The following is a 142,234-nucleotide window of genomic DNA, read 5'->3' on the forward strand; positions in this document are numbered from 1 at the left end:
TTCACCTTCCTCCCTCCTTCCCTTTCCCCCTCCCAGACTCTTCCTGAGAGAGAAAGTAATCCTAACACAGAGAGAAAATTAACCTTTCTCTCCCCCTTCTCTCCTTTCTCCCCACCAATTTCCTGGTGAATCCAGACCCAGTCCCCTGGGGTCTCACCAGAATAAAAAACAATCAGGTTCTTAAACAAGAAAAGCTTTAATTAAAGAGAGAAAAACAGTAAAAATTATCTTTGTAAATTTAAAATGGAATAGGTACAGGGTCTTTCAACTATAGACACTGGTAATACTCTCCCAGCCTAAGTATACAAGTACAAATTACAATCTTTTCAGCAAAATACCAATTTGAACTCCTTCCAACCAAATACACATTTGCAAATAAAGAAAACAAACATAAGCCTAACTCGCTTTATCTTCCTCGTACTCACTATTCTGAATCTATAAGAGCCTGTATCGGAGAGATTGGAGAGAAACCTGGTTGCACGTCTGGTCCCTCTGAGCCCCCAGAGTGAACAACAACCAAACTAACAGCACAGCACAAAAATTTCCCTCTCTCAAGATTTGAAAGTATACTGTCCTCTGATTGGTCCTCCGGTCAGGTGACAGCCAGGCTTACTGAACTTGTTAACCCTTTACAGTCAAAAAGATATAAAGTACTTCTGTGCTATTAACTTTTCTTATCTGTTTATGACACATGTATAAACCAGTAGCGTAGCTAGGGGGAGAGCAGGGCAGCGGTCACTCCCCCACTGAGCACAAGTGGCACCTTGTCAATTTCTTGGCAACTTGTTACTCACCAGGGGAAGCGATCAATAAAAAGGCGCCACCAGCTGTGGTGCTTTTATTTTATTCACCTGGTGGCAGCACTTCGGCAGCGGGACCTTCACTCGCTCTGCAGGTCTTCGGCAGTGGGTCCTTCAGTGTCACCGAAAACACCCGAAGTGAGTGAAGGGCCTGCCGCGGAAGACCCGGAGTGCCGCCAGGTAAGTAAAAGCGTCACAGAGGGTGGCGCCTTTTTTTTTGATTGCTCCCCCTGTTCCCTCCACCTGGCTATGCCACTGGTTTAAACTAGCACCTTGTGTCACCTCTCGGGAGTTTGGGCATCACAGCAGTCTATCTTGTGCTATCTTATGATCTAGGGTTACTCCTGGTCACCTACTTATGCTCAGGCTTTTGGGGCTAATACTTCAATTAGTTTTCTATGCTACTGTCTTACAGGCTTTGCAGCTTTTTAGGCTCCATGCCTTACTGACTTAACTTATAACTATTCCTGACCTATAGACTAGACCTATCCCCCTGCTTTCAAAGGAGCTCATGGACAAAGGACAGAAGGAAAGGATTCTGGACGTCATGCAGAAACAAACAGCTCTGCTGGAGAGCACTGTGGAGATAAGTTCACAGCCAGCACCTCAACCCAGGCGTCTTCTGCAGCCTGTGGAGAACACAGGGTACAGGGAGTCCCCTTTTGCTCCCCCAAAGCCAGGCCCTGCCTGCACCATTCCACCCACCAAGACAAAGAGAACAATTTCCAACTACACATTTTTGTGAGCCCATAAGCACAGCCATGTGGACACTCAGCACTTTGGGCATGTTTCTCCATAGGTCCATGGGTCTGAAGTGTCATCATGTACAATACAGCTTAAAAAAATAGCTGAGGTACAACTCCACCACAAAACACTAATTATTAACTAAATCTTTACTCAAACACACTGCATCCATTTCATTTGTTACAGGACATTCATTTTCTACCACTACACTCTGACATCAGTTTAGAAGCATATCACATCCCTCTTCACATGTCCTCTCTATGGCTCTTCATAACATGGAAATTCTCTCCCACTCTCCCTGCCAGGCATCGGTGAGGCTCTCCCCCTGGCTTTCACAGATGTTCAAGTGCAAAGCCCCAAGACAAAGATTCCTAAGGCAAGGATGCAGATGGTTTCCCAGAATGACAGGAGTGTGGAATAAAAAAGGGTTGAACACCAGATAATACTTCAAGTAAAATTATCAACAGACTGAAACAATTATAGAAACTGATAACGAGGAGAAACAATAATTAGATGCAATTAAGTAATTACTTCTCATCTGAGTGGTTCAGGCAAAGGAAATGAAAACATGGAATTACTGATTAAGGTTATTAATGCATTCAGGAAGTAATCACATAAAATTTACCAAGGATTCTTTTTCCTGTACACTAAGGGATGTCCCAAAACAAACAGTTGAACTTGGATTTGAAATTGAGAAAGGGTTACTTAAGTAATCAGTTGCTTAACCAATGAGAAAGAAACCAGTAAACCATTAAATCAACAAAGCTTACGCAAATGAGATACACCAGGTAAAAAAGGTAAATAAAAAGAATACAAAGTAGCAACGCTTAAAACAACCTCTTAACTAAACATGATGTTCTAAAATATAAAGTAAATTAAAACAAAGTAGGTTAACTATATTGTATGGACTAACGGTATAAAACTGGGTACAACATTTTAAAACGTGAGCATTATTTACAATTATATTCACTTAAGTATTCAACAGTAGAATCAACAGGTTGTGCTAAGTAAGATGAACTAGTAGCTAAGTATTACTAAAATAGTTAAACAGATGAATTTATAAAGAAATAGTAATAGGTAACCAAGAATAAATTCAATGAAGTAACTAGATTAGAAGCATTTGATATTAAAATTTTGAAACTAAAAATGAATTTGGATGAAACTAGGTAGGTTGGCTAAGGCAATAGAACTGAAAGGATGTCAACTACAGAACAGCTAGCAAAGCCATTATTACATCTTTTTCTTAAAAAAATTAAAGCTAATACCCTACATCTATGGGTAAATACTGTAATGTTCAAACATAGAAAGAGAACTACCACAAAGTACAGTACCCTACTTTTGTTATTTAAAATAGGCAAAGGTAAAATAGGAACTAATGAAGTTCTCACCACAAGACTGGAAAGAGGCTAGTCTGGAGTGTACGGTAGGAACACATTAGCCAACTCTGTAGTTAGACACACACAACATAATTAATGTTAACGTAAAAGCATTCTAAAGTTTACAGCACACACAAATAACAGTTGAAGTGAGAATCTGAAGTTAGAAGATGGCTTTTCTTACTCACACACAGAGTGTAATATCCCAAAGGGAGAGAGATCTAAGAATGTTTCTCTCCTTGGCAGGTAATTCTCACTCACACATGCAAAGGCAGCAAAGCTGGGAGGTTGAGTGAAAGATATCTGCTGGGAGAGCAATACGGCGGGGCAAAGACAATCCAGGAAGTTTTTTGGAAAGTGTAGGGGACATTTTCCTGGTGCAAATGCCTCCCTGCTAGGCTATTAATGTTAACATCTTTTAAAAATATCAAAAATAAATAAATAACAAATGTAATATAATACTACACCAAAAAAAGTGGTATTAAATATCACTAAGGCTAAAAAAGCATTGCAATGAAATCTAGTATGTTTAAAAATTCAAAATTTCCTAAATGACCAGCTAATGGCCATTCAAAGTGATCTTGAGCACCAAACTTGGCCCACTGCCCTTACAGACACATCAGGAGTACTATCTGATCTGTGATCATAAAAACATATTTAAACACTTTCTGAGTGAAAATGTGGACATTCACAGTGGTCCTTCCAAGCATTTAAACCAGTTGGGCGGGGGTGCGCTTCCACATACCGAATCCTGACGTGTCCATGGAAAGAATGCATGTGGGACTGAATTATTCACCGAAACATCTGGGAAATTAGACCACCTGGTATACCTAACTGATTTATAGTCAGTGCCCCAATCCCTTAGTTGTCAGACAAACAGGATTCCATTCTTTTGTCTGTGCACTCATTCCTGAGTTGGAGGTAGCTAAGCTCAAAAAAGCAATTGTAAATATTTCTGCAAAGCTTAAAAAAGCAGCTAACGCATTAATAAACGCTTTCCAAAAATTGCAACAAAAAATTAATAAAATAGCAAAAATAGCTATGCAAAATAAACGTATGCTAGATGCTATAAATGCTAAAAAAGGGGGGGGCTTGTGCTCACATCGGAAAAAAATGCTGTTTTTATATTAATCATTCTGGCTTAATTAAACAAAATTTACAGGCTATTAAGAATGCTGCTTTTGTTTCTCATGCTGTATCTCTTAATCACACCTTTAATTTTAAGAACCTTCTCCCAGACCTTGGGTCATGGTTTACTGGCCTTTTCCGTACAATTGTTAAATAAATTATTTTCTGTCTGTTCTTCCTATATATTGTTTAAATAGTAATACAATGCGCAAAATGTCTGTATAATGCTGTAACCAAAGGGTCTGCTGTCCATAAGACAACTCAGTACCTGTGTCTTCAGCTTAATCGTAAATTATGTAATTGGCCTGGCAATCTGGGCTTGCCAGGCCCGAAGAGGGGATTGTGAAAGCTGGATGACCCTCCTTAATAGATTACAAGCTGCTAGTGGGACAGGGGGGTACGTACTGCTCATGGACACAGTAGCCTGAACTTTTGCACTATCTCTTTTCCTCTGCCTCAAAGCAGAAAAATCCTGCTCCAAACCAGTCAGTACTACCCAGATAACGGGAGCATAACATTTTTCACTTACCAATCAAGTATTAACACACAAGGTTCTTTGTCTGAATATGTATAAAAGGTTTGTAAAATTTGTTTAAGACTTTTGTACCAAAGTACAGGCTCTCCTTTTTCTACAAAGTAAAGCATTTTTCCTTATCCCTGACAGGCTGTTAATTGGCTCTCAGCTAGGCAAACCCGATATTTCGGTAACAAGGGGAACTTCAAGTGGGGTCCCTAACCCTAGATCCAGGGGCCGTACCCATGAGACCTCTAACCCTAGCTACAGGGGCCAAACCCATGTGGCCCCTAACTCTAACTCCAGGTTCCCTACCTGTGGGTCCCCTAACCATAGCTCCAGGGGCTCTACCTGTAGGACCCCTAAACCTAGTTCCAGGGGCCCTACCCATGGGGCCCCCATCCAAAGCTGCAGGGGCCCTCCCCCTGGGGCCCCTAACCCCAGCTTCAGTGGCCCTAACCGTGGGGCTCTTAACCCTAGCTCAAGGGGCCCCAACCATTGGAACTAGAACCCTAGCTCCAGGGGTCACAACCCTGGGACCTCTAACCTTAGCTCCAGGAGCCCTACCTGTGCACCCTCTAACCCTAGCTCCAGGGTTCCTACCCCTGGGACCCCTATTCCAAGCTCCAGGGGTCCTACCCCTGGGGCACTTAACCCAAGCTCCAGTGGCCCTACTTGTGGGACCCTAAACCCTAGCTATAGGGTCTCTACTCGTGCGGCCTGTAACCCAAGCTCCAGAGGCTCTACCCGTGGAGCTTCTAATCCTAGCTCTAGGGGCCCTTCCTGTGGGATCCCTAATTCTATCTCCAGGGACCTTTCCCCTGATGACCCAACCCTATCTCCAGGAGCCTAACCAGTGGGACCCTTTACCCTATCCCCAGGGGCCCTAACTATGGGGCCCCTAACCCTAGCACCAGATGCTCTACTCGTGGGGCCCCTAACCCTAGCTCCAGGGTCACTACCCGTGAGGCCCATAACCTTAATTCCAGGAGCCCTACCCCTGGGGCCCCTAACCCTAGCTATAGGAGTCCTACCCCCAGGATCCCTATCCCTAGGTCCAGAGGCCCTACCCCTGGAGGCACTAGCTCAGGCTATAGGGGCCCTACCCTTGGGAACCCTAAACCTAGATCCAGGGTCCCCACCACTGGGAACCCTTACCCTAGCTCCAGGGGCCTAAGCCCTGGGACTCCTAACCCAAGCACCAGGGGCGCTACCTGTGGGACCCCAAACCCTAGCTAGAGGGTTCCTACCCGTGGGGCCTGTAATCCTAGATCCAGCGGTCCTACCCCTGGGCCCCTAACCCAAGCTACAGGGGCCCTTCCCGTAGGACCCCTAAACCTACCTAAAGGGGCCCTTCCCCTGGGACCCCTAACCCTAACTCCAGGGGCCCTTCCCTTCAGGCCCATAACCCTAGCTCCAGGGGCCCTAACCTTTTGGCTCCTAATTCTAGCTCCAGGGACCCTAACATGGAACCCCTAACCCTAGCTCAAGGGGCCTCATTCCTGGGCCCTCTATCTGAAGCTCCAGGGTCTCTACCCATGGTTTCCCTAACCCTAGCTCCAGAGGCTCTAAACGTGGTGCCCCTAACCCTAGCTCCAGGGGCCATACCCGTGGCGCCCCTAACCCTAGCTCCAGGGGCCCTACCGTTTGTGCATCTATCCCTCTATAAATGGGTCCCTACCACTGGGGCCCCTAACCCAAGCTCCAGGGGCCCTACCTGTGGGGCCCCTAACCCTAGCTCTGGGTGCCCAACCCCTGGGGCACGTAGCCATAACTCCATGGGCCCTACCCCTGGGGTCTCTAACCATAGCTCCAGGGGCCATACCCATGGGGCCTCTAACCATAGCTCCAGGGGCCGTACCAGTGGTGACCCAAACCCTAGGTCCAGGGGCCCTACCCTTAGAGGATCTAACCGTAGCTCCAGGTGCCCTACATCTAGGGCCCCGAACCCTAGTTTCAGGTGCCCTACCACTGGGGACCCTAACTATAGCTCCAGAGGCCCTACTGGTGGGACTCAGAATCCTAGGTCAAAGGGCGCTACTCGTGGGGCCTCTTATTCTTGCTCCTTTGGCCCTACCCTTGGGGCCCCAAACCCTAGCTCCAGGGGATCTTCCTGTGGGACCACAAACCCTAGCTCCAGAGTCCCTTCCCCTGGGACCCCAATACCTAACTCTAGATGCCCTACCCGTGGGGTCATTAACCCTAGCTCCAGTGGCCCTTCCCATGGGATCCCAAAACCTAGCACCAGGGGCCCTACCCCTTGATCCCCTAACCCTGGCTCTAGAGGCTCTACCCGTGGGGCCCCTAACCCTAGCTTAAGGAGCCCCACCTCTGGGACCCCTAACCCTAGCTCCACGGGCCTCATCCCAGGGGTCCCTAACCCTAGTTCCAGGGGCCCTGCACGTGGACCCTCTAAACTAGCTCCAGGAGCCCTACCCGTGGGACCCCTAACGCAAGCCGAAGGGGCCCTGCTCATGGGGTCACTATCCCTAGCCCAATGGGAGCTACCCCTGGGGCTCGTAAACCTAGCTCCAGGGACCCTATCCGTGGGACCCATGTCCGTAGCTCCAGGGGCCTTACCCGTGGGGCTCATAACCCTAGCTCCAGGGGCCCTTCCTGTGGGGCTCTTAACCCTAGCTCCAGGGGCCCTACCTGTGGTGCCCCTATCCCTAGCTGCAGGGGCCCTTAATGTGCAACCCCTAAACCTAGCTCCAGGGGTCCCACCTCTGGGACCACTAACCCTAGCTCAACGGGCATCATCCCTGGGACCTCGAACCCTCGCTCCAGGGGCCCTACCCATGGGGCCCCTAACCCTAGCTCCAGGGGCTTGATCCATGGGACCCCCTAACCCTAGTTCCAGGGGCCCTACCCATGGGGCACGTTTCCCTTGCTCCAGGGAAGCTACCCATGGGGCCTCTAACCCTAGCTCCAGGGGACCTAAAAGTGGGACCCATAACCTTACCCCAGGGGCTCGACCCCTGGGGCCCCTAACCCTAACTCCAGGGGCTCTACCCGTGGGACCCCTTACCCTAATTGCAGGAGCCCTACCCGTGGGGTCCCTAACCCTAGTTCCAGGGCCCCTACTCTTGGGAGCCATAAACCTAGCTCCAGGAGCTCTACCCCTGGGGCCCCTTAATATATCTCCAGGTGGCCAGTCCATTGGCTCCCTAATCCTAGCTCCAGGGGCCACACCCCTGGGAATCAAACCCTAGCTCCAGGGACCACATCTCTGGGGCCCTTTATGCTAGCTCCAGTGGCCCTACCCGTGGGGCCCCTAACCCTAACTCCAGAGGATCTAACTGTGGGACCCCCAACCCTCATTCGAGGGGCCCTACCCATGGGGGCCCTAACCCTAGATACAGGGCCCCTACCTGTGGGACCCATAATCCAAGCTCCAGGGGCCGTATCCTTGGAACCCCTAGTCCTAGAACCAGAGTCCCTTCCCCGTGTTGCCCATAGCCCAAGCTCCAGGTGCCCTATCTGTGGGGCCCCTAATTCTAGCTCCAGGGGCCCCACCTAGGGTCCCCTAACCCTAGCTCCAAGGGCCCCACCCCTGGGGCCCCTAATCCTAGCTCCAGGGGCCCTACATGTGTGGTCACTAACCCAAGCTCAAGGGGCCCTTCCCCTGGGACCCCTAACCCAACACCAGAGTCCCTACCCATGGGAACCCTAACCCTAGCTCCAGGGGCCTAACTCATTGGGCCACTAACCCTGAATGAAGGGCCCCTACCCATGGGGCCCTTAAACTTAGCTCCAGGGGCCCTACCCGTGGGACTCCTAACCCTAGAAACATGTGCCTTACCCGTGACGCCCCTAACCTTGGTTCCAAGGGCCTGACCCCTGGGACCTCTAACCCTAACTCCAGGGCCCCATCCCTGCGGACCCAATCCATAGCTCCAGGAGCCCTACACATGGGGCAACTAACCCTGGCTCCAGAGGCCCTACACTTGGGCCCATAACCCTATCTCCAGGGGCCCTACCACTAGGACACCTAACACTAGCACCAGGTTCCCTACCCGTGGTGCCTCTGTCCCTAACTCCAGGGGCCCCATTCCTGGGGCCCCTATTCCTAGCTCCAGGGGCCATATCTGTGGGGCCCCTAACCCTGGCTCCAGGAGCCCTACACGTGGGGCCCTTAACCCTAGCTCAAAGGGCCCTACCCCTGGGACCTCTAACCCTAGCTCCATGTGCCCTACCTGTAGGTCCCCTAACCCTAGCTCCAGGGGCCCTACCCGTGGGACCCCTAACCCTAGCTCCAGGGTCCTTCCTGTTGGGCCCCTAACCCTAGCTCCAGAAGCCCCATTTCTGGGGTCCCTAACCCTAGCTCCTGGGGCTGTACACGTGGGGCTCCTAACCCTTGCTCCAGGGTGTGATGAACTGGGAATGTTCTTAATTTTGCTCTGAATACTATGTTGGTTCCTCAGTGTCCCCTATGCATTTCTTAATATTTAGGTGGTGGGATAAGGGTGTGTGATTGCTGCAGAGCAAAGGGCCAGTGCACCTATATGCCTGGCACTCTGTCTCCTAGCAACTGGTGGCCTGGGCCTCTCCTCTGCAAAAGTGCCAATTGAAGGTGTTGGAGACAAACGGATCAGGTGACCTCCTGTCCCGAGAAAGGAGCTGAGCAGAGAGGAGGGGCTGGAGTGGGTGGTTAGTCTGGAGCTGGCTGAGGGCAGGTGTGGGGGTCTGGCTCACTGGCCCGGCTCACTGGCCCCCAGAATGGACCCGGCCGAGAGGTCCGGTTTGCTGTATCTGCAAGTTCTGTTTTAGACCCTGTTCCTGTCATCGAATAAACCTCTGTTTTCCTGGCTGGCTGAGAGTCACGTCTGACTGCAAAGTGGGGGTGCAGGACCCTGTGGTTTCCCCAGGACCCCGCCTGGGTGGGCTAGCTGTGGGAAGCGCCCAGAGGGGCAGAGAATGCTGAATGCTCCAAGGAGAGACCCAGGGGGTGAAGACGTGTGAGCTTCTTGCTCTGAACAAGTCTGCTCCAAGGGAGAGGAGGCTCCTGAAAGTCCTGACTGGCTTTGTGGGGAGCTGTTCCAGAGCAACACCCGGTGATTTCGTGACACAGGGGCCCTACCCCTGGGAACCAAACCCTAGCTGCAGGGGCCCTACCCATGGGGCCCCTAACCCTAGCTCCAGGGACCCTACGTGTGGGGCACCTAACCATATATCCAGGGGTTCTACTCGTGGGACCTCTAACACTAGTTCAAGGGGCCCTATCCATGGGGCCCCTAACCCTAGCTCTAGAGGCCCTACTCGTAGGACCACTAAGCCTAGCTCCAGGTGTCCTACCCCTGGGGCCCCTAACCCTAGCTCCAGGGGCCATATCCATGGGTCCCCTAACCCTAATTCAAGGGGGCCCACTGCTGGGACCCCTAACCTAAACTCTAGGGACCCCATCAATGCGGCCCCTAACCTTAGCTACAGGAGCCTTACCCGTGGGGCCCCTAACCCTAGCTCAAGGGGCCCTACCCATGAGACCCCTAACCCCAGCTCTAGGAGCTCCATTTCTGGGGTCCCTATCCCTAGCTGCAGGGGCCCTACCCATGGGGCCTTTAACCCTAGCTCCAGGAGTCCCACCCCTGTGACAACTAACCTTAGCTCCAGGGGCCCATCCCTGGGTCCCCTAAGCCTAGCTTCAGGGGCCCCATCCTTGAAACCCCTAAGCCTAGCTCCAGGGGCCCCATCCCTTTGGCATCTAAGCCTAGCTTCATGGACCCTACCCGTGGGAAGCCTTACCCTGGCACCAGGGGCCCAACAGGTGGGGCCCTTAACCCTAGCTCCAGGGACAATACCCGTGGGGCCTCTAACCCTAGCTCCAGGGGCCCCACCCCTGGGACCCCTAATCCTATCTCCAGGGGCCATATCCCTGGGGCCCCTAACCCAGCTCCAGGGTTCCTACCAGTGGGGCGCCTAACCCTAGCTCAAGGGCCCCTACCCATACGACCCCTAGCCCCAGCTCTAGGAGCTCCATTCCTGGGGTCCCTATGCCTAGCTGCAGGGGCCCTACCCATGGGGCCCTTAACCCTAGCTACAGGAGCCTTACACGTGGGGGCCCTAACCCTTGCTCCAGGAGTCCTACCCCTGGGAACCAAACCCTAGCTGCAGGGGCCCTACACATGGGGCCCCTAATCCAAGCTCCAGGGCCTTTACTCGTGGGGCCCCTATCCCTAGGTGCAGGGACCCTTCCCCTGGGGCCCCTAACCCTAGCTCCAGGGGCCATATCTTTGGGTCCCCTAACCCTAATTTCAGGGGTTGCACTGCTGGGACCCCTAACCCTAACTCCAGGGGCCACAACAATGCAGTCCCTAACCCTAGCTCCAGAGGCCTTATGCGTAGGGCAACTAACTCTAGCTCCAGGGTCCCTACCCGTGGGGCCCTTGATGCTAGTTCCAGAGGATCTACCCATGGGACCCCTATCCCTAGCTGTAGGGACCCTACCCCTAGGGACCCTAAAGCTAGCTCCAAAGGCCATGCCTATGGGAGATCTAACCCTAGCTTCAAGGGCCCTACCACTCGGGCCGCTAACCCTTACTGCAGGGGCCATACCCGTGGGGCCCCTAACACTAGCTCCAGGGGCCCCACCACTGTGAAAACTAACATTAGCTCCAGGGGCCCCATCCCTGGGTCCCCTAAAACTATGTTCAGGGGCCTTACCCGTGGGACCCCTAACCCTAGCTCCAGGATCCCTATCCGTGAGGCCCCTAACCCTAGCTCCAGAGGCAGTACTCGTGGGACACCTAACCCTAGCTCCAGGGGTCCTAACAGTGGGGTACCTACCCCTGGCTTCAGGGGCCCTACTTATTCGGCCCCTAACCCTCGCTTCAGGGGCCATACCAGTTGGGGCCCTTTACCGTAGTTTCCGAGGCACCATCCCTGGAGCCCCTAACCCTAGCTCCAGGGGCCCCACCCCTGGGAACTCTTACCGTAGTTCCAGAGGCACCCAACCCTGGGGCCCCTAACCCTAGCTCCAGGGGCTCTAACCATGGGGCCCCTAACACTAGTTACAGGGGCCCTACAACTAGGGCCCCTAACCCTAGTTCCAGGGGACCCTTCTCTGGGGCCCATATCCCTAGCTCCAGAGGCCCTGCATGTGGGGCCCCCAACCCTAGCTCTAGGGGCCCTACCGTGGGACCCCTAACCCTTGCTCCAGGGGCCCTACCTGTGGGGAGACAAACCTTAGCTTCAGGGGCTCCATTCCTGGGACCCCTAACCCTAGCTCCAGGGGCCCTACACATGGGGCCCCAAAATCTAGCTCCAAGGTCCCCCCTCCTTGAACCCCTAACCCTAGCTCCTGGGGACTACCCCGGGGACCCTAACCAAAGCTGCATGGGCCCAACCCATATGCCACTAACCCTATCTCCAGGCGACCCACCCCTGGGACCCCTTAGCTTAGCTCCAGGGGCCTCATCCCAGGGGCCCCTAACCCTGGCTCCAGAGGCCCTACCCCTGGGACCCTTAACCCTAGCACCAGGAGACCCCTCCCTCGGGACCCTAACCCTAGCTCCATGGGCCCAAACCGTAGGACCCCTTACCCTGGTGCCACAGGTCCTACACATGGGGCCCCTAACCCTATCTCCAGGGGCCAAACCCGTGGGGCCCTTAACCCTAGCCCCGGTTTCCCCACCCCTGGAACCCCTAACCCTAGCTCCAGTTCCTATACCTGTGGGGAGCCTAACTGTAGCTCCAGGGGCCCTACCTGTGCGATCCCTAACCCTAACTCCAGGAGCCCCTTTCCTGGGGCCCCAACCCGAATTCCAGGGGCCCAACCCATCGGGCCCTTAACCCTAGCTCCAGGGCCTCTACAAGTGGAGCCTCTAACCATTGCTCCAGGGCCCTACCCTGGAACCAAACCCTAGCTACAAGGGCCCTACACATGGGGCCCCTAACATTGGCTCCAGGGGCCCTACCTGTGGGGCCCCTAACCCTGGATCAAGAGGCCCCACACCTGGGACCCCTAAACACAGCTCCAGGAGCCCCATTCCTGGGACCACAAACCCTGTCTCCAGGGGCCCTACAAATGGGGCCCATAACTCTAGCTCCAGGGACCCTTCATGTGGCCCCCCCTAACCCTTCCTCCAGGGGCCCTACCCCTTGGGCCACTAACCCTAGTTCTGAACGCCCAAACCGTGGGGCCCCTAACTCTATCTCCAGGGGCCGCACGCGTGGGACCCATTACTCTAGCTCAAGGGGCCCGATGCCTAGGGCTCCGAACCCAAGCTCAAGAGGCCCTAACCGTGGGGCCCCTAACCCTTGCTCCAGGGGCCCCCCCATTCCTAGGGCCCCTAACCATAGCTCCAAGGATCCTACCCATGGGGCCCCTAACCCTAGCTCCAGGATCCCTACATGTGGGTCCCCTAACCCTTGCTCCAGGGCCCTACCCATAGGACACAAACCGTAGCTCCAGGGGCTCTACCCGTGGGGCCCCTAACTCTTCCTCAAGAGGCTCTACCCGGGTGAAACCTAACCTTAGTCCCAGGGGCACCAACTGTGGGGCCCCTAACCCTAGCTCCAGGGGCATTACCTGTGGGACCCTGAACCCTAGGTGCAAGGGCCCTACTCCTGGGACGCCTAACACTAGTTCCAGGGGCCCTACCCATCGGACACCTAACCCTTGCTGTAGGAGTCCTTCCCGTGGGTCCCCTAACCCTAGCTCCAGAGGCCCTCCCGGGGGACCCCTAATCCTAGGTCCAGGGTTCCTATCCCTGGGGAACCTAAGCCTAATTCCAGGGTACATAAACGATGGCAGCTTAACCCTAGCTCCAGGAGTCCAACCGCTGGGAACGCTAAGCCTAGCTCCAGCGGACCCATCCCTGGGGCCCCAAACCCTAGCTCAAGAGAGCCTACCCGTGGGGCCCATAACCCTGGCTCCAGGGGCCCAACATGTGGGGGCCCTAACCCTAACTCCAGGGGACCTACCTGTGGGACCCCTAACTCTAGTTCCAGGAGACCAATTCCTGGGGCTCCTAACTATAGCTCCATGGGCCATACCCATAGAGACCCTAACCCTAGACTGAGGGGCCCCACCGCTGGGACCCCTAACCCTACCTCCAGGGGCCCGATCCCTAGAGCCCCTAACCCTTGCTCCAGGGACCCTACCCAAACGGCCTCTAACCCTAGCTCCAGGGACCCTACACGTGGGGCCCATAACCATAGCTCCAGAGGTCCTACCCATGGGACACCTGACCCTAGCTCCAGGTGCTCTACCCCTGGGCTCCTAACCCTAGCTGCAGGGGACATACCCTTGGGGATCAAACCCTAGCTCCGGGGCAGCACCCGTGGGAACCCTAACCCTAGATCCAGAGGCCCCATCCCTGAGGCCCCTAATCCCTAGCTCCAGGGGCCCTACCTGTGGGGCCCCGATCCCTAACTCCAGAGACCTTACCCGTGGACCCCTAACCCTAGCTCCAGAGGCCCAACCCGTGGGGATCCTAACCCTAGCTCCAGAGGCCCTAAATGTTGGAACCCTAAGCCTAGCTCCAGGGGTTGTACCGCTGAGTCTCCAAACCCTAGCTCCAGGGGCCATACCCATTGGGCCCCTGTCATGGTACAATTCCCCACTCTGAACCTTAGAGTCCAAAAGATGGGGTACCAGCATGAATTCCTCTAAGCTCAATTAGCAGCTTAGTACCTGTAGCGCTGCCACCAACCAGGAATTCCAGTGCCTGGTACACTCTGGTCCCCACAAAACCTTGCCCGGGGAACCCCAAGACCCAGTCCCTCTGGATCTTAACACAAGGAAAGTAAACCCTTTCCTTCACTGTTGCCTCTCCCAGGCTTCTCCTCCCTGGGTTACCCTGGAAGTTCACTGTGATTCAAACTCCTTGAATCCGGAAACAGAGAGGAAAATGCACCTTCCCCCCTCCTTCTCTCTTCCCCTCCCAGATTCTCCCTGAGAGAGAAAGTAATCCTAACACAGAGAGAATTTAGCCTCTCTCTCCCCCTTCCCTCTTTTCTCCCCACCAATTCCCTGGTGAATCCAGACCCCGTCCCCTGGGGTCTCACCAGAATAAAAAAACAATCAGGTTGTTAAACAAGAAGCTTTTAATTAAAGAGAGAAAAACAGTAAAAATGATCTTGTAAATTTAAGATGGAATAGGTACAGGGTCTTTCAGCTATAGACATTGGGAACACCCTCCCAGCCTAAGTATACAAGTACAAATTAAAATCTTTTCAGCAAAATACCAATTTGAACTCCTTCCAACCAAATACACATTTGCAAATAAAGAAAACAAACAAAAGCCTAACTCGCTTTATCTATCTAGTACTCACTATTCTGAATCTATAAGAACCTGTATCAGGGAGATTGGAGAGAAACCTGGTTGCACGTCTGGTCCCTCTGAGCCCCCAGACTGAACAACAACCAAACACTAACAGCACAGCACAAAAACTTCCCTCCTTCAAGATTTGAAAGTATCCTGTCCTCTGATTGGTCCTCGGGTCAGGTGACAGCCAGGCTCACTGATTTTGTTAACCCTTTCCAGGCAAAAGAGACATGAAGCACTTCTGTTCTATTAACTCTTACTTATCTGTTTATGACAGCCCCTAACCCTAACTCCAGGGGACTTACCCATGGGGCCCCTAACCCTAATGCGAGGGGCCCTACCCATGGGGCTCATAACGGTAGTTTCAGTGGCCCTACCCGTGGGACACCTCACCTTAGCTCCATGGGCCCTACCCCAGGTGCCCCTAACTGTAGCTCCAGGGGCCATACGCAAGGGACCTGTAACCCTAGTTCCAGGTGCCCAACCCCTGAGGACACTAACCATAGCTCCAGGGGCTTTTCCCCTGAGGCCCCAAACCCTAGCTCCAGGTCCCTCACCTCTGGGACCCCAACCCTAGTTCCAGCAGCCCCATCCCTGGAGCCTCTATATCTAGCTCCAAAGGCCCTACCCTTGGAATCCCTAACTCTAGCTCCAGGATCCCTACTCCTGGGGCCCCTAACCCTAGCTCCAGGGGCTATACCCGTGTGTCCCCTAACCCAAACTCCAGGGGCACCACAACAGGGACGCCTAACCCTAGCTCCAGTGGCCCGATCCCTGGGGCCCCCAACCCTAGCTCCAGGGGACCTACCCGTGGGCCCCCTAACTCTAGCTCCAGGGTCCCTACCCATGGATCCTGTAACCCTAGCTACAGGGGCCCTACCCCTGGGGACCATAACCCAGGCTACAGGGGTCATACCCCTGGAAACCCTAACTCTTACTTCAGGGGCTGCAACCCTGGGCACCTAACCCTAACTCCATGGTCCCTAGCCATTGGGCCCCTAACTCTAGCTCCAGGGTTTCTACCATTCTGGATCCTATGCCAAGCCCCAGGGGCCCTACCCATGGGGCTCCTTTCCCTAGCTCGAGGGGCCCCACCACTTGCACCTCTAACCCTACCTCCAGGGGTCCCATCCCTGGGGCCCATAACCCTATCTCCAGGGGCCCTACCCGTGGGGAACCTAAACCTAGCTGAAGGGGCCCTACCAATGGGAAACCTTACCCTGGCTCCAGGGGCCCTGCACTTGGGGCCCCTAACACTAGCTCCAGGGGCCCCACCCCTGGCAGCCCTAACCCTAGCTCCAGGGGCCCTAACCGTGGGATCCCTAACCCTAGCTCCAGGGGCCATCCTCCTCTGGCCCCTAATCCCAGCTCCAGGAGCCCTACCCGTTGGACCTCTAACCCTAGCTCCAGAGGCCCTATCCGTGAGACCCCTAACCCTTGGTCCAGGAGCTCTACCCCTGGTGCCCCAATCCCTTGCTCCTGGTGCTCTCCCCGTGGAACCCCTTACCCTTGCTCCAGGTGCCCCACTCCTGAGACCCCTAAACCTAGCTCCAGGGACCCAATCCCTTGTACCCCTATCCCTAGCTCCAGGGGCCATGAACCTGGGGCCCCTAACCCAAGCTCCAGGGGACTTACCCGTGGAGCCCCTAACCCTAGCTCCAGGGGCTCTAACCGTGAGCCCTCTAATGCTGGTTACAGGGGCCCTACCCGTTGGGCCCCTATCCCAAGCTCTAGGGAAGCTACCAATGGGGCCCCTAACTCTATCTCCAGGTGCTCTACCCATGGGACCCCAAACTGTGGCCTAGAGCTAGGGTTAGGGGCCCTACCAATAGGGCCCCTAACCTTAGCTCCACAGACCCTACCGGTGGGACCATAACTCTAGATTCAGGGTCTCTTCCTCTGGGAGCCCTAACCCTAGCTCCACAGGCCCTACCCGTGAGACACCTAACTCTAGCTCCAGGGTCCCTATCCATGGATCCCGTAACCCCAGCTACAGGGGCCCTACCCCTGGGGACCATAACCCAGGCTACAGGGCTCATACCCGTGGGGCCCTAGTCCCTAGCTCCAGGCGCCCTACGCCTGGGACCCCTAACCCTAGATCCATGGCCCTCATCCCTGGGGCCCCTAACCATAGCCCTTGGGGCCCTAACAATGGGGCCCCTAACCCAAGCCCCAAGGGTCCCACCCCTGCGACCATTCACCCTAGATCCAGGGGCTCTACCTGTGGGGCCCCTAAACCTAGTTCCAGATTCCCTACCTGTGCGACCCATAGCCCTTGCTCCAAGGCCCTACCCCTAGAAATTCTTACTCTAGCTCTAGGGGCCCCACCCCTGGAACCCCTTACCCTAGCTCCAGGGGACCCATCCCAGGGGCCTCTAACTTTGGAACCAAGGGCCCTACTCGTGCATCCCCTAAACCTAGCTCCAGGAGCCCTACCTGTGGGACCCCTAACCCTAGCTCCAGGAGCCTTATCAGTGGGGTACGTAACCCTTAGCTCCAGGGGTCCCACCCCTGGGACTCCTAACCCTAGCCCCAGGGGCCCTACCCGTGGGGCCCCTAATCCTAGTTCCAAGGGCACTACCCTTGGGGCCCCTAAGGTTAGCTCCAGAGGCCCTACCTGTGGGACCCTAACCGTAGCTTCAGGGGCCCTACCCCTAGGGGACCCTAACCCTAACTCCAGAGTTCATACCCGTGGGATCTTAACCCTAGCTCCAGGGGCCCCACCGCTGAGACCCGTAACCCTAGCTCCAGGGGCCCTACACCTAGGGAACCTAACCCTAGCTCCAGGGGCTCTACCCGTGGGTGCCCAATCCCTGGCTACAGGGGCTTTACCCATGGGGCCCCTCATCCTAGCTCCAGGGGCTCTACCCGTGGGACCACTAACCCTAGTTTTAGGGTCTCTATCCATGGCCCCCCTAACCCTAGCAAAGGGACCCTTCCCGTGGATCCCCTTACACTGGCTCCAGTGGCCCTTCACATGGGGCCCCTAACCCTAGCTACAGGGGCCCTACCCGTGGGGCTCCTTGCCCTACCTCCAGAGGCTCTACCTATGGGACCACTAACCCTAGTTTCAGGGTCTCTATCCATGGGCCCCCTAACCCTAGCTCAAGGGACCTTTCACGTGGGGCCCCTAACCCTTGTTCCAGGGGTCCCATTCTTGGGGCCACTTACCCTAGCTCCAGGGGCTCAACCCCTTGGGCCCCTAATCCTAGCTCCAGGGGCCCCACACGTGGGGCCCCTAACCCTTGCTCCAAGTGCCCTACCCCTGGGACCAAAACCTAAGCTGCAGGGGCCCTACCCATGGGGCTTCAAACCATATCTCTAGGGGCCCTACACGTGGGGTCCCTAACCATGTCACCAATGGCTATACCCGTGGGACCCCTAACCCTAGTTCCAGGGTCCCTTATCTTTTGGCCCCAAACCTTAACTCCAGGGGCCTTACTCGTGGGGACTTTCCATAGTTGCAGGGGTTCTTCCTCTCGGGCACCTATCCTTAACTCCAGGGGTCCTACTCGTAGGACCCCTAACCCTAGTTACAGGGGTCCTATCACTGGGGACCCTAACCCTAGCTCCAGGGGAATACCCATGGGGCCCCTAAATCTAGCTCGAGGGGCCCCATCCCTGGGGCCCCTAATCCTAGCTCCAGGGGCCCTACCCGTGGGGCCTCTAACCCTAGCTACAGGGGGCCTTCCTGTGGGGAACCTAAACCTAGCTCCAGGGGCCCTACCCATGGGGCCCCTAACCATAGTTCAGATGCCCTACCAATGGGACTCCTAACTTTAGCTCCAGGAGCCCTACAACTGCTGCCTCTAACCCTAGCTCCAGGGGCCCTACTCCTGGAGCCCCTAACCCTAGATCCTGTTGCAATAGCCTTGAGGCCCCTAAACCTAGCTCCAGGGGACCCATCCCAGGACTCCTAACTCTATCTCCAAGGGCCTCACACCTGGGACCCCTTAACCTAGCTCCAGGGCCCCATCCCTCGTGCCTCTAACCCTACCTCCAGGGGCCCTTACCCTTGGGCCCCCTAACTCTGGCTCCAGGGGCCCTACTCATGGGACCCCTAACTCTAGCTACAGGGGACTTACCTGTGGGACCCTTAACCCTAGCTCCAGGGCTCCTACACTTGTTGACCCTTACCCTGACTCCAGGGGCCCTACCCCTGGGACCCGAAGCCTAGCAGCAGGGACCCAACCTGTGGGGCCCCTAATCCTATCTCCAGGTGCCCTAGGCATGGGGCCCCTAACCATATCTCCAGGGGCTCTAACCATGGGACCCCTAACCCTAGCTCCAGGAACCCCATTCCTGGGGCCCCTAAACCTAGCTCCAGGTGCCCTACAGGTGGGGCCCCTAACCCTTGCTCCAGGGGCCCTACCCCTAGGACCCAATCCCTAGCTGCAGGGACTCTAATCATGGGGCCCTTATCCCTAGCTCCAGGGGCCTTTCTCATGGGACCCCTATCATTAAGTGCAGGGTCCCTTCCTCTTGGGCCCCTAACTCTACTTCCAGAGGCCATATCGTGGGGCCCCTAATCCTAGCTCTAGGGGTCCTACATTTGGGGACCCAATCCCTAGCTCCAGGGGCCCTACCCGTGGGGCCCCTAACCCTAGCTCCATGGGCCTCATCCCTGGGGCACCTAACCCTAGCTCCATGGGCCCTGCAGTGAGGTTCCTAACATTCGCTCCATGGGCCCTACACATGGGGACTGTAAATCTAGCTCCAGGGACCCTACTCGTAGGACCCCTAATGCTAGCTTCAGGAGCCCCATTCTTGGATCCCCTAACCCTAGCTCCAGGGAGCCTACCTATGGGGCCCCTAATCCTAGCTCGAGAGACCCTACAGGTGGGTTCCCTAACCCTTACTCCAGGGGCCCTACTCCTGAGACCAAAACCCTAGCTACAGTGGCCCTACACATGGGTCCCCAGACCTTAGCTCCAGGGACCTAACAGGTGGGGCCACTTACCCTATCTCCTGGGGCCCCATCCCTGTGTAACCTCATCCAAGCTCCAGGGGCCTTACCCTTTGATCCCCTAACCCTAGCTCCAGGAGCCCTGCTCTTGGGGCCCCTATCCCTGGTTCCAGCTGCCCTATTCGTGGGGCCCCTCGTCCTAGCTCCAGGGGCACTACCCGTGGGACCTCTAACTCTAGCTCCAGGAGCCCCATACTTAGAGACCCTAAACCTAGATCCAGGGGCCTTACACGTGGGGCCCCTAACTCTTATTCCATGGGCCCTTTCCCTGGGACCCAAACCCTAGATACAGGGTCCCTACCCGTGGGGCCCCTCACTCTATCCCAAACAGCCCTAAGCATGGGGCCCCAACCATATCTCCAGGGGCTCTACCTGTGGGAAACCTAACCCTAGTTTCAGAGGCCCTAGCCTTGGACCCCTAATGCTAACTCCAGAGGCCCTACCCATGGGACCCCTAACCCTAGCTCCAGGGGCCCTACCTGTGTGACCGCTAACGCTAGCTCGAGAGGCCCTACCCATGAGACCCCTAAACCTAACTCCAGGGGCCCTACCCCTGGGGACCCTAACCCTAACTGCAGAGTCCATACCCGTGGGACCCTAACCCTAGCTCCAGGGGCCCGACACCTGGGGAACTGAACCCTAGCTCCAGGGGCTCTACCCGTGGGTCCCCAATCCCTGGCTACAGGGGCCTTACCTGTGGGGCTCCTCACCCTAGCTCCAGGGGTTCTACCCGTGGGACCATTAACCCTAGTTCCAGGGTCTCTACCCATGGGACCCCTAACCCTAGCTCCAGGGACCCTTCCCGTGGGGCCCCTTACACTGGCTCCAGGGGCTCTTCACATGGGGTCCCTAACCCTAGCTCCAGGGGCCCCACCTCTAAGCCACCTAACTCTAGCTCCAGGGGCCCCATTACTGGGGCCCCTAACCCTAGCTCTACGGGCCCTGACTATAGGGCCCCAAACCATAGCTCCAGGGGCCTTACCCGTGGGGCCCCTAAACTTGGCTCCAGAGGCCCTACTCATGGGGCCCCTAACCACAGTTCCAGAGGCCCTACCAGTGGGACCCATAACCCTAGCTCCAGGAGACCTACAACTGCTGCTCCTAACCCTAGCTCCAGGGGCCACACCCGTGGGTCCAATAACCCTGGCACCAGGGGTCCTTCCCGTGGGACCACTAACCCTAGCTCCAGGGGCCCTACCCCTGGAGCCCCTAACCCTAGCTCCTGGGACAATTGGCATGAGGCCCCTAAACCTAGCTCCAGGGGCAACACCCTGAGACCCATAACCCTAGCTCCAGGGGCCCCAACCCTGGGGCTCCTTACCCTAGCTCTAGGGACCCTACCCATAGGGCCCCAAGCCATAGCTCCAGGGGCCTTTCCATGGGGCCCCTAACCCTAGTTCCAGAGGCCCTTCCCGTCTGACCTCTAACCCAAGCTCCAGGTGCTCTACCCCTGGGGCCCATCACCCTAGCTCCAGGGACCCGACCCTTGGGGGCCCTATCCCTAGCTCCAGGGGCCCCACCTCTGTGATTCGTAATCCTAACTCCATGGGCTTCATCCCTGGGGCCCCTAATCCAAGCTGCAGGGGCCATGCCATGGGGCCCCTAACACTGGCTCCATTGGCCCTAAACGTGGGACCATAAACCTAGCTCCAGGAGTCCTACTCGTGGGACTCCTTACGCTAGCTCCAGAAGCCCCATTCGTGGATCCCTTAACCCTAGCTCCAGGGGCCCTAACCATGGGACCCCTAACCCTAGCTCGAGGGACCCTACATGTAGGTCCCCTAACTCTTACTTCAGGGGCCCTTTCCCTGGGACCCAAACCCTAGCTCCAGGGGCCCTACCCATGGGGCTCCTAAACCTAGCTCCACGGGCCCGAGCCCTGGGACCTCTAACCCTAGCTCCAAGGGCCCTACTCGTGGGGCTTCTAACCCTAGATACAGGACCCCAACCAGTGGAACCCCTAACCCTAGCTCCAGGGTCCTTACCTCTCGAGCCCCTAACCCTAGCTCCAGGATCCCTACCCATGGGGACAATAACCTTTGCTTGAGGAACCCTATACGTGGGGCACCTAACCCTTACTAAACGCCCTACCCCTGTGACCCAAACCCTAGCTATAGGGTCCCTACCTGTGGGGCCCCTCACCCTCGATCCAGAGGCCATACCTGTTGGACCCCTAACCCTAGCTCCAGTGGCCCTTCCCGTGGGACAACTAAATCAGCTTCAGGGGGCCTACCCCTGGGGCTCCTAACCCTAGATCCAGGGTCCCTATCTGTGGGTCCTATAAGCCTAACTCCAGGGGCCCCACACCTGGGACCACTAACCCTAGTTCCAGGGGCCCTGCTCGTGGTGCCTCTAACCTTTGCTCCAGGGGCCCTATCCATGGGACTCTTAACCCTAGCACCAAGGGCCTCACCCATGGAAACACTAACACTACCTCCAGGGGCCCCACCTCTGGGACCTCTAACCCTAGCTACAGGGGCCCTAACCATGGTGCTCCTAACCCTAGCTCCATGGGCCCCATCCCTGGGTCCTCTAACCATAGCTCCAGGGGCCCTACCCGTGGGGCCCCTAATCCTAGCTCTATGGACCCCTCCCCAGGGACCCCTAACATTAGCTCCAGGGGCCCCATCCCTGGGGCCACAAACTCTAGCTCCAGGGGCCCTACCCTTTGGGCTCCTAAGCCTGGCTCCAGGGACCCTTCACATGGGGTCCTTAACCCTAGCTCCAGAGGCCATACCTGTGGGACAACTAATCCAAACTCCAGGGGTCCTACCCCTGGGGCCCCTAGCCCTTGCTATAGAGGTCATACCCATGGGGCCTCTAACCCTAGTTCCAGGGACATCACCCCTTTGAACCGAAACCCTAGCTCCAGGTGACCTACCCTTGGGACCCCTAACCCTAGTTCCAGGGGCTCTAACAGTGGGGCCTCTAACCCTAGGTACAGGGGCCTTACCCGTGGGGCATCTATTCCTAGGTTCAAGGGCCCTTCCCCTGGGGCCCCAAGCTCTAGTTCCAGGGGCCCCACCCCTGGGACCCGTAACCCTAGCTCTAGGTGCTCTACCCCTGGGGCTGTCTACGTGGGGCCCCTAACCCTAGCTCCAGGGGCCACTAGAAATAGCTCCAGGGAACTCACGCCTAGGTCCTCTAACCCCCCCTGCTGCCCCTAACCCTAGCTTCAGGGGCCCTGCACCTGGGGACCCTATCCCTGGCTCCAGAGGCCCTACCAGTTTGACCTCTAACTGTAACTCCAGGGACCCCACCCCTGGAGGCCCCAACCTTCGTTCCAGGGGCCATAATCATGGGGCCCCTAACACTTCCTGCAGCGACCACACCCCTGGAACCCCTAACCCCAGCTCTAGGGGCACCATCCCTGGGGCCCCTCCCTAGCTCCAGAGACCCTAACAGTGGGATCCCTAACCTTAGTTCCAGGGCCCCTACCCGTGGGGCCTCAATCCTAACTCCAGAGGCTTTACCCATGGAACCCCTAACACTAGCTCTGGATGCCCCACCCCCGTGACCCCTAACTCTAGCTCCAGGGAACCCTTCCCAGGCGCCTCTAATCCTCGCTTCAGGGGCTTTACCCGTCGGGCCCCTAACTCTAGTTCCAGGGGCCCTACCCGTGGGGACTCTAACCTTAGATCCAGAGGCCCTACTCATGGGATCCCTAACCCTAGCTCCATGGGCTCTTCCCCTGGGGCCCCTAACTCTAGCTCCAGGGGCACAACCCGTAGGACCTCTAACCCTATCTCTAGTGGCCGCACTCCTGAGGCCCTTCACCTTAGCTCCAGGGGCCCTATCCCTTGGGCCCATAACTCTAGCTCCAAGGGCCCTACCCATGGGGCCCCTAACCCTATCTCCAGGGGCCCTACCCGTGGGGCTCCTAACCCTAGGTCCAGGGGACCTACCAGTGGTGCCCCTAACCCTAGCTCCAGGGGCCCTACCCCTGGGTCCCCTAACCCTAGCTCCAGGGCTCTACCCGTGGGACCCTAACCCTAGTTCCAGGGGCCCTACCCGTGGGGCACCTATCCCTAGCTCCAGGGTAGCTACCTTGGGACCTTAAGCCTAGCTGTAAAGGCCCATCCCATGAGACCCCAACCGTAGTTCCAGGGGCTCTACCCTCAGGTCCCCTAACAGTAGCTCAGGGGCCCTTCCCTGGGGCCCGAAACCCTAGCTCCAGGGGCCCTACCCATTAGGTCTTTAACCCTAGATCCAGGGGCTCTCCCCATAAGGCCTCTAACCCTATCTCCAGGGGCCCTCCCCATGTGGCCCCTAACCCTAACTCCAGAGGCTAAACCCGTGGGGCTCCTAACCCAAGCTCCAGGGGCCCTACCCGTGGGGCCCCTAACCCTAGTTCCAGGGGCGCTATCTCTTGGGCCCCTAACCCTATCTCCAGGGACCCTACTCGTGGGACCCCTAACCGGAGCTCCAAGGGCTCGACCCGTAGGACCTCTAATCATTTATCCTGGGGCCCAACCCTGAGTCTCCAAACCCAGCTCCAGGGTCCCTAACCGTGGGGCCCCTAATCCTAGCTCCTGGGCCCTTCCCCTGTGGCCCCTAACCCTCGATCCAGAGGCCCTACTCGTGGGACCCCTAACCCTTGCTTCAGCGGCCCTACCCCTGGGACCCCTAACGCTAGCTCCAGGGACCCCATGCCTGTGGCTTCTAACCCTAGTTCCAAAGGCCCTGCCCGTGGGACCCCTAACCTTAGCTCCAGGATCCCCACCCCTGGAAATGCTAACACTAGCTCCAGGGGCCCCACCCCGGGACCCCTAACACTAGCTCCAGGGGCCCCATCCCTGGAGCTACTAACCCTAGCTCCAGGGGCCCTACCTGTAGGACCCCTAATCCTAGCTCCAGGGGCCCTGCCCATGGGCCCCTAAGCTTAGCTCCAGGAGCCCCATTGCTGGAAACCTTAACACTAGCTCCAGGAGCCCTACCCATTGGTCCCCTAACCCTAGCTACAGGGTCCCTACCTGTGGGTCCCATTACTCTAGCTCCAGGGGCCCTACCAGTGTGGCCCTGAACCTTACCCCCAGGGGTCCTATTTGTGGGGCCCCTAACCCAAGCTCCAAGGGCCCTACCTGTGGGGCCCTTTACTTTAGCTCCAGGGGCCCCACCCCTGGAAACCCTAATACTAGCTCCAGGGGCCCCACCCCTGGGACCCCTAACTCTAGCTCCAAAGGCCCTACCCCTTGGGCCCCTAACCGTAGCTGAAGGGACCCTAACCATGGGGCTGCTTATCTTAGATCCAGGGCCCTACCCGTGGGTCAACTAACCCTAGCTCCAGAGGTCCTTTCCGTGGGAAACCTAACCTAAGCTCCAGGGACCCTTTCCCTGGGGCTCCTAACCCTACTTCCATGGGCCCTGCCCATTGGGCCCTTATCTTAGCTCCAGGAGCCCTTCCCGTGGGGCTCTTAACCCTAGATAAAGGAGCTCCACCCCTGGAAACCTTAGCACTAGCTCCAGGGGCCCCACCACCGGGAACCCTAACTCTAGCTCCAGGGGCCCCACAATTGGGATACCGAATCCTAGTTGCAGGGACCCTACCCGCTGGGCCCCTAACCCTAACACCAGGGACCCGGACCGTGGGGCCCCTAACCCTACCCACAGGGGCCGTGCCCGTCGTTCCCCTAACCCTAGATCCATGGGCCCTACCCGTAAGGCCCTCTAACCCTAACTTCAGGGACCCTACCCATGGGGCCCCTAACCCTAGCTCCAGGGATCCCACCCCTGGGACCTCTAACCCTAGATCCAGGGGCCCCATCCCTAGGTCTCCTAAAACTAGCTCCAAGGGCTCTACCCATGGGGCCCCAAAGTCTAGCTCCAGGGGCCCTGCCTGTGGGGCCCTTACCTGAGCTCCAGGGGCCCTACTTGTGGGGCCCCTAACCCTACTTCCAGGGGCCATATCCGATTGGCCCCTATCTTTAGCTCGAAGGGAACTATCTCTTGGGCCACTAACCCTAGCTCCAGGGGCCCTAACTGTGGGGCCCCTAACCCAAGCTCCAGGGGCCCTACCCATGGTGCCCTTTACCCTAGCTCCAGGGGCCCCACCCCTGAAAACTCTAACACTAGCTGCAGGGTCCCCACGCTGGGGACCTCCAACCCTAGCTCCAAGGGCCCTACCCCTTTGGACCCTAATCTTAGTTACAGAGACCCTCTCTGTGGGGCACCTTACCCTTGCTCTAGGATCTCTACTCATGGGTCCTCTAACCCTATCTCCTGAGGCCATTCCCGTGGGGTCCCTAACCCTAGCTCAAGAGGCCCACCCCTGGGACCCCTAACTCTACCTCCATGATCCTCATCCCTGGGGCCTCTAACCTTAGCACCAGTGGCCCTACCCGTGGGGCCCCTAACCCTAGTTCCAGGGGCCCTGCTCGTAGGGATCCCTAACCTTAGCTCCAGGGGCCCTGTCTGTGGGGCCCTTAAACATAGCTCCATGGGCCCCACCCTTGGGAACCCTAACCGTACCTCCAGGGGCCCAACCCGTGGGGCGCCTTTTACTAACTAAAGGGCCCTACCCTCTAATCCCTACCCATGGGGCTTCTAACTCTAATTTCAGAAGCCCTACCCGTGGGGCCGCTTGCCCTAGCTCCAGGGGCCCTATGTGTGGGTCCCCCAACCCTAGTTCCAGGGGCTCTGCCCATAGGGCCCCTAACCCTAGCTCCAGGGGCTCTACCCGTGGGACACCTAACCCTAGTTCCACGGGTTCCATCCGTGGGGCCCCTCTCCCTAGCTCTTGAGCCTCCAATCCTAGCTCCAGGTTCCCTACTCGTGGGTTCCCTAACTGTAGCTGTAGTGGCTCGAACCCTGGGGCCCCTAACCCTTTGCTCCAGGGGCTCCGCCCCTGGCACCCGTAACCCTTGTCCAGGATTCTCATCCCTGGGACTCTAACCCTAGCTCCAGGGGCATTACATGTGGGGACCCTAACCCTAGCTCTAGACGCCCTGCCCGTGGTGCCCCTAACCTTAGCTCCAGGGGCCCTACCCTTGGGTCCATTAACCCTATCTCCAGGGGCCCCACCCCTGTAAAACCTAACACTAGCTCCAATGACCCCACTCTTGGGATCCCTAACCCTATCTCCAGGGGTCCCACCCCTGGGGCCCCTAACCCTACCTCCAGGGGCCCAACCCATGGAGCCTCTAACCCTAGCTCAAGGGGCCTTATGCGTGGGGTCCCTTACCCTAGTTCCAGGGGCCCTACCCGTGGGGCTCCTAGCCCTAGCTCCACGGGCCCTACCCATTGGGAACCTATCCCTAGCTCCAGTGGCCCTATCCCTTAGGCCCCTAACCCTAACTCCAGGGTCCTGCCCCTGGGGCCCCTAATCCTTGCTCCGGGGGGCCCTACCGGTAGGGGTCCCCAACCCTAGTTCCAGGGGACCTACCCCTGGGGGCCCTAGCCCCAGCTCCAGGGGCCCTGCCCGTGGGGCCCTAAACCTTATCTCCAGGGTCCCCAACCCTTGGACCTCTAACCCTAGCTTCAGAATCCTTACCCGGGGGCCCCCTAAACCTAGCTCCATGGTCCCTACCCCTGGGACACTTCCCTAGCTCCAGGGACCTTACGAGCGGGCCTCCTAACCCTATCTCCAGAGGCCCTACCCATGGGGCCCTTAATCCTAGCTCCAGGGGCCCTAACTGTGGGGCCACTAACTCTAGCTCCAGACCTCCTAACCGTGGGGCCCCTAACCCTCGCTCCAGGGTCACTACCCGTGAGGCCAATAACCCTAGCTCCAAGGTCCCTACCCCTGAGGCCCCTAACCCTAACTCCAGAGACCTTACCCGTGGGCCTCCTAACCCTGGCTCCAAGAGCCCTACCCGTGGCACCCCTTACCATAGCTACAGGGGCCATACCCGTGGGGCCACTAACCGTAGCTCCAGGGTACCTACACGTGGGTACCCTAACCCTAGCTCCAGGGGCTCTACCCCTAGGACCCCTAACCCTAGCTCCAGGGGTCCTACCCCTAGGATCCCTATCCCTAGGTCCAGGGACCCTACCCGTGGAGCCCCTAACTCTAGCTCTAAGGGCCCTACCCCTGGGACCCCTAACCCTAGCTCCAGGGGCCCCATCCCTGGGGTCCCTAAGAATAACTTCAGGGGCACTACTCGTGGGCCCCCTAACCTTAGCTCCATGGGCCCTGCCCGTGGGGACCCTAACATTAGCTCCAGAGGCTCTACCCGTGGGACCCTTAACCCTAGCTCCAGGGGCCCTAACCTTGGAGCCCCTAACCTTAGCTCCAGGGTGTCACAGAGTGTGGTGGAGTCCAGCCCTGCTCCCCTCCTTCTGGGACTCACAGTGACTCTCAGCCAGCCAGTAAAACAGAAGGTTTATTGGACAACAGGAATGCAGGTTACAGCAGAGCTTGTAGGCACAACAAGGACCCCTCCATCGAGTCCTTCTAGGGTTTCAGGGCACTTGGATCCCAGCATAGGATCCCCTGAATTCCCATCACCCAGCCCAAAACAGAAACTGAACTGCCCCTCCTCCAGCAGACCGATTCCTTTGTCCAGCTTCCCATGCCCATGTGCTAACCCCCTCCCCCCTACCTGGCTCAGGTTACAGGCTTAAAGATTCTGTCCCCCACCTAAAGTCCTCCCCAGCTCTCCCATCCCCACACAGACAGCCCCTACTCCATCTAATCTCTCCCCCCTTCGAGACTGAACTGAGCGGGGTCACTCTGCCCAGTGACCTGGGGAAGTTCAGGGCCCCCTCTCTGGGACAAAGTGTCCGCTATCAGGTTGGCACTTCCCTTCACATGGACCACGTCCATGTCATGACCCTGCAGGAGCAGGCTCCACCTCAGGAGCTTTGTGTTGGCTCCTTTCATCTGGTGCAGCCAGGTCAGGGGAGAGTGATCGGTGTACACGGTGAAGCATTGCCCAAACAGATATGGCTCCAGTTTCTTAATGGCCCACACCATGGCCAGGCATTCCTTCTCGATGGCCGCGTAGTTCTGCTCCCGGGGTAGCAACTTCTTGCTCAGGTACACGATGAGGTGTCCCTTTTCATCCTCCTGCATTAACACCGCCCCCAGTCCCGTCTCTGAGGCGTCAGTGAACACCATAAAGGGCTTGTCAAAATCTGGGTTTGCCAGAACTGGGCCACTAACCAGAGCCTCCTTCAGAGCCTGGAGAGCCTGCTGGCACTGCTTGATCCAGACCACCTTGTCTGGCTTCCCCTTCTTGCATAGCTCTGTGAGGGGGGCGGCTATGGCACTAAAGTGGGGCACGAACCTTCGATAGTACCCCGCCATCCCAATAAAGGCCTGGACATGCTTTTTGGTTTGGGGAGCGGGCCAGTCTCTGATCACCTCCACCTTGGCTGGTTCCGGCTTTAGGCAGCCACTCCCCACCAGATGGCCCAGATAAGAGACTTCACCCATCCCCTCCTTGCACTTCTCAGCCTTTACGGTTAACCCAGCCTCCTGGAGTCGGTTCAGCACTTGTTTAACCTGGGACACGTGGTCCTCCCAGGTCTGACTGAAGACGCAGATGTTGTCAATATATGCCATGGGAAAACTCTCCATCCCCCTCAGTAGCTGATCTACCAGGCGCTGGAAGGTGGCTGGCGCTCCCTTGAGGCCGAAGGGCAGAGTCAGAAACTCGTAGAGTCCCAGAGGGGTGATAAAGGCCGATTTCAGCCTGGCATCTGCGTCCAGTGGCACTTGCCAGTAGCCCTTTGTAAGATCCATGGTGGTGAGGTATCGAGCACCTCCCAGTTTGTCTAGGAGCTTGTCAGGCCTGGGCATGGGGTAGGCATCAAACACGGTGATGGCATTGAGCTTTCGATAGTCCACACAGAACCGGATCGACCCATCCCTTTTGGGGACCAGCACCACAGGCGAGGCCCAAGGGCTGGAAGACGGCTCGATCACCCCCAGAGCCAGCATGTCCCTGACCTCTCCTTCTAGGTCCTGGGCAGTTTTCCCGGTGACCCGAAAAGGGGAGCATCTTATAGGGGGAGGTGATCTGGTCTCCACCAGGTGGACAGTCAAATTAGTGCATCCAGGCTGGTTGGAAAACAGCTGTCGATACAGATGCAGCACCCCTCTGATCTCAGCGTGCTGGGCCAGGGTCAGCTGATCAGAGAGGGGAATTGCCTCCAGGGCGGAACCAGCTTTCGTCCCAGGGAATAGATCCACTAAAGGATCATCTCCCTGCTTCTCCCAATGTCCACACACGGCCAACACCACATTCCCCCTGTCATAGTATGGCTTCATCATATTCATATTGTACACCCGGCGGTGATGAGACCAGTTTGACAGCTCCACCACATAGTTTACCTCATTTAGTTGCTTGACAACCTTGAAAGGCCCTTCCCAGGCAGCCTGGAGTTTGTTTTAACTCACGGGGATGAGAACCATCACCTGATCCCCGGTGGCGAAGGCACAGGCCCGCGCCGCGCAGTCATACCAGACCTTCTGCTTCCTCTGGGCTCGGGCTAGATTCTCCCTGACCAGGCCCATGAGCTCAGCAAGTCTTTCCCGGAAGGTCAGGACATACTCCACCATCGACTCTCCATCGGGAGTGGCCTTCCCATCCCATTCGTCTCTCATCAGGTCCAAGGGCCCCCTTACTCGCCTTCCATATAACAATTCGAAAGGCGAAAACCCAGTAGACTCCTGGGGGACCTCCCTGTACGTGAACAGCAGGTGAGGTAAGTACTTGTCCCAGACGTGCGGGTGCTGGTTCATAAATGTTTTTAGCATCATCTTTAGCGTCCCGTTGAATCTTTCCACTAGCCCGTTGGACTGGGGATGATACGCTGAGGCCCAGTTGTGCGGGACCCCACATTTCTCCCACAAGCACCGGAGCAGGGTCAACATGAAGTTGGACCACTGGTCCGTTAAGACTTCCTTGGGGAACCCCACCCGGCTGAAAATGGTCAGCAGCGCATCTGCCACAGTTTCTGCTTCGATAGAGGACAAGGTCACCACCTCGGGGTAGCGAGCGGCAAAATCTACCACTACCAGGATGTATTTCTTCCCCGACCTGGTCGCCCTGCTGAGAGGTCCCACTATGTCCATGGCCACCTTCTGGAAAAGTTCTTCTGTGATGAGTAAAGGCCTCAAAGCCGCTTTCCCCTTGTCCCGGGTCTTCCTCACCCTTTGGCAGGGATCACAGGATTGGCAGTACTGTCAGATATGGATAAAGACCTCAGGCCAGTAAAAGTTCTGTAGCAGCCTCTCCCTGGTGCACTGGATTCCCTGGTGCCCTGCGAGAGGAATGTCATGGGCCAAGTATAGTAGCTTGTGGCAAAACTTCTGGGGAACCACCAGCTGCCTCCTGATCCCCCATGACTCCACTTCCCCGGGGGGAGCCCATTCTTGGTACAGGAACCCCTTCTCCCACAGGAACCTCTCCTTGCAACCTCTCCTCATGGTCTGTACCGCACTGAGGCTAGCCAGGTCCCTTGCCCTCTGCAAGGATGGATCTTTCTGCAACTCAGCCTGGAACTCAGCAGCTGGGACAGAGATGGGGACCTACTCTCTCTCGCTGGCTGGGTCTGAGGCCGCAGCCTCTCTGAGCTGTGTCCCTGGGCGTTCCCTCCCCACCAGGTTAGGGTCCTGCGCCTTGGGCAGAGTACCTTCCCCGTTGTCAGGGCGCAGTGCCCTGAGCCGACTCTGACTACGGGTCATGACCAGGGCACCCCGGGTATTGCTTGGCCAGTCCTCGAGATCCCCCCCCATTAACACCTCCGTGGGCAAATGTGGATGTACCCCCATGTCCTTGGGGCCCTCCTTGGCCCCCATTTCAGGTGTACCCTCGCCACGGGCACTTTGAATGGGGTCCCGCCCATGCTCATCAGGGTCAGGTAGGTGTCGGGCACCATCCGATCTGAGGCCAGCACCTCGGGCCGGGCCAGCGTCACCTCTGCGCCTGTGTCCCAGTACCCAGTGATCTTCCTCCCATCAACCTCCAGGGAAACCAGGCACTCTCTCCGGAGGGGCAGCCCCGCTCCCACCCTGTAAACCAAAAACTCGGAGTCTGGAGCATCCAGCCCCCCAGAGGAGCTGACCTGGGGCCCTCCTCTCTCCTTCGCAGGTGTTACGCGGCCAGCCCCCCTTTCCTGTGAATGCTGCCCCTCATCTGGCTGGGTTTCTACCAAGTTAACCCGGTGTGGGGTCAGTCTGCTCAGTCTGTCCTTTAGTCTGGGGCACTGGGACCGTATGTGGCCCCTCTGGCCACACTGATAGCAGCTCATATCCCATTGGTCCCCTTGAACCGATCGGTTGTCCCTGATGCTGGGCGTTCCCCTTGGGAGGGGGTTCTCTCTATTCTCCCTTTGGGAGGTCCCACGATGACTCTCTCTGCATCGCGGCGGGCCTGTTCCTTTGGGACTCCTCCCTGCCACCCCTGACCGGCTCTTCACAAATTCATCAGCCAGACGCTCTGCATGTCATGGGTTCTCTGGCTTTTGGTCCCTCAACCACAGCCTCAGGTCGGATGGGCACCGCTCATACAGTTGCTCCAGTACCAGCAGTTTAACCAGGTCCCCCTTCGTCTGGGCCCCATCTGCCCACTTGCTGGCGTATCCCTCCATGCGGATGGCCAGTTGCAGATATGAGACCTCAGGGGTTTTATACTGACTCCGGAACCTCTCCCGGTACATCTCAGGAGTCAGCCCAAACTCGCGCAGCAGGGCCTGCTTGAATAGTTCGTAGTTCCCTTTCTCCTCCTCTCCCAGCTGGCGGTACAATGCTGTGACGAACTGGGAATGTTCTTAATGTTTTCTCTGAATACTGTGTTGGTGCTTCAGTGTCCCCATGGTAGTTCTTAAGTATCTGGCAGAGCAAAGGGCCAGTGCACCTAAATGAATGACACTCTGTCTCCTAGCAACTGATGGCCTGGGCCCCTCCTCTGCAAAGGTACCAACTGAAGGTGTTGGAGACAAAGAGATCAGATGACTTCCTGGCCCGGGAAAGGGGCTGAGCAGAGAGGAGGGGCTGGAAGGAGTTGTTAGTCGGGAGCTGGCTGGGGACGAGGAGTGAAGTGCAGACGTGGGGGGTCTGGTTCACTGCCTTCCAGAATGGACCCGCCGAGGGGTCCAGTTCACGGTACCTACAAGCTCTGTGTTAGACCCTGTTCCTGTGATCGGATAAACCTCTGTTTTACTGGCTGATTGAGAGTCACGTCTGACTGCAAAGTGGGGGTGCAGGACCCATTGGCTTCCCCAGGACCCTGCTGGGGCGGGCTCGCTGTGGGAAGCGCCCAGAGGGGCAGAGAATGCTGAATGCTCCAAGGAGAGACCCAGGAGGTGAAGACGTGTGAGCTTCTTGCCCTGAACAAGTCTGCTCCAAGGGAAAGGAGGCTCCCGAAAGTCCTGACTGGCTTTGTGGGGAGCAGTTCCAGAGCATCGCCCGGGGACTCCGTGACAAATGCCACAGCCTTGGGGCCCAGTAAGGGGGTGAGAACCCGGAGCCTGTCTGCCGGAGCTACCTGGTGCAGCTCGCAGGCTGTCTCAAAGGCATCCAGGAAGTCATCCATGTCCTCCCTCTCCTTACGCTGGGCCAGGATGCACTTCTCAAAGCTCCGCACAGTCCTGCCCCCCCCCCCCCCATCGCAGCTGGGGCCCCGCTGCCCCTCTGCCTCGCCAGTTCCAGCTCATAATGACACTGTCGCTCTTTCTCCTCCCGTTCCCGCTGTCTTCGTCTCTCCTCATGTTCCCTCTGTCTCTCCTTCTCCTCCAGGTCACGTTCACTCTGTCTCTCCTCCTCCCATCATGTTCCCTCTGTCTCTCCTTCTCCTCCCGGTCATGTTCTCTCTGTCTCTCACGATCCTCCAGCTCTCTCAGTTTTAGCTGTCTCTCCCATTCCAGCCGCTTGCGCTCCACAGATGCCGAGCGCCGCCGGGACTATCCCCTGCTGGCTGGTGAGCTTCGCCGGGAGGATCCCCTGCTGGCCGGGAGGGTCACGGTGCCCTCGGTAGCCGCTGGGCTCCTCCCCGCTCTTCCCCTAGGCCTAGGAAGGGGGGGTCTCGGGAAGCACTCAGCCGCCGGCTGACCACTCCCAGCAAGGACAGACACTGGTGCCTGCGCTGTATCTGCCAGGCTGCTTCCCTCAGAGACAAGGATCAGTTCATTCAAGCGATCTCCCTCCTCCAGCTGGGCAATCAGCTGGTCTTTGGTGAGTCTGCACCTGCGCAGCCCCCTCTGCTTGCACAGCTCCACCAGGTCGCACTTGCGCCGCTTGGTATACATCTTCCTGCTGGCCACTCACAGGCCGGTGTGCTTGTCACTCCCCACGGTCTCCAGGGAGACCCCCAGTGCCCTTGCCATGTGGCCCCTAACCCCAGCTCCAGGGGCCCTACCCATGGGGCCCTTAACACTAGCATCAAGCGCCCCACCCTGGGGAACTCTAAACCTAGCTCTAGGGGCCCCACCCCTGGGAACCCTAACCCTAGCTCCAGGGGCCCTACCCATGGTGCCCCAAACTCTAGCTCCAGTGACTGTACACGTGGGACCCCTAACAGTAGTTCCAGGGGCCCTATCCTTTGTAGTAAGTGAAGGTCCTGATAAAGGCCCAGTATGAGGCCTGAGGCCTGAACTAAAATAATGGCCAAGACTTTGCTAACATAAAGCAAAGTGAAGCTGTGAGCCAGAGGCAGGCCCTGCTCACAGAAGCTGGCAAGGAAAGGGCTGATGCTGCAAGAAGATACGTACCTAAAAGGTACTGAACACTAGAGATCAGAACATTCACATACTTGCACATTCCACACAGATAACAAGGAACAGAATGACCCATCCCAATGACAGGGGCAAAAGGGTAATATGATGGATAGAGTTGTTTTGATCGAACCAACATGTACAAGGTGAGAGGTGGCACCTTACTGCGTAGAGGGGTTGCACCTCAATACGTCAGGAGTGATGTGTAATTTGTTTGTACCTGTGTATAAGAATGCATCTCTGGGGCGGTGTCTTTGTCTGGCCTGGGAGGGCAGTGGAAAGTCCCGCCACTGACTGAGCGGAGTCCATTGACCGTGGGTACATATTCGTAGTATGCCCTGAATTAGGCTAAGAAACCTACAGGGAACTATTATTGTATCCAATACGGCAATAAACCTGGCCGACGTGCCTTCGTACCTTACTAGACTCTGTGGTCATTGGGGGTTCTCTTCGGGTCTGCTGTGTCAGCTATCTGTGCAGAGCTGGGGCAGCACACAGAGGGAACACACGCACGCAGCCGAGTGATACCAACAAGGAGAGAGCAGAGCAAAGCACCATACCGGTAGCTTCTGACAACACACCTCTAACAACATCCTTGAAGCCCCTATCCATAGCTCTAGGGGAGCTACCCCTGGGGCCTCTATCCCTAGCTCCAGGGGCCCCATCCCTGGTTCCCCTAACCCAGCTCAGGGCCCTACCCTTGGGGCCCCTAACTCTAGCACCAGCTGTCCTACCCGTGGTACCCCTAACCCTAGCTGCAGGGGCCCTACCCATGGCACCTCTAACCCTAGTTCCAGATGTCCTACCCATGAGACCCCTAACCATTGCTATGATGGCCCTACAACTCAGGACCCAAACCCTAGTTCCCGGGGCCCTACCCGTGGTGACCCTAACCCTAGCTCCAGAGGGCCCATCCCTGGATCACCTAACCAAAGCTCCAGGGGCCCGACCAGTTGGGCCCCTAAGCCAAGCTACAAGGGCCCCACCCTGGGACCCCTAACCCTAGATCCAGGGGCCTCATCCCTGGGGCCTCTAAACCTAGCTCCTGGGGCTCTACCCATGGATCATTTACCCTAGCTCCAGGGGCCTTATCTGTTGGGCCACTAATCTTAGCTCCAGAGGCCCTACCCGTGGGACTCCTAACCCTAGCTCCAGGGGACCTACCCCTAGTGCCCAAAACCCAAGCTCTAGGGGCTCAACCCATAAGGCCTATAATCCTATCTCCAGGGGTCCCACCCCGGGACCCCTTACCCTAGCTTCAGAAGCCCCACTCCTGGAACCCCTTACCCTAGCTCCAGCGGCCCCATCCCTGGGAGGTTCCTGGAGCAGATCCTGGCAGGAGCTGAGGATGGAGTAAGGGCAGTCATTTCACTGAAGGTAGCTCAGATATTCCTCCTACAGATGATGATGACCCAGCATGTTGTTCATTTTAAGAACACTTTCACAGCATATTTGACAAAACACAAAGAAGGTACCAATATGAGATTGCTAAAGATAGCTAAAGCAGTTGACCCAAGGTTTAAGAATCTGAAGTGCCTTCCAAAATCTGAGAGGGATGAGGTGTGGAGCATGCTTTCAAAAGTCTTAAAAGAGCAGCACTCTGATGCAGAAACTACAGAACCCAAACAACAACAAAAAACACAACAACCAACCTTCTGCTGGTGGCATCTGACTCAGATAAGGAAAATGAATATGAATCGATCTGCACTGCTTTGCATAGTTATCGAGCAGAACCTGTCATCAGCATAGATGCATGTCCCCTGGAATGGTGGCTGAAGCATGAAGGGACATACAAATTTTTAGCACATAAATATCTTGCAACGCTGGCTATAACAGCGCTATGAGAATGTCTATTCTCACTTTCATGTGACATTGAAATTTTAAGCACTTTGAGGAGAGGAAAGTGATCAGGAACAGTCAGCATGGGTTCACCAAGGGCAAGTCATGCCTGACTAACCTAATTGCCTTCTATGAGGAGATAACTGGCTCTATGGATGAGGGGAAAGCAGTGGATGTGTTATGCCTTGACTTTAGCAAAGCTTTTGATATGGTCTCCCACAGTATTCTTGCCGGCAAGTTAAAGAAGTATGGGCTGGATGAATGGATTTGCAGATGACACTAAACTGGGAGGAGTGGTAGATACGCTGAAGGGTAGGGATAGGATACAGAGGGACCTAGACAAATTAGAGGACTGGGCCAAAAGAAACCTGATGAGGTTCAACAAGGACAAGTGCAGACTCCTGCACTTAGGATGGAAGAATCTCATTCACTGTTACAGACTAGGGACTGAATGGCTAGGAAGCAGTTCTGCAGAAAAGGACCTAGGGGTTACAGTGGATGAGAAGCTGGATATGAGTCAACAGTGTGCCCTTGTTGCCAAGAAGGCTAACGGCATTTTGGGCTGTATAAGTAGGGGCATTGCCAGCAGATCAAGGGACGTGATCATTCCCCTCTATTCAACATTGGTGAAGCCTCATCTGGAGTAGTGTGTCCAGTTTTGGGCCCCACACTACAAGAAGGATGTGGAAAAACTGGAAAGAGTCCAACGGAGGGCAACAAAAATGATTAGGGGGCTGGAGCATATGACTTATGAGGAGAGGTTGAAGGGACTGGGATTGTTTAGTCTGCAGAAGAGAAGAATGAGGGGGGATTTGATAGCTGCTTTCAACTACCTGAAAGGGGGTTCCAAAGAGGATGGATCTAGACTGTTCTCAATGGTACCTGATGACAGAACAAGGAGTAATGGTCTTAAGTTGCAGTGTGGAAGATTTAGGTTGGATGTTAGGAAAAACTTTTTCACTAGGTGAGTGGTGAAGCACTGGAATGGGTTACCTAGGGAGGTGGTGGAATCTCCATCCTTAGAGGTTTTTAAGGTCAGGCTTGACAAAGCCCTGGCTGGGATGATTTAGTTGGGAATTGATCCTGGTTTGAGCAGGGGGTTGGACTAGATGACCTCCTGAGGTCCCTTCCAATCCTGATATTCTATGATTCTATGAGAAAGGGGAAATGTAGAGAACAAACCCAAATAACTGTGGGGGAGGGGACCAATTCTGCCTTTACACCCCATGCAAACACTCAGGGAGGGAGCTAGTGCCAGGTGTTAGTCAGGATGGGTGACAAGCCATGAGGAATGTCTGTCCTGAGGATATGGATGGGCTGGGGACAGTCATGTCTTGGATGAAATAAGGCAGAACTGGGGCAGCTCACGGAGCCTCAGTGGGAATCTCAGCTGTTTTGTTCATCCCTCAATGGTTTCTGAGTCAGTTTACCTGATTCCTCACCTATGCAGTTCCTGTCAGCATGTCGCTTTTCTCAGAGCCCTGGAGATCCAGGACCCATGACACCTCTCCTTCTTCTAGCTGTGAGATCAGGTCAGGCTCAGGAGTCACAAATCCTACTCAGGGGGGAAAAATAGGGTTAGTGTCACACAAAGGACAATTGGTGCCAACTGGCAAAGGGTTCACTTTTCTATACAAGCAACACTTGCCTCAGAACTGACAAATTCACTACGCGTGATATACCAATTTCATGGTAATTATCCATAAAGGGCAGCATTTGAAGCCTCTACTGAAAGTTTGTATAATTGATACTCATAACCATTGCAAGATGTCATATTTCAGGAATATTTTAACTATACTGAAAATATGCCCTTATGGTTGTAGAGTGAGAGAGACTCAGAGGGCAATAATATACCTCTGTGATGGCCCATTCAAGCGGGAGGGAGTTGTGCCCATCCCTGGTCAGCTGTTGATGTAAGGCTCATTTGTCTACCTTTGCACCAGCCCAGAAAAGTCAATGGACAAACTATAAGCACTGAAGTCACTTGGAAGTGAAAAGAAACGATATGACAGGGAGGGGATTGCTTTGTCTGGGAATAAAGACATAAAGTGACTCAGGATGTCACTGGGTGAAAACAGTCATTCCGCATCCATTCACTGAGGAGAAACCTTGACGAGGGGGCTGCTTTATGACAGACTAGGTCTGAGCCCCTTGGGGCTAGCAACCGCTGCAAAGGACTTTGAACTGTGGGGAAATAATCTACTTTATAGGATGACATTCAATAAGGACAAATGCAAAGTACTCCACTTAGGAAGGAACAATCAGTTGTGTACATACAAAATGGGAAATGACTGCCTAGGAAGGTGTACTATGGAAAGGGATCTGGGGGTCAGAGTGGACCATAAGCTAAATATGAGTCAAGAGTGTAACACTGTGGCAAAAAAAGCAAACATCATTCTGGGATGTATTAGCAGGAGTGTTGTAAGCAAGACATGAGAAGCTCTACTCCACGCTGATTAAGCCTCAACTGGAGTATTGTGTCCAGTTCTGGGCACCACATTTCGGGAAGGAGGTGGACAAACTGGAGAGAGTCCAGAGAAAAACAACAAAAATGATTAAAGGTTTAGAGAATATGGCGTATGAGGGAAGAGATTAAAAATATTGTGTTAGTTTAGTCTGGAAAAGAGAAGACAGAAAGGGGAAACGATAAGAGTTTTCAAGTACAAAAAAGGTTGTTACAAGGAAGAGGGAGAAAAATTGTTCTCTTTAACCTCTGAGGATAGGACATGAAGCAATTGGGCTTAAATTGCAGCAAGGGAGGTTTAGGTTGGAAATTAGGAAAAACTCCCTGTCAGGGTGGTTAAACAGAGTTGTTAAATTGCCTAGGGAGGATGTGGAATCTCCATCATTGGAGATTTTTAAGAGCAGGTTAGACAAACACCTGTCAGGGATTCTTGGTCCTGCCATGAGTGCAGGGGACTGGACTCTCTTTGACCCTTCCAGTCCTATGATTATATAGGTAAAGGAACTGTTGACAAGCATAGGCCCTAGTTTGCATTTTATGCTTTGGTTTTATACATAACCATTTGTGTCCATCTCACACTTGTGTCTAGTTGAATCGCAGTCTTTTCTTAAATAAAATTTCCTTTTGTTTTATGCTAACTGAACTCAAGTGCTGTGTGTGATAAAGGAGCTGTGGGCTAAGGTTAAATTGGTAAACAAGGGCTCAGTGTTCCTCTGGAATTTCTATGGGTATCTAGTAATCAGAGACAGGACACCTCAGGGGGATGCTTGGGCTGACTAGGGTGCATCTTTTAAGCTTCAGGGCAAAGGCAGAGCAGAGTGCTTGAGTGACCAAGAGGCTGGTTACATTAGGTAACTAAACCAGCTAATACAAACAAGAGCCCTTTGTGCTGGAAGCAGGTGGTGACAGGGTGAGAGTGAAGGCATGGCTGCTATGCAATGTTCCTGGGGCACAGGTGACATTTCATGGGAACAGATGGGAAAATGTAAGCAGAGGCCTTTGGGGACAATGAGATGTCTCTTGGGAGTTGTGGTGGACCCCTTGTAAGATTTCAGGGATCTCCATGCATCACTGGATTTAAAGACATTGTGACAGCAGCAATGTTAGACCACTGTCCCATTGCTAAGCATACACAGCTACATCTCTGTGTGCAGTGATTTTGTGTGTGTGAAAGAGAGATGACCAGTAGAGACTGGGTATCAAACCTCAGACATAGCATGTGCTCCTCCTCTGGGTGGATGATAGTGGAACAGTGTTATCGTGCAGGCTGAGTGAACAGGTGCTTGTTGGTGCAAACAGGCACTCCAGGGTTCGGCTCCTCTGACTCAGGTGGTGGTTCAGGGATGTGCCTGATTTTACTGTTTCTGCCCAGCAGCAGGGAAGAAGCTGCCCCAGATCCTGCTCCCACAAATGTACAGAAATGGTTGTGCCTGTGACTTATTCCAGGGACTTTCCTGCTGGTACTAGTTTGACAGCCACCATCTTGGGCGACACACCAGAGACTGAAATGGTGACCTCCAGAGTTAAAGTCAGGAGCTGCTGCAGTTGAACTAAGCCTCTTTATCTGGGGCTAAGGCAGACTGACATCCTCTGTGGGATGGGCATTGGAGAGGAGCTTTAGTACATATTTCCCAGTGGGTTATACTAACACACTAGTGACTATGCTGCAAAGTGTCCTAACAGCACCCACCGCGGGCAGATTCCCCAGAAAGTCTGTATCTTTCTTATCCCTTGGCAACACTTGTCTAATCTGACTAGTCTTGACCTGGGGAAATGGCTCCTTACCCAGTGAGATCAGTGTTTCATAATTCTCCTGCATGACATCCCTGTAGAGGGCTCTCTGACATGGGTCCATCAGAGCCCATTCTTCCTTGGAGAAATACACAGCCACCTGTCTGAAGGTCACCAGACCCTGAAATAACAGCTGCTAGTATTCTGCTCCAATGAAAACCTCAGCAGGTCAGTCCCAGGGACCCTAGATTGTCCCCTCTGCGGTGCCTTTCAATAACAATTGTAGTTCCATCTATAAATTAATTCCTTATACCCGATGGTGACACATTCCATTGCCCATTCTTCCCTTCACAGACCTGTTCCTCTCCTGTCTTTGCTGTAAATTACCCACAGCAGGACTCAGGCCATGGAACTGCCACCATAGCAATATTGCTCTTTGCTTCCCAGCCCCTCACCTCCCTGCTAGAGCTGCTCAGAAAACAGAACTTCCATCCTGCAGGAAATTCTTTTCTTTTCACTGGGGTGAAGCTATGAAATAGCCAAAGTTTGCAGGCAAAGAAAAGTTTAGGAAAAAAAATCTATTTGGAACTGTCAAAATGAAATGTGTTCCTGTTGTTTATTTGAAAAGGAGTTGAAATCACCATTTCCTCACTGAGAACTTCATTTCTGATTGAACTATATATTTTGATAGGAAAATCCAACCAGCTCTCCTTCTTCCCCTTGTGAGCTACAACACCCACATTTAGATCTTTACACAGCTGAGAGGTTCAGCCAGAAATTCACCCATGGCTGGAAGCCATAACAGTAGCTTCTGCCCTGCACAGAGAAGCAAGATTGTGCTTCTTGGGCAGTAGCTCCAGGGCACTTTAGAGGGTTAACTCCTGTCCCACAGATGGGTAATTTTCCATCCCAGCCCAATGCACCTATTCTTAAAACCAAGCCCATATTAAATGGGCCTAGTATCTTTTAACCCAGTCATACCTGTGTATTTAGTGTGTCTCCTCCCGCTGATCTATCAGAGGAATCCCTGAAAATCTCCATCCTGTTCCAGCTTCACCGTAGCCATTTCCCTCCCTGGCAGAATTAAGTGATTTGAAGCAGAACACGGATGTTTATTCTGCAGCCTGTCAGGATGAGAAGGGCAATTGGGGTGGTTTCAGAAAGGGCTTTGGGCCTTTTCATACCCCACTTCCCCCAGACTCTCTCCCTGCATATGCTTTAAATTCTGCCTTTCAGCGCACAAGCCCTAAACCATCCTCCTCAGCAGTTACTGAAGGAGGCAAACTAAAGAAAGGGAACAAAGATAGAAGCTGCACACAGGAGCCTATGCAATCAGAGTTTGTCTACACAGAATAATTCAGGAAAAATAATCTGAATTAACTAAGGGTGTGAATTTAAAACAGATTAATTAAAATGCATTAAACTCCATGTTGACATCTTTATTTAGAATTTAAGTCACCCAATGTGAATTAAACTAAACTGAATTAAGGTCACTTTAATCACTTTAATCTGAATGCAAATGTCCATACAGCGGTTTAGTGCTATTTAATTATTCTGTTTTAAATTAATAACATTTAGTTAATTTGGATTAAATTTCCTGAGTGTTCCCATGTAGACAAATCCTTTGTGTGGTGTAATGGCTAGGAATCACTGCGGTCTTTTCTCTGCTTTGCTACTAACCACAACTGTAAGTTTGCACAAAATCCTTTCCTTCTGTTTCCCCTCCCACTCTTTGTCTGTCTTGTGCTTAGATTATAAACACTTCAGTGACTTTCTCTAACCATGTGTGCAGCAGAAAGCCAAATGAGGCTGTGCTCTCAGTATCTCCAGGTGCTACTACATCACCATAACAGGTATTTAATGAAATGCTTGTAGTGTCCTTTTCCACGGTATCTACCAATTAATATAAGGAGATGCCTCCTGACACAGTCCTGAGGGCAGCACCTTCCGCCAACAGCACAAGGCAGGAACTGGCTTTTTCTCTTCCTGCTCCTCAGCTCCCTAGGAAAGTCAATCTGCACCGGGGTGCTGCAGGGAATGGGGCTGGGAGCTGGGACCTCCCTCCCCACTGATTGTTCCTGCTGCTCCTTCCAGTCTCTATCCCTGTGTCCCTCCTGCCACCTCCCCTCGGGCTGGGAGACTCAGTCCCTGGCCCGGCCCGGGGCGTTCGCTCTCCTGGAGCTGGCTCGGCTCCTGCAGGCACTTGGGGAGCAGGGCCTGGGGGGATCAGGGAGGGCAGCAGCTCTGGGACTCACAGACCCCCCCCCCAGGAGCAGAACTGGGGTAAGGAGGGACAGAGTCACTTTCCTGTCCGGCCCCAGCCCTTTCCCCCGGGTGTCTCTCCTCACTTTCAGGCTCGGGCTTAGGGGCTGGTGTCAGTAGAGCCTGGGGTTGCCCCATGGACTGGGTCCAGCCACCGCAGAAAATCCCCCCTAGGTTGGGCACAGAGGGTGGTTATTTCAGATCTCTTTTCAAGCAGCTGAGCTGATCAATTGAATTCAGGTTCCAGGCTTCCTTCCTGGTCTTAATAGATGCATAAGCTGCAGCATCTGACCCATGAAGCTCAACCCCAGTAGAGAGAGCACAGCCACTTCCCCTTTCAATAGTAAACAGTCAATAGAACTATGCTTGAGATAATTCAAGTTTCATTTTTATAATTTGATTTTAAACATATTTATTTAATTTTTCAGAGTTGTGGGAAGTTGGGGGGAATCAGAGAATAGTTTTTTCTTAATGACAATAGATGTGGTGATTCAAAAATTTAATTTTTTTATAAGCATTGAAACACAACTTTGCAACATCATGTCAAAATATACAAAGTAAATTGCCTTAATTGCCAAACTCTAACAAGTTCTCAAGCAGCATTTTTCTTACTTTGCCTATCTATAAATTTAGATGATGATTGATGGAAATGTTTTATTGTTGGCTTGTCTGTACAGCAAAATTGATGGTTATTGACATTTATCAATAAAAATCTAATTCTTTCAAGCCCATATATAGCCAAACAGTCAGGATTTCAAGGAAAATCATACAACATTTTCCCCATTTTACAAATACATTCATATTTAATTAATTTGGAAGCCAGCAAAACATCCACCCATTGTGAACCCATTGGACTCAAGTAGTTCTATAACAAAATCTAAAGCAGTGACTATGCCAGGTGAAGTCTTGAGGGGCTGCAGGCATCTGACGGGTTTATTGTGGGGCTTGTTGGTGTGAGCACATAGGCACAAAATGGAGCATATGTGAGGTCACCAGACGATAGCTGCGCAGTACAGCTAGTTCCGGCTCAAACATAGAGTGACTGGGCACAGTGTCTGTGTTTGTTTCCAAAACACATCACTGTAGTTGCTGTATTTGGACAGAAATCAAGGACCATACTCAGTGGATATCTCTGCCTGGCCAGCTACCCGTGGCATGCAGCCACTGAGGAACTAGTGCCCACTGCCCATTTCCTGGGGCCAAGCAGTGCTGTGGGCAGAATTCTGAGAAAAATTCAACTGTTAGTTCAGGCCAGCAGATAAGGGAGTTGTGGAGAGCCAGCCATGAAATACCCAGAACCACACTGAAGCGTGGGGAATGGATGGGTCACTCTATACCCTTGGAACAGTTTCCATGGCAACTGGTCCAGAGAAAGAGGACCTGCATGATTGTCTCTGCCAGATCAAGAACAGGCTTGAGACACAAAGTAATCTATAGTGCCCAAGTTGCGTCAGTTTTGAGAAAGATGTCCACTGTACTGAAGTCAATGAAGACGCACTTGGAGATGCCCCAGGATTTGTGACTCAGCTGGTATTCATAGGTGTGGTGCCAGAGTGGGTGTTTAGGTGCATAAGCAGAGAAATGATCTTATTGATGGGGAATGGAGATGTTTTTGAGGATAGTGGGTTGCCAAGTGTGATGATTTGGAGTTCACCCAGGCCAGTGAGGGATTCAGTCAGTGTTTCCCTTATACCCATGGATGATTTGTGGCTCTGTAGCTTTGGTTCAGAGCTGTTCCCCTCTCAACAGCCTGCCAGCAGCCCATAATCTTCACCCTGGCTTTGCCCAATCCAGTTACTCCTTGCAGACTGACCTCAGTACCCTCCCAGACCTGAGTTCACCCCAAAACCATCCTACAGCAGGGACCAGTCCCTCCCACTGAACTCTCAGAAAGAGTTAGGTTCTCTGCCCCTACAGAGGCCTAGTAAAACACTCCATCCTGTCTGCTTTCTAGAAGCGCACACTTTACAAAACGTACACAACAGTGATGATTTAGAATGAAAGCAAAACAAACTTCTTAACAAAAGGACATAGATTAAGTGATACCAAGTAAAAGGGATAAAGTCGGAAACAGTTACAAGCAAATAAAATGAAAAGTCATCTAAAAGACTATAACTTAACCTAGCAAGATACAGTCTTTGTTGAAGATGGTTTCTGTCCCCCACCAGTTTCCCTTCCAGCTTTTACTGGCCAATCACATCTGAGCTCACACTGAAGCTTTTCCCACAGTCCTTAGGTTTGCAAGGTCGCTCTCCTGTGTGGATTCTCTGATGCGTACTAAGGTTTGAGCGGTGTGTAAAGCTTTTCCCACAGTGTCGACACTTATAGGGTTTCTCTCCTGTGTGGATTCTCTGATGGCCCAGAAGGTATGAATGGTGTGTGAAGCTTTTCCCGCAGTGTTGACACTTGTAGGGCTTCTCTCCTGTATGAATTCTCTGATGGGTAAGAAGGTTTGCGGTGCAACTGAAATGCTTTGCACAGTCAGGGCATTTAAAGGGCTTTTCTTCCCTGTGGGTTCCCTCATGTCTAGCAAGGTGTGAACTCTGACGGAAACTTTTCCCACAGTTAGGACACTTATAGGGTCTCTCCCCTGTGTGAGTTTTCTGATGTTTTATCAAGGTGGAGCTCAAAGTGAAGCTTTTCCCACAGTTTAGGCATTTATAGGGTTTATCTCCGGTGTGGATTCTATTGTGTCTATCAAGTTCCGATTTATAAGCAAAACTTTTTCCACAGTCAGTGCATTTCTTGGATTTTCCTGCGCTGCAGATTCTCTGCTGACTAATAACGTGTGAGATGCTATTGTATCTTTCCCCTGAGTCACCAAGTGTCTTTGGTCCCTTTCCCAAGTGGGTCACCTGACAGATTGGGATGCCTTTGAGACTTCTCCCACGGTAACTGGATTTACCCCTTGTCTCCCCAGAGAGGTTTCTCTGAGGCCTGAGCTGTGTCTGACAGGCTTCTCCTTGCTCAGAAGTCTGGGAAACATCCCCTTCCGATCTTCCTGATAACGTCCCCTGGGGTTCCACTTGCTCAGGATCTTCCTGCTGAGAATTCTCCTCCTTGTTCTCATTCATTGTCCCATCATCTGCTGGGACAGAGAGAAAATCCAGACAGAGAACCTCAGAAAGGGGAATGTGGAGAACAAACTGAAATAACTGCGGGGGAGGGGACCAATTCTACCTTTACACTCTATCCAAACACTCATAGGGAGACAGCTAGTGCCAGACATCAGTTAGGGTGGGTGGGAAGCCAGCGTGACATCTGGCAAGAGGATATGGATGGGCTGGGGACAGTCATGTCCTGGGTGAAATGAGGCAGAACTGGGACAGCTCACAGGGCCTCAGTGGGAATCTCAACTGTTTTGTTCACCCCTCAATGGTTTCTGAGTCAGTTTATCTGATTCCTCACCCATGCAGGTTCCTGTCAGCATGTTACTTTTCTCAGAGCCCTGGAGATCCAGGACCCATGACACCTCTCCTCGTTCTAGCTGTGAGATCAAGTCAGGTTTAGGAGTCACAAATCCTACCCACGGAAGAAATATAGGGTTAGTGTGACACAAAGGACCACTGATTCCAACTGGCAAAGAGTTCACTGTTCTATACAAGCACTCCTGCCTCAGACCAGACAAACTCACTACACCTAATACACTGCAGTTTCATGGTATTTATCCATAAAGGGAAGCATGTGAAGTCTCCACTGAAAGCTTGTATAGATACAACCACCACATGATGTAATATTTCAGGAAGAATGTAACTACTGTATATACTCGTTCATAAGCCAAATATTTTTGGTAAAAAGGTGATGCATCAAAGAGCAGGGGTCGGCTTATAAACAGGTCTACACCAAAATTTGATTTTTTAAACTCTATGGAATCATTGAATTGAATATCTAATACATTTTTGTTTTGTTTACCTGGAGCGTCTGCAGGTATGGAGCCCCTCAGTTACCTGTGGCCGTGGTTCACACCACTTCCTGCAGCTCCCATTGGCTGGGAATGGCGAACTGCGGCCACAGGGAGCTGAGGGGCTCCATGCCTGCAGATGCTCTAAGTAAACAAAATGTCCCAACCCGCCAGTGGCTTACCTTGATGGGCCAGGAGCCAAAGTTTTCCAACCCCTGAAATATAGGGTTAGCTTATGAAAGGGTCATACCATTTTTGCTACTTTTACCTATCCATTTTGGGGAGTTGGCTTATAAATGAACAGTCTAATGAATGAGTATATACGGTATATTGAAAATATGGTCTCAGGGTTATGAAGTGAGAGTGAATTAAAAGGCAATAATATACCTCTGTGTTAGCCCATTCAAGCAGGAGGGAGTTGGGCCCATCCTGGGTCAGCTGGTGATATAATGCAAGACTCATTTGTCTAGCTTTGCACCAACCCAGAAAAGTCAATGGAAAAAACTATAAACATCGAAGTAATTTGGAAGTGAAAAGGAATGATATGACAGAGAGGGGATCGCCCTGTCTGGGAATAAAGACATAAACTAGTTCAGTGTATCTCAGAGTGGAGACAGTCTGCATCCATTCACTGAGGAGGTACCTGGCTGGGCAGGGCTGCTTCATGAAAGACTAGATCAGAGTTCCTTGGGGCTAGCCACCACTGCAAAGGACTGAACTTTTGGGACAGAACCTACTTAATTAGATAGGAAAGGTAACTATTGATAAGGATAGGCCCTAGTTCATGTTTCAAGATTCTGTATTATATGTAATCCTTTGTGTACATCACTCACCCTTGTTTCTAGTTGAATCTCTGTTCTTCCTTGAATAAATTTCCTTTTATTTTACAATAACTGAACTCAAGGTCTGTGTGCGATAAAGGAGCCGTAAGCTAAGGTTTAACTGGTGAACAGGGGCAGCGTTCCTCTGGGATTTCTATGGGTATCCGGTAATCAGGGACAGGACACCTCAGGGGGACACTTTGAGCTGACTTAGGGGCTTGAGTGCATCTGTTGTCAACCTGCAGTGCAAAGAGCATTGTGCTTGCATGACAGAGAAGCTGGTTGTATTAGGGAGCTAACATCCAGCTAGTACAGGCAAGTTTCCTTTGCGCTGGTGGCAGATAGTGACAGGGTAACTCACAGCCCTGGGTGTCCTGAGAAGAAACAAAGTGAAGGCATGGCTGCTATGCAATGTTCCTGGGGAAGAAGTGACCTTTCATGGGAACAGATGGAAAATGTAAGCAGAGGCCTTTGGGGACAATGAGATGTCTCTTGGGAATTGTGGTGGGCCCCTTGTAAGATTTCAGGGATCTCCATGCATCACTGGATTTAATGACACTGTGACAGCAGCAATGTTAGACCACTATCCCATTGCTAAGCATACACAGCTACATCTCTGAGGATGGAGATGGAGGGGTGTGTGTGTATGTGTGAGATGACCAGCAGAGACTGGGTATCAAACCCCAGACATAGCATGCGGTCTTATTCTGGGTGGATGATAGTGGAACAGTGTTATTGTGCAGGCTGAGTGAAGAGGTGGTTTTTGATGCTCACGCAGTCAGCCACTCTAGGGTGTGGCTTCTCTCACTCCTACTCAGGTGGTGGTTCAGGGATGTGCCTGATTTTACTGTTTCTGCCCAGCAGCAGGGAGGAAGCTGCCCAGATCCTGCTCCCACAAATGTATAGACATGGTTGTGCCTGTGACTTATTCCAGGGAACTTGCCTGATAGTGCTAGTTTGACAGTCACTATCTTGAACACCAGGGACTGAAATGATGATCTCCAGAGCTAAAATCAGGAGCTGTTTCAGTTTGAATTAAGCCTCTTTATCTGGGGCTATGGCATATTGATATCCTCTATGGGATGGGTATTGAAGAGGAGCTGTAGCACACCTTTACCAGTGGGTTACACTAATACACCAATGAGTAGGCCGTAAAGTATCCTAACAGCACCCACTATAGGCAGATCCCCAGCAAGTCTGAATCTTTCTTACTCCTTGGCAACACTTGTTTAATCTGACAAGTCATGATCTGAGGAAATGGCTCCTTACCCAGTGAGATCAGCGTCTCATAATTGTCCTGCATGACGTCCCTGTAGAGGGCTTTCTGACCAGGGTCCATCAGAGCCCATTCCTCCTTGGAGAAATACACAGCCACCTCTCTGAAGGTCACAAGTGCCTGAAACAACAACTACTAGTACTCTGCTCCAATGCAAACCCCACCAAGTCAGTCACAGGCTCCAGACTGTCCCCTTTGCTCCAGTCTCTAACATGTTGTGTCCTTAAACAACATTTGCAATTGTACTTCCAAACTGGTTTCTTATTCCTAGGGGTGCCACTTATCACAGATAACATTATGCCCTTCAAAGACCTGCTGCTCTCCCCTACTTTACATGAATCAGGCCATGAAACTGTCACCATAGGAATATTGCTTCTTGCTTCCCATCCTCTCACCTCCCTGCTAGAGCTGCTCAGAAAATGGAACTTTAATTCTGTGTGAGGTCCTGATAATTAAAACTTTTTTCCACTGGGGTGAACTTTGAAATAGTCAAAGGTTGGGAACAAAGAAAAGTTTAGAAAAAAAAATCTATTTGCAAATGTGGAAATGAAATGTCTTCCTGTTGATTATCCCGACATAAAATGTAAAAATGTTGAATTCAGCATTTCCTCACAGAGAACTTCATTTTTAACTGAAGTGCAGGTGAGTCTCATCTTACACGGGGGTTCCGTTCCGCGGTTAGCACGTAAAGCGAAAGCCGCGTATACTTAAAATTACATTGAGTTGAATGGCGGGCGGAATCGCCCGCAGTACAGAAACAGTATTTCAATTGTTATTTTTCTCTTTTTGTTTCTGCCGACCGCGTAAAGCTGAAATCGCGCATGTTAAATGCGCGTAAGATGCGACAGACCTGTACAAGTTTGATGGGAAAATCCAACCAGCTCTTCTCCTTCCCCTTGTGAGCTACAGTGCCCACATTTAGATCTCCACACAGCTGAGAGGTTCAGCCAGAAATTCACCCATGGCTGGAAACTATCACAGTGGCCCCTGTCCTGCAGAGAGGAAAGATGCTGCTTCTTGGGCAGTAGCTCCAGGGCACTTTAAAGGGTTAACTCCTGTCCCACAGATGGGGAAATTTCCATCCCAGCCCAATGCACCTATTTGTAAAACCAAGCCCCTATTAAATGGGCCTAGCAGCTTTTGACCCAATCATATCTGTGTATTTTGTGTCCCCTCCATCTATCAGAGGAACTCCTGAAAATCTCCTACCTGTTTCAGCTCCACTACAGCCATTTCCCTTCCCCTGGCAGAATGAAGTGATGTGGAGCAAAACATGGATGTTATTCTGCAGCCTGTCAGGGTAAGAAGGGTGATTGGGGAGGTTTCAGAAAGGTCTTTGGTCCTTTTCACACTCCGCTTCCCCCAGATTCTCTCCCTGCGTATGCTTTAAGTTCTGCCTGGTTGAGAAAACAGTTGGTCACTTTATTTCAGCAGACAAGCTCTAAACCATCCACCTCAGAGGTTATTGAAGGAGTTCAGAAAGGAACTAGATAAATTCATGGAGGCTAGGTCCATCAATGGCTATTACCCAGGATGGGCAGGGATGGTGTCCCTCCCTAGCCTCTATTTGCCAGAAGCTGGGAATGGGTGACAGGGAATAGATCACTTGAAGATTGCCTGTTCGAAGCCAGTGGAGCAGAACGGAGCAGGCTGGGGATGGGTCACTCCATTTCCCACCTCCCCATGAGTGTGGGGTCGGGTGGCAGGAAGTGGAGTGACCCGGCCCCAATCCGCTCTGCCGGCTTGTGCTGGGGGGCGGTTTCCCCTCTGCCCCCCAAGACTGGGGAGAAGATGGAGCAGTTGGGAAGGGGCATGGGATGGGGAAGAGAAGGGGGCAGGGGGAAAGACGCAGTGGGGAAGGAACGGGTGGGATGGGAAGGAGATGGAGTGGTAGGGAAGGGGCATGGGATTGGGAAGAGAAGGAGATAGGGGAAGTGGGGGCCCAGCATGCGGATCCCATTGGCAGCAACTGGGGCTGCCCTGTTAAGCAGGCCCATCAAACCCTCACCCTGACAAGCCCCACCTCCCCTGCATCTGTACCACCCCGACGAGCCCGCACAGACACCCTCCCCACTGAACCCCAACTACCTACACCTGGACCCCCACACAAATGAACCCCACCTCCCCTGCACCCAGACACCCCTCTGCTGAGCTCCAACCACTTTCACTTGGTCCCCCCTGCAGACTCCCATTGCCCCTGCACCTGGAACCTCCTCGTGCATCCAGATCCCCCACTGAGCTGGCTGCACCCAGACTGCCCCACACAGAACCCTCTTACCCCCATCTGGATCCCCTCACACTAAGTCCCTCTGCACTTGGATCCTGCCTCCAGGCTGAGCCTCCCTGCCCACATCTGGTGTGCCTGTGGCAAAAGGGGCAGGCCCCAGGGTGTTTCTGTGGCAGGCTTGGCCCTTGTGCTGTGTCAGGGCTGGTCTACACTAAGGGGGAAAATCGATCTTAGATACGCAACTTCAGCTACGTGAATAACGTAGCTGAAGTCGAAGTATCTAAGATTGAATTACTCACCGTCCTCACGGCGCGGGATCGATGTCTGCGGCTCCCCCTGTCGATTCCGTAACTCCGTTCGGGTTCGTAGAGTTATGGAATCGATATAAGCGCGTTCGGGGATCGATATATCGCGTCTAGATGAGACACGATATATCGATACCCAGGCAATCAATTGGTACCCGCCGATACGGCAGGTAGTGAAGACGTACCCTCAGAGTAAGGTTCAGCCTCACTGCCAAGTCCTGTCCTGCGGGGCAGGGGAGTCAGCAGGGTATTCTCCCACCTCCATGCAGCCAGTGGCCTGTGCTCCCCACTGCCATGGTGGAGCTTCCACATTTATTTATTGTAAAAAAAAATTGCAGAATTTTAAAATATTATGCACAGAATTTGATGCAGAATTCCCTCAGGAATATGGGGCGCTGTAGAGCTGTGATGGTGGGACTGTGAAGGGGGCGCTGGACAGTAGGGGATCTGTGGGTGGGAGAGCTGGGCAGGGTGCTGTGCAGTTGTGGTGGGAGGTAGGTGCGAGAGGTCTCTAGGCAGGGGGTGCTGGGCATAGAGACCTGTGGGGGAGGTCTCTGGGAGAGGTGGCACCAGACATAGGGCTCTGTAGGGGAGGTCTCTGGGTGAAGGGGCGCTGGGCATAGGGTCAGGGGGGCATTGTGGAAGGGGCACGCTGCAGGGCAGGGTTGGGCAGCCCTAGCAATTGTGGGTTTGTAAACAGTGCCCTTGTGCTGGGCTGAGTGGGGCTACTCCCACTGTGCTGCACCTCACCGCTCCAACCGGCCCCTCACTCTGCGGATCGCCCCCATCACATGCCCTGTTTCCCCAGTGGGTCCCACAAATATGTTTGGTGCTGAGTCCACAAAAAGCTAATCCGCCCTGAGAGCCGGGAATCTCGCTCCCCACTGATCGCTCCTGCTGCCCCTTCCAGTCTCTGCCCGTCTCCCTCCCGCCCCCTCCCCTCGGGCTGGGAGACTGGGTCCCTGGCCCGGAGTGTTCGCTGCCCCGGAGCTGGCTCGGCTCGTGCGGGCGATCAGGGGGCAGAGCCTGGGGAGGGCAGCAGCTCCGGGACTCGCAGCCCCCCTGCCGAGCAGGGGCAGTTGCTGCAGAGTCACTTTCCTGCCCGGCCCCAGCCCTTCCCCCAGGTCTCGCCCCTCACCTGCAGGCTCCGGCTCAGGGGCTGGTGTCGGCAGAGCCCCGGGCTGCCCCAGCGGCTGGGTCCAGCCCCCGGAGAGAGTCCCCCCGGCTGGGCACAGAGGGGCGCTAGGCAGCAGCTGAGCTGATCAGTCCAGGCTTCCTTCCGGGTCGCAATGGTGGCACTCGGCAGCAGCGTCTGACTCAGGAAGCTCAACTCCGGTACGCTGAGTAGACAGAGCGAGCCACATCCCCTTGCATTAGCAACAATGTAACTAAGCAGGCAGCGCTGCACGGAACAAGGATTTATTAAGCCTATGGTGAGAGACCGTGTGCCAAGCTCATCCTTGTCTGTTCCTCTGCAGCAATATAGGGTAGCCCCCTCCTAAGCTAACATCCTCCCATCCCCGAGTCTGGGGACCATCATCAGTACATACCTTGCTGGAACCTGCTCCTCCTTCTCTGCTCCCACTCGTCATACAACATCTTTCCCATTTTAAAAAGTGACAAAGGGTCCTGTGGCACCTTATAGACTAACAAACGTATTGGAGCATGAGCTTTCGTGGGTGACAAAGTCTGACGAAGTGGATATTCACCCACGAAAGCTCATGCTCCAATATGTCTGTTAGTCTATAAGGTGCCACAGGACTCTTTGCTGCTTTTACAGATCCAAACTAACACGGCTACCCCTCTGATACTTTCCCACTTTACAAACTCATTTATATTTAATTAGCTAATTTGGAAGCCAACAAAACATCCATCCACCCGTAAGGCAGATGGATTCCAGTCCTTAGCCTAGCTGGAGTTGCTTCCGGTGGTCCACAATCTGCTCCGACACTAGATGAGGGTTTGGAAGGTTAGCTAACACGTGTTAACAGAGTAATGCAGACAAGGCAGTGTGCTTCACTAATCGCTGACAACCAGCCTTGTGTGGGTTGGTCCATAAGAGAAGGGGGAGCAAGTTAAAGCAAGGTGCCAAAAGGACATTTGTCCCCTAGATATTCATCCCAGCAGGTAGGGAAACTGAGGCAAAGGACTACTGCCCAAGGCACTTCAGGAGTGGCTATTGTACTTATTAATTCATATAAATATATGGTTGATTTATTGTTGTGTATTCCCAAATTAACACTGTGTTCTGTTTCCCCTTAATATCATTTTCTTTGTTTTATACATAGACCTGGTGCTTGCCAGAAGCAAAGTGTTGCCTGCTAAGGGTGCCCAGGGAGATATTTTGTTTTCCCAAGTTTCTGAGTGAGGGCTTGAGTCATCGTGTTGGTTATTTTTAAGAGGAAACACTATATATTTGAATCTGGCTTACATCACCAGGCAGCAGGGTTACATTTCGTGCCTTAAAAGCACACTACCTTGTCTACACTAGCACCTTCCAAATCTTCAGGTCTGTCTACGCTGCAGCAGATTTGAAGCTTGTGCAGACATGCTCTAGTTTTAATCAAGTTAGCTTCCTAAAGATTGCAATGAGGACATGGCAGCAGGGGCTACATTAGCGGATTTATACCTGGGGAAGCTTGTGCAGAACCCCACACCACTGTATCCACACTGCACCATTTTTAGTGAGGTAGCTAGGTACTTATACCGCCTCCAGTACTGCAGTAGCTGAGCAGCTCACAGTCTTCAATACACGTGTCTTCACAAGGTTATGAAGTAGGGAAGTATTATTATCCCTGTGTTACAAATGTGGAGCTGAAACACTGGGAAATTAATGCCCAGATCCTCAGTGGCATTTAGGTATCAAACTCCTACTGAAATCTGCAGAAGACCAATGATTTCAATGGGAGTTAAGCACCTATATACCTTTGAAGACCTGGACCAAAGTGATTTATCCAAGTTTGCACAGGCAGCCTGGAGTGGAGCAGGGAGATGAACTTGGGCTTTGCAGGTCCTAAGCTAGTGCTCTAACCACTGGACCCTCCTTCCTTTCTCATTCTCAGCAGCTATTCTGCCAATACTTAGGCATCTTGTGATCTTTGAGTACCTGCATAGTGCCAGCTATTTAAAGTGTATAAGAGTGAGGCCTTCAGTACTCATATGATGTTAGCTGGAGTACAAGGCAGTTCAGTGACTTAGTTTTGTGGTTTCATATACAGCAAGTTAGAGAACTGATGTTCTGAAACGTCTTTCCCGTGGGATGGGCAGACGGCATCCAGATGCTTTTGCAGCCTAGATGAGAGTCAGCAGAAAGAGGAATCACATGGGTGTTGGGCTTTGATGACCAAGTTCCAGGGGACAAATGCAAGAAGCCTGGGAAACAAGCAGGGAGAACTGGAAGTCATGGCACAGGCAAGGATGATGTGACTGGAATGACAAAGATGTGGTGGGATAACTCACATGACTGGAGTACTGTCGTGGATGGATATAAACTGTTTAGGAAGGACAGGCAGGGCAGAAAAGGTGGGGGAGTTGCAGCTCCAGTATGAAACTGCAGAAAAACCTGAGTGTTTCTGGATTAAGTTTAGAAGTGTGAGCAACAAGGGTGATGTTGTGGCGGGAGTCTGCTATAGACCACCAGACCAGGGAGATGAGGTGGACGAGGCTTTCTTCCGGCAACTAACAGAAGTTACTAGATCACAGGTCCTGCTTCTCATGGGGGACTTCAATCACCCCGATATCTACTGGGAGAGCAATACAGCGGTGCACAGACAATCCAGGAAGTTTTTGGAAAGCGTAGGTGACAATTTCCTGGTGCAAGTGCTGGAAGAACTACCTAGAGTCAGAGCTCTTCTTGACCTGCTGCTCACAAACTGGGAAGAATTAGTAGAGGAAGCAAAAGTGGATGGGAACCTGGAAGGCAGAGACCATGAGATGGTTGAGTTCAGGATCCTGACACAAAGAAGAAAGGAAAGCAGCAGAATATGGACCCTGGACTTCAGAAAAGCAGACTTTGACTCCTTCAGGGAACTGATGGGCAGGATCCCCTGGGAGAATAACATGAGGGGGAAAGGAGTCCAGGAGAGCTGGCTGTATTTTAAAGAATTCTTATGGAGGTTGCAGGACCAAACCACCCCAATGTGTAGAAAGAATAGTAAATATGGCAGGTGACCAGCTTGGCCTAACAGTGAAATCCTTGCTGATCTTAAACACAAAAAAGAAGCTTATAAGAAGTGGAAGATTGGACAAATGACCAAGGAAGAGTATAAAAATATTGCTCAGGCATGCAGGAGTGAAATCAGGAAGGCCAAATCACACTTGGAGTTGCAGCTAGCAAGAGATGTTAAGGGTAACAAGAAGGGTTTCTTCTGGTATGTTAGCAACAAGAAAAAAGTCAAGGAAAGTGTGGGCCCCTTGCTGAATGAGGGAGGCAACCTAGTGACAGAGGATGTGGAAAAAGCTAATGTACTCAATACTTTTTTTCACCTCTGTCTTCACAAACAAGGTCAGCTGCCAGACTGCTGCACTGGGCAGCATAGCATGGGGAGGAGGTGACCAGCCCTCTGTGGAGAAAGAAGTGGTTCAGGACTATTTAGAAAAACTGGATGAGCACAAGTCCATGGGGCCGGATGTGATTGCAGAGCAATTGGCCATTACCTTTGAAAACTTATGGTGATCAGGGGAGGTCCCGGATGATGGGAAAAAGGCTAATGTAGTGCCCATCTTTAAAAAAGGGAAGGAGGAGGATCTGGAGAACTACAGGCCAGTCAGCCTCAGCTCAGTCCCTGAAAAAATCGTAGAGCAGGTCCTCAAGAAATCAATTCTGAAGCAGTTCGAGGAGAGAAAAGTGATCAGGAACAGTCACCATGGATTCACCAAGGGCAAGTCATGTCTGACTAACCTAATTGCCTTCTATGAGGAGATAACTGGGTCTGTGGATAAGGGGAAAGCCGTGGATGTGTTATTCCTTGACTTTAGCAAAGCTTTTGATACAGTATCCCACGAATGGACTATAAGGTGGATAGAAAGCTGGCTAGATCGTGGGGCTCAACGGGTAGTGATCAATGGCTCCATGTCTAGTTGGCAGCCAGCATCAAGTGGAGTGCCTCACGGGTCGTTCCTGCAGCCAGTTTTGTTCAATATCTTCATTAATGACCTGGAGGATGGCGTGGACTGCACCCTCAGAAAGTTTGAAGATGACACTAAACTGGGAGGAGTGGTAGATACGCTGGAGGGTAGGGATGGGATACAGAGGGACCTAGATAAATTAGAGGATTGGGCTGAAAGAAATCTGATGAGGTTCACCAAGAAGAATCCCATGCACTGCTACAGACCAGGGACTGAGTGGCTAGACAGTAGTTCTGCAGAAAAGGACCTAGGAGTTACAGTGGATGAAAAGCTGGGTATGAGTCAACAGAGTGCCCTTGTTGCCAAGAAGGCTAATGGCATTTTGGGCTGTATAAGTAGGGGCATTGCCAGTAGATTAAAGGATGTGATCATTCCCCTCTATTCGGCATTGATGAGGCCTCATCTGAAGTACTGTGTCCAGTTTTGGGCCCTACGCTATAAGAAGGATGTGGACAAATTGGAAAGAGTCCAACGGAGGGCAACAAAAATGATTAGGGGGCTGGAGCACATGACTTATGAGGAGAGGCTGAGGGAACTGGGATTGTTTAGTCTGCAGAAGAGAAGAATGAGGTGGGATTTGATAGCTGCTTTCAACTACCTGAAAGGGGGTTCCAAAGAGGATGGATCTAGACTGTTCTCAGTGGTAGCAGATGACAGAACAAGGAGTAATGGTCTCAAGTTGCAGTGGGGGAGGTTTAGGTTAGATATTAGGAAAAACTTTTTCACTCAGAGAGTGGTGAAGCACTGGAATGGGTTACCTAGGGAGGTGGTGGAATCTCCATCCTTAGAGGTTTTTAAGGTCAGGGTTGACAAAGCCCTGGCTGGGATGATTTAGTTGAGGATTGGTCCTGGTTTGAGCAGGGAATTGGACTAGATGACCTCCTGAGGACCCTTCCAACCCTGATATTCTATGATTCTATAACTCAGATTTGGCTTCCAACCAGATGTCAAATCTCACCAGCCACACACCGTGGTAAGCAGGTATTAACCTCCAACTGAAATTTCAGACCTGCTTTCCCTGCAGCATCCACTAGATGATGATGAATTGCAAAGTTTGTAGATCCAAATTCCATCAAAGGCAATATGGCTAAGAGCTCTAAGATGTATGCAGTGTTCTTTTAAATGTGTTGATCCCATTAGGGAGACAAGGTCAGTGAGGTGAAATCTTCTATGGCTCAGAGCTCTTTTTCAGCTCTTGGAAATGTCCTGAGTGTCACAAATACAAGGTGGAACTTATTGCTTAGCAACAGTAAACACAGATTCTCATATCTGTCACCTAAAAAGAATGGCTCATATGTGAGAATCTCCCTCATATCCTCTGCAGTAAAGACCAGTGCAAAGAATTAATTTAGCTTCTTTGCAACAGCCTTGTCTTCCTTGAGTTCTCCGTTAGCACCTTGATCGTCCAGCACCTCACTGATTGTCTGTTAAGCTTCCTGCTGATGATGTACTTTAAAACATTTGCGGTTAGTTTCTGTGTCTTTTGCTAGTTGTTCTTCACATTGTTTTTCATTCTGCCTAATTATATCTGAATTTCCAGTTTACGCTCCTTCTATTTTCCTCAGTAGGGGCTGGCTTTCCATGGATTCCTGAAGTAGCTGCTCTAAGAAGCAGTCATTACTATAGGGCAGGGATAGCTTAGTGGCTTGAGCATTAACCTGCTAAACAGAAGGTTGTGAGTTCAATCCTTGAGGGGGCCATTTAGGGAGCTGGGACAAAAATCTATCTGGGGATTAGTCCTGTTTAGAGCAGAGGGTTGGATTAGATGATTTCCAGAGGTCCCTTCCAACCCTGATATTCTGTGAATGGTATCCAAAAATTCTTTCTCTGCATCCCATCCTGAGGTGACAAGTTCCCAGTCAATATGGAAATAGTTAAAATCCCTCATTATTATTGGTTTTCTTTTTTTCTAGCCTCTCTAATTTCCCACAGCATTTCAGAATCACCATCACCTTTCTGATCAGGTGTTCAGTAGTATATTCCTGTGGCCATGCTCTTATTATTCCAGTGTGGAATTTTTATCCCTAGAGATTCTATCATACAGTCTAATTCATTTAAGATTGTTACTATATTTGACTCTATGCTTTCTTTTACATATAGTGCCTCTACTCCACCAGCGCAACCTACTCTGTCATTCCTATATATTTTGTACCCTTATATTGTACCATGCCCCATTGATTATTGTTCCACCCAGATTATGTGATGCCTATTATATCAATATCCTCATTTAACACCAGGCACTCAAGTTTACCCATCTTAGTATTTAGACTTTTTGCATTTGCATACAAGAACTTATAAAATTTGTCAATATTTAATTGTCTGCCTTCACGTGATGTAATTGAATGTAACTCTTTTTCATTTGACTGTTTCTCTTCAGTTCCTACCTGTACTTTTTATCAACTTCTGTCACTCCTCTTTACTAGGATATAGAGTATCCCCTTTCGTAAATCATCCCTTAAGTGATTTATCTGTGAACCATGTGCTCTTCCACATAGGGGCTGAGTTTTTCTTGTCCCCTGATCCACCCCTTCTCTGCCATGAGGCCCCACCCCTGCTCCACCCTCTCCCTCAAGATCACCCCCCCCCGCCCTGCCTCTTCCCTCCTCTGCTTTGTCCCCTCCCAAGGCCCTTCTTCACCCACCGCTTGCTGGTCTTCGCCCTCCCCCAGCCGCCAAACAGCTATTTGGCAGCACCTCCAAACAGCTGATCAGGATCGCCACCAAAGAACTGTGGTTGGTGGGTGCTGAGCACCTACTATTTTTTTCCCCACAGGTGCACCAGCCCCTGAGCACCCACAGAGTTGGCACCTATGTTCCGCTACACTGTCAGTTTTCCCCTGGGCCCATATTTTAAAAACTCCTCTATGATTTTTTCAGTTTTTGCATAGAATCATAGAAATGTAGAACAGGAAGAAACTTCAACAGGTCATCTAGTCCAGTCCTCTGAACTGAGGTAGGACTCGGTATTATTTAAACCATCCCTGACAGGTGCCCATCTAACCTGTTCTTAGAAACTTCCAATGACGGAGATTTCACACCCTTTGTAGGTAATTTTTCCAGTGCTTATCCACCCTTAGAGTTTGGAAGTTTTTCCTAAAGTCTAACCTAAATCTCCCTTGCTTCAGTTTAAACCTATTAATTCTTGTCCTGTCCTCACTGGATATGGAGAGAAATATATCACCCTCCTCTTTATAACAACCTTTGGTGTACCTGAAGACTGTTATCATATCACCCCTCTATCTTCTCTCATCCAGACTAAATAAACTGAGTTTTTTCAATCTTTCCTCATAGGTCATGTTTCCTAGACCTTTAATCATTTTTGTGGCTCTCCTCTTGACCCTCTTCAGTTTGTCCACATCTTTCCCAAAGTGTGGTGCCCAGAACTGGACACACACTACCAGTTGAGGCCTTATTACTCCTGAGTAGAAGTGGAATAATTATTTTTGTGTCTCATTTACAACACTCCTGCTAATATATCCCAGAATGATGGGGTTTTTTGCAACAGTATTACATTGTTGACTCATATTTAGTTTGTGATAAACTGTAACCCACAGATTCTTTTCTGCAGTAGTCCTTCCTAGGCAGTCGTTTCCCATTTTGAATTTGTCCACTTGATTATTCCTTCCTAAGTGGAGTACTTTGCATTTGTGCTTATTGAATTTCATCCTGTTTATTTCAGACCATTTATCCAGTTTGTCAATGTCATTTTGGATTCTAATCCTGTCTTCCAAAACACTATTTACACCTCCCAGCTTGATATCATCCACAAATTTTATAAGAGTGCTGTGCTCTCTGTGCCATTATCCAAATCATTTATCAAGATATTGAACAAAACCAGAACCAATCCCAGCAGGACCCCACTCAATCTGCCCTTTCAGCTTGACAGTGAACCACTGACAACTACTCTCTGATTACAGTTTTCCAACCAGTTGTGCACCCGCCTTACAGTAGGTTCATCTAGGCTGTATTTCCCTAGTTTGTTTATGAGACAGTCATGTGAGACAGTATCAAAAGCTTTACTAAAGTTGAAATAAATCACATCTACAGCTTCCCTCTATCCACAAGTCTTGTTCAGTACCAGGTTTACCATGGCGCTGGGCCCACAATCAGAAGGGGCCCTGGCCAGCAAATCTGTCCTCACCCCTACTCTGCTCCAGCCCTGCCTCTTCCTACTCCTTCCCCAATCCCCCCACCCCCACTTTGCCCCTTCCCCTGAGGACTGCAGCAGGAGTCAGGCCTGCCTTGCATGCACCAGGCGACAGTAAGTGCAGCAACCCAGCCGCAGCCGGTTCGCTGATGAGTGCTGAGGGGTGGGTCCCCCCTATCCCCAGTCCCAAGGCTGGGAGCCACGGGAGCAGAGTGGAGCAGGCTGGGGCGGGGTCACTTCATTTCCCGCCTCCCCATGAGTGCGGGGTTGGGTCTGCCCTGCAATCACCAGGCGGCAGGAAGTGGAGTGACCTGGCCTCAACCCACTCCACTGGCTCATGCTGGGGGATGGTTTCCCCTCTGCCCCCCAAGCATGGGGAGACACTGGAGTGGTGGGGAAGGGGAACTGGATGAGGAAGAGAAGGGGATGGGGGAAGTGGTGGCAGGGGGAAAGAGGCAGGGGGAAGGGAAGGGGGTGTGATGGGGTGAGGAGGAGATGAACAATTGAGAAGGGGCATGGGATGGGGAAGAGAAGGGGATAGGGGAAGCAGAGGCGGGGGAAGAGGAAGTGGGGACAAAGGGGGTGAGGTGGGCAGGAGATGGGGCAGTTGGGAGGGGGCATGGGATGGGGAAGAGAAGGGGGCGGGGGAAAGAGGCAGTGGGGAAGGAAGGTGGTGGGCTGGGAAGGAGATGGAACAATGGGGAAGAGACATGGGATTGGGAAGAGAAGGGGATAGGGAAAGTGGGGGCCCAGCATGTGGATCCCCTTGGCAGAAGCTGGGGCTCACCTGTTAAGCAGCCCATCAAACCCTCACCCTGACAAGCCCCACCTCCCCTGCAGCTGTACCACTCTGATGAGCCCCCCAGACACCCTCCGCACTGAGTCCCAGCCACCTACACCTGGAGCCCCACCCAAATGAACCCCACCTCCCCTGCACCCAGACACCCCTCTGCTGAGCTCCAACCACTTTCACTTGGTCCCCCCTGCAGACTCCCATTGCCCCTGCACCTGGAACCTCCCCGTGCATCCAGATCCCCCACTGAGCTGCCTGCACCCAGACTGCCCCACACTGAACCCTTTTACCCACATCTGGATCCCCACACACTAAATTCCTCTGCACTTGGATCCTGCTGCTAGGCTGAGCCTCCCTGCCCACATCTGGTGTGCCTGTGGCAAAAGGGGCAGGGGCCCAGGGTGTTTCTGTGGCAGGCATGGCCCTTGTGCTGTGTCAGGGTCAGGTTCAGCCTCACTGCCAACTCCCTGTCCCAGGGGGGCAAGGGAGGCTGCAGAGTATTCTCCCACCTCACGCAGTCAGTGGCCTGTGCTCCCCCGTGCCATGGTGGAATTTCTACATTTATTTATTGTAAAAAAAAAATTGCAAAATTTTAAAATATTATGCACAGAATTTGATGGAGAATTCCCTCAGGAATATGGGGCGCTGTAGAGCTGTGATGGTGGGACTGTGAAGGGGGTGCTGGACAGTAGGGGATCTGTGGGTAGGGGATCTGGGCGGGGGTATGGTGTGCAGGGTGATGTGCAGTTGTGTGAGGTCAGCAGGAGGAGTCTCTGGGCAGGGGATGCTGAGCATAGCAGGTCCGGGGGCATTGGGCATAAGGAACTGTGGGGGAGGTCTCTTGGTGAGGGAGTACTGGGCATAAGAGCAGGGCACTGGGCTGTGGGGCAGGGGCACAGTGGCAGTACAGGGCTGGTCGGGCCAGTGTGTGGCTAGCAGTTGTGGGTTTGTAAACAGTGCCCTTGTGCTGGACTGCGTGGGGCCACTCCCGCTGCGCTGTGCCTCATTACCCCCAACCGGCCCCTTGCTCTGAGGATCGTCCCCTCCATGGGGGCCCACAAATATGTTTGGCGCCAGGCCCACAAAAAGTTAATCCGGCCCTGTTTGTTACACTGTCAAAGAAGGATTCACCAAGGGCAAGTGATGCCTGACCAACGTGATTGCCTTCTATGATGAGATAACTGGCTCTGTGGATATGGGAAAAGCAGTGGATGTGATATATCTTGACTTTAGCAAAGCTTTTGATTTGGTCTCCCACAATATTCTTGTCAGCAAGTTAAAAAAGTATGGATTTAATGAATGGACTATAAGGTGGTGTCATGGTATAATTCCCCACTCTGAACCTTAGCGTCCAAAAGATGGGGTACCAGCATGAATTCCTCTAAGCTCAATTACCAGCTTAGTACTTGTAGCACTGCCACTAACCAGGAATTCCAGTGCCTGGTACACTCTGGTCCCCCCAAAACCTTGCCCGGGGACCCCCAAGACCCAGTCCCTCTGGATCTTAACACAAGGAAAGTAAACCCTTTCCCTCACTGTTGCCTCTCCCAGGCTTCCCCTCCCTGGGTTACCCTGGAAGATTACTGTGATTGAAACTCCTTGAATTTTAAAACAGAGAGGAAAATTTACCTTCCCCCCTCCTTCTCTCTTCCCCTCTCAGATTCTCCCTGAGAGAGACAGTACTCCTAACACAGAGAGAAATTAGCCTCTCTCTCCCCCTTCCCTACTTTCTCCCCACCAATTCCCTGGTGAATCCAGACCCAGTCCCCTGGGGTCTCACCAGAATAAAAAAAAATCATGTTCTTAAACAAGAAAAGCTTTTAATTAAAGAAAGAAAAACAGTAAAAATTATCTTTGTAAATTTAAGATGGAATATGTTACAGGGTCTTTCAGCTATAGACACTGGGAATACCCTCCCAGCCTTGGTATACAAGTACAAATTAAAATCCTTTCAGCAAAATACAAATTTGAAGTCCTTCCAGCCAAATACACATTTGCAAATAAAGAAAACAAGCATACGCGTAACTCGCTTTATCTACCTAGTACTCACTATTTTGAATCTATAAGAACCTGTATCAGGGAGATTGGTGAGAAACCTGGTTGCACGTCTGGTCCCTCTGAGCCCCCAGAGTGAAAAACAACCAAACACTAACAGCACACACACAAACTTCCCTCCCTCAAGATTTGAAAGTATCCTGTCCTCTGATTGGTCCTCTGGTCAGGTGACAGCCAGGCTCACTGTTCTTCTTAACCCTTTCCAGGCAAAAGAGATATGAAGCACTTTTGTTCTATTAACTCTTACTTATCTGTTTATGACAGGTGGATAGAAAGCTGGCTAGATTGTCGGGCTCAACAGGTAATGATCAACAGCTCGATGTCAAGTGGAGTGCCCCAGGGGTTGGTTTTGTTCAACATCTTTATTAAGGATCTGGATGATGGAGTAGATTGCGACCTCAGCAAGTTCTCAGATGACACTAAGCTGGGGAGAGAGGTAGATATGCTGGAGGGTAGGGATAGGGTTCAGAGTGACCTAGACAAATTGGAGGATTGGGCCAAAAGAAATCTGATGAGGTTCAATAAGGACAAGTGCAGAGTCCTGCATTTAGGATGGAAGAATCCCATGAACCACTACAGGCTGGGGACCGACTGGCCAAGCAGCAGTTCTGCAGAAAAGGACCTGGGGATTGCAGTGAATGAGAAGCTGGATATAAGTCAGCAGTGTACCCTTGTTGCCAAGAAGGCTAAAGGCATATTGGACTGCATTAGTAGGAACATTACCAGCAGATCGAGGGAAGTGATTATTCCCCTCTATTCGGCACTGATGAGGCAACATCTGGAGCACTGCATCCAGTTTTGGGCCCCACAGTACAGAAAGGATGTGGACAAATTGAAGGGTGTCCAGCAGAGGGCAACAAAAATTATCAGAGGGCTGGGGTGCATGACTTGCAAGGAGAGGCTGGGGGAACTGGGCTTGTTAGTCTGCAGAAGAGAAGAGTGAGAGGGGATTTGATAGCAGCCTTCAACTCCTGAAAGGGGGAGGAGGGTTTCCAAAGAGGATGGAGCTCGGCTGTTCTCAGTCATGGCAGATGACAGACCAAGAAGTAATGGTCTCAAGTTGCAGTGGGGGAGGTCTAGCTTGGATATTAGGAAACACTATTTCACTAGGAGGGTGGTGAAGCACTGAAAGGGTTAGCTAGGGAAGTGGTGGAATCTCCTTCTTTAGAGGTTATTAAGGTCAGGCTTGACAAAGCTCTGGCTGGGATGATTTATTTGGTGTTGGTCCTGCTTTGAGCAGGGGGTTGGACTAGATGAACTTCTGAGCTCCCTTCCAACCCTAATCTTCTATGATACTATGAAGGATATTGGGTTGGTTTGACATGATTTGTTCCTCACAAATCCATGTTAACAGTTACTTATCACCTTATTTTCTCATAGGTGCTTACAAATTGATTATTTGCTCCATTTCCTTTCCAGCTACCAAATTTAAGCTAACTGGTCTATAATTCCCTGGGTTGTCCTTATTCCCCCTTTTATAGATAGGTACTATATTTGCCCTATTCCAGTCCTCTGGGATCTCTCCTGTCCTCAATGAGTTCTCCAAGATAATTGCTAATGGCTCAGAGATCTCTTCAGCAGATTCTTTAAGTATTCTAGGATGTATTTTGTCAGGCCCTGCCGCTGTGAGGACATTGAACTTGTCTAAGTAATTTTTCATTTGTTCTTTTCCTATTTTAGCCTCAGATTTTACCCCATTTATACTGATATTCACTATGTTACTTGACCACTGCTAACCTTTTTGGTGAAAATGAAACAAAAAAAAAGGCATTACACACTTTGGCCATTGCTGTTTTCCATTTTTGTCTTTTCCCTTCTCATTGAGTAATGGGCCTACTCTGTCCTTGGTCTTCCTCCTGCTTCTAATGTAATTGTGAAATGTTTTCTCGTTACCCTTTGTGGCCCTAGTTAATTAAATGTTGTTTTGTGCCTTGGACTTTCTAATTTTGTCCCTACATTCTTCTGTTGCTGGTGGTTTTTTAATATTCAGTCTTCATAATTTGTCTTAGTTTATTTATTTTTATTTTTGAGTTTCAGGTCATTAAAGATCACCTGGTTAAGCCAGGGTGGTCTTTTACCATTGTCCTATGCATTGGGGTAGTTTGCTCTTGTGACCATAATGATGACCCTTAAAAACTGCCAATTCTCCTGAAGTCTTTTTTCCCTTAGACTTGCTTTCCATGGGCTATTACCTGCCAATTCTGTTTGCTGAAGTCTGCCTTCTTGAAGTCCATTGTCTTTATTCTGCAGCTTTTCCTCTTACTTAAAATCATGAACGCTATAATTTCATGATCATTTTCACCCAAGCTGCCTTCCACCTTTAAATTCTCAACCATTTCCTCCTGTGTCAGAATCAAATCTAGAACAGCCTCTGCCTTAGTTGCTTTCTCCACCTTCTGGAATAAAAGAAGTTGTCTCCAATGCATTCCCAGAACTGGTTGGATAATCTGTGCTCTGCTGTATTATTTTTCCAGCACATGTCTGGGTAGTTGAAATCCCCCATCACTACCAACTCTTGTGCTTCGGATTATGTTGCTAGTTTAAAAAAAGCCTCATCCACCTCTCTTCCTAGTTAGTCTATAGTAGACTTCCTGAACAAGCTGTACCCTTCTAAACCAATATTCTAGTCATGAAATTATCATCTGTGATGCCAATTATGTCATAAATGTGATTATTCACTAGTATTTCTAGTTCTTCCTATTCATTCTCCATTCATACTTCTTGCATTAATAAACAGACATCTAAGATGTTCATTAGATTTCCCCTCTATATTGCCTCTTGCCTCTCCTTTATCCCTGCTGTGATTGCCCATGTTCCCCCCAGATTTGATATTTTCACTTAGGTCTCCATGTTTTAGACTTACCTGTGGCTTTTGTCTCCTGCACTCATCAGGCCCAGTTTACAGCTAGATTAGCCAGTCTGTATGTGAAGATACTCTTCCCTTTCCTTGATAGAAGAACTCCATCACTGCTCAGCAGTCCTTCTTCTTGGAACAGCATCCAATGGTCAAGGAATCCGAAGCCCTCCTGGCAACACAGTCCATCCAGCCATGCATTCACCTCCAGTATGTGTTTGTCTGTGCCTGGGGCCTACCCCTGACTGGAACGGTCAATGAGAACACCACCTGTGCCAAATCCCTCTTCACAATATCATTGTCTCATCCATGCATTGAGTTTCAGCAGTTCTGCTCTCTAACTGGCCCTGCTCAGGGAACTGGAATGAGAATGCTACATGGAGGTTCTAGACTTTAATCTCTTACCTAGCAGCCTAAATCTGGCCTCCAGGGCATCTATCCAATCTTTCCCTACGTCATTGGTACCTACATGTACCACGACCACCAGCTCCTCCCCAGCACTGCACATAAGTTTGTCTAGATGTCTCAAGAGGCCTGCAACCTTTGCACCCAGCAGGCAATTCACCATGCAGTTCTCCTGGTCATCACAAACTCAGCCAGAGGTGAAAGTAGGCCAGTACGGCGTACCGGTAAGAAGCCAGTCACAGCCCCAATGCAGCCAATGTTAAAGCGCTGGGGGAGTAAAAGGGGCAGCTGACCCAGGGCCGGTGACTTCAAAGGGCCCGGGGCTCCCGGCCACCACAGCAACGGCCAGAGCCCCAGGTCCCTTTAAATCACTGCTGGAGCTAAGGGCAGTGCGGGCAGACTGGCTGGGGGAGGCTGACCTCCAGCCCCGCCCTTTCCGCCCGCTGCCCTGTCCCTTCTGGGGGCCTGGAGTCGGGCCACCGTACCGGTAAGTGTTTAATATTACTTTCACCCCGAACTCAGCTATATACATTTTTAATAACCTAATCCTCCATTACTATTACCTGTCTCTTCCTAATAACTCATTGTGAGAGGATACCATGACACCATCTGGAAGGGGGGTCTCAACTATGGGTTCATTCTTCTCTGCTCCAGCTTGGTGTTCTCCTTTTCCAAGACCTTTGTCGTCCTCAACAGCACAGTGACTGTCAGACTGGGGGTGGGACCACTGTACAGTACAGAAAGTTTCATCAATGTACTTCTCTCCCTTAGCTCCTCAAGTTCAGCCACTCTGGCCTCAAGAGCCCGTACTTGGTCTTTGAGGGTCATGAGTGGCTTGCACTGAATGCACACATACACCATCTGCTCATAAGGCAGATCATCTTACATGTTGCATTCAGGGCAATAAATTGGATAGACCCTGCTCTGCTGCTGGACTTCTGCCTGCATCACTTTTATTCTTGCAAGGGCTTTTGTTTGCTTTGTTGGTTTTTTTTTTTTGGGAGGTGGGGCGGCATTATTGGCCTACGGTTAGGGTATGTTTGTTAGGTGTACCTGCCTCTCCCAACTCCCTCACAAAACTCCCATTTGCTAGCTCCTCTTGTCACTTAGGAGCTGGCTTTTAAAACTCTTCGAGTTATCCCTGAACCCTTGTCAAGGAATCCTAAATGGATTAGGGATTAAGGGATACCATGCTAGATCCTCAGTAGCAAACTCTCAGCCTAGCTTAGCTGGCCGCTTAGCTCAGCACACAGTCCTCCAAACCCACCACATGATAAACTACAATTAAGCCAGCAGCTGGCCAGCAAGCAAGCGCACAACAGCCAAACTAACAGCCAACCTGCTCACCCCAAGGAGGTCACACAGTCACTGCTCCTTCACCCGGAGAACTCCCTCGCCAGACTCCCCTGATAACAGCTCCTGTTCGCTAGATCACTTTGAAAAATCTTGACCTTAATCTCTCTGGGTTTGTGCAGAATGAAGACAATGATTCCCTGCCCTCCAGGGGTGCTGTGAGCATAAATCCAGAACTATTTGGGTAGTGCTCAGATACTAGTGACTCTTACATTCTAAGATCAGAAGGGATCATGTAGTCACACGTCCCACAGAACATGGGCCACAAAGCAGCTGCTGGAATCACACGATTATGTGAGAATCTCAGCTTTCATTCCCCCCACCCTGCCAAGTTTCTAGCCCTCATGGTTGCAAAGAAAAGCTTGAAATGCGAACCCGGGGTACCTACAAGCCTCAGAAACCAGGATACAATGAGAAAGAACCCAAGATTTTGTACAGTGCCTAACACAATGAGGTCCTGGTCCATGACTGGGGCTCCTACGAGCTACCATAATATACTCAGTAAATAGCAATAAATTTGTGCAGTACCTGGCACAATGGAGTCCAGCCCCATGACTACAGCTCCTAGGCACCACCGTAACACAACAATTCATAGGAATAAAAGTATTTTGCAAAAACATGATTTTTTGAGGCCTGACTGATGGTTTCTGACCACATCCTGCTGGCAGTACTCTGATTTTTCTGTTTTGGCTGGGATTTCAGTGCCTAAATCCTATTGAACGTTGGGCTCCTCAATCCCAGCCATTAACTTCTCTTTTCCTTAATTCAAATGGAATGATTATCTTCAAGTGACTTTTCGGAAAGCTCTGTGTCACTTTGGTAAAGGCCAGTTTCTCCTGGTTTTTCCCACGAAAGGACTTGAGATGCTATGCTGTTGGGATAACTAAATTCTAATTTATTACTACTCATTGAAAGAAAGAGAATGAAGTAAAGTAAAATAAAAACAGAGCCATCATGACAACTCAATGCACAAAAATTTCAATCCAGTACATTGCATTTCAGAAAAACAAATGGGCACGTTGCTGTTCACAAGCAGTAAAACATTTCCAAGCCGATCAGAAAGTACAGGCAAATCGAAGAGAGACAGTTGGCGCCAGTTACAAAAGCAAACAAGCAGATACTAGAAAATATATAAATCTCAGTTAAATTGTAGTTAAGTAATTACCATCTAATATTTTAGCATTAACCTCTTGTCGGCTGGCACCCACTCTCACAGGCAAGGGGCAGGTTCCAGCATCTCTGATCCTAGGTGAGGCTTTTATCCCCTCTGGGGATGAGTGCAGCAGAGAGTCAGTCTCTGTCATCCCCACCCAGCACTCTGTGGCAGATGGGGTGGAAGATGCCCAGCTGAATGTCAAGGTTGTCTTCTCCCTCTGCCTTTGGTGATGTGGGTCAGGAAGGATTCAGGCCTGACCAAGGAGGTCATCTCCCCAGCTTCTTTCTTGAATAATACAAAGACCTTCACTTGGAAGAGGTGGGACCACCACCTGGAGTAGGATCAGGACCAGATACATTTGTGTCTCTGTCCTTCAGGGAGATTGTCCTTTTACTTGGTGCTGGTCCAAGGCAGGTCCACCTGGGAGGAGGCACTGAGCTGTCATGCGGTTATGACAATGCAGAGTCCCAGCTTGCACTCTGGAGCTAGGAGAGGCTTTTGTGGAGCGGTATGCCCCAGTAATTTCCTGCAGCTGCAGGTTCCACAGGTTAATCACACGCTGCAATAAAGATTTTTCCTTTAATAGAATCTCTCATCCCACGCTCATGAGTGTTACTCACACCTATCTCTTCGTCCCTCACATCTTCTCTCCTCTGACTCCCCATATTACCCCTGCTGGATAGGTTGGGTCCAGCAGGTCCCATGAACCGCTGATTTAGGAGTCTCTCCCTTTATCTTGTCTGAGTCACTGCTACAGGGAAACTCCCCAAGTCAAGTCTGAGCAGGAGATGGGACAGAAGTGAAGAAACTGCCTGGGGAAGTGGAGGGAGGCAGGGTTGGGGGCAGAGAGGGAGAATGATACAGGGGCAGCATTTCTCCAATCCTGCCCCTTCCTCCTCAACCTCTCAACATTTGATCCTTCACAACCAGCATTCCCTTCCTCTCTAATTCCCATTACCGCATCACCAAACATTCAATCCCATTTCTACCCACCCCACAGCTCCCTCCTACTCTGGCTCTCATCTCCCCCATCCTCAAACACTCAACCCTCCCCTCTCCATTCCCCACTCAGCTCCCTTCAACCTTGGTCCCCATCCGTTTCTCTCATAGGAACCAGGGGCTACCCTTTAGCTCAGTGGAGAACACTAGGGGGAGACCCACCAGGTGTCCTGGAAGAATTTGGAAGAAAAGGGGTTATGAGGACACATCCACCTCCTCACTGCCACCCCAGAAACAGATCCAGGCAACGGACATGCTAAGAGACAGAAGGCCACTGGGTCTCAGGTCTTCTTGGGAAGGCGTGATGTGCCCAACATCCCTGTTCCCAGGCTCAAAGATGAGGGAGACGTATCCAGAGGACTGGGGTTCTCCGTTCCTCTTCTGCTGGGCCCAGCAGTGGGAGTAGTGCAGACCACAGGGCATGGGGAGGGAATCTTCATCCAGGGGCTGGAAGCTACAGGAGGATGGTTCTCTCTCCCTCACCCACCTGGGATCTGCTAGGCTGGGTGGAGTCAGAGGATCACCAATCAGCTTGGGGTCACCTGCTGATGCCCCCTGAATCCAGGGACAGACAGCTGCGTACTCATGCCTCTGATATGCACTGCAGTCAGCCCTCACCAGGGCATCTATAGGGTCTCTCTCCAGTGCAGAGTCTGTGGTGCATAACAAGGAGTGAGCTCTCACCCAAGCGTTCCCCTTCAGTCAGGTCACTTATAAGGGTGTCTCTCCAAAGCGAGTCCTCTGATGTGTCGCAAGTCATGAGCTCCGGCCACACCAGGACATTTATAATGGTTCTCTCTCTGGCATGGAATCTCTGATAGGCCATCAACTTCCCCTCCACCACTACCACCGTCTGTTTGTTCTACATTGAGTAGCTAGCATGTGCTCTTGCCCCACAGAACACAGAAAAAGACAGTCCCTGCTTTAAGGAGCTTACAACCTAAGAAACAAAGAGAACACAGCAGCTCAGACACATGAAGCAGAGAAAGGGGGAAATTTGGCCCCAAGCCCAGGGCTTGCCAGAGGTCCAGGAACAAACTGGTGCTTGAACCTCTGGCAGGTCTTGGGCCCAGTACCTCCCTGGATGACTAGTCACTGGAGCATCACAGAGCAGGGCAGTGTTTGTTATTAACAAGTAAATAAGTCAAGCTTTTGTGGGCAGTGGATTAGCACAGCTGCACTTTGCAGGGATCTGAAGAGAGGGCAGGACCCTGCTCCACCAGCACGGGGAGGTGTTCCCCACATAGCATCCATTCTCAGCATCATGACGGAATGCTGGGCCAAATCCAGGGGGAGCTGCCAAGCACCAGTGTATCTGCAGGTTTTTTTCTAGCGCCCATTGTGGTGGTATCATTGCAGGTGCTCAGGATTACTCCAGATCTGGCCCAATGTGCCCTGAAATTGAGCTAGGTATCCAGGTCTCTTCCCCCAGAACTTCTATGAGCCTGCAAACAGTTACCTCAGCCAGTTCCTCAGCTGGTTTAATTGGCATAGCTCCAGTTAAGTCAATGCAGCTCTGCCAGGTTCCAGCAGCTGAGGATCTGGCCCTAAAACTTTATTACTCCCACATTGCCTATGAATGCCAGTAAAGATCTGCATGAGAGCAGCTGCCTGTGTATCGGGTCCCCCAGGGGCTTAGTCTGCCAGCAACAATTACATGAGTAGTCCCATGGGAGTCACTCAGAGTCCTCAGCTCTGTTGCATCAGTTTTACATCAGTGTAACTCCAGTGGGGTTACTCCTGATTTATACCAGGGTGAGCAAGAGGGGAACCCGCCCCATGACTCCAGCGGAGTCATTCTCAATATTTAACACTCACATTTGCACAGGTGTAAATAGCACCACCAGATGGAGAAAGGCAGTTGGCAGTCACACCCTAATCCTGCCAACACACACACACAGACACAAAGACTCTGTTCACACACGGTCCCAGCCAGCTTAACCAGGTGACCCAGGTGAGTAAAGTTTACAGTCTCTGCCCGGATATCCAGACTCCATTCACCTCCGCCCCTGGCTGTTGCTCAGGTCCCTTGGAGCTGCTACTCCAACCTCTACTCTAGAGCAGCAGGCAGCCCCTTTGCATTAGTCCCAGGGCACCTTCCCACAAAGAGATCAGGGACACATACATGCTTACTCAGTGTGGTTTTCTGTCCCTCTTTAGTGGTGGATCACATAGAGATGTATGAGTGCTATCATGTTCTGTTGAGCTATCAAAGCCAATTCTTTTAGCTCAAGCAGCACAGCTTTCAGCTCATGCTTTGAGATCCAGAGGTCCAGGATTCCAGCTGCTGACATCTCATCTAGGGGCCTCATGTTACAACCTGCATGCCTGCAGGGTGGCTGAGCTCAGTGACTCCACATGGGGGGTTCTCCATATCAGGGATGAATTTCACCCCACATGTATGAGCATTTGCAGGGTTCAGGCTGTATCAGCATCTGCAGTTGCCATAAGTTTCACTGGACACCAATGCCTGGATGCCTTTCGGATCATCAGCTGCGTGCCTGATTCTTCTCATTTATTGTTTCCTCCTTTCCACAATGTCTATTGTTTTGTTTCAGTTGTTTTTATATGATTTGAACCATTGCCTAAAATATTCTCTATTAGTTTCAAAAATTATTTTTACCCCTTTCTCTGTTTTTATCTTTAACCGTTGCCTTGTTTCTATTTATTTTAATACACATTTTCTTTAACTTTCCTCTTCTTGTTGTACGTAATCAGAGTTTAAGGCTAGAAGGGATGACCGGATGATCTAGTCTGACCTCCTGTACCTCATGGGTCACCAGCACCCACATGCTAAATCCAACCAAGGCTTTCCTATTTTCATATAACTTTTTAACCTTTTACAGTTTCCTGTTTTTTCTTCCATTTTTTAAAATCTATTTTCTTATACTCTTAAATATTTCAAATTTTATTTTTAATACCGTCCAATTCTGGTTTTTATTTCTATTTTAAACCTTTCATTTACTTTTAATTTTTAACCCCTTGCAATTCCTTTCTTAAACATTTAATCCTTTCCTAATTTCTTTTAATTTTAACCATTTACAGTTCTATGTTTTTCAACTCTTCCCTATTTTCTTTTTAAAATCTTGAACCTTTCTTATTTGCTATTTTTTAGGTTTTTTTCCTTTAACTCTTTTTTGTTTTCTTCTTTTTTGATTTTCTTTTAACTCTTTAGCATTTTGCACACTTGTGTTTAACCCTCTCCTTTTCCACTGGTTTTCCAGAAACGTCTTTTAACTCTTTGCACTTTTCTTGAATTATTACGATTATTAGGTTTATTCATTTAGGCCCTCAGCCTGCACACACCGCTGCTCATGCTTAGCCTTATGCACTGTGAGTCGCCCTGCTGATTTCACTGGGACTGTATCAATTAAGCATGTGCTTATGTGTTTCAGGATTCGGGCTTTAAACCTTTCCTACTTTCTTGTTTAACTTTTATCCAATGCCCGGATATGCCCCCTCATTCCCTCCTTATTACACCTTCCCATAAGGAACACAATGGAGAAGATGGGATATGGCCTCTCAGCTAGCATAACCTGGTGTTTGCCCCAGTGATGCAGATTTGCACTAACTCAGGCTCTGGCCCAACTGCTGAAGGCCACGCCGGGCATGATTAGGCAGGGGGATGTAGGCGGGAAGATGGAGCGAGGGGGTGGGGCACAGGAGGAGATAAGATCCGGGATGGAGGCTGGAGCAGCCTCATGCAGCCTTGGAGGGGAGGATGAGGGACCCAGCTCAGCAAAGCACTCGAGTACATGCTTGAGTCCCAAAGAAATCAATGCTGAGATGGGACAGACTGCAGGATCAGATGCGAGAGGTACAATACTGCTGCAGGAAGAAGCAGGGATGGGAATCTGGGAGGTGGGTGGTATAGCTGGAGCAGAGAGCAAGGAAGATGGCCAGCATGGACTGAAGGGATGTGAAGTGGGAAGCAAGGAGGCTGGAGGGCAGCAGGATGCAGTGGTCACGTTGAGACATGGACAAAGCATGGGCCAGGGAGCAGTGGGAAAGAAAGGGGGATGCTGCAAGAGGAAGAACTGTTGGGAGCTGCAGACAGCCAGGATGGGGTAGAAGGGAATGGAGAGATTGGAGTCTGCAATAATTCTGAGGGGGTGACTCTGGCCAGTCAAGAGGACAGCGGAATTGCCAACACAGGCAGAGAAAACAGGGTTAGGACGGAGTGGGAGGGAAGTCAGGGAGCTGGGATCCTGCTGTGCTGGAGTGAATGCTGGAAGGCTGATGGAAGGAATACAGAGGGATTCTCTACACTTGAAATGTTACAGCAGTGCAGCTACAGCACTTCAGTGTAGATACTACCTTGCAGACAGGAGAGGTTCTCCCATCGGTGTAGGCAATCCACTTCCCTGAGAGATGGTAGCTAAGTCAGTGGAAGACTTCTTCCATTAACCTAGTGCTGTCTACACTGGGGGTTAGGTCGGCTTAACTACGTCGCTCCGGGGTGTGGATTTTTCATACTCTTGAGCACTGTAGCTGGTTCGATCTAACTTTTTAGTATAGACCAGTCCAGAAGAGAACTAGAGAAAGGGAAATCAAGAGCTGAAAGGAGATGAGGACAGCTCAAAGGACGAGCAAACGGAACTGGGGTTCAGAAAAGAGTTGGGGCAGCATGGGTGGGGGACAGGGAGTCAAGGGGCAGATGACTCCTACCAGATGGCATTGATTTCTTTCCCTTGTCTGAAATACTTAGCAAAGTTCTGGATGGGGGGAGAGAGGAGAAGGCAGGTGGAATATTGATCAAGATTGTCTTTTGTACCATTGGTCACCTAAGTCATTTGGTATTGTTTCTGCTTCCTGATTGGGTGAGTGAAACTTTTGTAAATAGGGATATCATCACACTTTCCAGTGCATATTTTTGAACAAACACATATGAATATGGGCATAAGCTTCCTGAGTAAAAGACCTCACTTCTTCAGATGCATCCCATGAAAGCTTATGCCCAAATAAATCTGTTAGTCTTTAAGGTGCCACCGGACTTCTTCTTGTTTTTGTGGACACAGACTAACTTCGGCTACCCCTGATACATATGAATATGAAAATTTGTTGGAAAGTTCTGCATTTGTGAACAATTTCACAAATAAGTTGCAGGCACTCCATTAATAAAACTGGCTGAAACTTTTCTTTTTTAACTGTGAACATTTCAAAAGTATTTATGTTCCTTTGCTTTTAAAAATTGTTGTTGAATTTTCATTTTTTCTAAATCTTCAGAATTTTTTCATAGATTAGTTTTCATTTTTTAAAATAATAATTTTAGCAAATGGAATGTTTGAATCTGAAATGAAAATTTTTGGACAATGAAAGATTTGTTTTGATTTTGAATAATTACCAGCATTTTACTAAGCTCACCAATCAAAACTGGCAATGGAAATAAAACAAAATGGAAACCAAAAATGACATGAAAATGTGAAAAAAACTCACCTCAAAGAACAAGAGGCTAAAATATTTGCAATATTTCTGTAAAAAACAAAATTGAAAAATTTGAAAAAAAACTCCAAATGATTTTGCAAAAAAAAACCCTGTTCATTTTTAAAAAAGGACATGTTTTGTCAAAAAATATTTTCTTAAAAACAAAACAAAACAAAAAACCCCCAACTGAACAGCTCTACGTGTGAATAACAATAACATAGAATAATATGATCCCACAAAGGGGAGCAAAATAGAACTTATCCCATTTGAACAGGAACATATTCACAAATAACTTTCTCTGTTCATCTAGCTCTAGGCTATAATCAGGGAGAAGGAGGCATTGGCTGTACCTAGATCGAGGGATGGGTGATGGGCAGAGTTAGGCAAGGAAAATGATAGAACAGAATGAGTATTAACCTTCAGTGGAGGAAATATGCATCATCATAGGATATTCTCCAGAGACTCCTTACAGCAAGGGAGTTGGAATAGAAGCATAAACTAGGGCGTGGTGATATAGACTAGAAAGGATGGAGGTGCGAGGGATTCCGTGGCTAATGGATCATAAATAATGAATCTCACACTTCTTGGTGTGAATTTGTAGTGAGATGAGGAAGGGGCTGAGAACATCAAGGAAGGCACAGACGGGAGATCATGGGAGGAACATCAAGCTGGGCAGGCATTATGTGGGAAGAGGGCTATATGGAAAGAGGTAACTTGATTACTGGGGAATAAGAACTCAGAGCCTAAGAGGGGCCAGAAAGGGAACTGGGTATGGCAAGGAGCAGGTGATAGAGTCAAGGAAACTGATACAGTGCTGCAAGTCAGATGAGGACATTGGAGACAGGAAGCAAGTTGCAGTCTTGTTGGATGGGTCACCAGTATGGAAGCTGGAGGCATCGAGAAGGGAGGGGAAGTGGGAGGAGCCGGATGTGTGCAGGGGAAGGAGACGGGAAGAAGAGGTGGATGGTGTGAATTTTGGAGGAGGAGAAGGAATGGGGAAGGAGGAAAGAGCAGGAGAGTAGGAAGCCAACTGCACAGCCCTGGGAGCAGAGAGAGTGAGAGGGGTGGCAAAAGGCAGGGCAAAGGGGGGAGATATGGAGGAGGTGAAAAGGGATGCAGGTAAGAATTAGGGGGAGTGAGGGGGAACAAAGAGGCTGCGGGGGTGGTTAGTTTATCAGTGATGAAGCCGAGGCCCCGGATGGAGCAGGCGAGGGGAAGGAAGGGTGGGGGAAGGCACGGGAAGGGAAGGACAGGGCCCAGGGCAGATCCAGCGGGTTGTTGGAGAGGGCGGGGATGGAGATGGGTGAGGGGGAGGAAGGGAAAGAGGGTAGGGCAGGGAGGGGGGCGGAGGAGGTGCCCAGCGGGGAGGAGAAGGAGGCGGAGGAGAAGGCAGAGGAGGCTTGCAGGGGGTTGCTGGCGGCAGCAGCAGCGGAGTTCTTGGTGGCGGAGAGCAGCGAGGGCTTGTCGCCGGTGTGGGTGCGCTGGTGCCGGTTGAGGTGGGAGCTGCGGCTGAAGCACTTCCCACACTCGGGGCACTTGTAGGGTTTCTCGCCAGTGTGCACACGCTGGTGGATGGTGAGCTCCGAGCGCTGGATGAAGCTCTTGCCACACTCAGAGCACTGGTAGGGCTTCTCGCCCAGGTGGATGCGCTGGTGCTTGATGAGGTTGGAGCTGACGCTGAAGCACTTCCCACAGACGTTGCACTTGTAGGGCTTCTCCCCAGTGTGCATGCGCCGGTGCTTGGTCAGGTCCGACTTCTGGATGAAGCCCTTGCCGCAGTCAGGGCACTTGTAGGGCTTCTCGCCCAGGTGGGTGCGCTGGTGCTTGATGAGGTTGGAGCGGACGCTGAAGCTCTTCCCGCAGTCCTCGCACTTGTAGGGCTTTTCGCCGGTGTGCATGCGCCGGTGCTTCACCAGGGCCGAGTTCTGCCCAAAGCTCTTGCCACACTCAGGGCAGGTGTAGGGCTTCTCGCCCGTCTGCGTGCCCTGGTGCTTGACGTTCTCCGCCCGGTAGGTGAAGCTCTTCCCGCACTCCGTGCATTTGTGGGTCCTCTCTGCCGCAGGGGAAGGCCTGGCGCGGGAGCCCCACAGGAAGCTCTTCCCACAGTCAGTGCACTTGCAGGGACGCTCCCCGCTCAGCACGCGGCGCCGCTTGGCGCTGGCCAGGAAGCTCTTCCCGCAGTCGGTGCACTGGCAGGGCTGCTCTGAGCCCAGGTGCACCCGCTGGTGCCGCTCCAAGTGGGAGCTCTGCGAGAAGCTCTTGCCGCAGTCCCCGCAGCGGTAGGGCTTCTCCCCCATGTGGATGCGCCGGTGCCGGTCCAGGTGGGAACTCCAGGCGAAGCTCTTGCCGCAGTCGCCGCACTGGTAGGGCTTGCCGGCTGCGTGGCTCCGCTGGTGCTGCAGCAGGGAGGTGCTCAGCCCGAAGCTCTTGCCACACTCCTCGCACTTGTAGGGCTTGTCGCCTGTGTGGGAACGCCGGTGCTTGGCCAACGTGGCACTCTTGTTGAAGCCCTTGCCACATTCGGGGCACTGGTAGGGCTTCTCGGTGGCGGCGGCGGCGGCTCCTCCTCCGCGCTGGGGCTTGGTGCCATTAGGGCCAACGCAACGACCGCAGTCAGTGCACTTGCAGGCCTTCTCCCCGCCCAGGTGGGTGCGGCGGTGGCGGTCCAGGTGGGAGCTCCAGCTGAAGCTCTTCCCACATTCAGGGCAGGTGTAGGGTTTCTCGCCGGTGTGGATGCGTCGGTGGCGTTCCAGGTGCGAGTTCCAGTTAAAGCCCTTGCCGCACTCGTCGCACTTGTAAGGCTTCTCTTCCAGGTGCAGCTTCTGGTGCTTGACCAGGCTGGTGCTGGCACTGAAGCTCTTGCCGCAGACATTGCACTGGCAGGGCTTGACGCCGCCAGTGTGGACCCGCTGGTGCTGGATGAAGGCTGAGCCCACACTGAAGCTCTTGCCGCAGTCGGCACACTTGTAGGGCTTCTCGCTGGCGTGGCGGCGCTGGTGGGTGATGAGAGTGGAACTGAGCCGGAAGCACTTGCCACACTCGTTGCACTTGTAGGGCTTCTCAGCGCTGCGCAGACGTGGGCGCTTGTTGAAGCCCGAGCCGAAGCCCAGGCTCTTGCCGCAGTCATGGCACCGGCTGTGCCCCAGCAGGCTCCGCTGGTGGAACTTTTTGAAACCACGGTGAGCGGATTTGCCCTGCCTCTTGCCTGAGGGCTTCCTCGGCTGTCCTTCCACTTTCTGTGGGCCCTCGCTGGCTTTCCCCACATCAGCACTCTGGGGAACGCTTCCCTTGGACTTGCCCGGCATCGTGCCCTGGGCATCCACCTTCTCAAGGCCTCCCTGCTGAGCATCTTCCTCCTCATTCTCACTCACCATCCCATCATCTGCTGGAACAACGAGAGAATCCAGTAACTCCCTGGGTCTAGGAAAGGAAACTTTGGAGAAGGGAATTAGAGAGGGTCTGTCACATATTCAAATACCCATCAACACAAAGGAAAAAATCAGGAGCCAGCTCTGCCAGATTGCTCCCATCGCCCCCTCCCCTCCCTTGCAGCCTCCCTCCCCCTCCCCATCTCCCACCCACTGCTTCCCCTCACCTAGCCACCCACTTCACGACATGTAATGAGAAACCCTTTTGAGAAACAGGGGCCAGATTCTCATAGCATACTGAGTATGCCGCGAACAGTCCATTAACAGCTATGAAGTCAAGACCAGTATGGCCCATTAAATCAGAAAGTCATAGATTCCAAGGTCAGAATGGACCATTGTGATCATCTAGGTTAACCTCCTGTAGAACACAGGCCAGAGAACTTCCCTGAGATACTTCCTAGAGCAGATCTTTTAAAAAAACACCCAATCTTGATTCAAAAGTTGTCAGTGATGGAGAATCCACTGCAATCCTTGGTATATTGTTCCAATGACTAATTACTCTGACTTTAAAATGTATGCCTTATTTCCAGTTTGAATCTGCCTAGCTTCATCTCCCATCCATTGGATCATGTTAGACCTTTCTCTGCTACACTGAAGAGCCTGTTATTAAATATGTTCCCCATGTAGGTACTTGTAGTCTGATCAAGACACCCTTTAACCTTCTCTTTCTTAAACTAAACAGATTGAGCTCCTTGAGTCTATCACTATCAGGAAGGTTTTCTAATCTTCTGATCATTCTTGTGGCTCTTCTCTGAACCCTCTCCAATTTATTAACTTCCTTCTTGAATTGTGGGCACCAGAACTGGACACAATATTCCAGCAGGGTTTGCACCAGTGCCAAATACAGAGGTAAAATAACCTCTCTACTCCTACTCGAGATTCCCCTGTTTATGCATCCAAGCATGCATTAGCCCTTTTGGCCACCGTTTCGCCCTTGGAACTCATGTTCAGCTGGTTACCCACCATGATCCCCAAGTCCTTTTCAAGGTCACTGCTTCCCAGAATGAGTCCCCCATCCTGTAAGCATGGCCTGCATTCTTTGTTCCTAGATGTATACACTTACATTTAGCCATATTAATACATAGTTTGCTTGTGCATAGATTCATAGATGTTAAGGCCAGAAGGGCCCATTAAATCATCTAGTCTGATCTTCTGTATAATTCCACCCAATTACTGAATCCAATAACAATTTCACTGGGATTGCTCATGGAGTAAGGTGAGTAATATAAGTGTATCGTAATCTAAATTCCTCCCCGTCCCCAAGTTCCTGCCACCTAAACTAGCTAGCAGCCCCACTCCTCACCAAAAGCACTGATTAAAGCACATCTGGAGTTTTTATGCCCAGTGATTTTGGATTCACAGGGCTTAACACCAGAAGGGCCAGTTGTGATCATCTAGTCTAAACTCTCGTAATACAGGCTGGAGGATTTCACCCAGTGATTGCTATGTCTGGCCCAATCATGTATGATGAGATTAACATTTTTCTACCCTTGATTTAAGGACTGAGATCACTTCATTTTCTGAATCAGATTGCCCCAATGATTTACCATTTTTGTCTCAGATTGTCCAGAGATTTTTCTACTTGGGCATAAAATCACTTGTATGAAATTCTAGAAGGATTGTTTTAGTCCTGGTGAAGTTGGAGAGTGGGACTAAAATAAGGCTCATTTTACTGAGGCAAGACTCCCTCCATTGTTAAGTTTGCAACTAGCTTGTATTGTAAGTAGGAAATTCCACAGGAAATAGTGAAAATGAAATATGAAATTATTGTGGAATGGAATGGGATGAGGAACAACTTCCAATTTGCTGAAATCTCCCCCGCCATTTTCTGGACAGCTCTGGTGGAGCTGTGTGATTTTACTGGGCACTAACAAACCTTAGCTCCTTTCCACAATATTCTAAAGGAGCCATTTTTCATTCTTTTCCTGTCAGAAAGTACTTATGAAATATTTCAGGAATGCACTGAGTGCCAAGGAGAATTAATTTGAATCGTGTGGAAACACAAGGAATTTTGATTTAGGAGAGGGATCAAAATCACCCTTCGCAATGGGACTATGGTTGCAACCTTTCCTACGAAGTGACTGTCCTCTTTTCCATAGTTAAACACACCCCAGCTGAACCAGAGCTCCAGAGGCTCTACAAACACAGGCATGTTAAGCATAAAGGAAGAATCCTGCTACATACAGAAATACCTTTGTGTCCTTCGTCAACTTAAACCAGGTGATAGAGGGTAGTATTCTGGCACACAAATACAGACCCTGATCTTGCAAACATGTATGCACTTGCTTAACTTTAAGCACTTGAGTAGCCCCACCACAGAAATAAAGCACAAGGCTAAGTGTTTTCAGAGAAACAGCCGTAGCGTTTAACCTCACTCACCAAAGTCAATGGCAAAAACCTCCCCATGTTAATGAGAGCAGGATTGAGCCTCTCACTGTTGACAACAGAAACCCTCAATTCTTGAAAGGCAGCATGATGTGGTGCAAAAGGCACAGGACAGGCAGGAAGGGCTCTCCTGGGTTCTAGTCCTAGCTCTGTGACCTGGCAGTGAGTCACTGCATCTCTCTTTCCCCTCCCAACCTTTGTCTGTTTAGACTGTAGGTGTCTCTCACTATGGAATGTCTCCACGGCAGGTGACAGCAGCTCAAGTAGACATACTTTAATCTCTGGCTTTAATCTAACCTGCATGGCTAAAAATAACAGTGAAGACACAGCAGCATGGGCTTTACAAGCAAAGTACTGGCATTGCTAATCCACACTGGGGTCTGTGCTGACCTGGCTTTATTGCTATTTTTAGCCATACTATCTAGGTTAAAGCTAGCGCAGGTATGCTACCTGTCCTGCAGTTGCAACTCTGATTGCAATGGGTGTGTATACAGCATCTGACAATGCGGCCCTCTTCGCAGTTGGTAAAACAGATTGTGTTCCTATTTTCCACCAGGCATGGAGAACCAGCAGCCCAGAAGCTAATTTAAATGTACCACTAACAGGCTCTGATCTTGCAGCAGATTCAGGCATGTCTTATCATAATAGAGAGATAAGGTGGGCGAGGTAATAGCTTGTATTGGATCAACTTCTGTTAGTGAAAGAGACAAGCTCTGTGTAATCCAACAGCTTGTCTCTCTCCCCAACAGAAGTCGGTCCAGTAAAATATATCACCTCCCCCACCTTGTTTCTCTAATAACCTGGGCCCCACATGACTACAACATCACTGTCATGATAAACTAAGCTCAATTTCAAAGAAGAGCTAGCAGAGCCGTGTCCCGTTTGAGGCCTGTGGCTGCTGGATTTTATCCGTATGGGGTGAAATCCACCCCCATGCCGAGGAAGAGCACATCACAGTCATGCCACCCTCGAGTGGTGCCTACGCTTGGGGATGGCCCTCCACCCAGGGATGCATAGGGCTCTGAGAGGGAAAGGAGCAGCAGCTGGCACAGCCCCATGGGCTCTGCCAGGGTGGCCCATCTGCACTGTAACAAAGCGGCAGGATGAACTGGTTACAGAAAGAGAGTCAGGTGCCAGCTGAGGTCTCTGGCAATAATGACAGGCTGCAGCTACCATGGTTACCATGTGGTGAGAGCACAAACTGAGCCCATCACAGAGTACTCACAAACCCAGCTGATGGGGGCAGTGCAGATGGAGTGCAAGAGGCAGGATTGTGAAGTGACAGAGCATGAGGCTCACCTCCAGCAACAGCCTAACCCAGGGTAATTCCGCCCTGCCCGAGCCCAGCATGTGTAGAGCAGGTAACAGGAGTAGAGAAAGAAGGGGCAACAAGGAAGGCTGGCATTGTAATCATAGCCCAGCCTTCAGGGGATCTAGATTCAAGTGCCAGCCGTGTCACAGACTTGCTCACTGCCCCTGGGCAAGGCCCTTCATCTCTCTGGTCCTCAGCTCCCCACCTATAACAATATCCCTTTTGTAGGTCGTCTTCACTGAGACCGTAAGACGTTTAGGATACAAATGGTGTCTCTGAAGTGACCAGCACAAAGCAGCTCTGATATTGGATGGGATGTCTAAGCAATAACGGCATATGAATAGTTTTTAACAGTGACAGTTTGTAGCCTAAACCACAAAGCAAGAGTAAAAGTCCAGATATGTGCAGGCCCTAGAAAGCTAGCTGGAGCCATAAAAGGAGAAAAGTGTGTTGCCCTGCCATGGGTGAGATCCTGTAAACGAAGTTCCACAGTGTCTTCCCAGTGCATCTTAACAAAGGCTACATCTATACTACAGACTTCTGAGGGCATTGCTGTGACGGTCAGGGGCATGAAGAGGTGTGATCCCTGACCAGCAGGGTTGTGCTGGAAGAAGTACGTTGTGTGGACACAGCTACACAAGCAAAAGCTTGTTTTCACTCACGAGGGGTGGACAGCACATATCTTAGCCAGGATTACTGGGTCCACATTAGGAGCACTTCGCACATATAGTACATCCATATTCCTAAACTGGTAAAGCGCATCTAGCATAGGCATAGCCAAAGGTTAACAAAGTCAGCGCAAAGGTAGAAATAGAGTTATAAGAAGAATTCTGTAATCACACTGGACTCAGATGGACAAAGAACATGGAATTGCCTCGGGAGTGGGAAGTCTGGGCAGATAGGTTCTGATTTGCTGTTTTGCAAGCATTCAGCCTTTCCTTGGCTCTCTGCCTTTCTATATCGTCGTTACAATGAAATGCGTTAACCTATCTGCAACAAAGGGGAGATGACAGCTTGCAAAACAACCTTCAGCCAGATCCTCAGCTGGTGTAAATTGGCAAAGCGCCACTGACTTCAAATTAAAGTTTGGCTTCAGCGGAGCTCCACCGATGTGCACCAGCTGGGGTGCTGGCAGAGCTAAGCCATCATTTGCAGACATATTTTCCAGTGAGGGAGTTTGTTCAGGCCTATTAGAAACTGCAGACTATGTGGGACGTGAAGACACGTTACTATGCTAGCTTATTTTCAAAGCTATTCCAGCTTTGTTCACCTTTGCGCAAGGAAGACACGGTGTTTCAGTGAATTAAAAATTGCAAGAGAATTTCAGAGCAGAATGTGTTAGTTGAATGGAAATGTACTTATCTCAAAAGAAAAACACTTTATTTTGCAGAGTGTTTCTCAACCTCGCTGATACTACGGACTGGCTTGCTGCCTTCCTAAACTGTGTCAGGGAGACCTCAGGGACTGGTGCTTGTCCACGGACCAGTTGCTGAAAAACACTGATTTCACACACAGGTGAAGCTGCAGAACAACTTGCTCTGCCTAGCACATATGTGAAAATCTCATCTATTAAAAGGGAAAAACAAAACAGAATACCCGACTCACCCCAAAGTATCTAAGAATGTCAGAAAAATGGCATGTTGCACTGTATTTGATGGGAAATAGCAAGTGACCGGGTGGTTAAAGACTGGATTGCAGTGTGTTTGCACAAAGGAGACAGATGCATGATCAACCTTCACATAGGCAATTTCTGACTTTCGAGTACTTAGCACAACATCATTAAAGTGATCCACGAAAACAGCCCCAAGAGGGCTCATGTTTATGGTGTCTGATTTCTCAGATGAAATCTGTTGAGCTAAAGTTATTAAAAATGAGTTCAAGGCCCCATGGTGCCCAGTGCTGCACATATACATAGTAAGAGACTTGGCCCACTGAGCTCACCGAGGCAATGCACAAGACAAAATGGGAGAGGGGATAGAGAGGGAAAGGATTTGCTCGAAGTCACCCAAAAGGTCAGTGGTGGCACAGCACAGATTACATTTAATTCTTCTGTGTGCTCTAACCATTAGACCATGCTAGTCATATGTATTTTTTCCTAATACTTAGCTAGACAAAGTGAGCCTGCAGTCTGAAAACCAAGCTGTTCACCTCACCAACAATGAAGTATGTGCAGTCAGAATTTAATTCCCAAGGCTGTTGATCATGGGTGAGCTAGAGCTAGGTTGGCTCAGGGCTGGCAGGAATAAAGAACAATAGCACCGTACAAGGTCTCAGTCCTGTAGTGAGGTCCATGCAGGGGTAAATAGCAGTAAGAATTTATTTATGTGAAGTCAGCAGCTCTGGCTGATGCACACAAGGAGCAGAGCTGTTGAGGAAGGTGGTCACTTTTCAGACTAGGGCCCCATTCTAGTGTACCATGAATGCTGTTGGGGTTGCATCCGCTGAGGTCGCATCTGGACAGATTCATCAGTAACTTCCTGGCTTCTGCTCAGTGCGTAACCAGCCAGCTAACCTTTGTTTCTGGCTGATTTGTGTCACCAGAATAGCTCAAAGCAACCAGAGCCTGCTGGTGAATCCCAGCCCTACATTTACAGACAATTACAGGGCAATTGCAAAGGAAAAATAATTGTCTAGCAACCTTTGCATATTAGTCTGTGTATGGTTAAAGATTTATTTAAAAACACTTTTCTTCTGCCTTTCCTTGTTCTTTGCAGTTTGCATTTTTGACACATGCTTCCTCAGATCCATGCTGCTGGATCCTTTTGCCTGTGCTCCTGTTCACCCGTTTGCAGGATCAGGGTCTTGGAGTGAGACTAGTGCGACAGAAAGGTGTCCTGGTGAGCTGCGATCTGAGCTCCTGCTAGTCCATCCATTGCCCGCTTCCCCACCGCCATTCCTCGTGCTGCTGGCCCTCTGCAGAGTGGGGAATTTCACCTGCCGCCCCCTCCATCCCCAAGTAGCAAGGCCCTCAGCCAGAGGGGTGGGGCAGAGTCCAGGAGAGCAAAGCACTGCAATTTCTGACTGCCTCACACACAGCGACTTACCAGAGACCAATCCTCTCCTCCTGTGTGACTCGGCGAATGCAGTTATCCGGGGCCAGCTGATCGCAATCTCCTCCGCTAGGCAAAACATGGATTGGACATGAGTTAGATGTGTGGCAGGGTATGCACGGGTGCCATTTGGAAAGCAGCCACCCTCTCCCCTCTAGCCCCAATATCAACAAAACACCTCAGTCTCTCCCGGTGTCTGCCTGGGGCGCAACGGTGTAGTCTCCCGAGGACCCAAATGCTTTGGTTTCACGATAGTATTGGGCTCAAGGCTAGGTTAACTGGGCAAAACTGAATGGCCTGTGTTATGCAGGAAGGGAGACTAGATGGTCTAATGGCTGCTTCTGGCCTTCTGGAACACATATCCAACATTCCTCAGCAAAATCAACTTTCAAGCCAGTGCACAGAAGTTGGCAAATCAAAACCACTGATCTACAAAGGACCAAAATGAACCACCTGCACCCGCCTGGGATTTTCCAAGCAACCTCACAGTCGGGAGCCCAAACCCCATTCAGTACCACTGGGATATGGCCCCATGAGCCTAAGAGTCCTTCAATGCCAACAGGTCAAGGAGGTTACAAGATTATCCTGCATCTTGGCAGCAGGTTAGACTAGATGACCCTCGCGGTCCCTTCTAGCCCTATAGGTCTATTATTCTAATATCCTGATACACACGTTCTGGTTCACTGAAGGACGTCATGTAGGATTGCAAATGAAAGCCACAATCACTCTGGTCATTAATATCATCGTGAAATGTGCATACAAACTCTATGTATAGACTTATGGATGTGTAAAGAAAATATATTCCTAGAACCTGTATCAAGGCTGGGTCGACAAACAGGTTTCTGACAGACCCAGGACGTATATTCACACCTGTATCGCTCATTCACGCGTAAATTAAGCATGGCAAGCCATCACAATGGAAGCGCCATTTACAAACAAAGTCAACAGGAAACACAGGACCAGAAAATGAACTCCAGAGGGTTGTCCTGGCTATGGGGCAGGCAATGAATTTTGGGGAACATAAGAGGAATGCAAGAAGACATACTCCTTAATCCTGCACCTAGAAAGTTAATGGGCAGCACATTTAGGGTACGTCTACACTACGGGATTATTCCAATTTTACATAAACCGGTTTTATAAAACAGATTGTATAAAGTCGAGCGCACACGGCCACACTAAGCACATTAATTCAGCGGTGTGCGTCCATGGTCGAGGCTAGCGTTGATTTCCGGAGCGTTCCACTGTGGGTAGCTATTCCGTAGCTATCCCATAGTTCCTGCAGTCTCCTCCGCCCCTTAGAATTCTGGGTTGAGAGCCCAGTGGCTGATGGGTCAAAAATCATTGTCGCGGGTGGTACTGGGTAAATGTCATCAGTCATTCCTTCCTCCGGGAAAGCAATGGCAGACAATCATTTTGCACTCTTTTTCCCTGGATTGCCCTGGCAGACGCCATAGCACGGCAACCATGGAGCCCGTTCAGCTTTTTTTATTTTTTTTTTTTACAGTCACTGTATGTGTACTGGATGCCATGGAGAGGCGATACTCCAGCGCTACACAGCAGCATTCATTTGCTTTTGCATGATAGCAGAGACGGTTACCAGTTGTTCTGTACCATCTGCTGCCGGTGTAAACTGGCAATGAGATGACGGTTATCTGTCCTTCTGTACTGTCCGCTGCTATCATGGGTGCCCCTGGCTGAGATCGGCCGGGGGTGCAAAGGCAAAACTGGGAATGACTCCCCGAGTCAATACTTCCTTTATGGTTTCTAAAAATAGAGTCAGTCCTGCCTAGAATATGGGGCAAGTGTACTAGAGAACCAGTGTATCAGAGAGCACAGCTGCTCCGTGTCAGGTCCCGCAGAAATGATGAGCCATTCATGGGGGGTGCCTCTGCAACAACCCCACCCGTTGCTTCCCTCCTCCCCCAACCTTCCTGGGCTACCGTGGCAGTGTCCCCCCCATTTGTGTCATGAAGTTATAAAGAATGCAGGAATAAGAAACAATGACTTGTTAGTGAGATAAAATGAGGGGGAGGCAGCCTCCCAGTGCTATGACAGTCCAGGCAGGACATTAAGCGGTGTGGGGGAGAGGTGCCCAGCATGCCGCTGCTATGATAGTCCAGGCAGGACAGAATCTTTTCTTTACACAGGAAAGGGAGGGGGCTGATGGAGCTCAGCCCCCAGTTGCTATGATGAAGACGCTTACCAGCCGTTCTGTACCATCTACTGGGAATGACCGGGAGTCATTCCTATTTTCACCCAGGCGCCTCTGGCCAGCCCCACCTGAAGCCAGGCAGGAGCACTCACGGGTTGATAACAAGGATGGTTACCAGTCCTACTGCACCATCTGCCACCGGGCAGGGGAGAGGAGTGGATACTGCTCTTCACTGCTGCAGCATCGCATCTACCAGTAGCATTCAGTAGGCATAGGGTGACATTGAAAGAAGTCAAGAAATGATTTCTTTCCCTTTTCTTTCACGTGAGGGCCGGGGGGGAGTAAATTGACGAGCTGTTCCCTGAACCACGCTGGACAATGTGTTTGAACCTACAGGCATTGGGAGCTCAGCCAAGAATGCAAATACTTTTCGGAGACTGCTGGGGACTGTGGGATAGCTGGAGTCCTCAGTACCCCCTCCCTCCCTCCCTCCATGAGCGTCCATTTGAGTCTCTGGCTTCCCGTTACGCTTGTCACGCAGCACTGTGTAGCCTGTAGATTTTTTTTTCAAACACTTTGGCATTTCGTCTTCTGTAATGGAGCTCTGATAGAACAGATTTGTTTCCCCATACAGTGATCAGATCCAGTATCTCCCGTACGGTCCATGCTGGAGCTCTTTTTGGATTTGGGACTGCATTGCCACCCGTGCTGATCAGAGCTCCACGCTAAGCAAACAGGAAATGAAAATCAAAATTTCGCGGGGCTTTTCCTGTTTACCTGGCCACTGCATCCGAGTTCAGATTGCTGTCCAGAGCGGTCACAGTGGGATACCGCCCAGAGGCCAATACCGTCGATTTGCGGCCACACTAACCCTAATCCGATATGGTAATACCGATTTTAGCGCTACTCCTCTCGTCGGGGAGGAGTACAGAAACCGATGTAAAGAGCCCTTTATATCGATATAAAGGGCCTCGTAGCGTGGATGGGTACAGCGTTAAATTGGTTTAACGCTCCTAAAATCAGTTTAAACGCGTAGTGTAGACCAAGACTTACATTCATAAAAACAGGATGCCAACAGGACTTGGTTGGAAACCCTGCAGAAGGCTTTGGGTGAGATAAGACTGCCCTAGACAGGAGGTTAGCCTCTTAAGTTTAGTCTCTAGAAAGTGCCTATAGATTTTGTTTTATATGTAAACCTTCTGTTTCCGTTATACTGACTCACTATCTCTTGAATCTTGGTCTTTGATAAAAAAAATGTACTGATGTTTTCATTATAAATATATCTCAGTACACAGTATTATCAAGGAACTGATTCTGAGTTGAATCATTCAAGCTGGTCTTTTGGGGACAGTCGACCTAGGATTTCTGTGAGGGGACAAGGAGCTGGACACTACAAGGGGATGCATCAAAGGGATTTGGGGATGGGGGTACACTGATTGTTACCCTGCCAGGCAAAGTGTGGGCTAGCACAGCCCGGAGGAGATTGTTTGGGTGGCTAACAGGTGCGGGGGGGGCATCAGGGAGCTGACACCCAGCTGAGTACCAGCAAGTCTCCCTCTCGCTGGAGGCAGGCCACCGGGGGCAGATTTGAAAAGGTATTTAGATGCCTAAACCCATTTAAAAATCTGGCCTTAGCCTCCTTAGAAAATTTCAGACCTTGAGTAATAGCCTTGTTTCCTGGCTTTGGCAGGCGAGGTTGTAACTTTAGGCCCAGCCCTGACCAGAGTGTCATGCCAGCCCTGGGACTGAGCCTCGGACACACCCTTCTGAGTCACAGTTCCGCCCCCGTTTCCTCCTGGAGTGGAGTGTAATTTACAGGTAGCCTAGAGCGGCAATCAGTCACTACCCCACCCCATGCTGGCTCAGCGAGCAGCCAGGTGATGGAGCCAAGGCTACGCCCATCACCTCCTCAAGAGAGGGAATCAATGGGCAGGTAGCCCATCAATTCCTCTGCACCCACAGTCCAGTGCGAGGAGGTCTGTCATTCCTGTGCACAGGCATCCTCTAATCCACTGGGCCTTCTAGAGGAGAGTGCCCTCGTCCTGCCCATACTTGTGCACATGTTTAACTCTACTCATTACACACGTTAAGAAACATTAAGTACACAGGCCTGGTCTACACCTACAAAATTAGATCAAGATTGCTCAAGGCTAGGAAAAATGTTGTGCCCTATGCAACGTTGCTAGGATAACCTAGGCATGGCCCAATATCTAAATAAGTACTTTGCCTCAGTTTTTAATAAGACTAGTGAGGAGTTTAGTGATGATGGAGGGATGATAAGCGGGAATGTGGATATGGAGGTGGATATTACCGCAACTGAGGTAGAGGCCAAACTTGAACAGCTTAAAGGGACAAAATCGGAGGGCCCGGACAATCTCCATCCGAGGATATTAAAGGAACTGGCGCGTGAAATTGCGAGCCCGTTAGCGAGAATTTTCAAGCAATCGATAAACTCGGGGGTTGTGCCGTACGACTGGAGGATTGCTAACGTAGTTCCTATTTTTAAGAAAGGGAATAAAAGTGATTCAGGTAATTATAGGCCTGTTAGCTTGACGTCTGTAGTATGTAAGGTCTTGGAAAAAATTTTAAGGGAGAAAGTAGTTAAGGACATAGAGGTCAATGGTAATTGGGACGAATTGCAACATGGATTTACTAAAGGTAGATCGTGCCAAACCAATCTGATCTCCTTTTTTGAGACGGTGACGGATTACTTAGATAAAGGAAATGCGGTAGATATAATTTACCTAGATTTTAGTAAGGCGTTTGACACGGTTCCACATGGGGAACTGTTAGTTAAATTGGAAAAGATGGGGATGAATATGAAAGTTGTAAGGTGGATAAGGAACTGGTTAAAGGGGAGACTCCAGAGGGTCGTATTGAAGGGTGAACTGTCAGGCTGGAAGGAGGTCACTAGTGGAGTCCCTCAAGGATCGGTTTTGGGACCGATCTTATTTAACCTTTTTATTACTGACCTTGGCACAAAGAGCAGAAATGTGCTAATAAAGTTTGCAGATGACACAAAGCTGGGGGGTATTGCTAACATGGAGAAGACAGGGATACTATTTAGGAAGATCTGGACCACCTTGTAAACTGGAGTAATAGTAATAGGATGAAATACAATAGTGAAAAGTGCAAGGTCATGCACTTAGGGATTAATAATAAGAATTTTAGATATACGTTGGGGGCGCATCAGTTGGATGCGACAGAGGAGGAGAAGGACCTTGGGGTATTGGTTGATAACAGGATGACTATGAGCCGCCAATGTGATATGGCTGTTAAAAAAGCAAATGCGATTTTAGGATGCATCAGGCGAGGTATTTCCAGCAAGGATAAGGAGGTGTTAGTACCGTTATATAAGGCGCTGGTGAGACCCCATGTGGAATATTGTGTGCAGTTCTGGTGTCCCATTTTCAAGAAGGATGAATTCAAACTGGAACAGGTATAGAGACGGGCTACTAGAATGATCCGAGGAATGGAAAACCTGCCTTATGAAAGGAGACTCAAAGAGCTTGGCTTGTTTAGCCTGGCCAAAAGAAGGCTGCGGGGGGATATGCTTGCTCTATATAAATATATCAGGGGGGTCAACGTTAGGGAGGGAGAGGAATTATTTAAGTTTAGTACTAATGTAGGCACGAGGACGAATGGGTACAAACTGGATATAAGGATAGATGCAACTGGGTTGACCTAGCCACCGCCTTGCAGGGAGGAGGATTAGCTACAGCACTGATCCATTCTGAACATCTCATCTGACCTCCTGCATAACACAGACAGGAGACCATCCCCCAAAAGTTCCTACCCGAGCAGATGACTTCTGGCGGAGCAAGCCAGTGTAAGGTCTTGTCTATACTAGAAAGTTGTACCACTGTATCTTTACCAGTGTGGTTAAAGCAGTACAACACCTCTTACTGTGGACACAGTATTATGGGGCTAAAGGTGCATATTACTGGTACAGATTATTCGTATACAGGAAGGGGAATAAGCTATCCTGGTATAAGGCACCTTTATAGCCACATAACTGCGTAACCACTACTATAATTATATCAGTAAATAAATACCGCCTCTGAGTGAAGCAGCCAAAGCAGGGCTACAATTGGGGAAGGGGATAAAATGGGGCTCAGCACCCTCTGGACCCAGAACTGTGCAGAGGAGCCCCTACACACACGGACAAACTCTGGGCGCCATAGTACCCAGGTGGTGCCTCTCCTCCCCCGTGCCATGTGGCCTTTAGGGAAAACTGTGGAGAGAAGCCAGCCAAAGACTCCAGTCACAGCAGTGACCTTTGGACATTCAGGGAACTAACTGCAGCTTTGACTGGACTTCCTCTGCCCTGTGCTGACAGGCTGTTCCAAACGCTGCCCCCCCACCCCCTCCTCACTGTCTTTTCATCTGCTTCACTCCACACCTGCACCGTCCCCCCTCTTCCCTACCCCTTCCCTTCCATGTCCCCTCTCCCTTCTCTTTTCTTTCCATCTAGCTGATCCTCTCCTAATTAACCACCTCCCCACCCACCTCCCGGAACAAAAAATACCGCATGGCACTACTGTGTCATTTGCTCCCATCCCATTGCTCACTCTTCCGGTGTGTTCTACCCCTTCCCTCACCCTGGGTCTGTCTGGTCTATTTCAAATGTTCACTCTTCATGGCATAGACTATCAACTTCTTTGTTTGCATCACACCTAGCACAATACGGCCCCATTCTTGGCTGGTCCTTAGGCCCTACCACAATAAACATGATGATGATGAGGATTATTAATGATAACAACATAGCTCTATCAGTACAAAAACCATATCGGCCTGACTGTTTGCAGGATTGGGGCTTAAGATGCTGGTCCTTGTACATCTAGGAGATGGAAATTGGCCCCAAGCAATTCTGGAATGCAAACAGCAGCTGGGTGGACGAAACTTTGGTTCAGATTCTCCAGAAAAGGACAGAAAACCAAACCAAAAACAATGACCAATATTCAATCCATATAGGCCGTGATTTAAAATAAATAAAAAAATAATACAGCTAGGCAGAGATGTAAAATAAATAACTGAAAAAAACACAAAGTGGCCTGGGGATTTAGGAAAAAGCAAATGATTTAAAAAAAATATAAATAAGAAGAAAATTTTATATATATACATATATATACACACACATATGTGTGTAATATATATATATATATACACACACACATATATATACACACACACACACACACACACACACACACTGCTATCCCGCTATAAAGCAACCCGATATAACATGGGTTCGCATATAGCGCAGTAGCAGCAGGGCTCCGGCGGCGCTTTAAAGGGTCTAGGGCTCCGGCTCCTGTGGGGAGCTCAGGGCCCTTTTAATCACCACTGGAACCCTGCTGCCACTACTCCGGGGCTGCAGCAGTGGGGCTCAGGCAGCACTTCAAAGGGTCCCGGGCTCTGGCTGCTGCGGGGAGCCTCGGGCCCTTTAAATCACCACAGCCCTGCCGCTCCTACCCTGATATAATGGTGTTTCACTTATAACGCAGTAGGGATTTTTGGCTCTCCACGACTGCATTATATCGGGTTAGCGGTGTGTGTATATATATATACAGAGAGAGAGAGGCAAGAGTTTAAATGAAGAAAAATAGAAAAGTTTTTAAAATTACAAAATTAATGGAAAAGTGGTTTAATAAAAATATAAAAAGAAAATAGAAATGGAGTGCTTTTTGTTTAGTTTTTTTTTTAATATAAAGATAAAATAAAGAATAAAAACACATGAACTGGTAAGAGCAACTTGTTCATTTCACTATGCCCTGCTACAGCAGAGAATCATAGGACTGGAAAAGACCTCAAGAGGTCATCTAGTCCAGTTCCCTGCACTAATGGCAGGACCAAGTATTATCTAGACCATTCCTGACAGGTGTTTGTCTAGCCTGCTCTTAAAAATCTCCAGTGATGGAGATTCCACATCCTCCCTAGGCATTTTATTCCAGTGCTTAACCACTCTGACAGTTAGGAAGTTTTCCCTAATGTCCAGCCTAAACCTTCCTTGCTGCAATTTAAGCCCATTGCTTCTTGTCCTGTCCTCAGTGGTTAAGAAAATTTTTTCTCCCTCCTTGTAACAATCTTTTATGTACCAGAAAACTGTTGTGTCCCCACTCAGTCTTCTCTTTTCCAGATTAAACAAACCCAATTTTTTCAATCTTCCCTCATAGGTCATGTTTTCTAGACCTTTCATCACTTTTGTTGCTCTTCTCTGGACTTTCTCCAATTTGTCCACATCTTTCCTGAAATGTGGCACCCAGAACTGGACACAATACTTCAGTTTAGGCCTAACCAGCGTGGAGTAGAACAGAAGAATTACTTCTCGTGTCTTGCTTACAATACTCCTAATAATACATCCCAGAATAAAGTTTGCATTTTTCCCCCAACAGTGTTACACTGTTGACTCATATTTAGCTTATGGTCCATTATCCCCTGATCTCTTTCCGCAGTACTCCTTCCTAGGCAGTCATTTACCATTTTGTATATGTGCAACTGATTGTGCCTTCCTAAATGGAGTACTTTGCATTTGTCCTTATTGAATTTCATCCTATTTACTTCAGACTATTTCTCCCGTTAGTCCGGATCATTTTGAAATTTAATCCTATCCTCCAAAGAACTTGCAACCCCTCCCAGCTTGGAATCATCCACAAACTTTATAAGTGTACTCTCTATGCCATTATCTAAAACTTTGATGAAGATATTGAACAGAACCGGACCCAGATAGGGTTGCCCAGAGGATTCAGGGGGCCTGGGGCAAAGCAATTTTGGGGGCCCCTTCCACAAACAAAATTGCAATACTATATTCTCGTGGGGGCCACTGTGGGGTCCGGGCAAATTGCCCCACTTGCTCCCCCCGACGGGCGGCCCTGGGAAAAATAAACCTTCTGCCTCTCGGCCCAAACCTAGTTTTGAGAAAACTTCTTTACAACGTATCATTGGTTCTCAGCATCAGCTAGGGCTAAAAGGCACTAAATCTCATTAAAAGAGTTGAACAAATCTTTTCTGTCAAAAAGTTTTTTGGATCGAAAACTAGGGGTTTTTAAAAAGCAGAAAAAAAATCACGGACAACGTCTCCTTTCCTTCAAAATTTGTTGTGGTTTTTTTAATTGAAAAGCTGAAATTAGTCTGCCAAAACCTGAATATGGTTTGGGGTTTCAGAAATGTGTGGCCAAATATTTGCTGCTTGCTCTGTTTGATTGTTTAAAGAAACAATAAAAAATTCTGATTAAAAAAATACAAAACTTTTGAATCACTTCAGCTTGTGACCAAACGCCTGAGCCCATCCAGTCAGAGATTTTTCCAGGTTTCTGATACTCTGCTGGCTTCCTTGACTCATATCTGTCTCCATAACTTTGGGTTCATTTAGGTTAGAACATAAGAACAGCCATACAGGGTCAAACCAAAGGTCCATCCAGCCCAGTATCCTGTCTATCGATAGAGACCAATGCCAAGTGCCCCAGAGGGAGTGAACCTAACAGGTAATGATCAGGTGATCTCTCCCCTGCCATCCATCTCCACCCTCTGACAAACAGAGGCTAAGAACACCATTCATTACTCATCCTGGCTAATAGCCATTAATGGACTTAACCTCCACGCATTTATCTGTTTCCTAGACACTGGCTCCATGGAGTACCTCACAAACTGGAGATGGTTACTGTGGGTTTGTCTTTAGTATAGCTTATGTACATACTCCATGAACTGAGCATTTGAGCTTGTTCCAGAAACTGGGATGACCCTATGCTGTGAAAACTGACATGCTCAAAATAGCACATGCATGTGACTGGACACAGGGTGCTAAAATTAAATTAACCCAGGGGTTCTCAAACTGGGGGTCGGGACCCCTCAGGGGGTTACGAGGTTATTACTGGGAGTCGTGAGTTGTCAGACTCCACCTCAAACCTTGCTTTGCCTCAAGCATTTACAATATTGTTAAATATATAAAAAAGTGTTTTCAATTTATAAGAGGTGGGGTGCGCACTCAGAGGTTTGCTATGTGAAAAGGGTTACCAGGACAAAAGTTTGAGAACCACGGAATTAACCCCTCTGAAGTCTCAGGGAATGTGGGGGGGGTCGGGGGGGAGTCTCCCTTGGTAGGGTCATGAAGGAAGTAGGTGGTGTAGGATGTTGCTCTTCTCATGTGATCCTTCCCCCAGTGGCTAATTTTAAATGAAGCTACCTTCCCCTGACATGAATCTCCCTATGGCACTGAAATTAAATATAGACTATAATTTGGCATTTGAGAAGTGAAAGGGATGGTAACCCTAATGGAAAAGCTAACAGCTTGGCTCTTCTGCAAACTGCTGAATGAGCTTTCGGGTAGGGAAGGCTGTGCCTCCCAAACAGCCTGGCCCTGCCCCCTATCTCACCCCCTCCCACCTCCTGCCCCCCAACTACCCACCCCCTTCAGAATCCCCGACCCATCCTGCTCCTTACCCCCTCACCGTCCCCCAGAGACCCACCACCACCACCCCAGGGAACCCAACCCTGCTCCCTGTCTGCCCCAATCCCTATCCACCCCCTCCCACTGAGTCCTGAAACTCCCAGAACGCCCAGGATCCAAACCCCCCCGTTCCCTGTCCCTGACCGCCACCCCCATCTCTGCCCCCTCCCTGTCCCTTGACTGTCCCAGGGACTCCGTGCCCCTTATCCAACCCCACCCCCCGGCCCCTTACCCCCAGTTCCCCCCTCACCTGGAGCCTCAGCGCGTCGTATCCAGGAGTGTCCCTGGACAGCTGTGCAGCAGGGCTCCAGTGGGGCTCCTGAGCTCCACTTCGCTCAGAGCCGTGTGGTAAGGAGGCGGGGCCACGAGCTCCAGCAGGGCCTGAGCTCCCAGCTCCGCCTCCTTACTATGAGGCTCTGAGCAAGGCAGAGCTCAGGCCCTGCCGGAGCCACGCTGCACCGCTGTTCAGGGACGCTCCTGGATGCGCTGAGGCTCCGGGGAGAGGGGTGGAGGTGGGGTCAGGCCAGGGTGGGAGCCTCACCTGTTCTCTTGGGGGTCCCTGCAGAGCCCGGGGCCTGGCGCAAATTGCCCCACTTGCCTCCCCTCTGGGCAGCCTTGGACCCAGAACTGATCCCTGCAGGACCCCACTTGTTATACCCTTTCAGCATGACTGTGAATCACTGATAACTGCTCTGTGGGAACGGTTCTCCAACCAGTTCTGCACCCACTGTATGGTAGCTCCATCTAGGCTGCATTTCCCTAGTTTGAATATGAGAAGGTCATGCGAGACTTAAAGTATTAATATTAGTTTTGAGCATTAAGGTGGCACATAAAGGCCCCAGAGCTACATTGTGCTGGATACTACAAAGACACACAGTGACCGAGATCGGGGCCCCCTGTGCCTGGCGCTGCACAGACACACAGTGACCGAGATCAGGGCCCTGCTGTGCCGGGCGCTGCACAGACACACAGTGACCGAGCTTATTGGGGCAGGGACTGTCTCCCTCTGTGTCTGCGCAGTGCCCAGCACAATAGGGCCCTGATCTCAGTTATCGTGTGTGTGCAGCACCTGGGGCAACGGGGCCCTGATCTCAGTCATCGTATGTCTGTACAGTGCCTGGCACAATGGGGCCCCGATCTCGGTCACCGTGTGTCTGTGCAGCACCAGGCACGAGGGAGCCCCGATCTCGGTCACCGTGTGTCTGTGCAGCGCCCGGCACAGCATTATATGCCACCATAATGCTCATAACTAATATTAATAACAGCCTGACATCACTGAGCTCTCTCTCCCCCCCACCCCCATGTGGTGTCTTTATACTTGAGGAAAAAAGATGGTTACTCACCTTCTTGTAATTGTTGTTCTTTGAGATGTGTTGTTCACATCCATTGCAATCAGGTGTGTGTGAGCCACATGCATGGTTGTCGGAAACTTCTTCTCTCAGCAGTTCCCATCGGGTTGGCCAGGAAGCCCCCTGGAGTGGTGCCCTCATGGCACTCAATATATGACCCTGCCGACCCGATTGCCCTTTGGTTCATTCTTGCCAGCTACTCCAACAGAGGGGAAGGAGGGTGGGTATTGGAATGGATGTTAACAACACATCTTGAAGAACAACAGTTACAAGAAGGTGAGTAACTGTCTTTTCTTCTTCAAATGATTGTTCATGTCGATTCCAGTCAGGAGACTCCCAAGCTCTCCCATGAGGGTGGAGTCAGAGTTAAGGAATCACTGACTGGAGCACTGCTCTAATGAGAGCTGTGATGGCAAACATATGCATGGGTAGCAAACACATGCACCGAGTACCATACAGTCAGTGGACCATGAAGCTTCCAGGCCATGAGATGGAGGAAATCTCGAGATGGAGGGGTGAAGCTGGGGGCCATGGTCCTGTGTAATCAGATTGGGGAGGAGCGTCAGCGCGATCAGGGTGTCACTGACCGCTCCAGAAGCATGGTGTACCGATGTTGGTGTGGCCACGCAGGAGCCAGCAGAATTACCTCCATCTTGTCCCTGCAGATCTTGAGGAGAGCCTTGTGGATGAGTGGTATTGGAGGGAAGGCATACAGTAGATGGTTCCCCCAGTGTATCATGAATGCGTCCGAGATAGAGCCAGGACAGTGCTTTAGGAAGAAGCAAAACGTTGGACACTTCCGGTTGCTCCTGGTGGCAAACAGGTCTACCTGGGGAAACTCCCACCTTTGGAAGATGGAATGTATAACGTCCAGATGGATGGACCACTCGTGACTGCTGAATGACCTGCTGAGGTGGTCCGCAAGTTTGTTCCATGTTCCCGGGAGATAGGACACCTCCAGGTGAATGAAGTGGGCTATACAAAACTCCCACAGGTGGAGGGCCTCCTAACTGAGGGGAGGAATGGGCTCTACCCTGCTTGTTTATGTAAAACATGGCAGTGGTGTTGTCAGTCAGCAGCATCACGCACTGTCCTTGCAATATGGTATGGAAGGTCTGGCAGGTTAGTCTCACTGTTCTGAGTTCCTTTATATTGATGTGAAGCGGGATCTCGGACTGCGAGCATCTGCCCTGAGTCTGTAGGTCTCCTAGGTGTACCCCCCACCCCAGGTCTGACGCATCCCTTATTAAGGTCATGGATGGTTGAGAGGTGCTGAATGGGACTCCTTCACAGATCCTGCGAGGGTCCAACCACCAGCCTATAGGAATCTGGGCTCTAGTAGAATGGTTCTTGCCCGAACCGAGTCCAACACCCCCCACACCCAATGAATTCTATTCGTTGGGTGAGTGATGTCGACTTGTCCAGATTGAGGAGAAGACTCAGCCTATTGAAGGTCTCTCTGACCAACCAGACCTGGGACTTCAGCTGCTTCCTGGAGCACCCCCACAGCAGCCAGTCATCGAGGTAGAGATATGCCCACCTCTTGCGGAGAAAAGCCACAACCACGGACATGCACTTGGTGAACACCCGGGGGGCTGCTGATAACCCGAATAGGAGCACTGAGCTGATAATGTATGCGGTTGACAACGAACTTCAGGAAACATCTGTGGACTGGCCAAATGGCTATATAAAAGTACGCGTCTTTCATGTCGAGGGCAGTGTACCATTCCCCTGGATCCAGGCAGGGAATAATTGTGCTCAGGGCCTCATCATTGCAGGTTTGTCTCTAGATGGCACCTGTCTGAGTGGTACCAAAGGCTGAGGTGCAGTACTTTCTATAACCTCTTTTGTAGCCTCAAAAGTATCTGGGATGGTGGGGGATTACAACTCCTCCATCAAGCACTGGCCCGCTGGAGATTCACTAAGTGATTCAAACTGTGCCAACTGGGGCACCGGAGTTAACAGCACAAGGTCTTGCTGCTTGGAAGTTGAGTCCTCCCTCTGAGGCAGCAAAGTCTCTCCAGATGGTCTCGCTCTCTGAGGAGAGTGTCCTGTCAGCCTTCTTATGGCGCTTGTGGGGCACCGGGGATATTGACCGGTGCCAGAGAGCTGCTCCATGCTGTGGTGTCAGGAATCTCCAGTACTGAGGATCTCTAGCACCAGAGTCCTTCCTGCACTGATTCGTGGACTGACGCAGGGGCACGCCATGCCAAGCTGGAGCTAGGACTTGGCAGGTGGGTGCCGCTGCACTGAGTGCAGCTTCCATTAATAGCTGCTTCAAACAGAAGTCGTGTTCTGTTCTAGTCCTGGGCTTGAAAGCCTTACAGATCTTACAGCGCTTGGACTAATGTGCTTCCTCTAGACACTTCGGGCACGAGTCATGAGGATTGCTATTGGACATAGGCTTCTTGCATACACCGCAAGATTTAAATCCTTGGGTTTGAGCACGCCCCAAAGCCTACGGACGGGTGAGGGGAGAATGACCCACTCACTAAGACTATCTGAACTATTGAACAATAAACTAATCACAAAACAAAAAACTGTATAGGACTAAATAATAGCTAAGGGAACACTTGCAAGCAAGCAAAATGCAGTTCCAATGCCACCACGGATGGTAAGAAGGAACTGAAGGGGGGTCGGGTCAGCAGGGTCATATTGAGCACCATGAGGGCCCACTCCGGGGGCTCCCTGGCCAACCCGACAGGAGCTGATGAGGGGAAAAGTTTCCGATGACTGTGCAAGTGGTGTATACACACACCTGATTGGAATCAATGTGAACAATCACTCGAAGAACAATCCTATTTCACTCGGCTCCTCAGAGCCTGCTCCTGGTTCTTTCTGACAATCCGGACTTATGGTGACAAACCTGGCTTCAAAATGAACAGGCCATGTTCAGCCCTGGTCTAGCTCCATGCAAGCTGGTGGAGAGGCTGGCTCTGGGGCACTGAGTGGGAGAGTCTATGCAAACAAGGTAATATCATATTTGCATAAATGATAAACATGCATCACTCATTTGCATAACCACCCTCCTTTTTCAAAAATCCCCCAACCCCATACACACAGTACCTACATCTCTGCCTCCCTCCCTCCCTCCTCAACTTCCCCCGTCCTCTCTCCCTGTTCTCTCTGGCTACCCACCATAGCTGCCCCAGCATTTCTGGCTGGTCCCCAGAATTCCCCCATGGATTGGTTCTCATCTCCCTTCTATCCCACTGCCCTCTCCATGGTATGGAGCCCTATAGCTTCCCTTCTGCACTTTAACCATGGAGACAGGGCCTAGCACACTCCTCACCCATCTTCTTTCACCAACGGGAATAAGAGAGAGAAATGGACCCTGAGGAGAGAGAGAGGCTTTGTGTCTGATGGAAGCAGAGAGGAGGGGGTTAAGGGCATGGAGAGCGAGTGAGCTTGAGTGTAAGGGGAAAATGGCAAGAGTCTCACAGAACCTGGATGTTGGGGTCTAAAGGGAAAGCAGAGTTGTATACAGCCTCTAGCCATCCTGCCCCACGGCTATCTAAGGTACTTATGCAGCCCCATCACCATAGTATCTGGACTACGCACAATCTTTAGCCCTGCTGCACTCCTGGGAAGCAGGGCCCTTCCACTGTCTCTGTGTTTCAGAGGGGGGAGACAAGGCCTAGAGAGGCTAAAGGATGTGGTTGTCACATAGGAAGTCTGGGGCAAAGCAGGGAATTGATCCCAGGTTTCCCCAAGACTTACGGTTAGTGCTGTAACCACAGCCGCAGTCGCCCTCTATCACGCCAGTTCTCCCTTGCTCCATCTGTCCCTCCCCGGGCACACTTTCCCCTCTCTCCATTGGTCTTAATACCCTGTTCCTCCATAGTGCCTCTATACCTGTCCAGCTGCTTTGCTTCTTCATTGATTCAGAGATGTTAAGCCAGAAGGGACCATCTAGTCTGAACTCCTATGCAACACAGGCCAGAGTTTCATCCAGTGATTCCTGTATTGAGCCCCCTACTCCCAGCCAAACCTAATCAGTTTCTGTCAATGGTAAATGATTTTGTGTGGGCTGTGGGATAGGGAGGAAAACACCCCATATGAATCATGCTGCTCCAGCTGAGGCCTGCAGTCATGTTTATTTGGCCAATTCACTAACAAGTCAGATCAAGTTATTGCTTATTGTATTAGACTTTGTTATTATTATGTCTGCAGGGCCCACACTGTGATAGGAGCTTCAGAAACAAGTAGGGGAAAAGCCCCAGCCCTAGGGATCTTACAATCCAAGGATAGACACAACACATTAATAAGCAGCAAAGAATCCTGTGGCACCTTACAGACTAACAGATGTTTTGGAGCATGCGCTTTCGTGGGTGAATACCCACTTCGTCAGACCGACGACGTGAGTATTCACCCACGAAAGCTCATGCTCCAAAACGTCTGTTAGTCTGTAAGGTGCCACAGGATTCTTTGCTGCTTTTACAGATCCAGACTAACACGGCTACCCCTCTGATACTTGACACATTAATAAGGTCACGGGCTGGGGAAGGAGTATAAAAGAGGTATATTCAGAACCTTCATAAAGGTTGTATTAGTCGATTTAGACACTGTTAAGTACATTGGCCAAAGATTTCAAACTTGGATGCCTAAAGTAGCTTGGGATTTTTCAAAACAGCCAAAAGGATTTTGGCATGTAAATGCCATTGAAGTCCAAGCTTGATGCAATTTTTGGACCAAAACATTTTTCAGTGAAACAAGCATGTTTGGTTTGACTGAAACATTTCACAGATTCATGTCAAATTCCCCACATTCTTTAAGTCATGAAAAAAAATAACCAGAAAAAAAAATCAAAACATTTCCATTTTTCTATGCAAAATTACTTTTCTTTTACAAATTTCCTTAAATTTTAGAAAAAATAAGAACTTGAAAAAATGCTCAAAATCTAAATAAACCATTTCATTTCAGGTCAAACAAAACATGTATTAGATCAGAAATAAAATTTGTTTTGCTTTTTTTGGAACTGACTGTGAACCAAACAGTCAGTTATTTGCACAGCTCTGATTGAAATACTAATACTAATTAAACGGTGCAAATTCTTTGCCAGGTTCACTCACTCTTAGGTTGTATCCCTGTCCCCTTTGTCTGCTTGTGTCATTTAATCGTTAGCTCTTCAGGGCTGGAATTTTCTCTGTTTGTACAGCACCCAACACAATAGGGCTCTGATCCCATCTCTGAGCACTACCATAACATAAATACTTAATAATAATTGGGCCCTTTAAGAAATCTAGCCATCAGCAGCATAAGATCTAAGCACCATTTAAGTGGCCCTTTGCAGAGGAGTGAGTTTTCATAGGCAGAAGCACACTCAGCACTGACGGAATTGTATTCCGCAAGGACCAAAATACAGTCATGGGATATTGTATGACAGGGTTATGAAAGCAGGGCCGGCTCCAGGGGTTTTGCAGCCCCAAGCAGCCAAAAAAAAAAAAAAAAAAGCCGTGATCACGATCTGCAGCAAGTCAGCAGGAGGTCCTTCGCTCCGAGCAGGAGTGAGGGAACCTTCGCCGAATTGCAGCCGAATACCTGAAAGTGCTGCCCCGCTCCGTAGTTGCCACCCCAAGCACCTGCTTGATAAGCTGGTGCCTGGAGCCGGCCCTGTATGAAAGTCTTACGAAAGGTCTGAGTATCAGGATACAATTTGTAGTACTGAAGGCAGACTTCCAGACAATATGAAAGATGCAAAATGCTCTTGGAACATAGCAAGTGGAAACAATAAGATCATGTCACCATTCTTAAGGACTCACTTTGGGCCAGATTTTTAAAGGTATTTAGGTGCCTAAAGATGCAGATAGACATCTAGTTGGATTTTCAAAAGTGCCTAAGCAGATTAGGTGCCTCCTCTCCCTCCTTCTCCTTCCCACTTTTGTGTAAACTCGCCTTCAGGGCCCCGATACAGTCAGCGTGCTCAGACCAGATTGGACCTTGCACATGATTTAGGTAGCTGAAAACCTATCTTCTCCTGGTTTGTGGATCTCTCCAGAGCTTAGGCAGCAGACAGGCACCTAGAGGGAAGCAAGAGTGCTCACACTCAGAGGCAGAAACGTAAATACCTACGGCACTGAAGTTTTGTGAATTTCAGCACAGCCTAAATTGTTTAGGCACTTAAGCACTTTTGTGAATCTAGGCCATTGAGATTGCTCACATGCTTAAAATTAAGCATGTGTTTATGTGATTTGCTGAAGAAGGATGGGATTACTCATACATTTATAGTTATACAGGAGGTCAAACTACATAATCCCCTCTGGCTTGATAATCTATGAAATCTATGAAAGAAGCATGGTCTTAAATGCACTGGTTAATCAGGGCTATAGTGAATTGAGATATGTAGGTAGCCCCCTGGACTCTTGGCTGATTATAGTTAAGGCTAAGATTAAGTCATAGGTATTTTTAGTAAAAGTCATGGACAGGTCATGGGCAGTAAACAAAAATTCACAGCCTGCGACTTGTCTATGGCTTGTACTATATACCCCTGACTAAATCTTAGGTGCTCTGGAGGAGGGGCTCAAGGGGCACCATGGATGCTCTGGGGCAGGGGGTGGCCCAAGACTGCTGCTGGTGCTCAGAGGGGAGCAGGGAGAGCGCGGCACATGGCCTGAGACCTCCGCTGCTGCTCGGAGCGCAGGAGGGGTAGTGGCCAGAGCACCTGGCCCAGGGGTTGCCCAAGTTGCTCAGGCGGCCCCCAAACCAGCCACTGCAGAAGTCATGAAGGTCCCGGAAAGTCTCAGAATCCGTGATTTCCATGACCTCTATGACAGACTCGTAGCCTTACTGATAGTATTACAGTAGAACTTCAGAATTATGAACATCTTGGGAATAGAGATTGTTCATAACTCTGAACAAAATGTTATGGTTGTTCTTTCAAAGTTTACAGCTGGACATTGACTTAATACAGCTTTGGAACTTTACTCTGCAGAAGAAAAATGCTGTTTTCCCTTTATTTTTTTAGTAGTTTACGTTTAACACTGTACTGTATTTGGTTGGTTTTGGTTTGCGGGTTTTGGGGGGGTTTTTTTGGTCTCTGCTGCTGCCTGATTGTGTACTTTCGGTTCCAAATGAGGTGTATTGTTGACTGGTCAGTACATAACTCTGCTGTTCGGAACTCTGAGATTGTACTGTATGTACATATCAGTTGTATACTGTGAATATATCTTTGCATACAGATATATCAATAACATTCATGGCTATTTCCTCATTTTTACAAAAAATCCTAGGTGTTGGTACTTCAGTATATACAGTCAATTTGTTTGTGACTGTCATCCACTATGGGATACTCGAATAGAGTAATGTGATATCTTCCTTCTACAGTAAGCAGATGTAGGTGACTTCAAGTTAGAGACATAATTAAATATATATGTGGACATCTGTTAATTTGGATCCTTAGCTTTAAGAATGTGTTTCCCACCATTAAGTAAGAAAAGGATTTTCCATTTGCACTTGACTTTTCCCTTACAAATCTCCGCCCCCCCGCCCTTTTTTTTGATACACTAAGGACGAGATTTTCAAAAGGGCTCAGCATTGGCCTAACTCTGCTCTCACTGAAACCAGTGGTAAAACCTCTATTGCCTTCAGTGGGACAACTCACAGGGATAGATCTTCAGATGGAGTAAACTGTTGTATCTTCATAGACTTCAACTGAGCTGTGATGATTTATACAAGCTGAGGATCTGACCCACAGTGAACCAAGTTAAGCACATGCATAAATCTTTGGAGAACTAATGCCATAACATTTATTTTTAGAGGTTTTTAAGGCCCGGCTTGACAAAGCCCTGGCTGGGATGATTTAGTGGGTGATGGTCCTGCTTTGAGCAGGGGGTTGGATGAGATGACCTCCTGAGGTCTCTTCCAATCCTAATCTTCTATGATTCTATGATTTTGGTCATTCAGAAATATATAGAACTGCAAGGGACCTCGAGAGGTCATCTAGTCTAATCCCCTGCACTCAAGGCAGAACTAAGTATTATCTAGACCACCCCTGACAGGTGTTTGTCCAACCTGCTCTTAAAAAAACTCTCTAGGCAATTTATTCCAGTGCTTAACCACTCTGACAGTTAGGACGTTTTTCCTAATGTCCAGCCTAAGCCGCCCTTGCTGCAATTTAAGCCCACTGCTTCTTGTCCTATCCTCAGAGGTTAAGAAGAACAATATTCTCTCCCTCCTCCTTGTAACAGCATTTTATGTACTTGAAAACTGTTATGTCCCCTCTCAGTCTTCTCTTCTCCAGACTAAACAAACCCAATTTTTTCAATCTTCCCTCATAGGTCATGTTTTCTAGACCTTTCTCATTTTTGTTGCTCCTCTCTGGACTTTCACTAATTTGATCACATCTTTCCTGAAATGTGGTGCCCAGAACTGGACACAATACTCCAGCTGAGGACTAATCAGCATGGAGTAGAGAGGAAGAATTACTTCTCGTGTCTTGCTTACAACACTCCTGCTAATACACCCCAGAATGGTGTTTGCTTTTTTTTTGCAATAGTGTTACACTGTTGACTCATATTTAGCTTGTGATCCACAATACAGTAACTCCTCACTTAACATCCTCCCGCTTAATGTTGTTTCAAAGTTATGTCGCTGCTCGATTAGGGAACATACTCGTTTAAAGTTGTGCAATGCTCCCTTATAACGTGGTTTAGCTGACTTTACAAGGGAGCATTGCACAAGTTCTTCTTCTCCGCCTTCTCCCACTCCCTTCCTCCCTCCCAGCACTTTCCCCAGCTGTTTGGCAGTGCTTAGGATTTTCTGGGAGGAGGGAGAGATGGAGAGAGCAAGTGGGGAAGCTGCCCTCCCCCGCAGACAGGGCCACCCGGAACGCAGGGGCTTTAGGGGCTGCAGGGCCCTGGGCCGAGGGGGCCCTGGGGCCCTGGCCTGCAGCTCTAAAGCCCCTTTCGGAATGCGGCCTTGCAAGCACAGGCCGGAGGATTCAGGAGGAGCAAGGGCAGCCGCGCAGCCAGCAGCCAGAGAGAAGCAGTGCTTTGAAGGGGAAAGCGCCGCTTCCCTCCAACTGCTGGCTGCGTGGCTGCCCCTGCTCCTCCTGAGTCCTCCGGCTTGTGCTCGCAGGGCCGCATTTCGAAAGGGGCTTTAGAGCTGCAGCCAGGGCCCAGGGCCCCCTCGGCCCAAGGTCCTGCAGCCCCTAAAGCCTCTGCGTTCCGGGTGGCCCTACTTGCCGGGGGGGTGGGGGGGGGAGGAGGAGGGCAGCTCCCTGAATCACAGCCATGGGGGCAGTGCCGCACTGCGCAGAGCCACCTGCACTTCCCTTGCACCAGACAGGAGCTGCCTCAGGTAAGTGTTCTGCACCTCCTGCCTGCCCCAGCCCTGAGCCTCCTCCCACACCCTAACTCCCTCCCAAACCCTGCACCCCCAGCCCTGAGCCCCAGGGGTAAGCCAGGGGCACCTCCCCACCACAGTACAGTACAGTATATAATGGCTTTTGTCTGCCCCCAAAAATTTCCTTGGAATTTAACCCCTCGCATTTACATTAAATCTTATGGGAAAATTGGATTCATTTAACATCGTTTCACTTAAAGTTGCATTTTTCAGGAACATAACTACAACGTTAAGTGAGGAGTTACTGTACTCCTTACTAGGCAGCCATTTCCCATTTTGTCTGTATTCAACTGATTAATCCTTCCTAAGTGGAGTACTTTGCATTTGTTCTTATTGAATTTCATCCTATTTACTTCAGACTATTTCTCCAGTTTGTCCAGATCATTTTGAATTTTAATCGTATCCTCCAAAGCACTTGCAACCCCTCCCAGCTGGTATTGTCCGCAAACTTTATAAGTGCATTCTCTATGCTGTTATCTAAATCTTTGAAGTTACTGAACAGAACAGGACTCAGAACTGATCCCTGTGGGACCCCACTCTTTTTACCATTCTAGCATGACTGTGAACCACTGATAACTACTCTCTGGGAACGATTTTCCAACCAGTTATGCACCCACCTTATAGTAGTTCCATCTAGGTTGTGTTTCCCTAGTGTGCTTATGAGACGGTCTGACAAGACAATATCAAAAGCCTTACTAAAGTCAAGATATACCACATCTACCACTTCCTCCCCATCCACAAGGCTTGTTACCCTGTCAAAGAAAGCTATCAGGTTGGTTTGACATGATTTCTTCTTGACAAATCCATGCTGTTATTTATCATCTTATTATCTTCTAGGTGTTTGCAAATTGATTGCTTAATTATTTGCTCCATTATCTTTCCGGGTACAGAAGTTAAGCTGACTGGTCTGTAATTCCCCGAGTTGTACTTATTTCCCTTTTTATATATGGGTACTATATTTGCCCTTTTCCAGTGTATATGATCTCTCTATTTGTTTACTTCATATTTCTTTATTAGTAATTGTTAGTCTTAAGTATTTCTATTTTTCACTTTACAACACTTTCTATACCTCATGCCTTAAGCAGATTATATTTTTTAAAAAATCAGAAACCAGAGCACTTTTGTGGTGAATTTTTTTAGAGTCACAAATTAGTTATTGCAAAAACCAGAGATTTTTTTTTAAATGGGCTAATTTTGCTACTGTCTGCTTCCAACTCAACAGCCACGTAGGAGTCAAGGATTGTTCTCTATAACTCAGTGTCTGCATGAGTTTATCATGAGATTCTGACCAAGTGTCATTAGCATTCACTCTGAGCAAAAGAACAGCTTTGAGATTATCTACGCTCATTCGACTTTTCTCCTGGCTCCAAACACCATTCATCACCCGAAACCTGGTTCCGCCAGCCAGGCAAACGAAGAGCCAATTCTACCACTAGAGCAACGCATCTAGAACAAACACTTTTTAACTATAAATGGACCTAAATATTTTGTCTGATGAAATTAAAGTCTGGCACACGTCTAGAATTCCAAAAGAAGTCCTCAAGACACAGGGACATCAAGGAAAAATAAGGCTGTCTCTGTGCATTCAGGCTGTATGGCGACTCTTCATTCGCACATTAATTATATACATACAAACTCCAAAATGGCCCAGATTTGCTAAATTTCAAGACATACTGCATTTGTTTCTCCTGGACTATGAAGGGAGGTAGAAGGCCTCAGTAGAGGCTCATATATGGATGATTATGATCTGCCACTTGGTACAAATGTAGTTTTGGGTTTGTAACATTAAATCATTCTCAGGAGGTTCAGAGCCAGTGTCTGGGCACCATTCATGATTCGGAAGCAAATGAAAATAAAATAATATAAAGAAATATGGCAAGAAAGAAATCAACACTAAAACAAGTGGAAAACTGGTGAACAAAAAACATTAGGAAATAGTTATTGGAGATAGGATTTTACAATCATTACTAATATGCTCTTTAACTTACATGCATTTTGTGTAAATGAAAAGTGGTTAAAGTTAGGCTGGTTAGAGAGGTGCAAGAAGAAGGGGGCGATAGCTAATATAGATGAAATATACAGCAGTAGTGAAGTGCCGCCAGTAGTAACTGGTAAGTTTGAGACTTTCAAGGCTAGATCCTCAGCTAATGTAAACTGGCAAGCGCCTGCTGATTTACAGCAACTGTCAGGATTAGCTTGCTAAGTTCATTAATCATTATTAATTGTATTGCAGTAGCACCTAGGGATCCCAAATGAGATTAGGGTCACCACTGTGCTGGGCACTGTACAGATACAGAATAAGATATAGCCCATGCCCTGATGAGTTTCCAATTTAAATAGGATCTGACCCTCACTCTTCTGAGCTCCTTCTGGAGGTAGAAGAATTAGCCTGTGGAAATGAATTAAAATCCATTTTCTGGGAATCAGGGCCTCTCATCTGAGATACACCTTCAACCTTAACCGTTTCCTCCTAACAGTGGGGGTGGTGTTGTTTAGGGGGTGAGGAGGGCTAAACTAGTAACCTAGGGAATCTCTAGCATACTAAAGCAAAACTCTGTATAATCCTCCCAGGATAAGAAACCAAGGGGAAGGACAAATTAATCTGGCACTAAAATGATTCAAAGGCAAGGAAAGCTAAATAGATCTCCAAATCCTTATTTAGTGTAGCTCTCCTCCACCCTTTGTCTGTTGTTACTCCCCTCTCTGGGTTGCATATTGTAAACTTCTAGGGACAAAAGACCATCCCTTCTTCTATTTCTATAATGTACCAAGCATCCCAATGATGCTGAAGATATAGCCATTTGTTACAACGACCATTCCACCATTTTAACTCTGGGCTTGGGGGACCTGGCATCAAAACAGATAGGAATCTGCTCACGGACTGGGAGGGACAGATTTTGCTGGGGAAGGGGTCATTCCTCCAGCATCCCCGTAGACCAGGGGATATGACGATGCAGTCACAGCACTAGGTGTTTAACCCCTTACCTGTGTCTAAACCTGCCCCCATGGGTGGCACCAGTCCTGGGAAGGGGAGGCACAGCGACACTGTGTGTGTGCGTGTGTGTATCTGGACAAGTAGCTATATAGAAAACCCTGGAGAGGAGGAGATTCACAGATTTAAAGATCAGAAAGGGCCATTATGACCATATAGTCTGACCTCCTGCCTAACACGGACCAGAGAACCTCACCCAGGGATCAATCCATATATTAGCACCACCAGTATTATGTTCCTGAATCTTGGAAGTGTGGAGGGGACAGACTCTCTCAAATGGGTTCTGGGACTACTGGACTGATCCCCCTGAAGGCTACGGAGGAGGGGAGAATCTGACTCAGGCACCTTAGAGACACACCTCCTCCTCCCCACCCACCCCAGCTTCTAATACCAGAGGGTGCAGGGATCCTTACCCAGTGAGATCACATTCTCATAGTTCTCCTGCATCTCGTCCGTGGGATCCAGATTCGCTCACTCACTACCCCTCGGTGGAATATACAGCTGCCTCCTCAACGGTAACCGGTCCCTGAAACAGCCAGAGACCCTCACTCAGAACCTGCTGCCCCAGCCTCAATCCCACCAGTTCAGCCACAGGAACCCTACATCGGTCCCTCTGCTCTCTCTCTCTCTCTCTCTCTCCTACACGTCCCTCCCTTAAAGTGATGGTCATACATTCCCATATGATTCTTTCTAGACTCCCCACCAAGCCAACCCGGTGAGCACCAGACTGTCATCTCTCCCGAATGGCTGCTCTGGCCCTATCAACGTAGTAAACCATTGACAGTAGGGATACAGGATCGGGGCAGGCTCTACATTCTAACGGAGCACAGTCAGGCACATCCTGAGCTCTCTGCACTCCCATTTCTCTTGTCTCCTTTCTCTTGGTAGCAGTAGGAACCATGTTTGGGCTATGGCAGGGCTGAGAAGTTTTGGGTTGAAACTTCCTAGCAACGATGCTCTAAGTGAGCCCAACCTGCCAGGGAGGAGCTGGAACAAAAAGTGGATATAATTCTGCAGCCTCTCATGGGGACAAGGGTGACTGGGGAGGTTTCAGAAAGGGCTTTAGTCAATTTCACACCCCTGGTTCCCCCCATCCTTTCCCTGCAGACAGACATTCTGCAACCCTGGAACCATGCTCAGTCCTTTTATTACAGAGCAGATCCACCCCCTCTCCCTATATTAACACATACCCCTACCCCCCAGTAACAGAGTGTCTGAAACAAATGCTAGAAAAGTGCAGAATCAAAGGTGCCACTTTGGGCAATTCCTAGGGCTGCCAATTTTCATTGGAGGTACTCCTGGAGGTTTCCTCACATGACAGAATCTTTAATTAATGATGAATCTTTAACTCCTGGAGGGCTGGCAACCCTAGGCAGTGGTTCTCAACCAGGGGTCTGGGGCCTCCTGGGGGCCACAAGCAGGCTTCAGGGGGGCTGCCAACCAGGGCCAGTGTTAGACTTGCTGGGGCCCAGGCCAGAAAGCCAAAGCCCCAACGCATGGGGCTAAAGCCTGGGGTTCCAACCTCCGCCACCTGAATCAAAGCCTGAGCAACTTAGCTTCGCAGGGCCCCCTGTGGTGTGGGGCCCTGGGTAATAGCCCATCTGCTACCCCCTAATGCTGGCCCTGACTTTCATATGCAGAAAACAGTTCTTGTGGCACAGCTGAGTTTTTATAGCATGTTGGGGAGGCATCAGAGAGAAAAAGGTTGAGAACCCCTGCCCCTAGGGACACCCCCCCATCCCCAGGGCAGCGCATCCCCCCAGCAGCGCGGGGACGGGACAAAGGCAGGAACTGGCTTTTCCTTTCCCTGCTCCGCCCCTTCTCCCCAGGAAAGTCAATGTGACCCGGGGTGCTGCAGGGAGTGGGGCTGGGCAGGGCTGGGAGCTGGGAACCTCCCCCCCACTGATCGCTCCTGCCGCCCCTTCCCGTCTCCTTACCCTTCTTCCGTCCTCTGGCGGGGGGGACTGGCTTATTGTTGCATTGGTCGGGGGCGCGCTGGCTCTGCCCGGAGCAGGGCGGGCTGGGGCAGGCGCTAAGAGCAGGCAGAGCCGGGGTGTGTCCGGGCGGGCAGCAGCAGCAGTGCTGGGACTCCGGGGCGGCGGAAAGCAGCCCTTGCCCGAGTCACTGTCCTGCCCATCCCCAGCACTTTCCCCGAGTTCGCTCGCTCTCAATTACCTGCAGCTTCCGGTTCAGGGAGCTGATGTCGGACGGCAGGGGCCGGGGCTTCCCCGGGCAGCTCAGCGCCGCGAGAAGAAGCCCTACCGCGCCCGGGTTTGTTGCAGCCCGGGCTGGGTATGGGGAAGGACACAGGAAGGGGATGGAGCAGCTGAGAGTGGCTGTAGCTTGGTGATGGCTGGGAGGAGGAGGAGAGACAGGAAGGGGGGATAATACAGAACAGAGGGATCCCGCTAGCCCGTGGTGGGGCTGCCTCTCTTTCATTACAGCTGCAAAGAAATCCAGCTGCCTCCATTGTGAGCCGGGGAGCTGCGCGGTGCCGGGGAGGTGGGATCTTGCCAGCCAGGGACTTTCTCATTGTTGCAATTGTTCGCCCTGGCGTCCTAGGGCTGCCCCGGGTTCTGCCGACACCAGCTCCCGCCGCAGCCTGCAGGTAACTGAGAGAGACCCTGGGGGGAAAGGGCTGGGCAGGAAACAAACGCGACCCCTCTTCTCTGCCAGTCCCCTCCCTGACATCCCCAGGCCCTGGCTCCCCTGAGCCCCTGCAGGAGCCGAGCCAGCCAGCGGAACAATAGCCGTTAGCCACTGATTTATTAACCGAAAGTTTGGTAACTCCCACTGGTACTAGCAAAAACTTGCCCCACGGGGAATGATTCCTGAGGTCACGTTGTCACTGGTGGCAAAGTTCCTTCCTGCATGCTAGGGCTTTTGTTCGGAGGCTTCCTTTCGGCGCTAATCTTTTCTTCTTCAGCCGCCCTGTTAGGAATAGCCTAGCTCGGTAGAAAGGCTGGGATTTCTGAAGACTTTAGGGAGATCGGCGCCCGACTCCCATTGCCTTTCAAGGAGAGTTGGGCACCTCTGTGTCTTCTTCCCCTTTGGAATCTAAAGCCACATATGCCCCAATCCCTGCACCTGCCCTCCCTGCATCTGTAAAGATTTCAGGTACTTGTTTTAGCAAATCCTCTCCCCTCTTCCAGCCAGCTGCCATTAAAATGCATGCACGAGCTTCCCCACTTGCCTTGTCCCTCCGGGTCACATCCTCAGCAGGTGTAAATCAATCTGCCTCCTTTGGCTTCAGTGCAGCCACAGTTGATTTACACCAGATGGTCCCCAATGTTTTATAGATACCCAAACTCTCACTATATGAAACTTTGCAAAAACGTTTAAACCTTTTTATAAACCTTTAAATGTTCACAGATTCCATCAGGCAGCATCTGTGAACACTTTTGTGGATGACCATCTGTTTCAATGGGGTTGGGTCATGGTGAAAGGCCTTCTGCCCCACTGAAGGTCAATGCATATATCAGACTGGTGCAGGGGGCAGCAATCCCAGGCCCTTCTGGGATTGTGGAACTGACAGGGGGTATGCGTCTTGTTTCAGGGGCTGGTGGCCTTTGATGTCTGTGTATCTGACCATGGATCAGTGGGCTGCTGTGGATCCTGATCAGAAACCTTTGTGCAGGGGTGGCATACAGGAGAACGATGATCCCCTGGTGACTCTGAGTAAGTATCCCATGGAGGCTGTGGGGTCTTTGCAGCTGTCAGGTCAGCTTCTGAGCAGGGTTCTGCTGTGCACCCTTCCACAGAACTCAGCACAGAACAATGGGAAGGAGGATGGTTGTGCGGTGAAAGGGATGGACTCCTGAGGACAGAGGAAAGGGACAGGCTTCCACAAGAGAAGCAGAGTTTGTGGGACATCTAGGCAAGAGTGAGAATGAGAAGACAGGGCAAATGCCTATCCAGTCCTGCTATTGACTGAGGTCTCTCTAAGGGAACAAGGGGAAGAACCATGTGTCCCAGGGCTCAATGAAAAGAAGAGCCCGAGAGGTGAGGAAAGACTTAAATCAATGTGGGATTCCCCTTCAGCTCCCCCAGGATCATGTCTCCAGCAGGTGTATCCTCCGGGCTTCCCATCCGCCCAGCCTGACACCTGACAGTATCTCCCTTCTCCCTGAAGCTGCAGATGGGAAGTGGAGATGGGAGGTGTCCACTCCTCTGTCTGCTCTAGGGAAGGGTTTGGGGTGGAGGGAGGGTGGATTTGGCTTCTGGTCTTTCAGCATGCCTCAGCAGTTATTTGGGTTTGTTCCTCCACTCCCCGGTGCAGGGCCTCACTCCTGTGCGTATTCTCTCCTTACCCCAGCCGGGGACAGGACAGCGAGTGAGACCAAGGAGGAGAATCCTGGGGAGGAAGGCCCTGAGATCGTGGAACTGGATCCAGCGTTGCTGGGCAGGCCAGAGGGGCCTGGGGCCAGGACCCTGGAGGAGCAGGGCCCGGCCTGCGAGAGCCTGCGCTGGACAGTGGTGCAGCAGATCGACTCTCCTGGAAAGCCGATGCAGCGGCGGGGCAAGTCAGCTAGTGCCGGCTTCCAGAACTTCAAGAGCATCATCGTGCTGCAGAAGAGCTACGAGTGTGGTGAGTGTGGCAAGACCTTCAGCTGCAGCTCACACTTCAGCAAGCACCGGCGCACCCACACTGGCGAGAAGCCCTTCCGTTGCCTGCACTGCGGGAAGAGCTTCAACGTCAGCTCCAATCTCTACCGCCACCAGAGGGCCCACGCCGCCGAACGGGCCTGCCCACGCCCTGAGAGCTCCCCACCACCGGTGCCAGCTAGTGCCCCTGCCCCTGCGACTCCTCGGCCCCGGGGGCTGCCCTATAAGTGCGAGGAGTGTGGCAAGAGTTTCCGGCGCAACACGGAACTGGTGACCCACCAGCGGCTGCACACGGGGCGCCTGCCCTTCCAGTGCTCCCACTGCGGGAAGAGCTTCTCCTGGAGCTCCCACTTCGACCGGCACCAGCGCATCCACACCGGTGAGAAGCCCTACCAGTGCCCTGAGTGCGGGAAGTGCTTCAGCCGCAGCTCCCACCTCTACCGGCACCAGCGCACCCACGCCGGGGGCCGCTCCTACATCTGCACCTACTGTGGGCGCAGCTTCAACAGCACCCTGCACTTCGACCGGCATCAGCGCACCCACACTGGCCTGCGCCCCTACAAATGCACCCTGTGTGGCAAGGGCTTTGGTGATGGGCTGGCCCTGGTCAAGCACCAGCGCCTGCATCTGGGGGACGGGCCCTTCCACTGTGAAGAGTGCGGCAAGAGCTTCGGGGCAAGGGCGCAGTACGCCCGGCACCGGCGCAGCCTGCACGGCACTGCTGCCGGCAGCACCGGTGGTGAGAAGCCCTATCGCTGCAGCGACTGTGGCAAGAGCTTCTCCTGGAGCTCCCACTGGGAGCGGCACCAGCGTATCCACACCGGGGAGCGCCCCTACCAGTGCAGTGACTGCGGCAAGCGCTTCGGCCGCACCTCCCACCTCTACCGGCACCAGCGCACCCATGCTGGTGGCCAGCCCCATGTCTGCGCTGACTGCGGCAAGAGCTTCAACAGCACTCTGCACTTCCACAAGCACCGGCGGGCCCACGCTGGTGAAGCCCCCTGCCACGCCTGTCCCGACTGTGGCAAGACCTTCGCCGACGGTTCCACTCTGGCCAAGCACCGGCGCACCCACACCGGAGAGCGGCCCTTCCCTTGCCCCCAGTGTGGCCGGCGCTTCAGCGTCAGCTCCCACCTGTACCGCCACCTGAGGAGTCATGCTGAGGAGAAGCCACTGGAGGAGATTGCGTCCTACTAGAGATCAGCTCCTCTTCCCCCTTTGCCTGGGAGAGGAATCCCCCCATGCTGGAGGTCTAGCTCACCGGGACCTGGCCGCCCCTCTCTGGGCATGGAAGTGAACTCCATGCACTACCAGCCAGAGCGTTAGTAGGGCTTACCTCACAGGGACCTGGCTATGGGGATCGCTGACCCTCAGGGGTAGCTGAGACCTCTAGGAGAGCAGCAGGGAGCCCCGTTGTGGGCACCTTGGGGCCACAGGAATGGGCTCAGTGTAAGGTCCCAATCTGGAGCCCCTTGAAGGGCTCCACGTCGATGGGGTCTGGATCAAGCCCTGAGGATATAGGTAGATAAGGTAGATTAGGTAGGTTGGGTAGGTAGGAGGTAGAGCAGAGTGGTGGCAGTGCTAGGGGGCTGGGTGGGGTGGAAATAAGAGAGGGAAATGGTGTGGGATTGAGGGTGTATTACCCTCTCGCTCACTCTGGTGTAAATCAGGAGTAATCCCCCTAGAGTCATTGGGGCTGATTCCCCTCTCACTCACCCCAGTGTAAATCTGGAGTAACCGCATCGGGGTCACTGGGACTGGTTCTCCTCCCCTCATCCTTGTGTAAATCAGGTGTAGACCCACTGGAGTCCCTGAGGCCAGTTCCCCTCTTGCTCACACCAGTGTAAATCAGGAGTAGCCCCACCGGAGTCACTGGGGCTGATTCCCCTCTCATTCACGCCAGTATAAATCAGGAGTAGCCCCTCTGGGGTCACTGGGACTGATTCCCCTCGCTCAGCCCAGTGTAAACCAGGAGTAACCCCACTGGGGTCAGTGCAGTTACAGGAGTGTGAGGCAGATCACTCATTCGCCCCAGCCTGCAGGTGCTCAGTGCCTGATCAGAGCTGGGTCAGGAGGCAGTATCTGGGGATCAGGTAGGTGGGGCAGGAGATGGCAAGAAAGATGGGAGCCAGAGGGGGAGGGGAAATGAAGTGTTTGGGGATCAGGGTTGCTGTATGGTGGGCGCAAGAGAGGGCTGTGGCTGATGGAGGACTGGCATGTCTGTGGACTGGGCTGGTGGGGCAGACCATGGCACTGCTTAGGGTCTCCAAGCTGAGGAGAACGGGACCAAGTTTACTGCCACTCCTTTTCTAGGTTTCCATGCCCTGTCCTCTGCCTCCTGATCAACGTGCCTGACTCCAGCAGGAATGAGACAGAAAACCTTAGAGTAGCATGTGATTAACTTGCAGAGTTCGCAGCTACAGGAGATGACTGGGGCAAATAGCTCAGCAAAGCCCTCTGCCAGCTCCATGGAGCAGTCTGGGGCTGTTGACTTGCAAGTGACTTCCTGCATGTGTGAAAATCTCCTTTAGACACAAGCCCCCCAAGTCCCGATCCTAATTCAGAGCATGAGGGACAAGAACCTGCTCTCATCTGGTCTAGAGATATGGAGGGGGTGAGTTTCTGTTAAGGAAGGAAGCTAATCACTCCTGAAATAAGCTGTCCAAACTGGGGCTCAGAAAGTCATGACCTTCATCAGCTACACTTGTTGAAAGGATCTCGGAGGTATTTACATACCAGGAAATCTGTTGTTATTAGAGGTCAGATTCTTTGTTGGTGTCAGCTGGCATCCAGAGACTTCTTCCCATTTATCCCGGGTGATAAGTTAACCCTTTCTCTACAGTAGGCTTGGGCCTTGTCTGCACATCAAAGTTGACTTGCTTTGTAACTCGATGGGTACAGTTAACATCATCATCACAGCGAATCCCAAAGGGGTGTAACCTCCCTGCAGATTGAGCGCTACCCAAATTGATTTGTAGCTAGATCCTCTGGATGGTCTGTACACTGGTGAGCTTATCAAAGTCTTTGATGACCATGTGATCATTGGCTGTGTAGCAGTGTTCCTTGGTAACTGAACTCTGTAATTCATTATTACTCCTGAGGGCATTCTGTGCCAAAGAAAAATTAAAACTCTGCACACAATATTTTAAAATTCTGCAAATTTTATTTGTCAAATAAATGTGGAGGCTCCAGCATGGCGTTGTGGAGCACCGGCCACTGGCTGCACAGAGGTGGGAAATCACTGCACAGCTCCCTCCTGAGACACAGACTCAGCGGTCAGGCTGCACCCAACCCTGACACAGTGCAAGGACAGGGCCTGCCCCAGAAACACCCCATTGCCCTGCCCCTCTTTACCAGGTGTACCGGGGAGGGTGAGTCTTGGGAAGATCTGGATGCAGAGGGGTTTGGCGAATGTGGGGAGCAGCTCCCTGTACAATGATCCCTTCCCCTGCAGCTGAGGAGCAATGAGTGTAGGAAGTCGGGGGCAGAGGGGAGTTTGCAGAGCTTCTTGCAGCTGGAGGAGAAATCTGGAGGTGAGTCTGAACCGGCCCGTATGCTGTGCAGAGGAAGGGGAAGTCCCGTCCTCCCCAGCCCAGACTAGCAGCTGAGCCAGGCACAGGGTAGGAGTCACCAGCCGGGTCTTCCTCAGTTCTGCCCCACAGTGATTTACCTCTCTGCCAGCTGCCCAAAACATACTGCTGGGAGGGTTCATGACCTTTCTTGTGGCTTCCCTTTGCTTCCCCATCAGAAAATCATTTTTCTGCAGGGAAGCAAAGAAATTTGTGGGGGACAAATTCTGTGCATATGCAGTGGTGCAGAATTCCCCCAGGAGTATTCATTAGTCTTTCATCCTAATAATACATCAGTACCAAGAAAGCCACCAAAACTGAACCAGGACTGATGGAAGCAGTTGCTGGGTTTGGCTACAAATATCCTCATTGCTGATCTTGTCTCAACACTTGAGATGGAGCAGTTGGCGAAGATCATATGAGTTGTATTGGTACAAAGGTGCCCTCTCTCAGTATAACTGTTTTCATAAAGGAAGGGGAATAAACTCTACTATCATAAGACATCTTTATGCCGATATAACTGCCTCCGCTCTAGGAGTTGTTCCCACTGTACTATTCTGATGGAAAATCAAACCCCTATCCCATATAGCTAATCTAGTCCAAAAACTGTGTGTAGACAAGGCCTGAAAATGTCCCACCGCTGCTACTACTGGTTCTGCTTTTCTGTTGGTGTGAGAAGCGGGAGTCCTAATGTAGACAGAGTGCTTGTGGCTACCAGCATATTAAGCACTGTTCTGCGTAAGCCAGTTCTGTGCATGTCAACACAGTGCTTTAAATGCTGGTCTGTTCCTGGAGCCCTGCCTAAAGTAGCACTCACCTCATTGTTACCACAGGTGGAGCTGAACTGGCTCTCACAATAGTGGGAAATGTTGGACAACAAAGCCTACGTCCTTCATGGAGGCAGCAGCCCTTTCACTCGGGGCTAGTTGGGAAGCCCCAGATTGGGTGACCCTAGCTGGGCATTGGCTTTGGCTGGACACTTGATCACCTGGCTGGGTTGAAGCGACACATGCTACTGAGCGATGGCTAAGCAGAAGAGGGCTTTTGACTGGAGTTAAAGATGACCTGCAAAGGGATTTTGCTTTCCTTTATGCTTGTTTTTTATGTTAGAAATTCTGGTCTAGTTTACCCTGGAAGACTGTACAGTGTCTGGGGAACCAGTGAAGAGAGGACATCCCAAGAAAATGGAAATTGAGCAATTGGAAGGAGAAGGGATTTTTTGATCAGCCTATTGTAAAACTCTTTCTTTTTTCATTAATACCTGTTTCACTCCAGTACCCATACAACACCTGTATTGATGTTAACGATCATGGGCAAGCTTTTCAAAGGGGGCTGCCTAACAATGGGTTTCTCTGTACATATTTAGGCACCTAGATAATTATATTATTTAATATGTAATTTTTAGGTGCTTAAATGTGAATTCCGGAGCCCAGCTTTAGGCATCTCAGCTCAGAGATGTTGCAATGAAGACTCGCTGTGGATATCACTAAGGCCCCAACAGGACATCCAGCCTAGCCAGGGGAGATGTGGCTTGACATGCCTGACATTTCAAAGGTAAAAAACAAGCAGCCAAAAAGAAAGATGTATACTTCTACCTTGATATAACGCAACCTCATATAACACGAAGTCGGATATAACGCGGTAAAGCAGTGCTCCACGGGGGACGGAGGGGGCTGCGCACTCCAGTGGATCAAAGCAAGTTCGATATAATGCGGTTTCACCTATAACACAGTTAGATTTTTGGCTCCCGAGGACAGCGTTATATCGAGGTAGAGGTGTAGTTATGAAAAATACAATCTTTCCAGCCTTTGCTCTACGTCACCAGGATCCAAAGGTACAGGTCTGGTTTTGTTTTCCAATCCACTGCAGGTCTCCTTTCAGCCATAGAATCCCAGCTCCGGAGCAAGGAGCCCAGGCAGAGAAGTAGTTTAGCATGGGGGCTTGAACCCTGAGCCTGTTAGCTAGAGTTCTGAGAATGATGTTCACTTGACATAAGCTCCACTGCCATCCTTGCTGTCCGGTACATCTCTGGTCAAGGGGAGCTGGGACTGTGTGTGTATTGTGAATAAAATAGACTAGGGGGGGAAATATCCTGGGTCTGTGTTCAGTTATTTCTCTGCTAGAGAAGGGATTAGCCCCACTTTCCTAACGGTGCCTTGCAGGGCAGACTAGCAGCACTGTGGTTAAATGACTGGCCTAGAACTAAGGAGATCTGGGTTTAAATCCTGGCTCTGGTACAGACTCCTTGGGTCCTCAGTTCCCCACAATGGGAATAATACTTCCCTGACACTCAGGGGTCCTGTGTGGAGAACTTAATGTCTGTGAGCTACTCAGGAAATACATATTTATAGCAAGGGCCAGTGCGTGTAATGGGCATAGCTACTTAACGGAACTGTGCCAGTTTATACCAGCTGAGGATCTGATACAAAGGGGCCTGATTTCCCCACTGTGGTTGGATGGTTAGCAGAATAAGGCAGTCTTATTTCAAAATAAGAGCTCCCGTGCCAGGGTTTGCCCTCATTTATCAAAACCAGTTTCAATTCACACCTTGTTATACTGGTGCAGCTTTCTGGTGTAGACAAGTCCTCAGTGACTTCATACATACAGGACAGTAGCTTTCAAAGCGGACTCCTTTGGGCCTGAGTCTTATTTACACTAAGAGCTAGTCTAAACCAGTTTAATTAAAGGAGTGCATATAAACTGGTTTAGTTAAACCAGTGCAAACCCCGGTGTGGATGCTCTTATTTCAGTGTAAAGGCAGCTCATGTCTAAACATTAGTCATTTAATAAAAATCCCATGAGATTTGTTTCAGCAAAGGGGGTAATGTTTAGGTGGTGGTGACATTAGCAGTCAGCATGCATGGCATAGACACAGCGATGTCGATGTCTGAATTGCTCCCAATATTCACAAGATAGAGCAATTCACTCGCTTGGAACACTAGAGGTCAGCGTACCTCAAGGAAAGTCCCTCATTCAACACACGAGGAAGCCCATTGACTTCAATGAAGCTGTTCCCACACATTAAGTTAGGGGTGTGTTAAATACCTTGCTGAATCAGGGTCAAAAAGAGGATCTGATTTATATAGCCATAGATTTTAAGGCCAGCAGGGGGTTATTCTGATCATGTAGTTTCACCTCCTGCATCATACCTGGGGATTCCTGCATCCAGTCCATAACTTGCAGTAGAGTTAGAACAGATGGTTCAAGGCAGATCGGCACTGTAAATTAAGGTGTGATCGCAGTTTGGGAAGGCCCATGCATGGCTAACAGTCGCAGTGAAGACACAGCAGCCCCAGTACAAGCCCACTTCAAAGTGGCTAGTCTGCCCCAGGGTCCAGGTTGCCATGCCTTCACAGCTGTTGTTATCCTCTCTAGCTAAATTAAAGCTAGCACCAAGTCTGTTTATCAGGCTGTAATTACACCACCAATTGCAGGGTTGAGGTATCAGAGAGATTTAGGCACACTGATCCCATTGACTTTCAATGAGACTGGTGTTCCTAAACTGCTATCATCTGCTCTCTGCAAATCAACCGTCTTTAGGGAGATAGTTACAAAAGCACCTAGTCTGGGTGATGGAAGATCCACCGCATCCTTCAAGAAGCTGTTCCAATGGGTAATTGCTATTAGGGTTAAAAATGTGCACCTCATTTTTGGTTTGAACTTTGCCAAATTCAACTTTCAGCCGTTGGATTTCAGTTTGCCTTGAGACGGTGTAGACCATGATCACTGTATCTTTTAACCCTCCCCTTAATAAACTAAACAGATGGTTCTCCTTTGGCATCCCATTTTAAGGCCTGTTTTCCAGGTCTTGAATCATTCTTGTAGCTTTTCTCTACATCCTCCGCGACCATTCAACATCCCTTTCAAACTGTGGACACCAGAACTGGACACAGCAGCCTAGCAGTGATCTTGCTAATGCTGCATGTCAGATAATATCACATCCCTATACCTACTTGCTATTCCTGTTCATACATATAAGGGCACTAGCCCTTATAGCTATAACATCACACTGGGAGCTCATGGTAAAGTAATTTTCAAAGACACTGCTTCTCAGGGAACAGATTGGATCTTTAATTATTTGTCCAAGAAAGATCAAGAATATTGAATGAAGGTGATGTCCCTTCGCATTAACACAGAGATTCTTCTGTTTCCAGAAGAGTGAATCATAACTAGAATCAGTAGAAATGTTTCATTCCAATTTTCTTCCAGTGAAATTTCTCCATTTTTGAAAGACAGAAATTTTCTCATAAGTATTTTGACATTCTCAAAATTATCCATTTGTTTGAAATTTTTTGATGGAAACATTTTCATTTAGCATCAAGTATTTTCCATTTTAATTTACTTTTTTGTCTATTTTTCAGATTTTATTTCCCATTGGGGGAGTGGGAAGGAGTTATTTCCCCCTCGTTGCAATTTTTGATTGGTCAGCTTAATCATATTGGTGGGATTGTTGCAAATGACCAAAAATACCATATTTTTGGTTTGTTTCAGTGGCAAAAAAAATTTTTTTTTAAAGAAGGGAAAAAATCAATCAAAGGCTGGAGAATTTCCGAAACAAATTTGATACCTTTCAAGAGCAGCAGAACAAAATAATCTGATGGCATGTATTTTTAGATGCCTCAGTTTTTGTTGCACAGCAGGAGACACTCAGATTCAGGTGTACTGATCCCATTGACCTTCAATGAGACTGGTGTTCCTGAATCCCTGAGGTGCTTTTGTAAATATCCCTCTAAAGAAGGTTGATTTGCGGAGACAGATGATACAACTTTCTGCAAATCCTGCCCTTCTACAGTGTCTCATCTTGGCTGTGGCCCCTTTTGACCTGAGCAGCTAGTCAAAGTTCAGGCTCTAGGATGTTCCCGTTGGAAATGGAAACTGATGGTGTCTGATATTTTCACTGGTTCAGTTTTACTTATTTACAAAGGATGCGCAAAGTCCCCTGTCTCTGAACACAGAAGGAACCAAGAAGAAAAAGAACAATTTCTTAGTTTCCAGCCCCAAGCCTCTTTAGCCAATAGTCCCCACAGCTCTCCCTGTAGCTTTTTTGCCAAGGTTAAACTCTGCTTAGAGGCTATGCTTAGGCTTTCTTGCTTTTTGCCTCTGCCTGCCTCTCACTCATGCCAGATCTGCACTAGGAAATTAGGTCTGTATAACTACATTGCTCAGAGGTGTGAAAAATCTACATCACTGATTGATGCAATTAAACCGACCCAACTCCAGGTGTGGACAGTGCTCAGGTGATGGGAGAATTCTCCCTCAATCTAGCTCCTGCCTCTTGTGGAGGTGAAGTGTCTACACTGATGGAAGAACCCCTCCTGTGGGCATAGGTAGCGTTGTCACTGAACCTCTACAGAGGCACAGCTGCAGAGTTTGAAGTGTAGACAATCCACCATAAGATGCAGCCAAATAGCTCGTGGGTAGGTTCTCACACACTTCGTGTTTTAGGTGGGGCTTATGTTCACAGTTATGTTAATTCAAGGGAGAATAGACACCTACCAACCTTGATGGGGTTTTAACCCAAACCCATGACAAGGTTTTACCTAGCTCATAACATTGGGTACCCACAGTCTACAGTCACTTGTGAGACTAGAGTGGGTCTGGTAAAGAAGGTCACAAAATCCTATGGAAATGGCTCTAAGAGTCTGTCTAAAATTCTGGGAGAGAAAGAGGGCAGAAACTTCGACTAGCACCAGACCAGCTCACAGACACAGACCAGCAACTATAGCAGCTCTATGATGTCAGGGCTGGTTCCTAGGCACCTGCAATTTGTATCACCATGTCAGGGTTCCCTCCCCACTCTGAACTCTGGAGTACAGATGTTGGGACCCACATGAAAGACTCCCTAAGCTTATATTTCACCAGCTTAGGTTAAAAACTTCCCCAAGGCACAAGTTCCTTGCCCTGGGATGGTACTGCTGCCAACACCAAATGAGTTAGACAAAGATTCAGGAAAAGGACCACTTGGAGTTCCTGTTTCCCCCAAATATCCCCCCCCAAGTCCCTTCACCCCCTTTCCTGGGGCAGCTTGAGAATAATATACCAACCAAATAGGTAACCAAGGTGAGCACAGACCAGACCCTTGGGTTTTTAGGACACTAAAACCCCAATCAGGTTCTTGAAAATAAAACTTTATTATAAAGAAGAAAGTAAAAGAAGCACCTCTGTAAAATCAGGATGGAATCAGAATTTTACAGGGTAATTAAATTTTAAAAACAGAGGAGTCCCCTCTAGGCAAAACTTTAAAGTTACCAAAAAAAAAAAAAAAAAAAACAGGAATAAACCTCCCTCTTAGCATAGGGAAAATTCACAAGCTAAAACAAAAGATAATATAATGCATTTCCTTGCTATTACTTACTATTTCTGTAATATTAGATGTATCATTTCAGTAGGAGCTGGATTACTTGCTCAGTCTCTAGCTTTGTCTCAGAGAGAACAACTCAGAGCACAAAGCAAAAACCTTCCCCCCAGATCTGAAAGTATCTTCTCCCCTTATTGGTCCTTTTGGTCAGGTGCAAACCAGGTTATTTGAGCTTCTTAACCCTTTACAGGTAAAGGAGGGATTTTATGCTACCCTTACCTGTATGTTCATGACACACCCCCACCAGTAGGCACCATCCTATTTATGGGGTTTTGGGAGCTGCAGTCCAACTGCTGGTTTATGGAGGATAAAATCCTGGCTTCCTGTCGAGGCCTTCCAGAGTCACTAAGAGAAGACCAACCTAGGCCTAGGGTTGCCACCCATCAGGTTTTACCTGGACAGTCTGGTGTGTCCAGGACCCTGGCAACCCTAAATGGCACCCGAACCAAAAATTCAGTTACTCTGGTGCAGGGGGAGTCATCTGGTCATTAACCTGCACCAGCCTCTGCTCAGCCGGCCTCAGACTCAGGCGGAGTTCCAAGAGATTCCAAGGATGATAGAAGGGACAGCAGCTGAGCATCCTCAGAACCTATTTTCCTGTGTGGCAGGGTGTCCCATGGCCCAATTCCCTGTGCAGCAGGGGACCCCATACCCAATGCTCTGTGAAGCAGGGCGACCCATGGCCCAATGCCCAATTCCCCGCACTGCAGGGCGTCCTACGGCCCAATGCTCCATGCCGCAGGGCATCCCACGGCCCAATGCCCCATGCTGCAGAGCATCCAATGGCCCAATTCCCTGTGCTGCAGGATGTCCCATGGCCCAATTCCCCATGCAGCAGGGTATCACATGACCCAATTCCCCGTGCATCAGGGGACCCCATATCCAATTCCCCGTGCCACAGGGCATCCCACGGTCCAATTCCCCGTGCCGCAGGGGATCCCATACCCAATTCCCCATGCTTCAGGAGATTCCATACTCAATTCCCTGTGCCACAGGGGATCCCATACCCAATTCCCCATTTTGCAGGGGATCCGATGGCCCAATGCCCTAATGCTAGATTTGGAGCAGAAGAAATTGGAGCTGAGGAAAAATCAGCTTTTGCTAGAACAAGAGAAGCTGGAGGATAGTGAGAAGTAGTGACATGAACTGCATAAGGGGAAGTGGAAGAGTGAGAAGTCCCACAGATGGGTTGGTGGGGCGACATCGCAGGTCAAGTGCAGGGAGCCTAGATACCAAATCATTGGCCCAGTTTAAAGGGGTGGAGCTCAGTGTTTTCCCTAGGAATTGAAATGAGGGGTTGGAATATTCGGGGGAGATGAGAGCCAACAAGGGGTGAGACCGTGAGGGCAAAGGTGGGCTGTATGGCACCAAAGTAAAATGAAAAATGTTTCATGACCATTTTATTAGATTTAACTCATGTTTTAAAATCATCACAAAAATTAACATTGGCTACTAAAGCCTATTAGGAAGCATGACATCTACATCCATTTTGGTTTCTTGCACACTTTGGTGTCTTCTTGTGTGTCCGTTACTTCCAGTCCTTCATGACATGCTCATGAGCAGGCAGAAGGCAACTGCTTTCAGAACACAAAATTCTATTCAATGAGGAAAAAGAACACTCAGCTGTAACTGTTGTGACTGGAAGTAGAAAGAGATGAATTCCTACTTCTTTCATGCCAGGAAACATAGCACAAAAATTGGGTCAAACCACTAGTGATGATAAAGAAGTTGAAGTTAAATCTTCGTTCGTTCGTCATATGATATTCCACTCTGTTTTCAAATTCTCTATTCTGTCCTGATCACATGGCAACCTCATTGCTGGTAGTACCTCACTCCACTCAACTGTCGATGTTTTATAAGACAGGAATCTATAAAAACTACACGGAGGTTGATAGAATCCAGAAATCACTATAGTAGATTTGTAAGAATCAAGTCTGTACTTTTTCAGCTGGCTTAGCAAACACTTCTTGTCCTCTTCACTTAAGGAGTCAATATAAATACCTTCATTAGTCAACTTCTGAACTGGAGTCTTTGCTTCTTCCAGTACATTTTCAATTGATATGTCTGATTGATCCAAGGGCAGCTTCTATTGTTGGACAGAGATCTACTACTGTTGTAACCGATGCCTGGATGACATTGTTTAATGACCTAAGTGGTTTCAAGAGTAGAGTTACAAGAGAGAGAATGGTGATGGTCTTCTCTGAACGTAGTAGCAAAAGTAGCCCACCAGCCTCACTACTTAGATCCGTCCTATCTTGATGGATACGTTCCAAAGCCAGTAATAATGGTTGCAGTAATTTTAAGACATCGGCCAAGGATCGCTTATGAGAAAGCCAGCAGGTTTCCCCAGATTGGACTAATCTGAACTTCAATCCCAGTGTATCTTCTGTTTGTTTCCAAGACGTTCAGTCCTTTTGGACTCTTGCTAAAAAAAAAAGAATATAAAAAGCCATTACATTTATGGCTTTTTAATGTCTTTTGAAGATTCTGTAGCTTGTACTAGCTCTCACTGGAGAAGATGGCCTCTGCACTGTGTATAGGAGAGATTAGGGTTACACTTTTCTCTGAGCAAAGCTTGTACTCCACTCTGTCTTCCAGAGAGGTTTGTAGCTCCATCAAATGCACAAGCAGCCATCTGTTTGGAGTTCAATTTACAACCTTTTAACTCTTCTAAGGGTATGTCTACACTATGAAATTGGTTCAATTTTATACAAGTTGATTTTTAGAAATTGATTTTATACAGTTGATTGTGTATGTCCCCACTAAGCGCATTAAATCAGTGGAGTGCATCCTCACTACCGTGGCTAGCATCAACTCACGGAGCAATGCACTGTGGGAATCTATCGCACAGTTCCCACAGGCTCTACTGCCCATTGGAATTATGGGTTAAGCTCCCAATGCCTGATGGGGGAAAAACATTGTTGCAGGTGGTTTGGGGTACATGTCATCACTCTCCCCTGCCTCCCGCCCTCCCTCCATGAAAGCAACTGCAGCCAATCATTTCACACCTTTTTGCCTGGGTTACCTGTGCAGATGCCATAGCATGGCAAGCACGGAGCCCGCTCAGCTCACTGCTGCTGTTGCGAGCATTGTAAACACCTCGTGCATTATCCTGCAGTATGTGCAGAACCTAGCTAAGAGATGGCAGCACGAAGATGATTGTGACGAGAATATGAACACAGACATTCCTAAAAGCACGGGCTGTGGCAATTGGGACATCATGGCGATAGTGGGGCTGGTTGATACAGTGGAATGCCGATTCTGGGCCTGGCAAACAAGCACAGACTGGTGGGACCGCATAGTGTTGCAGATATGGGATGATTCACAGTGGCTGTGAAACTTTTGCATGCATAAGGCCACTTTCCTGGAACTCTGAGTTGCTTTCCCCCACCCTGAAGCACAGGAATATCAAGATGAGAGCTGTCCTGACTGTTGAGAAGCGAGTGGCGACAGCATTGTGGAAGCTTGCAATGCCTGACTGCTACTGGTCAGTCGGGAATCAATTTGGAGTGGGCAAATCTACTGTGGGGGCTGCTGTGATCCAAGTAGCCAATGCAATCACTGTTGTTCTACTATCAAGGGTAGTGACTCTGGGAAATGTGCAGGTCATAGTGGATGGCTTTGCTGCAATGGGTTTCCCTATCTGTGGTGGGGCAATAGATGGAGCCCATATCCCTATCTTGGCACTTGACCACCTTGCCAACCAGTACATAAACCGCAAGGGCTACTTCTCAATGGTGTTGCAAGCACTGGTGGATCACAAGGGACGTTTCACTGACATCAACGTGGGATGGCCAGGAAAGGTGCATGACGCTCGCATCTTTAGGAGCTGTTTGAGCAGCTGCAAGAAGGGATTTACTTCCCAGACCAGAAAATTACTGTTGGGGATGTTGAAATGCCAACAGTTATCCCTGGAGACCCAGCCTACCCCTTGCTCCTATGGCTCATGAAGCCTTACACAGGCAGCCTGGACAGTAGTAAGGAGCAGTTCAACTATAGGCTGAGCAAGTGGAGAATGGTGGTAGAATGTGCCTTTGGATGTTTAAAAGCTCACTGGCGGTGTTTGCTGACTAGGTCAGACCTCAGTGTAACCAATATTCCCATTGTTATTGCTGCTTGCTGTGTGCTCCATAATATCTGTGAGAGTAAGGGGAAGACCTTTATGGCAGGGTGGGAGGTTGAGGCAAATTGCCTGGCTGCCAATTTTGAGCAGCCGGACACCAGTGCGATTAGAAGAGCATAGTTAGGCACACTGTGCATCAGAGAGGCTTTGAAAACCAGTTTCATGACTGAGCAGGCTACGGTGTGACAGTTGTGTGTGTTTCTCCTTGATGCAAACCCACCCCCTTTGTTGATTTTAACTCTCTATAAGTCAACCACCCTCCCCTCTTCGATCAAAGCTGGCAAAGGAAATAAAGTCACTATCGTTTTGAAACCATGCATTCTTTCTTTATTAATTAAGGGAGAAAACTGATAAGGTATCCTGGGTGGTGTAGTGTGGGGTGGGGGAGAAGGGGAGGAGAGAAGGAAAAGACCACATTGCTTATTGTAGTCACACTAAAAATCAAACTGTTTGAATGACAGCCTTCTATTGCTTGGGCCATCCTTTGGAGTGGAGTGGCTGCGTGCCCAGAGCCTTTCCCCCTTGCATTCTTGGGCATCTGGGTAAGGAGGATATGGGACTTAGGGAGAAGGGCAGGTGGTTGTACAATGGATGCAGCGGTGTTTTGTGTTCTTGTTGGCTTTCCTGCAGCGTCACTAGATGCCTGAGCATTTCCGTTTGCTCTCCCATTAGCCTCAGCATTGCATCCTGCCTCTTCTCATCGTGGTCACTTAATGCTTTCCTGGACTCTGCCACTGAATGCCTCCATGCATTCAGCTGTGTCCTATAAGTGCGGGAGGACTGCATGAGCTCGGAAAACGTCATCGTGAGTGCGTTTTTTCGCCTTCTAATCTGCAATAACCTCAGGGATGGAGATGATAGGGGGAGCATAGAAATATTTGCACCTGTGGGGGTATAAAAACGGAGAGTAAAAATGAAGATTATACATTTCTGAGAACAAAAGGGAGACTCTTTCATAGTGAATCAAGCAAATCACAGCAGACAGAACATGTGCTTTAGGTACATGGTTGCATTTTGCCTTTTATATTGAGCACCTGCCGGTATGGTGGCACATCACACACGGCTGGGCAACAGAATTCGGTTTCCAGGCAGCCATGGTAAGCCAAAGAGTACGTGCGTTTGGATTCTAATGCCTTGATAACATGTGGGAATATTTTCAAACTGCAGCACCCTCCTTTTCCATAGCAAGCAATGCTGGTTGGGTTTGCCATTTAAAAGGAGGGTCTGTGGTTTTTGGGTGGATGTGCAGCACATGCCTCCCCCACCCCTCCGTGTGGCTATTTGGAATGATCCCTTTTAGCCAAGCGCAAACAGCCTAGGATGTTCCCTTACAAAAATTCCTGTATTTCAACCAGGGAACCATGAATGATATCACTCTCTTGAGGCTAACACAGAAAGATATAGACCGAATGTTGCTTGAATGTAACCAAAACCCAGGACCATTCGCTGCCATGCTTTGTGCTGCAATGATTTCAGAATACTTGCTACTGGCTTGGCATGGTAAAGTGTCCTACCGTGGAGGACAAAATAAGGCAGCCCTCCTCAGAAACCTTCTGCAAAGGCTTTCAGAGTACCTCCAGGAGAGCTTCATGGAGATGTCCCTGGAGGATTCCCGCTCCATCCCCAGACACATTAATAGACTTTTCCAGTGGCTGTACTGGCCATGAATGCATTCCAAGTCTGCAGGGCAAATCAAACATTAAATGCACTTTCTTTTAAACCCTGTATTATAGTTACAACTGTGCACTCACCAGAGGGGCCTTCTCCACCTTCAGGGTCGGTGATCCTGCCTTGGGAGGGTATTGGCTCCAGGGTGATGAAAAAGTCCTGGCTGCCAGAGAGAATGGATTCATCACTTGCCTGCTGTGGATTCTCCTCCTCCTCTTCTTCATCCACAAAATCCTTCTCTGTATTGCATGAGACTCCCCCCTTGCAGGTGTCCATGGAAAGTGGTGGGATAGTGGTAGGGTTCCCCCCTAGAATGTCATGCAGCTGATCATACAAGTGGCATGTATGGGGCTCTGACCCAGAGCGACCCTTTGCCTCCTTTGTATTTTGGTAGGCTTGCCTGAGCTCCTTGACTTTCACACGACACTGCTGTGTGTCCCTGTTGCAGCCTCTGTCCATCATGCCCAGTGCGATTTTGGCATATATATTAGCATTTCTTCTTTTTGAACGGAGTTCAGTCTGCACAGATTCTTCTCTTCATACAGCAATCAGATCCAGTGTCTCCTGTTTGCTCCATGCTGGAACTCATTTGCGATTCTGGAGGGACTGCATGGTCACCTGTGCTGCTGAGCTCGCCATGCTGACCAAACAGGAAATGAAATTCAAAATTTCTCAGAGCTTTACCTTGTACCTGGCTAGTTCATCGGAGTTGAAAGTGCTGTCCAGAGTGGGCACATTGAAGCACTCTGGGATAGCTCTCAGAGGCCAATAACATCAATTTGATTCCACACTACCCCAAAATTGACCCAGCAAAGTCAATTTTAGCACTACTCCCCTCACCAGGGAGGAACATAGAAATCAATTTTAAGAGCCCTTTAGGTCAACAGAACGGAGTTGCTTATGTAGCTGCATTCATTATAAAATCGACCTAACGCAGCTAAATTCAACCTAATCCTGTAGTGTAGACCAGGGCTAAGATGTCACAGATGCAGCTGATGTGTCTTCTATAACCTGAAAATCTAGAATGCATCTACTGGCCTACCATGGACATCAATGACATACGCGATGACTTAATACTTGATACTTAATACTTGATGCCTATTTGCACTGGAGCACTCATCAGCCATGAATGCACATATTTTGAATATGGTGAGAGAGTTCTTCACGTTTTCAAGTGCTGAGTCTTTCACTGTGGAATCACATGCTTTTAGAGAGTTATTTCAGGAAGATAGCGAGCATTTGCCAGTCTTGTTCTAAACCAGTGTCCAAGTTCAGGATTAACAAGTGACGTATCACTGGCCTCCAGTTCGTAGTGTGTGGTATGATGCAACAGCCATGCTGGTTTACATAAACTGAGTTGTGTCTCCAGCATTCTTAACAGCCTCATTAAGTTCTTAAAAAATTGGCTGTGACAGTGACTGGCTTATAAGGCTTTCTGCATGTTGATGCAGTTCAGAGGCATGGGGTTTTGCAGCCTTTTCATATAGGTTGCCAGTATTGGTTTATCTGATCAGTCTGGCAAACCAAGCTCCTCCACGTTCACTATATAAATCCATGATATGCCCACATCTTGAATACTGCATTCAGTTCTGGTCACTCCATCTCAAAAAAGATATATTTGAATTGGAAAAGGTACAGAGAAGGGCAACAAAAATGATTAGGGGTATGGAACAGATTCCATAGGAGGAGAGATTTAAAGGATTGGGACTTTTCAGCTTGGGAAAGAGATAACTAAGAGGGGATATGATAGAGGCTTATCAAATCTTGACTGGTGTGGAGAAAATGAATAAGGAAGTGTTATTTACCCCTTTACTTAACACAAGAACCAAGGGTCACCCAATGAAATTAATAGGCAGCAGGTTTAAAACAAACAAAAGAAAGTATTTCTTCACACAACACACAGTCACCCATGGAACTTTTTGCTAGGGATGTTGTGGAGGCCAAAATTATAACAGAGTTCAAAAGAGAACTAAATAAGTTCATGGAGGACAGGTTCATCAAAGGCTATTAGTCAGGATGGGCAGGGATGCAACACCATGCTCTGAGTGTCCTTAGCCTCTGTTCGCTAGAAGCTGGGAGTGGACAACAGGGATGGATAACGACCTTGGCAAATAATGCATTTTAAAAATCTTGGCCTACTAGGAAACATATATTTATATATGTTTCCCAGTCACAAATCTAGCATTCCGGAGTCACTAAAACATAGTCCAGTGCTCTGGCCGCTGTTTGTCGTGCCACCATTCACTCTACCGCTCCATCCCCAATGGCCCTGCACTGTCACTTTCTGCTGCCACCTGCTATTGTGACCTCTGCGAGCCAGTCTCTTGTGGTTCTACCCAGCTCTCCGTGATTTCAGCTCTCAGTGTGAGAACCTTGCTGCTAGTGCAGGCTGGGCCATCTCTTCCACAGAGACACTGTCCCAACAGGTCTAAGCACTTAGACTTGATTATCAGTGATTTCAGCTCTAGTGGTCACTTAACAAACCCTCTGAAAGGAGGTTCCAAAGAGGATGGATCTAGACTGTTCTCAGTGGTACCTGATGACAGAACAAGGAGTAATGGTCTCAAGTTGCAGTCGGGAAGGTTTAGGTTGGATATTAGGAAAACCTTTTTCACTAGGAGGGTGGTGAAGCCTAGGGAGGTGGTGGAATCTCCATCCTTAGAGGTTTTTAAGGTCAGGCTTGACAAAGCCCTGGCTGGGATGATTTAGTTGGGAATTGGTCCTGCTTTGAGCAGGGGGTTGGACTAGATGACCTCCTGCGGTTCCTTCCAACCCTAATATTCTATGATTCTATGAAAAGACTTTCTATGGAGCCTAATCAGCTCTATCTCTAAACAGTAGAGAGGGGCAGGTCAAATAATGCCTGTGACTTTTAGGCAGAGCCCAGCCCACCTTCTCTCTCTTCACTAGGATCTGGCATCCAAACCTCCTGCTTAGCAAGTGCAGTTCAGTTGAGGGTGACCAGTGCTTAATTTGTAATGAAAGAGGTATCAGGGCTCAAGCAAGTTTGTTATTTTCATAACTGATGTGACAAACCCAAAGGTCCCAGGGCTACAAACTGCCAAGCCTAGAGGTGCCGGGGCTCAGCCCTGGCAAGCCCTAACACCAGGGGTGGCTCTAGACATTTCGCCACCCCAGGCACGGCGACATGCCGCGAGGAGCGCTCTGCCGGTCTCCGGGAGAGCGGCAGGCGGCTCCGGTGGACCTCCTGCAGGCATGCCAACTGGCAGAGTGCCCCCTGCGGCAGGCCGCCCCAAGCACGCGCTTGGCATGCTGGGGCCTGGAGCTGCCCCTGCTAGCACAAATTAAGCACTGAGGGAGACTCCCTTATTCAGGCAGGCTAAGTACAGTTCTGCTGCCCTTTACTCATACAATCAAGATAACAACATTTCAGGACCCCCACATTTAATACTTAAGTGATTTGTGACCCAACACCAGCCAAAATCAATCACTTGGACAACACAGCTCTGTCTGCTGGATACCTGGGCAGATTAGGTGTGTTCGTGTAAATACAGTCTGGTCCTGAAACCTTTACATCCATCCCTGGCTCACTACGAGCTGTCAGGGGAGAGCTCAGTCAGATCTTGCTTATAAATAATAATTTGAAATTATTAGGTCGGCCAATACACAAATGTGCCAACATTGTCATAAATAACAGCTCTGTGAGGACGCTAGTCTTTGTTCAGGCTTTTCAAACCCATAATGCTTTCTCAGGTACAAGTATTTTCTCATACTCTGTACATGCTTTTAAAGTGTGTATTAATGTTGCAATTTCACTTCAAATTTGAAACGAATGACTAAATTGGCAACACTGCATGTAACTGGGGGAGGGGGATGTCGGGGAAATTCAGGGGGGGGGTCTAGGGAAATCCCTGGAGGGTTCTGGGGGGAGGGTGATAAGCTATGTCCTAGGAGAGCTGCGGTTAGTGCCCTGCTCTTCCGCTGAGCCTGAGCATCATAAATGGCCTCTCTGTGCTTCAGCTCCCTAGTTGTCAAAGGAAGAGAAGTGCTCTGCCCTTCCTCACTGGGGTAAGTGAGGAGAAATGCATGCAGGATATTACCTCACCCAGCCTTCCTTTAAAGGCAGCGAGTCACCCAGGTGCAATGGTGATGGGGACCATGCAAGCAGGGCCGGCGCTACCATTTAGGCAGCCTAGGCAATCGCCTAGGGTGCCAGGATTATTGAAGGGGCGGCATTTTGCCGGGGGGTGGCAGGTGGCTCCGGTTGACCTGGCCCCCATCACTGAAAGATCCAAGCACCTCACAAGTTTTAATGTAGCAGAATGAGGGAAGTGATTATGCCCCTCTATTCAGCACTGGTGAGGCCACACCTGAAGTCCTGTGTCTAGTTTCACACAGACACACACACCCACTACAGAAGGGATGTGGACAAATTGGAGAGAGTCCAGCGGAGGGCAACGAAAATGATCAGGGGGCTAGGGCACATGACTTACGAGGAGAGGCTGAAGGAGCTGGGGTTATTTAGTCTGCAGAAGAGAAGAATGAGGGGGGATTTGAAAGCAGCCTTCAGCTACCTGAAGGGGAGTTCCAAAGAGGATGGAGCTCAGCTGTTCTCAGTGGTACCAAATGACAGAACAAGGAGTAATGGTCTCAAGTTGCAGTGGGGGCAATCTAGGCTGGATATTTGGAAACACTATTTCACTAGGAGGGTGGTGAAGCACTGGAATGGGTTACCTAGGGAAGTGGTGGAATCTCCATCTTTAGAGGTTTTTAAGGCCTGGCTTGACAAACCCCTGGCTGGGATGATTTAGTTGGTGTTGGTCCTGCTTTGAGCAGGGGGTTGGACTAGATGACCTCCTGAGGTCTCTTCCAACCCTAATCCTCTATGATTCTATGATTTCTCCTCACAACACCCCTGGGAGATACAGCAGGACTATAGTTCCATTGTACAGAGAGGTAACTGAGGCACAGAGAGGCCAATAACAGTGAAGGTTCTGGATTCTATTCCCAGGGCAGGGGGGGCAATTACAGGAGACCCTGAGATTCCCGCTCCAGAATGAAGCCTTAGCTATACTGAACCTTTAGGTGTGGCCTCAGCCTTCACATGCCTGTGACACTCTCCACGTTACAAAGCTCCTCACACTGGTGTGGGGCCGTTCACATTAAAGCTTGTGAGGTGCTTGGATCCTCCGGTGATGGGGGCCAGGTAAGTACATTACAGAGCCAGGAGCTTTAGGCCTTTCAAAAGAAAACCAGCTCAGGGGGTTCGGCTCCTGGGAGACCCCGTCTCAGAGGAGGCCCCTCCCACACTGCAGAGCATGGGGGCTTCTAGTCCTGCCATTCTGGGGGGCTCTTGAAGCAGCTGAGCCCAGAGTCAGGCTGCTATGGTGGGCACTTGCATGGCCTCCATCACCATTGCAGCTGAGTAACTTGCCACCTTCAGAGAGACAGGCTGGGTGAGGTAATATCCTGCATGCATTTCTCCTCATCCACCCACCCACCCTGGGGAGGAAGGGCAGAGTGGGTCTCCTCCTTTTACATCTAGGGAGCTGAAGCACAGAGAGGCTACGTTCAGTGCTCAGGGTCACACCCGGTGTTTGGGAAAGAGCAGGGCACTGGCCGCTGCTCTCCTAGGACATAGCTTATAGCCCTCCCCACAGAACCCTCCTTCCTCTCTGGAGCATGGCTGCAAGGCTCAGGTTTGTGTTGGATGCCTTCTTTTAACTCCATCCTGCAGCCACCAACGAGCCAGGCTTCCACAAGTTTCATAGCCCAGGGTCAGGGCCTTTGTTTGCACCTTTTCTGGACTGCTGCTCGGCCCGCAGAGACATCTAGTGACTACATACTGTACTGCAAGCAAACTTAGAACAACAGGGAATGCCAAGCTGTCTGCACCTGCTGCAGTGTAGGCACTCTGGGCAGTGACCCAAGCGGATCTCCCGTCACTGTAGTTAATCCACCTCCCCAAGAGTTGGGAGAATTCTCCCATCAACCTGACACTGTCTACACCAGGGTTAGGTCAGCACAGCTCCATCTCTCAGGGCTGTGGAGTTTTCACATCCCCAAGGGACGGAGCTCTGTCAATGTCAGTTTTCAGGGTACACCAGCCCTTAGTTATAATGTTTGTCAGGCAGTGATGCGTTGTGATTCCCCAGGGGCAAGGAGTCACGAAAGGCAATCGTGGAGGTTGCCAGGGATTGAAAATTCTATCACAACCTCAAGCAAAGACAAATCTCTGTCTTTTATCCTCCACAGTCCAGTATTCTCTGCCAACCTCCTGAAACATGCCCTCAAACCAATTATCTAGACTTGTTTATTTATCAGTCACATTTCTTACGGGAGCAGATGAGGGCTGCACTGTGCTAGGTGCTGTACAAAGCTAGAACAGTCAATGATCCCTGCCCCAAACAGCCGACAATGGAAATAAACTGGCCAGACCCAGGGTGGGGAAAGCGGTAGAATGCACCAGCAGAGGGATCAACGGGATGGCAATAAACAGCCTGTTAGTGCCATGGGTTTGGCAAGGAAGCTAGTTTGGATGGGCTAGGCTGAAGGGAAAGCAAAGGGCAGGAATAAGAGGGGTGGATGTGGAGGCTGTGCAGGATGGAGAAACCAGCCCCTGAGCACAGGGCACAGACAATCCCAGGCAAGCATATATATACCTGCCCCTGGAAATTTCCACTACATGCATCTGACGAAGTGGGTATTCACCCACGAAAGCTCATGCTCCAAAACGTCTGTTAGTCTATAAGGTACCATAGGACTCTCTGCTGCTTTTTCAGCTCTTTAGTGATTTCAGCTCTGCAGCACCTAACAAGACTCCTAACTGAAGGCTTGGCAACTTGTGAGTTACATTGCTATAAAGGAGCCCTGGGCACCCTAGCTTACTACCCATCCACATTGGTAAGGCACATAGAGCGCTCTGACTCTGTGGCTACAGCGCTGCTGGTACTCCACCTCAGAGAGCAGAATAACATTTGCTGTGCCTCCAGTGGAGTGCAGCGGCACCAGTGTGGACGAGGTGTTGCATTACTACGCTCTGATCAGCCTCTGGAAATGTCCCATAATCCCTTTAAATCAAGTAGCCACTCTTACCATTGTTTTGTAATCACTGCAAGAATGCGGATATGCTCTTTGAAAGCGCTGTTTCTGACAGCCAGCTGCTTATCTGCTCTGAGACAAAGCAACCATTACTGTGGAATGCTATGTGTGAGAGAGAGGCTGGGGAGGGAGAGGTCTGCTGCTGTCTGAACTTACAAGACAGCATGCTGACATGAGCTCAGCGCCCAAAAAACCCACTCTCTCTCCCAGGGCCAGCACCAGCGTTTTTGCCGCCCCAAGCAGTAGGGGGCAGCTCCACTGCAGGACCTTCCCCTTCGCCACCCCAAGCACCTGCTTGCTGCACTGGTGCCTGCAGCCAGCCCTGCTCCTTCCCTCCACATACACAAAGCGTGGCCACACTACAGACTAGAATATTAGGGTCAGAAGAAACTTCAGGGGGAGAGTTAGTTCAGTGGTTTGAGCATTGGCCTGCTAAACCCAGGGCTGCGAGTTTAATCCCGGGGGGGGGGGCATTTAGGGAACTGGGGTAAAAATATTCTAGTCTATGATTAACACCATTAATTTGCGCTTGAATAGGGAATGGGAATGGCTGGGTCACTTCAAACACAGCCTCATCAATTATTGGGAGTGGACCACATCCACCGTGATTGAATTGGCCTTGTCAACACTGGTTCTCCACTTGTAAGGTAACTCCCTTCTCTTCGTATGTCAGTCTATTTATGCCTTTATCTGTAATTTTCACTCCATGCATTTGAAGAAGTAGGGTTTTTTTACCCATGAAAATTTATGACCAAATAAATCTTTTAGTCTTTAAGGTGCCTCATTGTTTATGTGGATACAGACTAACACGGCTACCTCCTGAGGTCCCTTCCAACCCTGATATTCTGTGATTCTGTCATCTAGCCCAATCCCCTGCTCAAAGCAGGAGCAACACCAACTAAATCACCCCAGCCTAGGCTTTGTCAAGCCGGGCCTTAAAAGCCTCTAAGGATGGTGTCATGGTATAATTCCCCACTCTGATCTTTAGCTTCCAAAAGATGGGGTACCAGCATGAATTCCTCTAAGATCAATTACCAGCTTAGTACTTGTAGCGCTGCCACCAACCAGGAATTCCAGTGTCTGGTACACTCTGGTCCCCCCCAAACCTTGCCCGGGGACCCCCAAGACCCAGACCCTCTGGATCTTAACACAAGGAAAGTAAACCCTTTCCCTCACCGTTGCCTCTCCCAGCCTTCCTCTCCCTGGGTTACCCTGGAAGATCACTGTGATTCAAACTCCTTGAATCTTGAAACAGAGAGGAAAATGCACCTTCCCTCTCCTTCTCTCTTCCCCTCCCAGATTCTCCCTGAGAGAGATAGTAATCTTAACACAGGGAGAATTTAGCCTCTCTCTCCCCCTTCCCTCCTTTCTCCCCACCAATTCCCTGGTGAATCCAGACCCCGTCCCCTGGGGTCTCACCAGAATAAAAAAACAATTACATTCTTAAACAAGAAAAGCTTTTAATTAAAGAAAGAAAAAACAGTACAAATTATCTTTGTAAATTTAAAAAAATGGAATAGGTGCAGGGTCTTTCAACTATAGACACTGGGAATACTCTCCCAGCCTAAGTATACAAGTACAAATTAAAATCTTTTCAGCAAAATACCAATTTGAACCCCTTCCAACCAAATACACATTTGAACTTCTTCCAACCAAATACACATTTGCAAATAAAGAAAACAACCATAAGCCTAACTCGCTTTATCTACCTAGTACTCACTGTTCTGGATCTATAAGAAACTGTATCAGGGAGATTAGAGAGAAACCTGGTTGCACATCTGGTTCCTCTGAGCCCCCAGAGTGAACAACAACCAAACACTAACAGCACAGCACAGAAACTTCCCTCCCTCAAGATTTGAAAGTATCCTGTCCTCTGATTGGTCCTCTGGTCAGGTGACAGCCAGGCTTACTGAACTTGTTAACCCTTTACAGTCAAAGAGATATAAAGCACTTCTGTTCTATTCTCTTACTTATCTGTTTATGACAGATGGAGATTCCACCACCTCCCTAGGTAACCCATTCCAGTGCTTCATTACCCTCCTAGAGAAATAGTGTTTCCTAATATCCAGCCTTGACCTCCCACATACCATTGCTTCTTGTTCTGTCATCGGCCACCACTAAGAATAGCCAAGCTCCATCCTCTTTGGAACCCCCTTCAGATAGTTGAAGGCTGCTATCAAATCCCCCCTCTCTTCTCTTCTGCAGACTAAATAACCCCAGTTCCCTCAGCATCTCCTCATAAGTCATGTGCCCCAGCTTCCTAATAATTTTCGTTGCCCTCCGCTGGACTCTCTCCAATTTGTCCACATCCTTACTATAGTGGGGAGACCAAAACTGGACGCAATACTCCAGGTGTGGCCTCACCAGTGCCAAATAAAGGGGAATAATCACTTCCCCCAATCTGCTGGCAATGCTCCTACTAATACAGCCCAATATGCCATTGGCCTTCTTGGCAACAAAGGCACACTGCTGACTCATATCCATCTTCTCATCCACTGTAATCCCCAGGTCCTTTTCTGCATAACTGCTGCTTAGCCAGTCGGTCCTCCGCCTGTAGCGATGCATGGGATTCTTCCTTCCTAAGTGCAGGACTCTGCACTTGTCCTTGTTGAACCTCATCATATTTCTTTTGGCCCGATCCTTCAATTTTTCTAGATCACTCTGGACCCTATCCCTACCCTCCATCATATCTACCTCTACCCCCATCTTAGTGTCATCTGAGAACTTGCTGAGGGTGCAATTAATCCTATCATCCAGATCCTTAATAAAGATGTTGAACAAAACTGGCCCCAGGACTGACCTCTGGAGCACTCCGCTTGATACTGGCTGCCAACTAGATATTGAGCCGTTGTTCACTACCCATTGAGCCCGACAATCTAGCCAGCTTTCTATCCACCTTACAATCCATTCATCCAATCCATACCTTTTTAACTTGCTGGCAAGAATACTGTGGCAGACTGTATAAAAAGCTTTGCTAAAGTCAAGATATATCACATCTACCACTTTCCCCATATCCACAGAGTCAGGTACCTCATCACAGAAGGCAATCAAGTAGGTCAGGCATGACTTGCCCTTAGTGAATCCATGTTGACTATTCCTGATCACTTTCCTCTCCTCCAAGTGCTTCAAAATGGATTTCTTGAGGATCTGTTCCATGATTTTTCCAGGGACTGAAGTGAGGCTGACTGGTCTGTAGTTTCCCGGGTTCTCTTTTTTTCCCTTTTTAAAATATGGGCACTATCTTTGCCTTTTTCCAATCATCTGGGACCTCCCTTGACCACCATGAATTTTCAAAGATAATGGCCAATGGCTCTACAATCACATCAGCCAACTCCCTCAGCACCCTTGGATGCATTAGATCTGGACCCATGGACTTGTGCATGTCCAGTTTTTCTAACAGTCCTTAACCTGTTCTTTCACCACTGAGGGCTGCTGACCTCCTCCCCATACTGTGTAGTCCAGTGCAGCAGTCTGGGACCTTGTCTGTGAAGACTGAGGCAAAAAAAGCATTGAGTACTTCAGCATTTTCCACATCATCTGTCACTATTTTGCCTCCCCCATTCAGTAAGGGTCCCACACTTTCCCTGACCTTCTTCTTGTCGCTAACATACCTGTAGAAACTCTTCTTGTTACCCTTCACATCCCTTGCTAGCTGCAACTCCAATTGTGCCTTGGCCTTCCTGATTACACCCGTGCATGCTCTAGCAATATTTTTATATTCCTCCCTAATCATCTGTCCAACTTTCCACTTCTTGTAAGCTTACTTTTTGAGTTTAAGCTCACCGAAGATTTCACTGTTAAGCTAAGCTGGTCGCCTGCCATATTTGCTATTCTTTCTGCACTTCAGGATGGTTTGTTCCTGCACCCTCAAAAAGGGCTACTTTAAAATACACCTGGACTCCTGGACTCCTTTCCCACTCATAACAGCCTCCCAGGGGATCCTGCCCATCAGTTCCCTAAGGGAGTGTAAGTCTGGTTTTCTCAAGTCCAGGGTCCATATTTTGCTACTCTCCTTTCTTTCTTTTGTCAGGATCCTGAGCTCAACCATCTCATGGTCACTGCTGCCTAGGATGTGGTCTCCAAAGTGGGGTGCACGCACCCCAGGGGGTGCACAAGAGGATCCTTGGAGGTGTGCGGCAGCAGAAGTGTTGTTTCTTTTTTTGCTTCATCAGTTCAGGCGGGAGTCTGAGTGGCTTTATTTTTTTTTTAATTTGGCAAAAATGGTAGACCTGGCATGGCGGTGGGTGTGGGGTGCTCAAAAATTTTTTACTGATAGGAGTGCACAATCAAAAAAGTTTGGAGACCACTGGCCTAGGATGCCACTCACTTCTACTTCCCCTACTAATTCTTCCCTGTTTGTAAGCAGCAGGTCAAGACGAGCAGGGCCCCTGGTTGCTTTTAAAACACTTGTATCAGGATCCTTGGGGGCAGGAGGAGCGCTTTCTTTTTTTACTTCATCAGTTCAGGCTGGAGTCTGCGTGGCTTTTTTTTTTTTTTTAATTTCGCAAAAATGGTAGATCCAGTGCGGTAGAGGGTACACGCTTAAAACATTTTTACTGATAGGGGTGCACGATCAAAAAAGTTTGGAGACCACTGGCCTAGGATGCCACCCACTTCTACTTCCCCTACTAATTCTTCCCTATTTGTAAGCAGCTGGTCAAGAGGAGCATGGCCCCTAGTCGGTTCCTGCAGCACTTGTACCAGGAAGTTGTCCCCGCCACTCTCTAAAAACTTAATTTAAGTTTGCAAATGAATTGTAGCCCTGAAGTTTCTCTGAATGTCCAGGGAGATTGAAGTGTTC

The 142,234-nt window shown here is 50.1% G+C and overlaps 4 protein-coding genes across 10 annotated transcripts; 1 reads left to right on the forward strand and 3 right to left on the reverse strand.

Annotated features, from left to right (window-relative positions):
• Positions 1-37,735: 37,735 nt before the first annotated feature.
• LOC127033154 (zinc finger protein 707-like) lies at positions 37,736-41,152 on the reverse strand. The gene is made up of 3 exons (XM_050920958.1): positions 41,141-41,152; positions 40,543-40,669; positions 37,736-37,848 (listed from the first exon to the last, which is right to left on the reverse strand). The coding sequence occupies exons 1-3, from the start codon at positions 41,150-41,152 to the stop codon at positions 37,736-37,738; spliced, it is 252 nt and encodes an 83-aa protein (XP_050776915.1).
• A 2,575-nt stretch (positions 41,153-43,727) lies between these two features.
• On the reverse strand, positions 43,728-52,879 carry LOC127033155 (zinc finger protein 34). The gene is made up of 6 exons (XM_050920959.1): positions 52,831-52,879; positions 52,419-52,505; positions 49,958-50,040; positions 48,742-48,868; positions 46,159-46,272; positions 43,728-45,838 (listed from the first exon to the last, which is right to left on the reverse strand). The coding sequence occupies exons 1-6, from the start codon at positions 52,877-52,879 to the stop codon at positions 44,934-44,936; spliced, it is 1,365 nt and encodes a 454-aa protein (XP_050776916.1). The 3' UTR covers positions 43,728-44,933.
• Positions 52,880-68,887: 16,008 nt separating this feature from the next.
• On the reverse strand, positions 68,888-112,313 carry LOC127032784 (zinc finger protein 345-like). Of its 6 annotated transcripts, XR_007768923.1 has the most exons (5): positions 111,986-112,209; positions 110,462-110,574; positions 85,762-85,836; positions 70,331-79,025; positions 68,888-69,728 (listed from the first exon to the last, which is right to left on the reverse strand). XR_007768923.1 is itself a non-coding variant. In XM_050920372.1 (4 exons), exons 2-4 carry the CDS (start codon positions 110,493-110,495, stop codon positions 76,759-76,761), a joined length of 2,376 nt encoding a protein of 791 aa, XP_050776329.1. In that variant the 5' UTR covers positions 110,496-110,574; positions 112,224-112,313; the 3' UTR covers positions 68,888-76,758. The 6 variants fall into 6 exon arrangements, 5 of the variants coding, with proteins under 5 accessions (XP_050776329.1, XP_050776331.1, XP_050776330.1 ...); XM_050920372.1 differs by lacking the exon at positions 111,986-112,209 and adding an exon at positions 112,224-112,313 and having other exon boundaries at positions 68,888-79,025; XM_050920374.1 differs by having other exon boundaries at positions 68,888-78,974.
• Positions 112,314-112,377: 64 nt separating this feature from the next.
• On the forward strand, positions 112,378-120,310 carry LOC127032797 (zinc finger protein 436-like). Of its 2 annotated transcripts, none has more exons than XM_050920398.1 (3): positions 112,378-112,656; positions 113,605-113,726; positions 114,328-120,310. In XM_050920398.1, the coding sequence occupies exons 2-3, from the start codon at positions 113,621-113,623 to the stop codon at positions 115,848-115,850; spliced, it is 1,629 nt and encodes a 542-aa protein (XP_050776355.1). In that variant the 5' UTR covers positions 112,378-112,656; positions 113,605-113,620; the 3' UTR covers positions 115,851-120,310. The 2 variants fall into 2 exon arrangements, with proteins under 2 accessions (XP_050776355.1, XP_050776356.1); XM_050920399.1 differs by having other exon boundaries at positions 112,380-112,656; positions 114,364-120,310.
• Positions 120,311-142,234: the final 21,924 nt, after the last annotated feature.

The sequence above is a fragment of the Gopherus flavomarginatus genome, chromosome 12, assembly GCF_025201925.1.
Source record: "Gopherus flavomarginatus isolate rGopFla2 chromosome 12, rGopFla2.mat.asm, whole genome shotgun sequence".
NCBI lineage: Eukaryota > Metazoa > Chordata > Testudines > Testudinidae > Gopherus > Gopherus flavomarginatus.

Bases quoted from the DNA above. Each gene is read 5' to 3' on its own strand.
- LOC127032797 (XM_050920398.1), top strand. From the start codon at position 113,621: ATGTCTGTGTATCTGACCATGGATCAGTGGGCTGCTGTGGATCCTGAT. The intron at 113,727-114,327 runs GTAAGTATCCCA...TCCCCGGTGCAG, and splicing joins TGATCCCCTGGTGACTCTGA to GGCCTCACTCCTGTGCGTAT.
- LOC127033155 (XM_050920959.1), bottom strand. From the start codon at position 52,879: ATGTTGTATGACGAGTGGGAGCAGAGAAGGAGGAGCAGGTTCCAGCAA. The intron at 50,041-52,418 runs GTGAGGGGCGAG...TTACCCTGACAG, and splicing joins CCCTGAGCCGGAGCCTGCAG to GCTGCAGAATAACATCCATG. The intron at 45,839-46,158 runs GTGAGGAATCAG...TCTCTGTCCCAG, and splicing joins GCTGACAGGAACCTGCATGG to CAGATGATGGGACAATGAAT.
- LOC127033154 (XM_050920958.1), bottom strand. The intron at 37,849-40,542 runs GTAAGGAGCCAT...CCCCCTGAGTAG, and splicing joins TGAAACACTGATCTCACTGG to GATTTGTGACTCCTGAGCCT.
- LOC127032784 (XM_050920372.1), bottom strand. From the start codon at position 110,495: ATGCAGGAGAACTATGAGAATGTGATCTCACTGG. The intron at 85,837-110,461 runs GTAAGGATCCCT...TGTTTTGCCTAG, and splicing joins TGAGAATGTGATCTCACTGG to CGGAGGAGATTGCGATCAGC. The intron at 79,026-85,761 runs GTAAGTCGCTGT...CCTTCTCCAAAG, and splicing joins GAGGAGAGGATTGGTCTCTG to TTTCCTTTCCTAGACCCAGG.